This window comes from Delphinapterus leucas, chromosome 6 (assembly GCF_059928025.1).
Source record: "Delphinapterus leucas isolate spDelLeu-1000000601 "Yukka" chromosome 6, BTC_Dleu_Yukka2, whole genome shotgun sequence".
NCBI classification, from domain to species: domain Eukaryota; kingdom Metazoa; phylum Chordata; class Mammalia; order Artiodactyla; family Monodontidae; genus Delphinapterus; species Delphinapterus leucas.
The window spans coordinates 72,561,190-72,705,368 of record NC_143134.1 but is presented as its reverse complement, the minus strand read 5'-3'; positions in this window follow the sequence as shown (position 1 = coordinate 72,705,368).

Below are 144,179 nucleotides of genomic sequence, written 5' to 3'. Positions count from 1 at the left end.
CAAGCCCACCTTAAGAAGCAGGAAACATCTCGAATAAACAACCTAACCTTGCACCTCAAGCAATTAGAGAAAGAAGAACCAAAAAAACCCCAAAGCTAGCAGAAGGAAAGAAATCATAAAAATCAGATCAGAAATAAATGAAAAAGAAATGAAGGAAACGATAGCAAAGATCAATAAAACTAAAAGCTGGTTCTTTGAGAAGATAAACAAAATAGATAAACCACTAGCCAGACTCATCAAGAAAAAAAGGGAGAAGACTCAAATCAATAGAATTAGAAATGAAAAAGGAGAAGTAACAACTGACACTGCAGAAATAAAAAAAATCATGAGAGATTACTACGAGCAACTCTATGCCAATAAAATGGACAATCTGGAAGAAATGGACAAATTCTTAGAAATGCACAACCTGCCTGAATTGCGCAGACTGAATCAGGAAGAAATAGAAAATATGAACAGACCAATCACAGGCACTGAAATTGAAACTGTGATTAAAAATCTTCCAACAAACAAAAGCCCAGGACCAGATGGCTTCACAGGTGAATTCTATCAAACGTTTAGAGAAGAGCTAACACCTATCCTTCTCAAACTCTTCCAAAATATAGCAGAGGGAGGAACACTCCCAAATTCCTTCTACGAGGCCACCATCACCTTGATACCAAAACCAGACAAGGATGTCACAAAGAAAGAAAACTACAGGCCAATATCACTGATGAACATAGGTGCAAAAATCCTCAACAAAATACTAGCAAACAGAATCCAACAGCACATTAACAGGATCATACACCATGATCAAATGGGGTTTATTCCAGGAATGCAAGGATTCTTCAATATATGCAAATCTATCAATGTGATAAACCATATTAACAAATTGAAGGAGAAAAACCATATGATCATCTCAATAGATGCAGAGAAAGCTTTCGACAAAATTCAACACCCATTTATGATAAAAACCCTGCAGAAAGTAGGCATAGAGGGAACTTTCCTCAAAATAATAAAGGCCATATATGACAAGCCCACAGCAAACATCATCCTCAATGGTGAAAAACTGAAAGCATTTCCACTAAGATCAGGAACAAGACAAGGTTGCCCACTCTCACCACTCTTATTCAACATAGTTTTGGAAGTTTTAGCCACAGCAATCAGAGAAGAAAAGGAAATAAAAGGAATCCAAATCGGAAAAGAAGAAGTAAAGCTGTCACTGTTTGCAGATGACATGATACTATACATAGAGAATCCTAAAGATGCTACCAGAAAACTACTAGAGCTAATCAATGAATTTGGTAAAGTAGCGGGATACAAAATTAATGCACAGAAATCTCTGGCATTCCTATATGCTAATGATGAAAAATCTGAAAGTGAAATCAAGAAAACACTCCCATTTACCATTGCAACAAAAAGAATAAAATATCTAGGAATAAACCTACCTAAGGAGACGAAAGACCTGTATGCAGAAAATTATAAGACACTGATGAAAGAAATTAAAGATGATACAAATAGATGGAGAGATATACCATGTTCTTGGATGGGAAGAATCAACATTGTGAAAATGACTCTACTACCCAAAGCAATCTACAGATTCAATGCAATCCCTATCAAACTACCACTGGCATTTTTCACAGAACTAGAACAAAAAATTTCGCAATTTGTATGGAAACACAAAAGACCCCGAATAGCCAAAGCAATCTTGAGAACGAAAAAAGGAGCTGGAGGAATCAGGCTCCCTGACTTCAGACTATACTACAAAGCTACAGTAATCAAGACAGTATGGTACTGGCACAAAAACAGAAAGATAGATCACTGGAACAGGATAGAAAGCCCAGAGATAAACCCACGCACATATGGACACCTTATCTTTGATAAAGGTGGCAGGAAAGTACAGTGGAGAAAGGACAGCCTCTTCAATAAATGGTGCTGGGAAAACTGGACAGGTACATGTAAAAGTATGAGATTAGATCACTCCCTAACACCATATACAAAAATAAGCTCAAAATGGATTAAAGACCTAAATGTAAGGCCAGAAACTATCACACTCTTAGAGGAAAACATAGGCAGAACACTGCATGACATAAATCACAGCAAGATCCTTTCTGACCCACCTCCTAGAGTAATGGAAATAAAAACAAAAATAAACAAATGGGACCTAATGAAACTTCATAACTTTTGCACAGCAAAGGAAACCATAAACAAGACCAAAAGAAAACCCTCAGAATGGGAGAAAATATTTGCAAATGAAGCAACTGACAAAGGATTAATCTCCAAAATTTACAAGCAGCTCATGCAGCTCAATAACAAAAAAACAAACAACCCAATCCAAAAATGGGCAGAAGACCTAAATAGACATTTCTCCAAAGAAGATATACAGAATGCCAACAAACACATGAAAGAATGCTCAACATCATTAATCATTAGAGAAATGCAAATCAAAACTACAATGAGATATCATCTCACACCAGTCAGAATGGCCATCATCAAAAAATCTAGAAACAATAAATGCTGGAGAGGGTGTGGAGAAAAGGGAACACGCTTGCACTGCTGGTGGGAATGTGAATTGGTTCAGCCACTATGGAGAACAGTATGGAGGTTCCTTAAAAAACTACAAATAGAATTACCATATGACCCAGCAATCCCACTACTGGGCATATACCCTGAGAAAACCAAAATTCAAAAAGAGTCATGTACCAAAATGTTCATTGCAGCTCTATTTACAATAGCCCGGAGATGGAAACAACCTAAGCGCCCATCATCGGATGAATGGATAAAGAAGATGTGGCACATATATACAATGGAATATTACTCAGCCTTAAAAAGAAACGAAATTGAGCTATTTGTAATGAGATGGGTAGACCTAGAGTCTGTCATACGGAGTGAAGTAAGTCAGAAAGAAAAAGACAAATACCGTATGCTAACACATATATATGGAATTTAAGAAAAAAAAATGTCATGAAGAACCTAGGGGTAAGACAGGAATAAAGACGCACACCTACTGGAGAACGGACTTGAGGATATGGGGAGGGGGAAGGGTGAACTTTGACAGGGCGAGAGAGAGTCATGGACATATACACACTAACAAACGTAGTAAGGTAGATAGCTAGTGGGAAGCAGCCGCATGGCACAGGGATATTAGCTCGGTGATTTGTGGCAGCCTGGAGGGGTGGGATAGGGAGAGTGGGAGGGAGGAAGACCCAAGAGGGAAGACATATGGGAACATATGTATATGTATAACTGATTCACTTGGTTATAAAGCAGAAACTAACACACCATTGTAAAGCAATTATACACCAATAAAGATGTTAAAAAAAAAAAAAAAGATAGCTAGCAAACCACCAAAAGCTAGGCAAGAGGCACGAAACAGATTCTTCCTCACAGCTCTCAGAAGGAACCAATCCTACAAACACCTTGATTTTAGACTTCTAGACTCCAGAACTATGAGACAATAGGTCTCTGTTATTAAGCCTCTCAGTTTGTGGTACTTGGTTATAGCAGCCCTAGCAAACTAATACAAGCCTCTTGCGATTATTGCTTCATTGTACTGTGCACTTAGCTCTTAACTCTGCCTTCTTTGTCTCTCAGTTCTGCTTCTCTTCTGTGCTCTGTAGCCAGTGTAGTATAAACCAAGTCTCCTGGGACCCCAATCAGGGCACAATGTCCTGGATCCCCTCCTTTCCAGATATGGGATTCTGACACTCTTCCTCATTGGACATCTGCCTCTTCAAGAATCTGTTCCATGTTTTGTTATCCATCTTTGTGTCCTACCAGTGATCAGAGTGCCTAAAACATAGCTGGGGTGTTTGTTGAATGAATAACAAAATTCATGAGCTAGTCATTCTTTATCTACATTTTCCTTTGGTGAATGGGAAAACTCAAGGGCTTTTGACCTTCACGCTGTTGTCTTTTCATCAATAAAATGAGTGCTTTATTTGGGAAGCATCTGGTTTTGGATCACATTACTCAGTAAATGTGTACTCTTAATGAAGATGATCAGTGCAGATCAAGCTGACATCAACACTAAAGATATGGAGGATTGCTTTGGTGTGCAAATGGAAATGGTTTGGTGCCAGGGGATATTGAATACATGAGAATTAGGACTGTGTTATTAAACTGAGAGGATGAAGCTTGTCATTAGTTCCCACTGCTTCTTGGAGTTATTGTTAATAGCTATTTGAGTGAGGAGACGGGAACATGTGGAGAAGCGGAAGTGAAGAAACAAATGTGTAGATAACGTCTGCTCATTGAGATATGTGGAATTTGGAATTGATCATCCTGCAGTTTTTGCTGAAAGGCTAGTGATTTTGAACTGATCTGTTTTCCCAAACTCATCAGAGGTGCAAGCAGCTGGCAACTCCACAGATTCCTCCTGGTGTCTGCACCAGACTTTGATTTCCAATGAAATGCAAAGTTCACGTTTCACATTTGGGTGCCAGACTCCAAAAGAATGTTGATCTTTGTTTATCCAGGGAGGGATTGTTCCTGGAAAGGATGCTGGTAAAATTATCATTCAAACAAAAGTATTTTGAGAGAGAAAGAGGCACCGTTAATATTTAAGCAGGGACAGTAGGTGTAATTTGGGTTACTTCTGGATAAATGAGAGAGTACCACTTCTCAACTGATGGACCACCCAAAGCCCTATTAGAATGCAACCAAATTCCACTGGAGTTGATTCATTTAGCATTAAGTAAATGCCCATAATCATTAACCATTAACTCCTGCCAGGGACTGCTATCATCTCTTTAGAACTTCATACACAACAAGAAAGTTTCCCAGTGAAAATCCAACATCATAATATAGTCTATGTTTTTTTAGGAAGTGCTCCGAATTTTCAAAATTACTTTTTTTTAACTTTGGTAATATGCATTTATTAATTTTTTTATTGAAGTATAGTTGATTTACAACATTATATTAGTTTCAGGTGTACAACAAAGTAATTCAATATTTTCATAGATTATACTCCATTTAAAGTTATTACAAAATAATGGCTACGTTTCTCTGTGTTGTACAATATATCCTTGTTGCTTATTTATTTTATACATTATATTTCATATCTCTTAATCCCATATCCCTATCTTGCTCATTCCCCCTTCCCTCTCCCCCCTAGTAGCCACTAGTTTGTTCTCTATATTTGTGAGTCTGTTTTGTTATGTACATTCACTTGTTTTATTTTGAGATCCCACATATAAGTGATAATATAAAGTATTTTGTCTTTCTCTCTCTGACATATTTCACTAAGAATAACAACCTCTAGGTACAACCACATTGCAAATGGCAGAATTTCATTCTTTTTTTATGGCTGAGTAATATTCCATGTATACCACATCTTCTTTATCCATTCATCTGTTGCTGGACACTTGGGTTGCTTCCATATCTTGGCTATTGTAAATAATGCTGCTATGAATATTGGAGTACACAGATCTTTTAGAATTAGTGTTTTCAGTTTCTTTGGATATATACCCAGGAGTAGAATTGCTGGATCATATGGTAGTTCTATTTTTAATTTTTTGAGGAACCTCCATACTGTTTTCTATAGTGGCTGCACCAGTTTACATTTCCATGCATGGTGTGCAAGAGTTCCCTTTTCTCCACATCCTCCCCAACATTTGTTATTTTTAGACTTTTTGATGTTAGCCATTCTGACAGGTATGAGGTTATATCTCACTATGGTTTTGATTTTCCTTTCTCAGATTATTAGTGATGTTGAGCAACTTTTCACATGCCTGTTGGCCATCTGTATGTCTTCTTTGGAGAAATGTCTATTGAGGTTTTCTCATTTTTTAACTGTTTTATTTTTTAATATTGAAATGTATGAGCTGCTTATATATTTTAAATATTAACCCCTTATCAGTCATATAATTTGCAAATGTTTTCTCCCGTTCAGGTTATCTTTTCTTTTCGTTGATACTTTTAAGTTAAATTACGTCCCATTTGTTTATTTTTGCTTTTATTTCTTTTGACTTAGGAGACAGATTCAAAAAACTGTTGCTATGATTTATGTTAAAGAGTGTTCTGCCTATGTTCTCTTCTAGGAGTTTTATAATTTCAAGTCTTAAATTTAGGTCTTTGATCCATTTTGAGTTTATTTTTGTATATGTGTGATGAAATTTTCTAATTTCATTTCTTTACATGTAGCTGTCCAGTTTTCTCAGCACCACTTATTGAAGAGACTATCTTTTCTTTGTTGTGTATTCTGCCTTTCTTGGTTGTAGATTAATTGACCATAGGGGTGTGGGTTTGGTTTCTGGGCTTTCTATCTGGTTCCATTGATGTATATTTCTGTTTTTGTGCCAGTACCATACTATTTTGATGACTATAGCTTTGTACTATAGTCTGAGGTCAGGAAACCTGATTCCTCTAGCTCTGTTCTCCTTTCTCAAGATTGTTTTAGCTATTCAGGGTCTTTTGCATTTCCATACACATTTTAAAAGTTATTGTTCTAGTTCTGTGGAAAATGCCTTTGGTAATTTGATAGGGGTTGCAATGAGTCTGTGTATTGCCTTGAGTAGTATGGTCATTTTAACAATATTGATTTTTCCAATCCAGGAACACACTATATCTTTCCATCTGTTTGTATCATCTTCAGTTTCTTTCATCAGCATCTTATAGTTTTCAGAGTACAGGTCTTTTGCCTCCTTAGGTAGATTTATTCTAGGTATTTTATTCTTTTTGATGCTATGGTAAATGGTATCATTTCCTTAATTTCACTTTCTGATATTTTGTTGTTAGTGTTTAGAAGTGGAACAAATTTCTGTATATTAATTCTGTATCCAGCAAGTTTACCAAATTCATTGATGAGCTCTAGTAGTTTTCTGGTGGCATCTTTAGGATTTTCTATGTATAGAATCACATCATCTGCAAACAGTGACAGTCTTACTTCTTTTCCAATTTGGATTCCTTTTATTTCTTTTTCTTCTCTGGTTGCATGGCTAAGACTTCCAAAACTATGTTGAATAAAAGTGTCAAAGAGTGGGCATCCTTGTCTTGTTCCTGATCTTAGAGGAAATGCTTTTAGCTTTTCAACATTGAGTGTGATGTTAGCTGTTGGTTTGTCATATATGGTCTTTATTATGTTGAGGTACGTTCCCTCTATGCCTACTTTCTGAAGCGTTTTTGTCATAAATGGATGTTGAATTTTATCAGAGCTTTTTCTGCATCTATTGAGATGACCATATGTGGTTTTTTTTGTTTTGTTTTTTTGCGGTACGCGGGCCTCTCACTGTTGTGACCTCTTCCGCTGCGGAGCACAGGCTCCGGACGCACAGGCTCAGTGACCATGGCTCATGGGCCCAGCCGCTCCGCGGCATGTGGGATCTTCCCGGACTGGGGCATGAACCCGTGTCCCCTGCATTGGCAGGCGGACTCTCAACCACTTCGCCACCAGGGAAGCCCGATCATTTGGTTTTTAATTCTTCAGTCTATTAATGTGGTGTATCACATTGATTGATTTGCAGATACTGAAAAATCCTTGCATCCATAAGATAAATCCCACTTGATCATGATGTGTGATCCTTTTAATGTATTGTTGGATTCAGTTTGCTAGTATTTTGTTGAGGATTTTTGTGTCTATGTTCAGTGATATTGGCCTGTAATTTTCTTGTTTTATAGTATCTTTGTCTGATTTTGGTATTGGAGTGATGGTGGCCTCATAAAATGAGTTTGGAAGTGTTCCTTCCTCCACAGTTTTTTGGAATAGTTTCAGAAGGATAGGTGTTAATTCTTCTCTAAATGTTTGGTAGAATTCATCTGTGAAGCTATCTGGTCCTGGACTTATGCTTTTCAGGAGTTTTTAAATTACTGATTCAATTTTAGTACTGATAATTGGTCCGTTCATATTTTCTGTTTCTTCCTGGTTCAGTCTTGGGTGATTGTGCCTTTCTAGGAATTTGTCCATTTCTTCTAGGTTGTCCATTTTATTGGCGTATAGTTGCTTATAGTAGTCTCTTATGATCCTTTGTATTTCTGTGGTGTTCAGCTAGTGCTTTGAATTCTTTATCTGGTCAATTGTTTGTCTCATTAGTTGTTTTTTCAGGTATTTTCTCTTGTTCTTTAAATTAAGACAAAATCTTATGTCTTCTCATCTTGCTTAACTTTAACTGTCTCTATGAATTTTAAGTAAAACAGTTACCTATTTCAATCTTCAAGTGGTACCCTTGTGTGGGAGCATCCCAGTATAGTCAGCATGTGCCCAGTGGCTTTAGTGGGAGAGATGGTTCTGACATGAACATGACTCATGTCTTTCCCCAGGGTGTGCTGGCAGCTCTCACCTTGGTAGGAGATGGAGGGGCTAGGGCCAGTCAGGTGAAAGCCAGGCCTTCCCCTCTTCTCAGTGGCTGTCACTGCCCTATCACATGCAGGGTTGGGGCTCAAGTTGCTGAAGCAGAAGCCCTGAGGTTCCATTCTGAGCTGTGTTCCTGTTAAGTGTGTGCTCTCCCCGTTCCTAACACTGGCACCCTTGCCCCAGAGGAGAATAGTGCTGGAGAAATAGGGGCTGATGTGGGCACTAGGCATGTGTCAGGGCATGGGCTTTGGCTGTCTGCCCAAGGTCAGAGATCTGGACTGCTTCTGATGCACTGTCTGTGTAAGCACCAGTAATGGCTGCCCCCACCCTGTTCACATGCTGCTTGAAGTTTGAGCCTCATTTGTCCCTCACAGCTGGGCTGTCCCGTTGGTCTCTGCCACCCTCAGCCTCGTATGGAGCTGCATCATAGGGCAGGTGGGGCCTGGTGGGCTCTTGGTGTGTGTTAGGATGCAGACTGTGGCAGTCTGGCTCCAGAGAGGTGGGGTTGCTTCTGATAAGCTGCCTGTATAAGCGCCAATATTGGCTATCCCCACCCTGCTCAGACACCACTTCACCACGTTGGGTCTAAGCCACATCTGTGTCTTACAGCCAAGCTCCCAAGTGGAGCTGGAGCATTTGCTTGGCTCAGGCTGGGGTGCACACAGTGGTGGTGGTTGTAGAAAACTGACCAGCCACTTGTGCAGTTTTCATTCCACCCTCTCCACTCTGCTTCAGGAGCAAGCAAGAGTGCACATGCTCCTCACAAGTGGACTCTAGACTTCCCACAACACTCCTGTTAGTCCCACCAGCCCTCCAACCAGCCAAGAGGGCTGATTTCCCCTGTTTGGGACCACAGAGCTGGGGCACCCAATATGTGGCTCGGACCACTCACTCCTCATGGAAGATCTCCAATGGTGTAATCTCCCTTTTCCTCTGAGTCCCCTCCCAGGGGCACAGGTCCTGACCTGATTGCTTCTCTACCCTTCCTACCCGATTCTATGTGGATCTTTCTTTCAGCCTTGTCTGTACGGGGTCTTTTTGCCAGTCTCTTTAGTTTCCAGTGAGAATTCTTCCCCGTGTAGATATATTTTTGATGTGTTCATGAGGAGACGCGAGTTCCACGTCCTCCTATTCTACCATCTTGATAAACAAACCCTCAAAATTACTTTTAATTTCTTTAAATTAAAAAACAAAATTTAAAGCTTATACACCATCCCCCAATCACTCACTATGAATAATTAGAAAAGATAGTACAGAGAGAGAAGACAATAGCCAAGCAGTTAATAAAATTAGACTACTCATGAACAGATATCCAACATGCAACTGCAAAAGAGTAGACTGTCACCAGTAGTCACATGAAGTTCATGGAATGGTGAAGTGATGCAGCACTAATATTTTGAGTAAAACACCTTGAGTTGAATCCCAGCTTGGCCTTCCCTAGGTGTGTGATGGTGGGAAAGTCATTTCACCTCTGTGAACCACAATTTCTCCATCTGTAGACTGGAGCTAATTTGTACAGAATTTTGGTGGGGATTTGAATAAAATAATGTATATAATGTGTAGAATATAGGGCTTGATACATAAATGCTCTATTAATAGTAGCTGCTGCTATTAAATCACAAATACTCTGTTTTTACCAGCAACCATTTACACAAGCTCTGATTCTTTTAAAACAGTATTCTTATAGAATTGTTCTGGTAGTTTTATGAACATTTATTATGTCCCCCTGCCCAGGGTTGGAGTTTGTTCCTTTGTTTGTGAGACACTAAATGATTATGAGTGAAAAATCAGAAATTCTTATAAAGTTCAAAGATAAGTCAAAAATACTTATCATGAAATGTGCCTTGTTGCCTGTGATGTATCTTTTGGCCTGAACATAGTAAAATTAAACTATTTCTGGAAAATATAATAGAGCAAAGACTTCTTGGATTTAGTTCAAAGAAAAATCAAGAAATGACTTTTCCAAATGACCATTACAGACATAAAAGTGCTTATGTATGGTATGCTCATCTCCAAAGCACACCATACATGAAGGAAAAAAAGTCTTGAGCTGTTGGTTTCTGTGACCTGAAGTTTTCCTCATGAGTCTTTACCATGAAGCTCCCTAATGTTCAATAATATTATGAAAGCCTGCACACTATTGCCTGTGAATGGCTAAGTTGGAGTTCCCCCCTGTAGGTAAAGGGCAATAGGTAATGACATAGTAACTAAGAGAGAATTTTGGCAGAACCAAAGAGTAGAGCAGTGAGTGGGGAGGGAGAAGATAGTGCTGGGTTGCCCATAGTAGAAGTGGCCCGTGATGAGGCATGTGACTGCACCGGTAACAGGGAAAGGGAAAATGGAGAGGACCACTCTTGAGCATCCCTGAGAGTGTGCAGGTGTTACAAGACCACCAATATCCTTTAGAAAGACCCACACATCATTAGAGACAAAAAGGGAGCTCACAGAAACTTAGAAAATCTGAAGTGGTAGCTTCATATTGTAGCAATGGAATAAACCAGGGTTTATATAAATGTAGCAGGAATTGGCCCACAAAACTCAAAGTTTTCTTTGTTTTTCTAAATCAAACAAAATCGGGCTCTGGGCGTCACACACCAAGGTTAGCAAAATGTCCAGTATCAGTCACGTTTTAGGAGCTGGGGTTGTACTGGAGCCTTAAGGGCCACACTTTCCGTGTAACTAGAACAAGTCAGAGGTCCTTAGTCATGTGGAAGCTGCTCTTTGTGCTCCTTGTTCAGACCTGTGTGTTCCTTTTGTGGGTGGTGACTCTGCATCTCCTTCAGGACCATGTGGAACAACCACAGGACAAACATCAACAACTAGGAATACCTGCTTTGGACCTTTAGGTTACAAGGAATAGAGTCTCATTGTACTTGAGCCATCACATATTCTTAAATTTGTCTTGTTGCCACTGTTAAAATAGCTTAGTCTAACCTAACTAACACAAACTTTCTTACATTACTGTGTGGTTCAAGTTCTGTCCCATATGACAAATATTTCCAGGAGAAAAAGTGGGGAATCTGGTAATGCATCTATATTCCATAAAGCTAATCACTAGGTAAAAGTTGTTAAAAATAATTCCAGGTGTATTACCAGAGCCACAAAACATAGACGGTGATTATAATAAAGAATATAGATGCAGGATTAAGTGTTCAGAAGCCAGCAGATCCACAGAACTCTTTTCAGGATTAGCAACTAGAGTGGACAGGTAGCCGTTTGTAGATCTCCTTAGAAAGCCATGAACAAAGATAAGATATTCACCATGTACTTTGAACATTTGAAGAAGCAAAGACTGAGATTTTTCTGCAAACAGAAATAAATAAGGGCTCTGATAGCAAGAGGTGACCTATCCCAGTGGAGATGTTATGTGATGAAATATGAGCTATATTTCATCAACAGAACCTGGAAGAAGAATCCAGATGGAACCAGAGCAGAGATTATTGCACAGAACAGATCAGCAAATAATGCTTTTGTTGATTTCTTAATAAAAAGAAACCATAACTTGGATTAGAATCCCACTATTTAAGGAGTTTTATATAGATTTTTACCTAAACGAAATATAATAAAATGTGTATAGTCCACATTCCATAGTTTGGCAACAGTAACTTACAGTCCATACTTCTCTCATTCCCACAAAGTCCCAAGTTCATTAAGTCACCTAGATATTGTTGCATGTGGATTCTGGACTGGCAATATGCTACTTAATATTTTAATGAAGACCCTAGTGCCCTAAAACTAAGCATATTCTCCTGATAAAATGTTATATTAACTAAATATTTCTCTTTCCAAGCATCCTAAACTTTACAGTGTCATTTAACTATTAATTCAGGTGTGAAATTCTAATATTTCAGTAGTTGGACAAATAAGATTTAAAAAATAATAGAGAGGGGACCTTCAAGATGGCAGAGGAGTAAGATGTGGAGATCACCTTCTTCCCCACAAATACATGAGAAATACATCTACATGTGGAACAGCTCCTACAGAACACCTACTGAACTCTGGCAGAAGACCTCAGACTTCCCAGAAGGCAAGAAACTCCCCACGTACCTGGGTAGGGCCAAAGAAAAAAGGAAAAACAGAGACAAAAGAATAGGGATGGGATGTGCACCTCTGGGAGGGAGCTGTGAAGGAGGAAAGGTTTTGACACACTAGGAAGCCCCTTCACTGACGGAGACGGGGGGTGGGCGGGAGGGAAGCTTCGGAGCCACAGAAGAGAGCGCAGCAACAGGGGTGTGGAGGGCAAAGCGGAGAGATTCCCGCACAGAGGATTGGTGCCGACCAGCGCTCACCAGCCCGAGAGGCTTGTCTGCTCACCCGCCGGGGCGGGCAGGGCTGGGAGCTGAGGCTCCAGCTTCGGTCGGAGCGCAGGGAGACGACAGGGGTTGGTGGCGTGAACACAGCCTGTAGGGGGCTAGTGTGCCACAGTTAGCCGGGAGGGAGTCCGGGGAAAAGTCTGGACCTACCCAAGAGGCAAGAGACCATTGTTTTGGGGTGCACGAGGAGAGGGGATTCAGAGCACCACCACCTAAATGAGCTCCTGGACGGGCGCGAGCTGCGGCTATCAGAGTGGACCCCAGAGATGGGCATGAAATGCTAAGGCAAGCACAGGTCACTATCCACACCTCCCCTCCCGGGAACCTGTGCAGCCTGCCACTGCCAGGGTCCTATAATCCAGGGACAGCTTCCCCGGGAGAACACACGTCGCGCCTCAGGCTGTTGCAACGTCATGCCAGCCTCTGCCACCACAGGTTTGCCCCACATTCCATACCACTACCTCCCCACAGCCTGAGTGAGCCAGAGCCCCCGAATCAGCTGCTCCTTTAACCCCGTCCTGTCTGGGCGGGGAACAGACGCCTTCAGGCGACCTACAGCAGAGGCAGAGCCAAATCCAAAGCTGAACCTTGGGAACTGTGTGAACAAAGAAGAGAAAGGGAAATCTCTCCCAGCAGCCTCAGGAGCAGTGGATTAAATCTCTACAATCAACTTGATATACCCTGCATCTCTAGAATACCTGAATAGACAATGAATCAGCCCAAAACTGAGGCGGTGGACGTTGGGAGCAGCTGGAGACTTGGTGTTTGCTTCCTGCATCTAATTTGTTTCTGGTTTTATGTTTATCTTAGTTTAGTATTTAGAGCTTATTATCATTGGTAGATTTATTTATTGATTTGATTGCTCTCTTCTTTTTTTTAATATATATATATTTCTTTTTTCCTTTTTCTCTTTTTGTGAGAGTATGTGTGTATGCTTCTTTGTGTGATTTTGTCTGTATACCTTTGCTTTTACCATTTCTCCTAGGGTTCTCTCTGTCCGTTTTTTTTTGTTTGTTTGTTTTTTAGTATAGTTTATAGTGCTTGTGATCATTGGTGGATTTGTGTTTTGGTTTGGTTGCTCTCTTCTTCTTTCTTTTTTTTATTACTTTATTATTTTTTTATTTTTAATAATATTTTAAAAAATATTTTATTCTAATAACTTTATTTTATCTTTCTTTCTTCCTTCTTTTCTTTCTTTCTTTCTTTCTTTCTTTCTTTCTTTCTTTCTTCCTTCCTTCCTTCCTTCCTTCCTTCCTTTCTTTCTCTCTTTCTCTCTTTCCTTCTTTCTTTCTTTCTTTCCCTTTTGTTCTGAGCAGGGTGGCTGACAGGGTCTTGGGGCTCCAGCTGGGTGTCAGGCCTGAGCCTCTGAGGTGGGAGAGCCAAGTTCAGGGCATAGGTCCACCAGATACCTTCTGGCCCCACATAATATCAAATGGCTAAAGCTGTCCCAGAGATCTCTATCACAATGCTAAGACCCAGCTCCACTCAACGACCAACAAGCTACAGCGCTGGACACCCTATGCCAAACAACTAGAAAGACAGGAACACAACCACACACATTAGCAGAGAGGCTGCCTAAAATCATAATAAGTTCACAGACACCCCAAAACACACCACCAGACGTGGTCCTGCCCACCACAAAGAAAAGATCCAGCCTCATCCGCCAGAGCACAGGCACCAGTCCCCTCCACCAGAAAGCCTACACAACCCACTGAATCAACCTTACCCAGTGGAGGCAGACACAAAAAACAACAGGAACTACGAAGCTGCAGCCTGTGAAAAGTAGACCCCAAACACAGTAAGTTAAGCGAAATGAAGACAGAGAAATATTCAGCACGTGAAGGGGCAAGGTAAAAACCCATCAGACCAAACAAATGAAGAGGAAATAGGGAGTTTACCCGAAAAAGAATTCAGAGTAATGATAGTAACAATGATCCCTAATCTTGGAAATAGAATGGAGAAAATACAAGAAATGTTTAACAAGGACGTGTAAGAGCTAAATAGCAAACAAACAATGATGAAAAACACAATATATGAAATTAAAAATTCTCTAGAGAAATGAGACAGAAGAACAGGTAAGTGACCTGGAAGATAAGATAGTGGAAATAACTACTGCAGAGCAGAATAAAGAAAAAAGAATCAAAAGAATTGAGGACAGGCTCAGAGAGCTCTGGGACAACATTCAACGCACCAACATTCAAATTATAGGGGTCCCAGAAGAAGAAGAGAAAAAAAAAAGGGACTAAGAAAAAATTTGCAATATTATCATTGAAAACTTCCCAAATATGGGAATGGAAATAGTTAATCAACTACAGGAAGGGCAGAGAGTCCCATACAGGATAAATCCAAGGAGAAACATGCCAAGACACATATTAATCAAACTATCAAAAATCAAATACAAAGAAAAAGTATTAAAAGCAAGGGAAAAGCAACAAATAACATCCAAGGGAACCCCCATAAAGTTAACAACTGATCTTTTAGCAGAAACTCTGCAAGCCAGAAGGGAGTGGCAGGACATATTTAAAGTGATGAAAGGGAAAAACCTACAACCAAGATTACTCTAACCAGCAAGGATCTCATTCAGATTAGATGGGGAAATTAAAAACTTTACAGACAAGAAAAAGCTAGGACAATCCAGCACCACCTAACCAGCTTTACAACAAATGCTAAAAGAACTTCTCTAGGCAGGAAACACAAGAGAAGGAAAAGACCTACAATAATAAAACCAAAATAATTAAGAAAATGTTAATAGGAACATACATATCAATAACTACCTTAAATGTAAATGGATTAAATGCTCCAACCAAAAGACATAGACTGGCTGAATGGATACAAAAAAAAGACCCGTATATATGCTGTCTACAAGAGACCCACTTCAGACCTAAGGCCACATACAGACTGAAAGTGAGGGGATGGAAAAAGTTATTCCAAGCAAATAGAAATCAAAAGAAACCTGGAGTAGCAATTCCCATATCAGAGAAAATAGACTTTAAAATAAAGACTATTACAAGAAACAAAAGAGGACACTACATAATGATCAAGGGATCAATACATGAAGAAGATATAACAATTGTAGATATTTATGCACCCAGCATAGGAGCACCTCAAGGCATAAGGCAAATGCTAACAGCCATAAAAGGGGAAATCGACAGTAACACATTCATAGTAGGGGAATTTAACACCCCACTTTCACCAATGGACAGGTCATCCAAAATGAAAATAAATAAGGAAACACAAGCTTTAAATGATACATTAAACAAGATGGACTTAATTGATATTTATAGGACATTCCATCCAAAAACAACAGAATACACTCTCTTCTCAAGTGCCCATGGAACATTCTCCAGGATAGATCATATCGTGGGTCACAAGTCAAGCCTTGGTAAATTTAAGAAAATTGAAATCATATCAAGTATCTTTTCTGACCACAATGCTATGAGACTAGATATCACCTACACGAAAAAATCTGTAAAAAATACAAACACATGGAAGCTAAACAATACATTACTAAATAACCAAGAGATCACTGAAGAAATCAAAAAGGAAATCAAAAAATACCTAGAAACAAATGACAATGAAAACACGACGACCCAAAACCTATGGTATGCAGCAAAAGCAGTTCTAAGAGGGAAGTTTATAGCAATACAATCCTACCTCCAGAAACAAGAAACATCTCAAATAAACAACCTAACCTTACAGCTAAAGCAATTAGAGAGAGAAGAACAAGAAAAACCCCAAAGTTAGCAGAAGGAAAGAAATCATAAAGATCAGATCAGAAATAAATGAAAAAGAAATGAAGGAAACAATAGCAAAGGTCAATAAAATTAAAAGCTGGTTCTTTGAGAAGATAAACAAAATTGATAAAACATTAGCCAGACTCATCAAGAAAAAAAGGGAGAAGACTCAAATCAATAGAATTAGAAATGAAAAGGGAGAAGTAACAACTGACACTGCAGAAGTACAAAGTATCATGAGACATTACTACAAACAACTATATGCCAATAAAATGGACAACCTGGAAGAAATGGACAAATTCTTAGAAAAGCACAACCTTCTGAGACTGAACCAGGAATAAATAGAAAATATAAACAGGCCAAGCACAAGCATTGAAATTGAAACTGTGATTAAAAATCTTCCAACAAACAAAAGCCCAGGACCAGATGGCTTCACAGGCAAATTCTATCACATTTAGAGAACAGCTAATGCCTACCTTTCTCAAACTCTTCCAAAATACAGCAGAAGAAGGAACACTCCCAAACTCATTCTGCAAGGTCACCATCACCCTGATACCAAAACCAGACAGAGATGTCACAAAAAAAAGAAAACTACAGGCCAATATCACTGATGAACATAGATGCAAAAGTCCTCAACAAAATACTAGCAAACAGAATCCAACAGCACATTAAAAGGATCATACATCATGATCAAGTGGGGTTTATCCAAGGAAAGCAAGGATTCTTCAATATATGCAAATCAATCAGTGTGGTAGACCATATTAACAAATTTAAGGAGAAAAACCATATGATCATCTCAAAGATGCAGAAAAACCTTTTAACAAAATTCAGCAACCATTTATGTTAAAAACCCTCCAGAAAGTAGGCAAAGAGGGAACTTACCTCATATAATAAAGGCCATATATGACAATCCCACAGCCAACATTGTTTTCAATGGTGAAAAACTGAAACCATTTCCACTAAGATCAGGAACAAGACACGGTTGCCCACTCTCACAACTATTATTCAATGTAGTTTTGGAAGTTTTAGCCACAGCAATCAGAGAAGAAAAAGAAATAAAGGGAATCCAAACCAGAAACGAAGAAGTAAAGTTCTCACTGTTTGCAGATGACATGACACTATACATAGAGAACCCTAAAGACGCTACCAGAAAACTACTAGAGGTAATCAATGGATTTGGTAAAGTAGCAGGATGAAAAATTAATGCACAGAAATCTCTTGCATTCCTATACACTAATGATGAAGAATATGAAAGAGAAATTAAGGAAACACTCCCATTTACCATTGCCACAAAAAGAATAAAATACCGAGGAATAAACCTACCTAACGAGACAAAAGACCTGTATGCAGAGAACTGTAAGACACTGATGAAAGAAATTAAAGATGATACAAACATATGGAGAGATATGCCACATTCTTGGATTGGAAGTATCAACATTGTGAAAATGGCTATACTACCCAAAGCAATCTACAGATTCAGTGCAATCCCTATGAAACCACCAGTGGTATTTTTCAGAGAACTATGTCAAAAAATTTCACAATTTGTATGGAAACACAAAAGACCCCAAATAGCCAAGGCAATCTTGAGAAAGAAAAACGGAGCTGGAGGAATCATGCTCCCAGACTTCAGACTATACTACCTAGCTACAGTAATCAAGACAGTATGGTACTGGCACAAAAACAGAAATATAGATCAATGCAACAGGATAGAAAGCCCAGAGATAAACCCACACACATATGGTCACCTTATCTTTGATAAAGGAGGCAAGAATATACAATGGAGAAAAGACAGCATCTTCAACAAGTGGGGCTGGGAAAACTGGGCAGCTACATGTAAAAGAATGAAATTAAAACACTCCCTAACACCATACAGAAAAATAAACTCAAAATGGATTAAAGACCTATATGTAATTCCAGACACTATAAAACTCTTAGAGGAAAACATAGGCAGAACGCTCTATGACATAAATCACAGCAAAATCCTTTTTGACCCACCTCCTAGAGTAAAATGAAAATAAAAACAAAAATGACCAAATGGGACCTCATGAAACATAAAAGGTTTTGCACAGCAAAGGAAACCATAAACAAGACAAAAAGACAACCCTTAGAATGGGAGAAAATATTTGCAAATGAAGCAACTGACAAAGGATTAATCTCCAAAATTAACAAGTAGCTCATGCACCTCAATATCAAAAAAACAAACAACCTAATCCAAAAATGGGCAGAAGACCTAAATAGACACTTCTCCAAAGATATACAGATTGCCAAAAAACATACAAAAGGATGCTCAACATCGCTAATCATTAGAGAAATGCAAATCAAAACTACAATGAGGTATCACCTCACACCAGTCAGAATGGCCATCATCAAAAAATCTACAAACAATAAACGCTGCAGAGGATGTGGAGAAAAGGGAACCCTCTTGCACTGTCGGTGGGAATGTAAATTGATACAGCCGCTATGGAGAACAGTATGGAAGTTCCTTAAAAAACTAAAAATAACCGTATGACCCAGCAGTCCCACTACTGGCATATACCCTGAGAAAACCGTAATTCAAAAAGAGTCATGTATCACAATATTCATTGCAGCACTATTTACAATAGCCAGGACATGGAAGCAACCTAAGTGTCCATCAACAGATGAATGTATAAAGAAGTTGTGGTACATATATACAATGGAATATTACTCAGCCATGAAAAGAATCGAAACTGAGTTATTTGTAGTGAGGTAGCTGGACCTAGAGCCTGTCATACAGAGTGAAGTAACCCAGATAGAGAAAAACATATACTGTATGCTAACACATATATATGGAATCTAAAATAAAAGGTTTTGAAGAACCTAGGGACAGAACAGGAATAAAGACGCAGTTGTAGAGAATGGACTTGAGGACACTGGGAGGGGGAAGGGTAAGCTGGGGCGAAGTGAGAGTGGCATGGACATATATCCACTACCAAATGTAAAAGAGAAAGCTAGTGGGAAGCAGCCGCATAGCACAGGGAGGTCAGCTCGGTGCTTTGCATCCACCTAGAGGGGTGGGATAGCGAGGGTGGGAGGGAGATGCAAGAGGGAGGAGATATGGGGATGTATGTATATGTATAGCTGATTCACTTTGTTGTACAGTAGGAACTAACACACCATGGTAAAGCAATTATACTCCAATAAAGATGTTAAAAAAAATAACAGACTTGTAAGAATTTGGCCCCCAATATCCATTGTTATTGATACCCAAGGTACACTTGAAATTCATAATTATTTTCCTGTAACAGCAGTCAAGTTATTTTGTTTGAAAAACACTGTGAATGATAGAACTGGATAAAAGAAGGAAATAATTTCTTTTCCATCATTATATTATCCAGCACTGAATCACTGGGGTCTGATTTGTGGAAAGGCACATTGTAGGAACACAGTAATTATTTGTTGAATAAGTGATAGAAAGAATTAATGAATGGGGTAGGAAGAAAGATTCAGACTTAAAGGAATGTGGGTCTTAATTGTAGCACTCATACTGAGTCTGTCATAGAAAGAGCAGAACAAGGGAATGTCAAATGTCTCCAGGGGCTAAATTCTGGGACGTAAGAACATGTCATTACACAGACCTCATATAAACTCTGCCCAGCCTGAGGCTGCTCTGGCTGGCTGGAGCCCTCACTGCATTTTTTTATATTGTTGTTTTTTATTTAAGCAGCTAGGTTAGTTCCTGGGTTAATAGTATTAATGACATTCTGAGTCTTGATTTTTCTCCATTTTTAATCAGAAATGGAGACATGTCTTTTTAATAGTTTTAATCATTTCTAATTTTAGGAGTGTTTATGAAATCAGTCTGAATTTTAAATGGAGCTACAGGTATCAAAACTGGGAGATTTTTTTTAAATTTTAGAAATACACTAGTTTTCAGTAGAACACCAAATGTGTGTAAGATTTGCATACCCTTGTACAATTTCCATTCATTTACCCTCACAAAAATGAGATAGATTGAATGTCTTATTCTATTAACCTTTTATAAGGAGACTCTGCTTCTTAGCTGTCAATGGAATTTAAAGTATTGTTAACTCACAAATCAACAGTGTGATTATAAAGCTTCTCGAAGCCAATCACCGGAATGGATTAAGTAACTAGCAAGATTACATGGTGTTTCTAGCCTAATGTGGCACAATTCAGATTGCAGTAATTGGTGTTCAGTGAAGAAAAGTATCTGTCAAATCAATAAACTTACTCTTGTACATTGATTACTGAGCCTAGCTGTTAAAAGTCATTGATTACCTCGAGGACAGCTATTAAAAGTAGAGGCCAAGAAGCTGACTAGGATGTTTTACTTTAATAAAAAGTAGCTCTGCTAAAGTAAATAGTTGTTTCTCAGCAATAAGTCGATATCTGGAAGAGCACATCAGTCATTTCCCAAAGCAGATCCCCTCGGCCATGCTGACCTGCTCAGCCTGTGTATGTTTCTTCCAATTCCATTTTGCTGGGTTTGGTGGCAAAAGACAGAATGGAGGAGGGAATATTTTGACATCTTCCTGCAATATTGTGCTCGATTTGGGGTATTGGCACTGTCAGCATCAATGCCCAACCCCTTCTGTGTTGCCTGCTGTTTTAGAAGCCACCACATGGCCTCCCTCCATGACAGCTCTTACTCCACAGTCCAAGAACTAAATGAGAAGGTTGTACAAGCTACCACTTCTGTGTATTTAAGGTATACAAGCACAGATCAATGAGATGACTACTGGGTGGTTTCATAGACTTAATGGACCAACTGTGACCTGGAGCTCTACCAGGAATGCATTAACCTGGCCTCTGTATGCACCTGAAGTAACGGGGGTGTTAAGATGATGCTTTGAATTTCTGGGTATCACTGTCAATTTGCATTCTATGTCCAACAGTCCTCTGGATGTTGATGCATTCATTCCCTCCTCCCTAGTTCATAGTTATCCAAGCAAATGGCCTTCAGTCCCAGTCTTTTCTTCAGTAGGGGGCTTCCTGGTGAGAAACGGGACTCAGGTTTGGAGACCAGACAGCGGATCATAGCTTTTCATTGGAGTGATTCCCATCAGCTTCTTGATCATCCATCCTTGATTTCTTTTACTGCTACAAATTGGCCCAGCTCCCAAAGTCCGCTTCTCTTACCAGCTGTTGTGGGTTAGGTTCCCTAGGAAGCAGATTCTAAAATGCAGTTTGGGTGTTTACTTGGGAATGCACTGGGGATCAGTATCTGAGAAAGGGAATGGAAGGACTCAGGAGTGAGATGAGGGAGAAGGTGAGGGGCAATAGAGGCTCTCAGAGGACCCCACAGAATCCCACAGGGGATTCTAGAGCCAGAACTCTGTTGTCTTTCAGATGGGCTGAGACAGCCAAGCCGTTATGATTCCTGAAAGTCACTGGATGTGGGCTACTCCTGGAAGGGAGTGTGACTTTGAGTGTGGTGGGTCTCTGCAGCTGAGGGCATTCCCTGAAGGAGCGGAAAGCTGAAGGTCATCTGCACACAACAAGCAGTGACAAGTTGTTCATGAGACGGATCTGAGCAGCACACCCCATGTCCAGCACAGTAACCATTATCACTTGAATCAGGACCCTTTTTGTGAACGAGTGGGGGCACTCCTAGTAATGCTGTGGTAACAACAGGCATAAACCAGGACTGTCTGTCTCAGGCAGACATCCAGTCACTCTGGCTGTGATAACACCTGATGACACCCCAAACAGACTTTGACAAATTACAGCAGCGCCCCGTGATGTGCTGGTGTGGAAAAGTGTTCATTCCTCCATTGCTCTGTGAACCTCTACTTATCGACTATTGGGAGAGATCAATTCTTTGAGGGATATTAACAAGGATACAATATGACGCCTCCTCTCCATGAGTTTGCTGACTGTACGAAACACTATAATGAAGATTTTCTCAAGGCAAAACTGTGTTTTTGTGTGAAGCCGTTAAGGATAGGTCAGTGCCATTAAATTAAATATTCTCAGACTTATTTCTCTAAATCATGACCTAGCAATGTAGAATTTTTTTGTATCTCAAAAAAGTCCTTTACCTTGTACCATCAATTATTAAGAGGTGTTTGGTACAGGGTGACTTAAGGAATCTTGATCATAAGAGAAATGGAGGGTGAAAAATGAAAGAGAATGTGAGAGATATTGAAGGATTGAGAATGTTCCACTGGGACCTTCATCTGTCCTTTCCTTCCCACCCCATTGGCACATAACCCTAGCCCCTAATTATTCTTCCCCATCCCATCTTGATAAAATTCACCTTGTCCAAACAATTGATGCTAATGCACAAGAACAGGCCCCCCTTCCCAGAACCATCCCTAACCAACTACTCAAAAAACTAGCTGAATTTTAGCACATCTCTCTTGCTAAAGTCCTATAAAAGAATCTCCCCTTTTTCTCCAGATTAAAGGCCCCCTTCAGAACCTCTCCTGACCAACATTTAAGAATAAAGGTTTATACTAATGGTTCTCTGGTTGATTTTCTTCTACTAGAAGAGAGATATTAGAGAGTAGTAAGGAAAATTTGGGTATCAGGAGAAAGTTACTGCTTCTGTGACTGTCAAGATTAATAGGTGAGGTGGACTAAAAGGACAAATTGAAGGCTTAAGGCCACAAATATGGTAGCCTGGGCTTGGGATCTTCTTTCTTCCTCTGAGAAGCATCAAAGAAATAATCTATAAATCATAAGGAATATAGTCCTTGTGGAATAAGAGTATAGTGGTCTCATTTCTGTAGCCCTTGGCATTCACAAATGAGATTTCATTTGAGAGTTACAGCAAGATCCTGAAATAGATGAGAATAGATATTAATTATGTCAACACTTGATAACTAAAGAAACCGAGGCTTAGGAATACTATATGAATTGCCCTAAGGTGGTCAACAGTCAGTGAAGTGTTAGAACAAACAGTTTTCTCTCATGACTGCTGGAAACTGATCTTGCCCTGAACTGAGAGAATCATAGTGGGAAAACAATAAAGCCATCTAGACTCTGGGAAGGCACCATTTTTTTTTTGTCATTGCTTTATCTTAGCACTAGCAGAGTGTCTGGCACTTAATAGGTGCTCAATAAATATTAACTGAATGGAAAGGTTAAAGAACTGAGAGTTCTAATGAGATCTACTACACGAGCTCCTGTACATGGCAGTGGTGGTGAGAGAAGTCGTGTTGAAGAGAAAGTAGACAGAATTCTTAAGGGAACTAGGTGGAGAGGGAGTGTGCTAGCAAGGGCCTGGAATTGAGTGGCAGAATACACCCATGCAGAAACAAGGAACTTCTAGGTAAGGCTAATTTATGAAGCACAACTGGATTGTGTTTGCATTTATTCTAACTGTTTTAATAATCTAGGCTTTGTTGGGTTTAGGATAACTAGCTAATGATTTTAGGTGGACAGATATAAGAATAAAGACAATTCATCAGAAAGCAGCCCCAAGTCTTTGTCTTCTCCACCCATGTGTAGGGGCCACTGGGACTTTGAACCAAATGACAAAAGCTATTGTGTTTTTTTTTTTGAATTTTATTTTATTTCTTTCTTTATACAGCAGGTTCTTATTAGTTATCCATTTTATACATATTAGTGTATATATGTCAATCCCAATCTCCCAATTTATCACACCACCACCCCTGCTTTCCCCCCGTGGCATCCATATGTTTGTTCTCTACATCTGTGTCTCTATTTCTGCCCTGGTTCATCTGTACCATTTTTCTAGGTTGCACATATATGCGTTAATACACGATATTTGTTTTTCTCTTTCTGACTTACTTCACTCTGTATGACAGACTCTAGATCCATCCACGTCTCTACAATTTTGTACCTTTTTATGGCTTAGTAATATTCCATTGTGTATATGTACCACATCTTCTTTATCCATTCATCTGTTGATGGGCATTTAGGTTGCCTCCATGACCTGGCTATTGTAAATAGTGCTGCAATGAATATCGGGGTGCATGTGTCTTTTTGAATTATGGTTTCTCTGGGTATATGCCCAGTAGTGGGATTGCTGGGTCATTTGGTAATTCTATTTTTAGTTTTTTAAGGAGCCTCCATACTGTTCCCCATAGTGGCTGTATCAATTTACATTCCCACCAACAGTGCAAGAGGGTTCCCTTTTCTCCACACCCTCTCCAGCATTTGTTGTTTGTAGATTTCCTGATGATGCCCATTCTAACTGGTGTGAGGTGATACATCATTGTAGTTTTGATTTGCATTTCTCTAATGATTAGTGATGTTGAGCAGCTTTTCATGTGCTTCTTGGCCATCTGTATGTTTTCTTTGGAGAAATGTCTATTTAGGTCTTCTGCCTATTTTTTGATTGGGTTGTTTGTTTTTTTAATATTGAGCTGCATGAGCTATTTATATATTTTGGAGATTAATCCTTTCTTGGTTGATTCGTTAGCAAATATTTTCCCCCATTCTAAGGGTTGTCTTTTTGTATTGTTTGTAGTTTCCTTTGCTTTGCAAAAGCTTTTAAGTTTCAACAGGTCCCATTAGTTTGTTTTTGTTTTTATTTCCATTACTCTAGGAGGTGGATCAAAAAAGATCTTGCTGTGATTTACATCAAAGAGTGTTCTTCCTATGTTTTCCTCTAACAGTTCTATAGAGTCCGGTCTTACATTTAGGTCTGTAATCCATTTTGAGTTTATTTTTGTGTATGGTGTTAGGGAGTGTTCTAATTTCATTCTTTTACATGTAGCTGTCCAGTTTTCCCAGCACCACTTATTGAAGAGACTGTCTTTTCTCCATTGTATATCCTTGCCTCCTTTGTCATAGATTAGTTGACCATAGGTGCATGGGTTTATCTCTGGGCTTTCTATCCTGTTGCATTGATCTATATTTCTGTTTTTGTGCCAGTACCATATTGTCTTGATTACTGTAGCTTTGTGGTATAGTCTGAAATCAGGGAGTCTGATTCCTCCAGCTCCATTTTTTTCCCTCAGGACTGCTTTGGCTATTCGGGGTCTTTTGTGTCACCATACAAATTTTAAGAGTTTTTGTTCTAGTTCTGTAAAAAAATGCCACTAGTAAATTGATAGGGATTGCACTGAATCTGTCGATTGCTTTGGGTAGTATAGTCATTTTCACAATGTTGATTCTTCCAATCCAAGAACATGGTATATCTCTCCATCTGTTGGTATCATCTTTAATTTCTTTCATCAGTGTCTTATAGTTTTCTGAATACAGGTCTTTTGTCTCCTTAGGTAGGTTTATTCCTAGGTATTTTATTCTTTTCGTTTCAGTGGTAAATGGAAGTGTTTCCTTAATTTCTCTTTCAGATTTTTCATCATTAGTGTATAGGAACGCAAGAGATTTCTGTGCATTGATTTTGTATCCTGCAGCTTTACCAAATTCATTGATTAGCTCTAGTAGTTTTCTGGTGGCATATTTAGGATTCTCTATGTATAGTATCATGTCGTCTGCAAATAGTGACAGTTTTACTTCTTCTTTTCCAGTTGGTATTCCTTTTATTTCTTTTTCTCCTCTGATTGACATGGCAAGGACTTCCAGAACTATGCTGAATAATAGTGGCGAGAATGGATATCCTTGTGTTGTTCCTGATCTTAGAGGAAATGCTTTCAGTTTTTCACCGTTGAGAATGATGTTTGCTTTGGGTTTGTCATATATGGCCTTTATTATGTTGAGGTAGTTTCTATGCCCACTTTCTGGAGAGCTTTTATCATAAATGGGTGTTGAATTCTGTCAAAAGCTTTTTCTGCATCTATTGAGATGATCATATGGTTTTTCTCCTTCAATTTGTTAATATGGCATATCACATTGATTGATTTGCATATATTGAAGAATCCTTGCATCCCTGGGATAAATCCCACTTGATCATGGTGTATGATCCTTTTAATGTGTTGTTGGATTCTGTTTGCTAGTATTTTGTTGAGGATTTTTGCATCTAAATTCATCAGTGATATTGGTCTGTAATTTCCTTTTTTTGTAGTATCTTTGTCTGGTTTTGGTATCAGGGTGATGGTGGCCACATAGAATGAGTTTGGGAGTGTTCCTTCCTCTGCAGTTTTTTGGAAGAGTTTGAGAAGGATGGGTGTTAGCTCTTCTGTAAATGTTTGAGAGAATTCACCTGTGAAGCCATCTGGTCCTGGACTTTTGTTTGTTGGAAGATTTTTAATCACAGTTTCAATTTCATTACTTGTGATTGGTCTGTTCATATTTTCTATTTCTTCCTGGTTCAGTCTTGGAAGGTTATACCTTTCTAAGAATTTGTCCATTTCTTCCAGATTGTCCATTTTATTGGCATAGAGCTTCTTGTAGTAGTCTCCTAGGATGCTTTGTATTTCTGTAGTGTTTGTTGTAACTTCTCCTTTTTCATTTCAAATTTTATTGATTTGAGTCCTCTCCCTCTTTTTGTTGATGATTCTGGCTAAAGGTTTATCAATTTTGTTTATCTTCTCAAAGAACTAGCTTTTAGTTTTATTGATCTTTGCTATTGTTTTCATTGTTTCTATTTCATTTATTTCTGCTCTGATCTTTATGAGTTCTTTCCCTCTACTAACTTTGGGTTTTTTTGTTCTTCTTTCACTAGTTCCTTTAGGTATAAGGTTAGATTGTTTCTTTGAGATTTTTCTTGTTTCTTGAGGTAGGCTTGTATTACTATAAACTTCCCTCTTAGAACTGCTTTTGCTGCATCTCGTAGGTTTTGGATTGTCGTGTTTTCATAGTAATTTGTCTCTAGGTATTTTTTTATTTCCTCTTTGAGTATTTCAGTGATCTCTTGGTTCTTTAGTAATGTGTTGTTTAGCCTCCATGTGTTTTTGTTTTTTATGTTTTTTTCCCTGTAACTGATTTCTAATCTCATAGTGTTGTGGTAGGAATGATGCTTGATATGATTTCAAATTTTGTTAAATTTACTGAGGCTTGATTTGTGACCCAAGATGTGATCTATCCTGGAGAATGTTCCATGTACACTTGAGAAGAACCTGTAATCTGCTGTTTTTGGATGGAGTGTCCTGTAAATATCAGTTAAATCTATCTGGTCTGCTGTGTCATTTAAAGCTTGTGTTTCCTTATGAATTTTCTGTTTGGATGATCTGTCTATTGGTGTAAGTGAGGTGTTAAAGTGCCCCACTATTATTGTGTTACTGTCGATTTCCTCTTTTATAGCTTTTAGCAGTTGCGTTATGTATTGAGGTGCTCCTATGTTGTGTGCATATATATTTATAATTGTTATATCTTCCTCTTGGATTGATCCCTTGATCATTATGTAGTGTCCTTCCTTGCCTCTTGTAACATTCTTTATTTTAAAGTCTTATTTTATCTGATATAAGAATTGCTACTCCAGCTTTCTTTTGATTTCCATTTGCATGGAATATCTTTTTCTATCCCCTCACTTTCAGTCTGTATGTGTCCCTAGGTCTGAAGTGGGTGTCTTGTAGACAGAATATATATGGGTCTTGTCTTTGTATCCATTCTGTGAGCCTGTGTCTTTTGGTTGGAGCATTTAATCCATTCACGTTTAAGGTAATTATCGATATGTATGTTCCTATTACCATTTTCTTAATTGTTATGTGTTTGTTTTTGTAGGTCCTTTTCTTCTCTTGTGTTTCCCACTTAGAGAAGTTCCTTTAGCATTTGTTGTAGAGCTGGTTTGGTGGTGCTGAATTCTCTTAGCTTTCGCTTGTCTGTTAAGCTTGACAAAAGCTATTGTTCATACCTAGAGTAAATGCGAATTGATGAAAGTGGAAAGGAGGATAATTTATGACTAAGATGAATGTTCCATATATTTTAAACCACTGCTTTTTATACTCAGGACTTTAATCCAGGTGGTATTTATTTTTGTGTATGGTGTAAGGGAGAGATAGAAGAATTTAATTTTTTTCATGTGCACAGCTATTATTGCATAGGTAGCTATTATTGACTGGATGATCTTCTCTAATTGGTCTCAATTGCCCATTGATTTCAATTGCCACTAATCTTATTGATTATGGGTTCATATATAAGTCAATCTCTCTGTGTTCTCTCTATTCTATTTCTAATTTCTATGAAATGTATTACAAAATCCAAATTCTGCAAACAAATGTGCATGTATATGTTATAAGAATAGTATAGCAAATATCATACAGCTTTATTTCTGTAGCTCTGTTTCACTTTCTTACCCTAATCAACTCTTTACAAAACGTTTTACCACTCCACATTTATTTGAATGATAGCCAGGTAAGGCTGGAGATCTTTTAGTCTAACTCACCCCTTCATCGGTAAGGGAATGGAAATATACTGCTGTTAAAATGAATTGACTTTTATGTGTATCAACATAGATATTTATAAAAATAAGTTAGAGTGGAAAAGGTGAGGGGCAAAGGATATGTAAGGTATAATATGATTTACATTTCTTTTTAACAACACTTTGTACAGCATTTTATGAATGATATTTAATACTAATTTTGCATACACACATAAATTACAAGGGTATACTTATATGTCCTGAAGGACAGACACCAATTTCAGAATAGTGGAAACTTCTGGGAAGGGAAGGAGGTAGAGAAGGAGTAAGATTTGAGGAGAATATAACTTTAAGCATTGTATCAGTTATCTAGTGCTGTGTAACAAACCACCTCAAAACTTAGTGGCTTGAAAACAGCAAATTATAGCTCATGATTATGTGGGTTAACTGTTGGGACTGCAACCGGCTAGGTATTTCTTTTGGTCTTAGCTGGGGTCACTCATACGTTTGTAGTCAACTGGCAGGTCACCTGGGGGCTGGTTGGTGCTGGGGAGATGGGAGTGACTGGGGCTCATGTCTCTCATCACCCAGCCCCAGTCCTAGTCATATAGTAGGTGGCAGGACTTCTTTTAAGCCTAGGCTCATAACTGGTACACATTGACCAACTCAAGTCACAAAGTCACATTCTATTGGCTAAATCAAGTCATAAGTCCAGTCAGATTCAAGGAGTACAGAAAAAGGAAGTGCAAAGCTTCATTGGAGGGGACATTCCTCCAGGGAAGAGTGGAAAATTGGACCCCTATGTATTTTCATAATTGACCACTGCCACATCTATAGCTTTATTTTTTTAATTAAAAAAAGAATTGTCAAAACCCTAAAATTCCGAGAGGTAGATATATGGGCACCTGTTATTTTTGTACCTTTCTGCGTGTTTGAAATAATTTGTAATTGATCATTTTAATAACATTGAAAACATGATTATATGGTCATCTTTTGACACCAGAAATATTTCCTGGAATCCCATCAAATCAATGCCAATGACCCACAGTTACACACCTAAGATTCTCATCACCTGGGTCTTTTAACACTGTATAGATAAAATTTGCAACTTGCTGGGAACCTAGCTGAATTTTCATTTAAATAGCAACATTCATTCTTCTGATTTGTTCCTGTTGTTCTAATTACTTACCTGGAGAAACTGTTTCCTCATTTCCTAACCCATCCTACCACAGGCCTCTTCTGTGCTGGGTTATACCCTGGCTAAGGAAAACATCTGTAGACTGCAGGATAATGATAGCAGAAATTATTGCATGGATCTCTGTGAAGTTTTGTGCATGTGTCCACTGATATGCCTATTGCTACAAAAGGAATGAAACAAAATGTTTAATAGATACAAAAGATATTGCTGTCACTTCGCCATTATCTATGGAGAGGTTTATCCACATCTGAATTTTAATGTTGGGGTAGAATCCTCCAATGTATTTCTCAGCTTTCCTTTCCTGCTGTTAGGTTGTGTGTAAGGATAACATAGGCTGATTCTAATAGCAGCCTAAGAAAGCATAATTAAAGATGCAAACATGTTGTCGACCAGACATCCCAAATGCCAAGACATATTATGTTGGGTAGTCCGCTATTTTGGATTATCCCTTTGTTTCTCTGGGTAATTGAGAGTTTTCTGTATCCACAATTAACTCCATCATCTACGTATAGCTAAGTCCTTTTAATTTTTTATTCAACCTACAATGGAACCTGCTCTACCCAAGAATTAGGCTTTTTCCCTGCCACCTTTTCAGACCTCTGGGTCTTCTCATTCAGCCACTTGTGACAACGTGTCCCAGAAAATTGGAAAACGGTTCACTTTAATTGGTTCTAAAATGGAGGATGCAGTGCCTGTGCTGAGTTTGAGGATGAAACTAACATTTTACAAAGCCCAGCCCAGCAGCAGCTGCCCTTTGGGATTTGGGAGGTAGAACAGCAAGTCACTCTGGAATTTAGAGCTTTATTACAAAGAAGTGCTAACTCTTCTGGTTCTGCTTATAAATGGAATAAAGGGGGAATCTGGCTCACCCATGAACTCTTTAACCTTGTACATTCTCAATATCCTTACAAAATGCAATATCTTACGATCCTTTAAATAACAAATGACCTTATTCCCTTTTATGGGGTCATTAAGGCCTCTAACGGTCCAGGTATAAATCCCAGCTACTACTACACATCTTAATTTACTATTCATATGTGACTCTCTCTTTGGTTCTCAATTACTATACAACAGCAACTGGCTCATCAAATTATCCCCGTCAGAATGTGTCTGTTAAAGATATTGCAGTTTACATCTTAGGGCCCTAATTAAAGTTACTATACTTGATAAACCTTGAGCAACTAGTAATTGGAAACTAGCAATTAGTACCAGCCACCTCAGTTGAGATCAGCTCTACTGCTGGCTACATGACTAAGCAAAAGGAAATTAGTACACCAGACATGGCCCACGTGCCAAATATGTGTTAACGTCCACTCCTGGGTTTCAGCCAAAGTAATGAAAAGAACTTGGCATTAAAATATTATTAGCTAAAAGTCTTTATATAGATATCTGTGCCATGGAATAGATCAGTCTGATATCCCTGTGGCTTTTCAGCCTTTATCATGCTCATTACTTTCATCATCCTATCTCTGGGTATCTGTGGAGATGGTGCTGTAAGACCACCTCTTTGAGTTTCTTTTCTTCTCAAAAGCCTACAGCTTGCTTTCTTTCCTAACAAAGCATAGGTCACATTGTCCTACTGTATTCTGCATATATTCCCCCTCTTCATCCCCCTTATTGTCTATATCTTCAGAATATCTGCAGCTCAAGGCATGGCAGGAAGCACATGGATTGATTTGGTGAGTCTAAGAGAAGTCTGAAGGACTGCAGGCATTATGCCATGTCTTCCAATTAGCCGCCATACTGTTCTGAGACCACACATTTTGGATGGCAACTGGGAAGAGTATATTCTAGTTCCCTGTCCTAGAGACTTGCTGATGGGCCTTTTCCAGCTGGAAATGTGCTAACTGCGGTCCTTTGCGAAGGGCAGCAGGAGAGAAAATCTCCTTAGAATGACCTTCTGTTTTGTTGGTCAGCATTGCTCCCCCACTTTCTTGTTCCCATTCCATTGGATAGCTAATGGAATGGGATATTGCTTGGAGGAGCTTCAGCAGACTTGATGAAGCATCCAAATGCCTCCTCTATAATCTGCTTACCTCATGTTTTTCCAGGAGTTCTTGGCAATGGGAGAAGTGTGATGTTTTAGCAGTCTTTCCTGAAAACATTGCTTCACTTACCATGGCAGATACAGCTTAAGATGGTTTTGTAATCTTTATCATCCTCTTTTTACCCTTTGCCAGAGAACCAACATGGCCATTCCAAAGTCTTCCAAGAAACTGATCACACAAATGAATGATAGGTAGTGGCATTTTGTGTTCTTTCATAAAGTGAGCAAGTATGGCTTAGGAAGTTTTGTAGTTTTATTGCAAAATAAATACTTGTTCTCAACACTTTCACTGCTCTGAAACTTGAGCAAATAAAGTTTTACGAAAGCAACTGGGTCCAGGTTCATTCCATGGCAGGCTCTGGGATCTGCTTCAAGCTAGTCCTTATGAAGCACTTAGATATATACCAACTAAGCCCCCCACTCTTTCCTACATGGTGGACCAAACCCAGAAGAGAGTTGAGTCAAATATTATCCAATATCAAGTTACTGCAAACCAATGATAAGATAGTCTCTTTGTATAGGGTAGGTCCTTACCCCCTGGGCTATCCTCAAGATTGAATAACTTCAAAAGGCATCGCCTGTGGACACGAACTGCAATACTGCTTAACTGGTTTTGTGTAGAGTTTGTCCATATGGTGAATCTAATCAGTGCTCTTTTGAAGTACTTAAAATTAGCTCTAGACTCAAAATCAAAATTATTCTGTAATTTCCTGTCAAACAAAAGTTTAAATCTATAAATGGATATTGGCCAGTGCTCAAGATAGCCAATGGCTTTTCCATAGGCACTTTAATTGGCCAGGAACAACCCTCCTGAAGACCATCAAGTGGAGATACAGAACCCTCTCTCCTCGCTACTCCACAGCTTTTTTGGCATCCTTCTAGCTGTTCCCTTTTCTAGAAGTTATCCTATGACGTTAATAAAGGGAAGGTTCTCCACTGGTTGCAAACCAGTTCACTTTAAGAAACTTCTTGATAACAGTCAATATTACCTGGCACTCTGTAGGATTTTTCTTGAAGCCATCAAGAGAGAAAAGAACGAAACTCTGATCATGCAGGTAGTATAACAAGTAAAGGAGACAGTTTACTGAGACCTTGCTAAGAAAAGAAGCATCAAGAAGGGGAAGATAGGGCTTCCCTGGTGGCACAGTGGTTGAGAGTCCGCCTGCTGATGCAGGGGACATGGGTTCGTCCCCCGGTCCGGGAAGATCCCACATGCCGCGGAGCAGCTGGGCCCGTGAGCCATGGCTGCTGAGCCTGCGTGTCCAGTGCCTGTGCTCTGCAACGGGAGAGGCCACAACGGTGAGAGGCCCGCGTACCGCAAAAAAAAAAAAAGAAGGGGAAGATGCCATAGAAAACAGAGGGATAAACAGGAACCTAACCTTTAAATACTGTATCATATTAAATGGAGCCTATAGAGGGCTGTCTGCCAGTCAGCTCATAGAATCTTTGAGCCTCGAGTTTATAGAGCTTAGAGTTCATTTAGTCTAAGACTTTTTTCTAACATGTTAACCCTTCTTGGATTGGTCATTTAGCCTCTGCTTGCATATCTACAGGGACAAGGGATTCACCTCTTCCAGCTGCAGCATGTTCTGTTGTTGCACAGCTCTGCTTGCTTACGCCAAATCCAAGTCTGCTCCTCGGCACTGTTCTCCCATTGGTCTTGGTCTTCTCTCTAGAGGCATTCAGGAAAAAACTATTTTTTGTCCCTCAGAGGCAGTTTACTCATCATTTTAGCCCTATTCCCAACCTTCTACTACCCTCATAACAATTTTTATCCTTATTTTAGAAAATAAAGAGAAAAATATCATCAGTAAACTTCAACCAGGTATAACCAGTATGTTAATATTGTAGCACATATCTTCCAGTTTTTATATATTTATGTACACACTCTTTATAGAAAAATTAAGGTTAGAGTTATATTTTGTTTAAAACCAGCTATTTTCAGATAATAAGTGATCAGAAACATGTTTTGTCATATATTTTCTTCTACAGCATTATTTTTAATGGTTGCATCATATTTTTTGGTATTGTTAGACCATATTTTATTTACTTCATTCCTGCTCCAAGCTTTTAAATGTCTTCTGATATAAAAATACTACAATTAGTATTTATTAATATATATATGATTATCTATTGGCTGCTTATTCTGTGCTAGCAATTGTACTAGGTGCCGGGTAACAGAGGGTAAAACAATTCCAAAATGATCCCTGCTCTCAAGGAGCTTATAGTCCTGTAGCTTAATTTATAGTCATCTTATTGCCTTAGGTAATAGGTAATTTTACTTCCCTAGAAGCAAGTAGCTGGACCAGAAAAAAATGCATATTATACATTGGATCATTCTTTGGCTCTGAAGTAGCCATCCAGGAAAATACCCTCTATTTTTGAACCTGTTTCCTTATACACTTACCAGCACTGAATTTTTATCATTTTGTTAATTCTTCCAAATTTAGGTTGACTATTAAATCATTGTTGCTTTAACTGGAATTTCTTTCATTTCTGCTGAGTTACTGTTAAAACAAGCCATATTCATTAGATTGCAGTATTCATCATAAAATACTTTTACTAGGATAAACGAAAAAATAAAGTATCCTTTCATAAACTAACAAGTTCAATCAAAGGTAGAAAATACCTATAACCTCATTTCATCTTTTCCTTGAACTTAAATCACATTGTTTGCTTGTTTCTTCAAGTAACTGGTTTCTGTTTCAGCAAGTGTTGCAAGGTGTTCAAAACTGAGTGTTTTCTTTTACACCTGATTTCTTCCACCAAAAAGCCTTTGACCCCATGAAAACAGGTTTTAATAGGGTTAATTTAGTTTTTCAGCTTGTCACAGTGACTTAACTCCCAATTACCTTGTGGCAGTATGTATTTGTCTCAACCTACACATTATTTTAATGTAGCTGTGTTTAATTGCACATGGAGAGAGTAACTGTGTTCAGTGTTGTTTAAGAGTAGCACATGGTCTGTTCAACAGCCACCATCATGAAACAGAGAGTTGCGGGTTGGTCTCAGAACATGAGAATAGAGAGTCTGAAATGGGAGTCTGAGCCTCAGTTACACTGGCAGATTCTTTTTGGGGGTCTTGCTGTGACCTTTCCCAGGTCTGCTGTTCTTGGTGAGGTGGAATCGCATAAAGGTAGCTAGACACTGCTTTGTCCCACTGCTCCATGGGTGTGTGACCTGCCCAAAAAATCAGCCTGTCTTGCCTGCTGGCCCTCAGACACGGTAGCTGCCCCAAATTGTGGGCAGAACTCCGAGTAAGGAAGACGCAGGCACCCTAGTGCAGTGGTAGTTTCTGCTTAGTCTTGCAGGAATTAGACAGACATATTTGGTCCATCTTAGATGCCGCTTTTCCATGAAGCTTCTTCTGGTCCTTTCTAATGAGTGTAATAGACCCCACCTCTGAAGCTGCAAGGTAATAATATTAGCAAACACATCCATAATGTTTATTGTGCTACGCACTCTTCCTCCAACTCATTTAATCCTCACAACAACTCTGTGGGAATAGTATTATCTCCATTTTGTGAGTGAAGGATAACAGAGAGGTTAAGTAACTTGTCCAAAGTTACACAGCTGATAAGTAGGAAAGCCAGATTTCCAGTGCAGACAATCAAGCCCTAGAATCCACTGTGCTCTAGTTTTTAATCTCTCCTTTTGAGGATATACTCCAACACCAACTGTTTGCCCTGGAAAGGACAATTTAAGTTCTCTCTTTTCATGGTAAGGAAACCATGCCCAGAGTGATTTGCCCAAAGTCACACTGTCAGAGATAAAAATGAAATTAAACCCAAATGTCCTGGCTACTCCATTACATTGCTCAAAGCGTGCATCCCGTATCATAGTTAGGATATCTTAACTGGTGTCTGGTATCATAGGTGTTATACTCACCCTAACCACTTTACTGTATTGTAAACACCGATAGCATGTGGCATAATGCATTGTTTAAATAGGGGGCCCGGGCTTCCCTGGTGGCGCAGTGGTTGAGAGTCCGCCTGCTGATGCAGGGGACACGGGTTCGTGCCCCGGTCCGGGAAGATCCCACATGCCGCGGAGCGGCTGGGCCCGTGAGCCATGGCCGCTGAGCCTGCGCGTCAGGAGCCTGTGCTCCGCAACGGGAGAGGCCACAGCGGTGAGAGGCCCGCGTATCGCAAAAAAAAAATAATAATAATAAATAAATAAAAATAAAATAAAATACGGGGCCCACTGCCAAAAGAAATAGCACCACAATCAGGAAATACTGGGTAGTGGAAAAAACAAAAAACACTGACTTAGAGATGGGGTCATGTGCTAGCTTTGTCACTCACGACCTTTTGGGCTAATCACCAGAGCTCTGTTTGCTCTTTTGTAAAATGGGTCAAAATATCCTTGTCCTTTTTATCTTCCCGGCTGGATGGGATGATTATATGAGGAAAGAACTGGTTCTTTATAAACCCTAGAGCACAATCATTGTTGTCATCACCATTATTACATGTACCTTTGTATTCCCTGTAACACCAATACGAACATCTGTGGGTAATAAATACTCAAGAAATGCTTATTGAATGAACAGAAATGTTTTCTAGGTCTGTGTAACTCCCAACATCCACTGGAAATTCAGACAGGTAAAAAGAAATTTAAATCTCACTTGCTGTCTTGCATCTGCCCTTTAGAAGGCATTTCCTGATACACAACTTGATTCTGACTCTTCACAGCTCCTGTACCTTCACTATTTCCCATAAGAAATCCAGTCACTCTCAGCATTTCTTTTTTTTTTTTTTTTTTTGCGGTACGCGGGCCTCTCACTGCTGTGGCCTCTCCCGTTGCGGAGCACAGGCTCTGGATGCACAGGCTCAGCGGCCATGGCTCACGGGCCCAGCTGCTCCGCGGCATGTGGGATCTTCCCGGACCGGGGCACAAACCCGTGTCCCCTGCATCGGCAGGCGGACTCTCAACCACTGCACCACCAGGGAAGCCCTCAGCATTTCCTGAGTTGTTAACTTTTCTGAAGAATTGAGAGATGTATGGAATGGTATCAAATCCCAATCCATATAGCTGCTGTCCACTCCCTGGTTTTCATTTTCTTTAATATTCATTTTCTCTTTCTCTCTCTCTCTCTCTCTCTCTCACTCACACACACACACACACACACACACACACACACACAGCTTACCCTTGTCAAATTATGTTTCTTTGTCCTCAGAACATTTTTTGCTTCCTCAGATCATAAAGTCCTTCAGGCCAACAAATTTAGACCAAAATAGGAGTGATAATTCCATTTATACCATTTCTCAAAAGGTATTCACATTTTTAAAGAGACACAATGGACATGGTAATCACCCTGTGTATTAGTTTTCTATTTTTTCTTAACAAATTACCACAAATTTAGCAGCTTAAAACAACATCCATTTATTCTCTCACAGTTTCTGTAGGTCGATAGTCCAGCATGGCTCAGCTGGATTCTCTGCTTAGAGTGTCATAAGGCCAAAATCAAGGTGGTGGCCTGCTGGCCTCTCATATGGAGGCTCTGGGAAGGAATATGCTCCAAACTCATTCAGGAAGTTGCAGAATTCGGTTCTTGCAGTTGTAGAACTGAGGTCTCCATTTCCTTGCTGCCTGTCACCCAGGGGCTCCTCTCAGCTTCTAGAGGCCATGAGCATTCCTTGGCACATGGTCCCCTCCATCTTCAAAGCCAGGGACAACATGTTGAAACTCCTCATGCTTAGAATCTCTGAATTCCTTTTCTGCTACCAGCTTACCAGCCAGGGAAAACACTGCCCAGGCCGGGGCCACCCACTTAATTTCCATATCTTAAGGCTAACTGATTTAGGACTTTAATTTGATCTACAACAGTTCTTCACAGCAGTATCTAGACTAATGTTCAGTTGGCCAGGGCACAGAATTCTTGGGACCATCTACCACATCCTGAACTAAAGAATTTTCTGAATTCTTCAAGAAACTTCTCCACCATACCTCTGGCCACCTGCAGTGGACACTGTTTCATCCACAGCTCCCCAGGCAGTCAAGTATTGTACCATGTGACACTGGGGCCATAGCTTATTGGAGTAAGGATAGCCTCTGACCTATGGAGTAGACTCAGCCCCTTATACATTTCACTTCCTAGTCTTGGTCTCTCAAAAAATCACTTGTATTTTCTGCCCCTGAGTTAAGTAAAATAAGTTAGTTTCTCTTTTGTTGAAGGCACTTTGAGAAGAAGCTCATTACTTGCAACGAAAAGAGATGTGGTTAAAAGACTAGGGAGCTTACTAGTGACACCCTTACTTCCAACCATTCATTTCAAGGACGTTTAGCATCTTCTATGTCCAGCACCATCCTAAGCAAGCACTAGGATAGAAGGAGGGAAAACAGTGTCTCCACTTCTTACAGAAAGCTACCACCCTAAAGTTGCAGGGAACCATCAACTGTTTTTGCGAGTGTGGAAGATTGATTCGAATGATAGCCCCCCATCATGCCCTTCCTGTATCCATGCTCTTAGGCTCTGTTATTTCTGTGGAGTCGGAGAGGCCACACTTGGCTGACATTTGGCTCAACCATGTGACTTGCCAATAGGATGCCAGCAGACTTAACATAAGCAGAGGCTTGAAAAAGCAGCAGCACATCTTGCTTCCTCTCTTAGAACCCTGCAACCGTGGTGACTATAAGCCCAGGCAGCCTTCAGAAGGAAGAGAGACCATGTGGGGCAGAGCAGAGCCCATCTAGCCCTGCCCATCCTGGACCTGCCAGACCCCTGCCAACCCAACAAGTCAACCCAACACGATACAGGAACAAGCCCCACCCAGATCCACAGATCACCCAACTATTTGGAGAGAGGGAAAGATAAGTTGCCTGTGATCTTTGGCCTTATTCACTTGAGAGATTTCAACAGTAAAGAGGCCTTGACTGCTTCAAGTATAGCCCAGCTCTCCCTCTGTTCAGATGTTAACAATTCTGCCAGCTTCTTCTGGCATCAGCATCAGGTCTTTTAATTAAGTACTAGAAAGGTAATTAAGACAGAAACATGATTATGTGGGTTATTCTTATGCACCCACAGAGGAAGAAAAGCAGAGATTTCCAGCTGCAAACATCTGCGATAAAAGAAGTCTTGGGACCAAAAGCAGTTTCTGCTGTGGCCTCCTCCCCCCCTTTCAAAAAACACCAGTCTTATAGGGCAGTAAATCAGTGGTAAGTTACTAGCTGTATCGTATGTGCTGTCCATCTCGTGAGATACTAAACCAAGGTCGCTTTTGCTCACATTCTGTGCCTGTCACCAAGTGTCCAATAAAAATTCTGTTCTCTGAGGGCATGTCAGGAAAGAGCAGGGCACAGACTTGCCCAGCCCTCCGTCACCAGTCCAGGAGAGCCCCAGGCAAGGCTGTCCCTGTGGCCTGACCCCAAGGCTGAGCCATCAGAGTTCCTCAACGATCTGTGGCCACTGGCAATCATACAGAGCTCAGGGAAACCAGTGTAAAAGTAAGGAAGTGTCTGTGACACATTCAAGTCCCTCCATCTCCAAGGTGGTCTAGGGAATTTCTGGGGTAGACCTCACCTGGGTCGTGGGTGAGGACCGACAGGGGGTTAGAAGTCAGGAAATGCAGAATTAAATCTTCCTTTTGTCATTTAATTGTGTGTCCTTGAACAAAATTCCTAACTTCCTGGACATATCTTTTGTATCATCTTCCATAAAATAAGGATCATGATGGCTGTTGGTCAACCTCGTAATTCAGCTTTTTTTTTTTTTTACATCTTTATTGGAGTATAATTGGTTTACAGTGGTGTGTTAGTTTCTGCTTTATAACAAAGTGAATCAGTTATACATATGTACCCATATCTCTTCCCTCTTGCGTCTCCCTCCCTCCCACCCTCCCTATCCCACCCCTCTAGGTGGTCACAAAGCACTGAGCTGATCTCCCTGTGCTATGCGGCTGCTTCCCACTAGCTAGCTATTTTACGTTTGGTAGTGTATATATGTCCATGCCACTCTCTCGCTTTGTCACAGCTTACCCTTCCCCCTCCCCATATCCTCAAGTACATTCTCTAGTAGGTCTGTGTCTTTATTCCTGTCTTACCCCTAGGTTCTTCATGAGATTTTTTTTTCTTAAATTCCAAATATATGTGTTAGCATACGGTATTTGTCTTTCTCTTTCTGACTTACTTCACTCTGTATGACAGACTCTAGGTCCATCCACCTCATTACAAATAGCTCAATTTCGTTTCTTTTTATGGCTGAGTAATATTCCATTGTATATATGTGCCACATCTTCTTTATCCATTCATCCGATGATGGACAATTAGGTTGTTTCCATCTCTGGGCTACTGTAAATAGAGCTGCAATGAACATTTTGGTACATGACTCTCATTGAATTACGGTTTTCTCAGGGTATATGCCCAGTAGTGGGATTGCTAGGTCATTTGGTAATTCTATTTTTAGTTTTTTAAGGAACCTCCATACTGCTCTCAATACTGGCTGTACCAATTCACATTCTCACCAACAGTGCAAGAGTGTTCCCTTTTCTCCACACCCACTCCAGCATTTATTGTTTCTAGATTTTTTGATGATGGCCATTCTGACTGGTGTGAGGTGATACCTCATTGTAGTTTTGAAGTTGTTACTTCTCCTTTTTCATTTCTAATTCTATTGATTTGAGTCTTCTCCCTTTTTTTCTTGAAGAGTCTGGCTAATGGTTTATCAATTTCCTTTATCTTCTCAAAGAACCAGCTTTTAGTTTTATTGATCTTTGCTATCGTTTCCTTCATTTCTTTTTCATTTATTTCTGATCTCATCTTCATGATTTCTTTCCTTCTGCTAACTTTGGGGTTTTTTTGTTCTTCTTTCTGTAATTGCTTTAGGTGCAAGGTTAGGTTGTTTATTCAAGATGTTTCCTGTTTCTTAAGGTAGGATTGTATCGCTATAAACTTCCCTCTTAGAACTGCTTTTGCTGCATCCCATAGGTTTTGGGTCGTCGTGTCTCCATTGTCATTTGTTTCTAGGTATTTTTTGATTTCCTCTTTGATTCCTTCAGTGATCTCTTGGTTATTAAGTAGTGTATTGTTTAGCCTCAATGTGTTTGTATTTTTTACAGATTTCTTCTTGTAACTGATATCTAGTCTCATAGCATTGTGGTTGGAAAAGATACTTGATATGATTTCAATTTTCTTAAATTTACCAAGGCTTGATTTGTGACCCATGATATGATCTATCCTGGAGAATGTTCCATGAGCACTTGAGAAAAATGCATATTCTGTTGTTTTTGGATGGAATGTCCTATAAATATCAATTAAGTCCATCTTGTTTAATGTATCATTTAAGCTTGTGTTTCCTTATTCATTTTCATTTTGGATGATCTGTCCATTGGTGAAAGTGGGGTGTTAAAATCCCCTACTATGAATGTGTTACTGTCGATTTCCCCTTTTATGGCTGTTAGTATTTGCCTTATGTATTGAGGTGCTCCTATGTTTGGTGCATAAATATTTACAATTGTTATATCTTCTTCTTGGATCGATCCCTTGATCATTATGTAGTGTCCTTCTTTGTCTCTTCTAATAGTCTTTATTTAAAGTCTATTTTGTCTGATATGAGAATTGCTACTCCAGCTTTCTTTTGGTTTCCATTTGCATGGAATATCTTTTTCCATCCCTTTACTTTCAGTCTGTATGTGTCTCTAGGTCTGAAGTGGGTCTCTTGTAGACAGCATATATATGGGCCTTGTTTTTGTATCCATTCAGCCAGTCTGTACCTTTTGGTGGGAGCATTTAATCCATTTACATTTAAAGTAATTATCGATATGTATATTCCTATTCCCATTTTCTTAATTGTTTTGGGTTCGTTATTGTAGGTCTTTTCCTTCTCTTGTGTTTCTTGCCTAGAGAAGATCCTTTAGCATTTGTTGTAAAGCTGGTTTGGTGGTGCTGAACTCTCTCAGCTTTTGCTTGTCTGTAAAGGTTTTAATTTCTCATCAAATCTGAATGAGATCCTTGCTGGGTAGAGTGATCTTGGTTGTAGGTTTTTCTCCTTCATCACTTTAAATATGTCCTGCCAGTCCCTTCTGGCTTGCAGAGTTTCTGCTGAAAAGTCAGCTGTTAACCTTATGGGGATTCCCTTGTGTGTTATTTTTCCCTTGCTGCTTTTAATATGTTTTCTTTGTATTTAATTTTTGACAGCTTGATTAATATGTGTCTTGGCGTGTTTCTCCTTGGATTTATCCTGTATGGGACTCTCTGTGCTTCCTGGACTTGATTAACTATTTCCTTTCCCATATTAGGGAAGTTTTCAACTATAGTCTCTTCAAATATTTTCTCAGTCCCTTTCTTTTTCTCTTCTTCTACTGGAACCCCTAAAATTCGAATATTGGTGCGTTTAATGTTGTCCCAGAGGTCTCTGAGACTGTCCTCAGTTCTTTTCATTCTTTTTTCTTTATTCTGCTCTGCAGTAGTTATTTCCACTATTTTATCTTCCAGGTCACTTATCCGTTCTTCTGCCTCAGTTATTCTGCTATTGATCCCATCTAGAGTATTTTTAATTTCATTTATTGTGTTGTTCATCATTGCTTGTTTCATCTTTAGTTCTTCTAGGTCCTTGTTAAATGTTTCTTGCATTTTGTCTATTCTATTTCCAAGATTTTGGATCTTCTTTACTATCATTATTCTGAATTAATTTTTAAGTAGACTGCCTATTTCCTCTTCATTTGTTAGGTCTGGTGCATTTTTATCTTGCTCCTTCATCTGCTGTGTGTTTTTCTGTCTTCTCATTTAGCTTATCTTACTGTGTTTGGGGTCTCCTTTTTGCCGGCTGCAGGTTCGTAGTTCCCATTGTTTTTGGTGTCTGTCGCCAGTGGCTAAAGTTGGTTCAGTGGGCTGTGTAGGCTTCCTAGTGGAGGGGACTAGTGACTGTGTTCTGGTGGATGAGGCTGGATCTTGTGTTTCTGGTGGGCAGGTCCACGTCTGGTGGTATGTTTTGGGGTGTCTGTGGCCTTATTATGATTTTAGGCAGCCTCTCTGCTAATGGGTGGGGTTATATTCCTGTCTTGCTAGTTGTTTGGCATAGGGTGTCCAGCACTGTAGCTTGCTGGTCGTTGAGTGAAGCTGGGTGCTGGTGTTGAGATGGAGATCTCTGGGAGATATTCACCATTTGATATTACGTGGAGCTGGCAGGTCTCTTGTGAACCAGTGTCCTGAAGTTGGCTCTCCCACCTCAGAGGCACATCACTGACTCCTGGCTGCAGCACCAAGAGCCTTTCATCCACACGGCTCAGAATAAAAGGCAGAAAACATAGAAAGAAAGAAAGAAAGAAGATAAAAGAAAATAAAATAAAGTAAGGTAAAATAAAGTTATTAAAATAAAAATATAATTATTAAGAAAAAAATTTTTTAAGTAAAAAAAAAAAAAAACGCACAGATAGAACCCTTGGACAAATGGTGAAAGCAAAGCTATACCGACAAAATCTCACACAGAAGCATACACATACACATTCACAAAAAGAGGAAAAGGGGAAAAAATCATAAATCTTGCTCTCAAAGTCCACCTCCTCAATTTGGGATGATTCGTTGTCTATTCAGGTATTCCACAGATGCAGGGTACATCAAGTTGATTGTGGAGCTTTAATCCACTGTTCCTGAGGCTGCTGGGAGAGATTTCCCTTTCTCTTCTTTGTTCACACAGCTCCCGCTCCCAGGGGCTCAGCTTTGGATTTGGCCCCGCCTCTGCGTGTAGGTCGCTGGAGGGCGTCTGTTCTTCGCTCAGACAGGACGGGGTTAAAGGAGCCGCTGATTCGGGGGCTCCGGCTCACTCAGGCCGGGGGGAGGGAGGGGCACGGATGCGGGTCGAGCCTGCGGCGGCAGAGGCCAGCATGACGTTGCACCAGCCTGAGGTGCGCCGTGCTGCGTTCTCCTGGGGAAGTTGTCCCTGGATCCCGGGACCCTGGCAGTGGCGGGCTGCACAGGCTCCCCAGAAGGGAGGTGTGGAGAGTGACCTGTGCTCGCACACAGGCTTCTTGGTGGCGGCAGCAGCAGCCTTAGCGTCTCATGTGCGTCTCTGGGGTCCGTGCTTTTAGCTGTGGCTCGCGCCCGTCTCTGGAGCTCCCTTAAGCATTGCTCTTAATCCCCTCTCCTCGCGCACCAGGAAACAAAGAGGCAAGAAAAAGTCTCTTGCCTCTTTGTTAGGTCCAGACTTTTTCCCAGACTCCCTCCCGGTTAGCCGTGGCACACTAGCCCCCTGCAGGCTGTGTTCACGCCGCCAACCCCAGTCATCTCCCTGCACTCCGACTAAAGCCCGATCCTCAGCTCGCAGCCCCACCCGCCCCGGTGGGTGAGCAGACAAGCCTCTCGGACTGGTGAGTGCCGGTCGGCACCGATCCTCTGCGGGAATCTCCCCGCTTTGCCCTCCGCACCCCTGTTGCTGTGTTCTCCTCCACGGCTTCGAAGCTTTCCCCCTCCGCCACCTGCAGTCTCCGCCCGAGAAGGGGCTTCCTAGTGTGTGGAAACTTCCTCCTTCACAGCTCCCTCCCACTGGTGCAGGTCCCGTCCCTATTATTTTGTCTCTGTTTATTCTTTTTTCTTTCGCCCTACCCAGGTACGTGGGGGAGTTTCTTACCTTTTGGGAGGTCTGAGGTCTTCTGCCAGCGTTCAGTGGGTGTTCTATAGGAGTTGTTCCACGTGTAGATGTATTTCTGATGTATCTGTGGGGAGGAAGGTGATCTCCGCATCTTACTCTTCCGCCATCTTCCCCCTCTCCCCGCTTGATAACTATCTTTAGTGTTATGTTGGAATTCCTCTCTCTTTTCTCTGTGTGTATCTGTTATAGATTTTTGGTTTGTGGTTACTCTGAGGTTTATACATAGAAATATATATATATATATAGTGATTATTTTAAGTTGCTGATCTCTTAAGTTCAAAAGCATTAACAACTCTGCATTTTTACTCATCCCCCTTTTTTACTATTTTTGACATCATATTTTACAACTTTTTGTTTTCTGTATCCCTTAACTATTTATTGCAGATATAGATGATTTTACTATTTCTATCTTTTAACCTTCCTACTAACTTTACACATAGTTGATTTGCCACCTTTATTGTATATTTGCCTTTACCAATGAGTTTTCCCTTTCATAATTTTCATGTTTCTAGTTGTAGCCCTTTGTTTCTTGCTTAGAGAAGTTACTTTAACATTTCTTCTAAAAATGTTTTTGTGGTGCTGAACTCTTAGCTTTTGTTTGTAACACTTTTGATCTCTCTGTCAAATCTGAATGAAGGCCTTGCCAAGTAGAGTATTTTTGGTTTTAGGTTTTTCCCTTTCATCACTTAAAATATATTATGCCACTCCCTTCTGGTCTGCAGGGTTTCTGTTGAAAAGTCAACTGATAGCCTTATGGGAGTGCCCTTGTATGTAACTTGTTACTTTTCCCTTGCTGCTTTTTATCTGTCTTTAGCTTTAATTTTTGTTATTTTAGTTGTAACATGTCCTGTTATGGTCCTCTTTGGGTTGATCCTGTTTGGGATTCTCTGTGATTTCTGGACCTAGATGTCTTTTTCCCTTCCCAGCTTAGGGAAGTTGTCAACTATTATGTCTTCAAATATGTTCTCAGCCCCTTTCTCTCTCTTCTTCTTCTTCTGGGCCCCCTGTAATGCGAATGTTAGTGTGTTTGATGTCCCAGAGGTCTCTTAAACTGTCCTCATTTCTTTTCATTCTTTTTTCTGCTCAGTATCAGTGATTTCCACTACTCTGTCTTCCAGCTTGCCTAACTCTTCCTCTCATATCATATACTGTTGATTCTTTCTAATGTAGTTTTATCTCATTTATTGTGTTCTTGATCTCTGCTTGGTTCTTGTTTATATATTTTCTTTGCTAAAAACTTCTAACTTCTTACTCTGTTCATTCATTCTTCTCCTGAGTTCTTTGAACATCTTTATGATCATTACCTTGAATTCTTTATTGGGTAGATTGCCTGTCTCCACTTCACTTATTTCTTCTTCTGGAATTTATCTTTTCTTCTCCTTTGGAACATATTCCTCTGTTGCCTTATTTTGCCTAATTTTCTGCTTTTATTTCTCTGTATTTGGTAGGTTGGTTGTGTTTCCTGACCTTTGAGAAGTGGCCTTTTGTAGGAGATGCCCTATGTGTCCCAGGATTGTACACTTTCTGGTCACCCAAGCTGTATGCTCTAGAGAAGCTCCCTCTATGAGCTGTGTGGGTCCTTCTGTTTTGGTGGGCTTACTACTGTGAGATCTGGTAGGTGTGGCTGGCTCCTGGTTTGGTTGGTTGCTAGGCCTTACCTTATGGGGAGGCTGCCAGCCACTGGTAGGTGGGGCCAGGTCATGAGGTGGCTGGCTGCGGAGCCCCAGGGGGGTCATAGGGCTAGTTCTGGCCCACTGGTGGGCAGAGCCAAGTTCTGGACTGGGTGTTTGACTGGCTAGGATCTTGGATCTAGTGTCGGCCTGATGGTAGGTGAGGTCAGTTCTTGACATGGATGGATGCAGGGTCCAGGATGTCCCCAAACTGGTACTGGCCCACTGTTTAGTGGGGCTGGATTCCAGGGTGGCTCATTAAGGGATCCAAAGTGTCTCAGAGCTGGTGCAAGTCTGCCGTTGGTGTTCCCAGGGCAATTGCTGACTCACTGGTAGGCAGAGCCAAGTACCGAGGTCTCTGGTTACAGAGCCCTGGGGGTCCCAGGACTGATGTCAGCCCACTGGTGAGCAAGGCCTGCTGCTCATGACACTCTGGCTGTTGAATCTGGGGTGTCCTGAGGCTGGTGTTGGCCTGCTGGTGGGTGGGGCTGTGACTCTGCCTAGCTAGTTGCTTGGCCCGAGGCATCCCAGTACTGGTGCAGAGAGGCTGGTGAATGGTGCTAGGTACTGGGGCTAATAAGCTAGAGGGAGGATTCCAAATTGACGCTTGCGAATACCAGGGTCCTCGTGGTAGAACAAGCTACCAAAAATGGCTGCTGCGTGTGTCTGTGTCCCCAGGGTGAGCTCCAGTTGTCTCCCCCCTCTCTAGGATGCTCTCCAAGATCAGCAGGTGGGTCTGACCCAGGTTCCTTTCAAATTACAGCTTCTGCCCTGGGTCTCAGAGCATGTGAGAGTACAATCTCTATTTCCCACAGCCCTCTGGTTCTCCTAAAAGTAAGCCTCACTGGCCTTCAAGGCCAAATGTTCTGGGGGCTCATCTTCCTGGTGCAGGACTCCTGGGCTGGAGAGCCTGATATGGGGCTCTGACCATTCCTCTGCAATTATAATTATCCTCCCATTTGTGGATTACCTACCTGCGGGTATGGGACTTGACTGCACAACATCTCCATCCCTCTTACCCATCTTTTTGTGGTTCCTTCTTGATAGCTTTAGTTGTAGAATATCTTTTCTGCTAGTCTTCTGGCTTTTCTCATCAGCAGTTGCTCTGTAAATAGTTGTAATTTTGGTGTATCTGTGGGAGGAGCTAAGCTCTGGGTCTTCCTACTCCACCATCTTAGCCACTCCCTTAGACACTCATTCTTGTTAAGTAATATGAGACCATGGGCACTAGAGTCAGACTACCTGGATTCAGGTCTCTGCCTCTTAATAACTGCTTGACCTTGAGCAATTTACCTAACTTTCCTCATCTGTAAAACAGGGTTAATAAAAATTCCTGTAAGTTTTGAGGATTAAATAGGTTGTGTGTAAAGCCGTCAGAAAAAGCACATGGAATATTAGCATAAAATTAACGTCAATGCATTATTATTTTGTTGTTATTTTAAGTACTATTAATCTCTACTTCTATCTGTGGCATTTCTATTTATGCTTTGTTGCAGAGATTACTAAGAGTAAAATAGAAAAATATTTGAATTCATATTTCAGGTCCTTAGCTTCTGAATCCTATAGCCTAGAAAACTATTTAACTTACCTGTGTTTCTTTACCTGCCCAGTGATGGTGTGGACAGGACTGAGTGAGATAAACTAGTAAAGTGCCTGGAAGACAGTCAGAACTTATTCAATATTAGTTACTTTCCCCACTCCCTTTGTTTTTGACTGTGGTAAAAAAAATACATAACATAAAATTTACTGTCTTAACTATTTTATGTGTACAGTTCAGTAGTAGTATGAAGTATATTCTCATTGTTTTGAAACAGATTTCCAGAACTTTTTCATGTGGCATATCTGAAACTCATTAAACAACTCCCCTTTCCCCCATTCTCCAAGTCCCTGGCAGCCTCCATTCTATTTTCTTTTCCCATGAATTTGACTACTGCAGATACTACAACATATAAGTGGAATCACACAGTATTTGTCTTTTTGTGACTAACTTATTTCACTTAGCATAATGTCCTCAAAGTCTATCCATATTGTAGCATGTGACAGGATTCCCTTCATTTTTAAGGTTAAATAATATTGCATTGTGTGTATATACTACATTTTGTTTATCCATTCATCCATCAGTGGACATTTAGGTTGCTTCTACCTCTTGGCTACCGTGAATAGTACTGCTATAAATGTGGGTGTATTGTCCCTATTATCTCTTGTGCTGATGCAAATAATCAAATAACAAGCATATATACTTTGTTTTCATTTTTGCCTCTTCATAGTTAATGCAAATTATAATTGAATAACCATAGTGTTATGAGTGCTATATTTTTCTTAAGTTAATTTCTTAATATAGACTTCAAACTTAACAGAATCAAAAGATAGAAAGAAAAAGAGAAAGAATACTCATTCTGCATTTATCTATTAACTCAGAGTCTTACTATGAGCTCACTTAACTTACTATGTGCTTGTTACTGAGAAAAGAAGAAAAACAGACTTTCTGTAAATGAGATATAATCTACACTTCAGTTTACATAGTTACTATAGATGAATAACTGTCAACAACCATCCTATCAGAAATACAGCCCAATTCTGTCTTCTTGTTTAGTATCTGTTTTTACTCCCCCTTAAAACTCCTGCCCCTTGTACAGTGCCTAGCACATCACAGGCGCTTACCAAATACTCTTAATAAACCTGGAGTGAATGAAGTTTTCATAAGGAAGTAAATCATTCCAACAGGGAACTATTAAATCTCAGGGTGGAAAAGAGAAATGTTTTATTTTGAAAAATTAGGAGGGGAAAGCATTACTTTTTCAAGGAAAAAGAGGAGAGTCCTGAAGGGCTAGCTCAGCAGTGCTTTCCTGTATCAAAGGTGATAAGCTGGTTTTTAAATATCTTTCTTCAGTTAAGCACTTTTCCATCAAAGAGCTAAATGTACATGAGGGACACTTTTTGAATTCATGTGACTTATGCAATCCATACATATTTTATAAGATACCAACCTTTAATACTTAGAAGTACAAGATTCTTTATTTTTCAACTATGGCTTCTTGTCTGAAAGATTCCACACCAATAATCAATTTACCTCCATATTACAAATGCCTCTACCTGGTTGAGATCATAGACTAGAAACACAAACTCCTTTGGAAAATTCACTACCACAAATAGCAACAGCTAGATTAGTTGACATGCAGTCTGAGGCATATTGCCTTGTTAATGTTCCTTGGGCATGTCAAGGGTAGAAGGTAGACGAGACCAGGAAAGGAGATTGCAGAAGAGAATCTCTGTCATTGTGCTCCCTGCCCTGTCCAATCTCTGCCTCTTGAACTCAAGGGGCTGAGGCTGTAGAAAGTGGGCAGAGGGTGGAGGCAACCGTCCCTGGACGTTGACATAAAAAAATCATAACTGTAATTATAGTACATTGCCATAGGATAAATACAGACATATTCCAGATGTATTTCTCATCATATATCTAGATGTTGTATTGAATAAATGGCTAGATTATCTCCATCTCACTGTAATGTAAATCTACAATTAAAGAATTTGTCCAAGATTACCGTAGCTGGTAAGTGACATCACTCAAGTTCAAGTTCATGTCTCCTGATCCCAAATGAAAGAAGTTTAGATTTATAATAGGTAGATGGTTGGATGGGTGGATGGATGGGATGGATGGATACATATTACGTTCATATGTATGCATCTATACCACCGAGGCTTTATAAGAAAGAAAAAGAGCCAAATCCCTGATCACATTTTACCAAATATACAGTCCTACTTTTTAAGACATCTGACTCCTCTGCCCCAATTATTATTTTTTTTTTTTTTTTATTTTTGCGGTACGTGGGCCTCTCACTGTTGTGGACTCTCCCGTTGCGGAGCACAGCCTCCGGACATGCAGGCTCAGCGGCCATGGCTCACGGGCCCAGCCACTCCGCGGCATGTGGGATCTTCCCGGACCAGGGCACGAACCCATGTCCCCTGCATCAGCCGGCGGACTCTCAACCATTGCGCCACCAGGGAAGCCCCTATTTTTCTTTTTTAAAAATGAGTGCCAGATTGACAGTACACTTGCCTAATCTGACAAACTTAAACATTAAGTGCTCTCCCATTAGCCATCTGCAGGTTGCCTAGTCTGTGACTGGTCCATCACACAGTCTTGCCCTTTCTATGCCAAGGTCATCAACATGTGGTATGTAACAAGGCATCCAGTACCCAGCCTGACAACATCATCTTGTGCCTCCAGGGAGGGGAAAAAAAGAAACCAACCAACCAACCCCCTAGAAAGGCATTTGCTAACTGCCCACTAGCAATTGTTGAGTGATAACACATGCAGTTCTCCACATGTTTATGCAGAGTCTCAGATTTATCTGACAGTTTTACACCCTCAGGCATGATACACAATAATTAAAATTAAAAATGTTTTGACAGCCTAAACAAATGGCTATATAAATTAGAAAGCTGTAAAAAGTCATGGTAGCCAGAAATAAAGATATATAGATAAATCATAAAATTATAAACATGGAAAATGTTTTAATACAGGCATATTTTACCAAGACACTTAAAAATACAGGCTAACTTTTGCCTGAAGGAAGATGGTGGTGAAAAGGAATTGTGGGAACTAGCAAAACCATTCTTTCCTGCTTAGCAAATCTTTTCTCTACCCTTCTCTGGTAACTAAAGAAAAGAAGAAATTTGTTGAGGCTTTCCAACTTCCTCTAAATCTGTAATCAGCTATAGAATATCCAAATTTTAAAAAGCACCTAAATCAGTTGCCTAGAATCTTTACTATTAACCTTCCCAAATGTGTAAAATGATGTGGGTTATATAAAACTTGGCTTGATTTCACATGTCTCGAATGTATGGCACAAAACGTGTGTTTATGAAATGAGCCAAATATATGATCTGCATGTGAATATAATTCACTTCAACTAGATGTGCATGAATGTTAAAGTATCATCTTTCACTTAAATCTATCAGGTTGCTGAAAGAAGAAGTCATCATATCACCTGGCCTCAGTAATTTTCCATTTCTCCCAACTAAGCCTGCTCACCACTTCCCTAATGCATTTAAGTTCTAGGCCATTTCAAAAGAGGGAACAAAATAATTGGAAGTAATCAATGGGATTTTCTGTACCTAGAACGGCTAGATTGCCTGAAACCAACCATATCATGTGGATAGCCTTTGTGATAAATGTTCAGAGCAGTCCTTTATTTGGCAGAGTTCCTGAAGATTTATTGCCACTTCATTATCATATCTCATGTATCCATGGATTAAGAAAGGAGAACTGAGGAAACACCAATGCTTTTTATGGTAGTCATCCCAGACCTTCCCGCTTTGTCCTGAACTCTTGCTTTCGATCCTTTGCCCTCTTGGCTCCATTTCTTATTCTTTATCCCACTACTGCCTCTCTTGACTTGCTATTGCTATTTGGTCTTCCCAGTTTAATGTTCTGCATGTGCTCCCTGCAAACAAAGGACCTGGTTCAAATCTTCTCTGCTGGGTCATCCCACTGTGAATCACCTTTTGGGGACATACAACCTGATCTCTTTGGACTAAACCCCCATTCCACACTGATGCCTCGATAGTTCTGCCCCACCTCCAGAAGGCGGAAAGAGAATTTTTCCCCTATTTTGATATATAAATACATGATCTTAAAATAACCATGTGTACAATAATCCATGATTGGAAATCTTTACTTTTTAGAGTTTCTCAGATGTTTCTGATACACAGTTTTGGGAATCGTGGCAGTTTGTTTGCTTTGTTTTAGCAGCAAAACTCTTTCATCTAGTGAAATCTTTAAAGACAACAATAATGACAAAAATAAAAAGCACCTAATTAATAAAAAGACAATTCCTGCTAAAACAGGGACAGTACAAAATGAATGAAATCATTTCCCGATAGAGCGAAGCCTGAGCCAATGGTAGCAAAATCGAGTGCCTACTTATATTTAAATGAATGGAGAGATCAAGTCTAAGGCAACAGAGTCATGAGGACAGGACTGTGTTACAAGATCTTTTCATTTTTTAAAGAAAGTAAAAACCTGAGACTTAAAAAAAAAATCTCCCAAATGTAAATGTTGACAATTGAATTTTAAAAACCATTGTCTGTCCCTCCTCCACGGAACAAAACCATGTCAGCAGGCCAGAAATGATCCCACAGCCCTCAGTTTGCAACCTGTAATTTAGGCTTTTGTATTAGTTTGCTATTGCTCTGAAACAAATTACCCCAGAATTTAGCAGCTTAAAATAACAAACATTTATCTCACACAGTTTCTAGAGTCCACAAATCCAGAGTTGGCTTAGCTGGATGGTTCTGTATCAAGGCTTCTTACAGGTTACATGCAGTCAAGCTGTCTGTTGGGACTGCAGTCACCTCAGGGCTTGACTGGGATTTACTCACTTAAATGACTGTTGGCTGGAGGCCTCCGTTATTCTCCATATGAGCCTCGCCTTTGGCCATCTGAGCATGCTCACCACATAGCAGTTGGCTTCCCTTAGAGAGAGTGAGCTAAAACAGAGAGCAAGGCAGAAGCCACAATGCCCTTCATGACTTAGTCTCAGGTCATCTATCATCAGCTCCACCTAATTCTGTCGGTCACACAGACCAGCCTTGGTATGATGTGGAATTGGACTTCACAAAGGTGTAATAGCATGAGTTGGGAGTCATTGGGGGCCATCTTGGAGACTGGCTATTATAGCTTTAGAAACATCAAAGTGGGCCAGATATTGGCTGTTCAGTTTTATTCAGGTTTATACCATAAATCTGGTGCCCTTTCTCCTAGCTCCTTACCTTCATCGTTTATTCCTCTTTTCCACCCTTCCTCATCACCAACTTGACTCACAGGAAAACCCTGCTTTTCTGTTCAAAATTGTCTTCAGGCTGAGATTTATCAGCTAGTTCCTGCACTCCTGGCCCTCTAGTGCTGATGAATTGAACTTCCTTTGTATTTAACTGTTGGTTCCACCACCTGGCAATTTGTAGTGCCATATGCCTGGGGTCTGGGAGGCAGAGAATAGAAATTAGCATTGGGAATCTGCAGGTAACTGTGACTCAGATTCCAACACTCTATTCAGCAAACATTTATAGAGAACAGAGTATGTGCCAGCGTCTGTGCTGGTATTGGGGGATTTAGAGATAAATCTGATACATTGGAGAAATCAGGAATCAGAGGTCTAGGTGGTTAAATAAAGGGTTGGGGAACCAGCCAGGAAGTGTAGTAATGGATAGGGAAGCATCAAAAGGGGCTTAGAGATGCCTGGGAATGTGTGTACAAAGTGGCAAAGAGACAAGAATGTAGAAACTGGAGAGTTGAGACATAGTACAATTACTAAAGAATATGTCCTGATTGCCCAACAGTTGCTTTTTCCAGGAGTTGGTGTCAAGTTGGAAGAGTCCCTGAATCCAAGTGAGAAGAGGGATAAGATAGCAGCTGCCTGAGGGAAAGGCCACTGTGACTGCCTACAGTTGAGTTTAGCTGATGGTTGACAACAGGTGGTGATTTTGGCTTGGTTCCCTCAACTGTAAAATAGAAATAATAGTAACATAAAATACTACTAACTAATATAAAATCAAATAAATACAAATATATAAATAAACAAATAAATATATATAGAAATATAAAGTCTCACAGGTTTATTTTGAAAATTAGTTTAATTCATTTAGTATATGCAAGGTACTTAGAGCAGTCCCTGGTACATAATAAGCACCATATAAGTGATAGCTACCATCCTTCAATAATAACAGCCTCATTTCCTAAATCTAGGGGGAGAATACTTACAAACCTAGGTAGCTTAGATCAAGTGTCTACTCAAGATAATTGATATGAAAACATTGGGACAGTGTAGTCAAAGGAAAGAAACATGAAGTCAGGCAAAATACTGGATAATACTGGGTTGGACAAAAAATTTGTTCGTTTTTTTCCATAAGATGGCTCTAGTAGCCCTTAGTTGTCATTAACTTTATTCAGAACAATTTTGTTAGATTGTATTGTAACAGTTGTCATATCAGTGTGCATTTTTAAAAACGTATCAAGGGCTTCCCCGGTGGCACAGTGGTTGAGAGTCCTCCTGCCAATGCAGGGGACACGGGTTCGTGTCCCGGTCCAGGAAGATCCCACATGCTGCGGAGCGGCTGGGCCCATGAGCCATGGCCACTGAGCCTGCGTGTCCGGAGCCTGTGCTCCGCTATGGGAGAGGCCACAACAGTGAGAGGCCCGCGTACCGCCAAAAAAAAAAACAAAAAAACTTATCAAAATTGGTGAATTTTTGGGTAGCTATTTTAATATTGAAGATGGAAGAGAAAAAGCAACATTTTGGGCATATTATGCTTTATTATTTCAAGAAAGGTAAAAATGCAACTGAAACGCAAAAAAAAAAAAAAAAAAAAGATTTGTGCAGTGTATGGAGAAGGTGCTGTGACTAATCAAACATGTCAAAAGTGGTTTGCAAAGTTTCGTGCTGGAGATTTCTCCCTGGACGATGCTCCATAATCGGGTAGACCAGTTGAAGTTGATAGTGATCAAATTGAGACATTAATTGAGAACAATCAATGTTATACCACGCGGGAGATAGCCGACATACTCAAAATATCCAAATCAAGAGCTGAAAATCATTTGCACCAGCTTGGTTATGTTCATCGCTTTGATGTTTGGGTTCCACAGAAGTTAAGCGAATAAATACCTTCTTGACTGTATTTCCGCATGCGATTCTCTACTTAAAGGTAACGAAAATGTTCCGTTTTTAAAACAAATTGTGGTGGGTGATGAAAAGTGGACATTGTACAATAACATGGAATGGAAGAGATCGTGGGGCAAGCTAAATGAACCACCACCAACCACGTCAAATGCCACTCTTTATCCAAAGAAGATAGTGTTGTGTATATGGTGGGATTGGAAGGGAGTCCTCTATTATGAGCTCTTTCCAGAAAACCAAACGATTAATTCCAACAAGTATTGCTCCCAATTAGACCAACTGAAAGCAGCACTTGACGAAAAGCATCCAGAATTAGTCAACAGAAAACGGATAATCTTCCATCAGGATAACGCGAGACCGCATGTTTCTTTGATGGCCAGGCAAAAACTGTTACAGCTTGGCTAGGAAGTTCTTATTCGTGTGCCACATTCACCAGACATTGCACCTTCGGATTTCCATTTATTTCGGTCTGTACAAGATTCTCTTAATGGAAAAAATTTTAATTCCCTGGAAGGCTGTAAAAGGCACCTGGAACAGTTCTGTGCTCAAAAAGATAAAAAGTTTTAGGAAGATGGAATTATGAACTTGCCTGAAATATGGCAGAAGGTAGTGGAACAAAAGGGTGAATACGTTGTTCAATAAAGTTCTTGGTGAAAATGAAAAATGTGTCTTATTTTTACTTAAATATTGAAGGAACTTTTTGGCCAGCCCAATACCAACAACTAAGAGACAGAATCAGAAAATGCATATTTATTAAATTTTAAATGTGTTTGATGGGAAAAGAAACTCCCTTAAATGGATTACACATCTCTCTAGTTTTTTAAGTAAAGTATTCTCAATATGGTATATGTTTTTCTTGATTTTACAGGTTATAATTATTATTAGTAGGGTGTAGTATCACAATAGGTTTGGGGGTTTTTTATTATATGAAGTGTTGTATCCTATACTAAATTATCTCAAACTTTTAAAGTTCTTATATTTACTATTATGTAATAGAGTCAGTGAAACTACACTGCTAATGGCTTTTACTTATTAGTGCTATCAGAATCCCAAATTCAGATAGACTCTCCCTTCTTTCCAATTGCTGCTTCTCTTTGTTCCCTGGGAATCAATGACTGAGATTATTAGGATTATCTGCCAAAAATAAGGTAGATTCTAAGTAAGAACGTGAGAAGTCTTCCTATGAATAAAATATATTTGGTCTTTATTATATCTATTTAGATTGATCAGGAGTCTTTTTTGCCTCTAAATGACTATATCACTCTGAGGATTTCAAACTTAAAGAGAGGCTTACACAATAGTAGGAATTGTGGTAGGAATGGCTGGGGGAGTACAAATCAGGAATATTTCTTTGGGGAAAATCAGGAAGTGTAAGAATCACAGGGAAGCTGCCAACAATGATCCCAACTGCTTGCAACACTAATGTGTAGTTCTTATGACTCAGGAAGCCAACAGAAGCCAGTTCTAGTGCTTTTAGCTGTCTACAGCACTTCAAGGGTGATTCTTAGAAGACTCACTGGAATTCATGGAAAACCCCATGAACTCTTGATTTCAGGAGAATCCCCAGAAGCCAAGGGAAGCTGCTGTAGATCATCTTGGTTGTCTACATATACCTGCTGCCAGAATAATGACTTCTTCTCTCCCACTTTCAAATCTTCTGTCCAAGACAGTATCCTAAAACCATGCAATGAAAGGGATTCGGTAAATTGCAGATCCAGACTTCTACTCTACAAATGTAGAAGGGATGAGGGGTGACGCCTAGTCGGCAATAGGGAGTTTGACACAGTCCACCCTTTATTAACTTAACAGTTATGCACATCTCTTTACCCATATTTTAAATTTCAAATAACAGCATCATGCTTATGGCTAATATATATAACTATACCTTGAATAATCAAAGATGTGCTCACTTTGTCCCCCAAGATGGAAAACAGAAATTTTATTAGTTTTTAAGTTTTTTACTATTTTTTGAGTAATTCTTATTCCTTTCCTCAGCAAGTACTCTTTTAATATTCTGTAACTTACAAAGAAGAAGACATTACTAAATAACATGTAAAATGCGTATATAAGAAAGCTAGGAACAAACTGTGTATATCTACTATGGTCATCATTTCTGAAACTGGTCATGAGGCCATGTTGGTTATTTTTTTCTTCCATGATTTATTCTATATTCCATTTATTTCAGCTAAAATCACAGCTACTCTGATCCAGACCTTCATTTCCAGGGCTATTAGTGGCCCTCCCAGTATTTCATTGCCATAGTCTCCCAATAACTTTTACTCTACATAAGTTCTAAGTGTTTCACAAGAGAATATCCTACTTTCAGACGTACTCCTTCATGTCCCACTATATAACACTGTGAAACTACCCCCATTTCTATAGCAAAACCGATATCTCCATTCAGTACCATAATGCCTCTTTGCCCAAAGCATTAGGCATTATGGCATTACAGCTAGCAGCAAAAGAAGCCTCAACTCCCAGTTAACTGCATTCATTGTTGTGCCCCCCTGGAAGCACTCCTCCCTTGGGAACTAATATCTTTAAACCAGAGACTTCACAGTTGCAAAAGCAAGAAGCAAAAAGTCTTGGAGTAGGCTATTAAGGGATAATAGAGAAAGAAGCCAGTTTTACCCCTTCATTCCCCAAATTGTAAGTTCTAGCTATAGGAAAACATCCCCATTATTGATTTCTGGCTCAGAAAATATATGGCGCCATATTGGTTTTTCCCAGATCCGTAACAGCTAGCACCATCCCTGGGTCTTCAGTAGGCTGTTCCACTATTCTATTAGGCAAATCCCTTTGGGGTTATAAGAGAGATAAGATCAATGAATATTGTGGTCGTGCCTCTATTCTTTTGTTGTAAAGTGAGCTTCTTTGATAGAAGCAATGTTGAGTGTGATGCCTTGATGGTGAAAAAGATAGTCAGAATATCCACATATGATGTTGTGGGTAGAATCACTGCAGATTACAGGGAGGATAAGCAAATAATGTAGAGAGTAAGTATCAATTACAGTGACTAAAAATTTCAGACTTCATGATGGAAGGAGTCTTCCAATGTGATTACTTGCCACCAAGGGGTTGACCAGTATTCCCAAGGAATGATGCCGTACTGAGCACTCAGTGTTGTCTCTACTCTTGGTGTGTTGGGCACTCAACAGTAACTGTCATCTGTGTTGTTAAATCTATAGGTAATTTTAACACATCCTTCCAGCAGAGTCCACTTTGTTCATAAACCCATGACTAGAGAAAGAGGCTGACTGAGATCCACCAAACAGATGTTCTTGTCCACCTGATCAATAAGAGACTCCTTTTCAGGGAAACCTTTTTTTAAGAATTCACATCGTTACCGATATTCTCATATCCTGCACCTATTCTGAGATAGCTCCAGCCATGTACTCCTTCCTCTGTCTTCCTTATCATTTGCTCTTCAAATTTACTTCCTTTGACCATCTGGCCAAACCATTAACTGTTGCCCACAAATTGACATAAACTTTACCTCTGCATATGTATCTTTCCAGGTAAAGGTAACAACTAGATGCATCACTAATAGTTCTGCTGGGAGTATTCCCTTCCCAAATGTCTTTCAGAGTCATTTCAGAGTACCCTGCAGTGGTCTAAGTTGGTGTTCTGGTGGCATTCTTTGTGGGATTTTTAGCCTTTAAAATAGGCCTAAAGTCATTCTTTCTTATAATTAGTAGCATGAACTTTCCATGGGGTTGAGGGAGAAGTGGCTATGTATCAATCATAGTTACCATGACAGTCAGCTGCACGTGAATTTACTTGGTCCTTAACAACCTGCTAGAATCCAGTCTCATATGTCACCCTTCCATTTGATGATGAAGTGTTGTCAAACGTGACCGAATTTATGTCTGCATGGCACACACAACACCTTATCCATGAGCTATAACTCAAGTAGCATGGTCACGTGGTGTTCTAGGGTCAGTTGTTCAGTCTCCACTATGGCCCAGTAACAAGCAGACATTGTGTTTTCAAAATGAGACTATTTCTCTGCAAAACAGGGCATGTCTTTCTCTCCAAATTTTAGAGTTACACTCTGTGATTCTCTCATTGGGGTTGCCACAGGTACCATATCAAAACCATAAGAATTACAGATAATTAGGTTACAATTGTATCTAGTGAGTCATATGGTTAAAATGGGAAATCAGCTTGACCTGCAGCCTGGACCTGCTGTGAAATCTCTTCTTGCTCTGGGCTGTAGTCACAACTGGCACCCCTGGTAACCAGGGTGGACTAACATGTTCCTATGTTGTCTGTCTGGATTCCAAAATGCAGCCATCTTCACCAGTTATTGTGACTCTTTATTAGTAGCAGAAGGTACAAGATACATCAACTTGTCTTCCTCTTTAAATAGGATCCCATTGCTTCCTTGATCGCTGGACTCCTAAAGATCACACTGGAGTAGCAGGTCCCTGAATTTCCCTAGGGTTTATTCTCACCCTCTAACATGCATATATTTAATAAATTCACCTTGAGTACTTTCTACTTCCACGTCCACTCAGCACTGCCATCAACATGGTGGACCAGTATGGAACCCTATGAGATGGTGGTATGATCAAGTTCCTTTTAGACAAGATGAGTTCTTTTCTAACTCCTAATGTGCTCCAAATCATCTGGAGCTCTTGTTAAAATGCATATTTTGATTTGGTAGGTCTGGAGTGGGACCTGAGATTCTGCATTCCTAACAACCTGCCAGGTGATGGTAATCACACGTTGAGTAAAAAGAGACTAGTTTCAATAGGAGAGTCAGAAAGTTGACATACCCCTGAGTAAAGTCACTGGTGGTATAATGCTCTCTCTTCCGAATGAAAGCAAACTACTTCTGGTGATCCTGTTGACTGATAGAAAAAAGAAGATGCCAAGTCAAAACTGCATAGCGGTTTGCAAGGTTTATGTTGGACACGCCCCAGTAAAGAGACGGCAGTGGTAACAGTAAATGCAAATGGAGCCACCACTTGATTAAGTCTGTGAAAATACACTTTCATTCTCCAAGAGCAGTCTACCTTCTGCGCAAGTTAAATGAGGAGATAGAAGAGAATTAACAGAAATCAGTATATTTCATCTTCCGAATCTCTGATGGTGGAACTAATCTCTACATTTTCCCTAGGAAAGCAGTAATATTTATGATTTGCTGTTTTGATAGAAAATGTATTCCAGGTGGTTTCACTTGGCCCTTTCTACCATAATAGCCCCCAATGCATTGATGAAGGAGTAACCAGAGTATCAAATGTGTGTATTGGGCCAGTTGCCAAGTGTATCTGTCCCTTGCTTGCATCTAAGAACTAGAGAAATAACTACAGAGTGGGGCTGTAGACTCATTGGTCTTACTGTAAATGGACTCAGACTTAAACTTCATTTATCAACTGAACTTCTTAAGCCCCTACTCTGACTGATATATCAGGTCCACAAAGATTAGTGTTTGTATTCGTTTTTAAGAGATATACTGTAATCTCTGAAGAGTCTCAGTAGTTCTCTTTTCCCAATACACAGTCACTCTGATAAATAACCACTTTGGGGAAATGCTTGGAGGGAGAAATGTAGATCATACTTGTGGCAGTCTTGCAGGGTCCTTCTTCTAGGAGCCTGTGCCTAGCCTTCATTCAAGAAACTCTGTGTCTGTACTGGTTTGGGAATTGAATGAAGAGCTGTGCCTTTCTCCTTTGATGTCTGAAGTCAGATCTCCATTCACTAGGACTAGAGGGTGTTTCCTTTTTTCCCCCACTTTTATGGATTAAGTGCATCTTGATAAGGCTGTTCACCAACTTCAGTCATAGGGACATCATGACCACTGCCAAAGATTTCTACTGGCTAAATCAAACCATCCTGAATGGGGTTATAGACCTGACACCTAATACAATAATAACATTGACCTTATCATAGGCACTTAAGCCTTGCCACTTAATCATCTCCCACTTCTGGAGGCCATCATCCTCTAATGAAATCAAGGAACCTTTTTCAGTGGCTGTATCTTTCACCCTCATTCCCAGATTAGAGAAAAGCCACAACAAATCCTTTCAGGGCTGCTGGTGCTACCCTTATCAAGTCATTTCTCAATACCTTAGAGAAAAGTGTGCTCTCTTAGCCCTCCTAGGGACCTAGTGTACATGGGGCTGTGTGCAGGAATTGATATGATAAATCAAATTTATCATTCTTACCTTCATAAACTTCTGAATTCCTTCCTCTGCATCCTACCAAGGAAGTTCTAACAATTCAAACATCACAGAAAGTAGGACAGTGTTGAGTCTTATTGTCATTCAGATAACCAAGTAAATTATTAAATACTTATTGAGATAACACATGGGATGCAAAATCTGTGCTAAGTGCACCCATATTGATACAGTTTACATTTCTCTCTCCCTTGTGTTAAAACTTATTTCCCTACACATTGTCTAGGTTCTGCTGATATCAATAGGCAAAAATCTTCTTTCAGTGAAATGCTACCTCTTCCAGAGCCAGGTGTTATAACCGTCTTCTGGAATCTGTAGAGATTTGTCTCAGATTATGAATCTGGAAGCAAAAAAGGTGGTAGAGGTTAGTTGTAAGAAGAATTGATATCCCCTTGCAAGGCAGTTTTTTCAGATGAGGTCCTTCACATGGCTTTAGGCAAGGGAAGTCTAGCATTCCTCCTAGTGACCTATTAATGAGATCAACAATCACAAATGCATTCATGGAAAGAGAGGTCCATTCAATCAGCACTGTTTATCCTGTGCCCTCGGGCATACATGCCTTAGTTTTGTACAAAACTGACATTAAAGGTTTACCTTTAAGGTTTACCTGTAACTGATATTAAAGGTTTACCTGTAACTAAAATTTATAAACTTTGAAAGGAGTTAAATATTTAAATGCTAAACTTCCATTTAGTACTAGGTGTCATCACTTATGCCACTGTATTCTCTATTAACATGTTAATTATCTAATAATTGTATAGCCTAAAGCAAAGAGAAAACAGTACTAATTGTTTACATAGATTTATTTTGCTCATAGATTTATTTTGTTTATAGTTTCCTTCTATTATTTCTGAAATTTATATTTAAATGTTATATATTATACTTTCTGAGAAATAACTCTAAAAATTGTATAATATCTTCTTTCCCACCCCACTAACAGTCCAGCCCCCCATTCAATGGCCTTCAGCTGAAAGCTAGTGAAAAACCTGGTCTCCTACTAGATTTACATAGAGGGGCTCAAACTTGATATGCTTTGATGATCAGTGAATGACTGCTTTATTTTGGAATATTCCAACAATGCATTTTAACTATTATGTTAAGAAATAGTAAAGAATAGTAAATATTAGTAAATATACTATTCTTAATAGTAAATATACTATTCTTAGTATGTTAAGGATAGTAAATTATATTTGAATATATATGAACACATGTGGTCATACTATGAATGAGGATTCTTTCTGGAGAGGTACAAAAAATTATCATTTAAACTACCATTTAAATTATTTTAAGATTAACTTCCAAACAGAACAACATTAAAATGCATAATTCTCACCTGTATAATGTTGCTCTGGAAATCACTGTCTCCATTTAAGAACTGCTTCTGTTTAGCAAAGATAAAAATGTGCCCTTGTTTAATTCTCTAGACAGGCCTCCTTGAATGTATATGCATGTCCCAAATAAAGAGGCAACTTCACTGAAGCCAGTTTTTCCGCTTGTATAAAGTTTATAATGTGATGCTAATTCTCTTGACATTAATGCATGTTTATTTATAAGCAACCAAAAATGATTGAAAATAAAAAGTGTCAAGTAATAAATTATGTGAAACAGACATATTGAAAAAGTGAAATGATATAAAACCACATACAAAAAATAATCACAGCTTTTTTCTTCTAAATGAATGTCTGATTGCTTTTATATTCCTCCTGAAGGTTTTCCTTCAGCCTCGAAGGATAAATTACACAAAAAGGATAAGTTTTCATTAATCTGCAGGCTGACATTTTTATAATAACAAGAGAAAAATGTTTAAATGATACTAAGGGTTGGTCAGAGTGACAAAAACCAGTAGACTAGAAAGGGAAGGTTGGTGTGCCATCCTTAATTTGTGTAAGCTCAGATCAGGAAATTTAAAACTAAAAACTATATTTTGCAAGTGAAAAGTTGCTCCTAAAAAATAGTCAGCCCTTCTGGATGAGTTTAGTCTTTCTTAAAATCATATATACTGAGTTGTTTAATTGACTGCTTGATATATCAATAACCCCTATGCATACACTTCAACCTGGGATCCAGAGATTTGGGGAAGGGCATTAGCCTGCATGCAGATTTAACTCTTTGTAGACATCAATCATGTCTCAGTGATTGATCAAAGGCTAGAGAAATCAATGCCTAAATCGTCAAGAGTGTGAAAATGCATGTGTGATAGCTGATCAGGTATTTGGAACACAGCTTATGACCATGAGTCCTAGCTATCTAAGAAAATACTAGCAATCAGAAAAGACAGTTCACGTCTCTAACCACCTCGCCTCCCATCTGCTTGTGTCTGTGTCTATATTACGTGCCTCCTATAAGGATGAACTCTGTACATACTTACTGAGACCCACCCCTCCACTGAGAATGGTCCCATCAAATACATTGCTCCAGGGCTGCCCGTCTCTTCTGTATCTTTATTTCACCCTCTCTGTGAGATCATTTGCTTGACTCTAAAACATCCTGTAATAGCTGCATCTTTCTGAAACCCTCTCTTGACCCAACGTTCCCCCAAGATTCTGCCCATTTCTCTGCTCCCCTTTATAACAACGCTTCTCAGAGTTACCTCTATTCGGCATCTTTACTTCTTCATCTTCCATTTTCTCCTGAACCCCCTTCTATCAAGTCTTTGTCCCCATCACTTTCAGACAAACAACTCTTGTCAAGACAACCCCAGGCCTCTTTGCTGCCAAACCCAGCAGGATGTTCTTAGACCTCCTGGTACTGCGTCTCTTCATCACGGCACACCTGGCTACTCCCTTCTACAGGACGGCCTTTCTTTAGTTGACCGTCAAGGCACCGTTCTCTCTGGTTCTTCTCTTGTCTGATGGACCATTCCTTCTCAGACTTCCTAGCTGGTTCCTCCTCATCTCCCCATCCTCCAACTTTGGAATACCCTGCGGCTTACCCCTGAGGCTCCTTCTGTATTTAGACTTGCTCCTCTGGTGATACGATTTCATTGTCATGACTGCCGAGTGCTCCCAGATTTAACACTCTGCCCCAGGCCTCTCCTCTGACCCCCAGACTGACATATTCACTGCCTCCTTAACCTTTCCGCTTGCATGTCCACTTGTCATCTCAAACTCAACCTGTCCAAAGCCAAACTCCTGACTTTTCTACTGAAGACCTTCTGCTCCTTCCCCTTCTCCATGAGCTCAACTCCATCCTTCCAGTATCTTAGGTCAAAAGTTTTTGAATTATCCTTGATTTTTTTCTTTCTCTCACACCCCCATCTCCAAACCATCATCAAATTCTGTCAAGTCTAGTTTCAAAATATTTCAGACTCCAATCACTTCTCACCTGCTCACGACTATTGTCTGGTCAAAGTTACCATCATTTCCTGGACTGTTGCAGAAACCTCCTAATGGGTCTCCCTGCTCCCCCCATTCCCTGTTATTTCTTTTCCTTGGTTCTCCACACAGCAGCCAGTGTGATCCTTACAAACAGTGAGTCAGGTCATAGGACTCATTTGCATGGAACTCTTCAATGGCTACTATCTTAGAAGCAAACTTTATGATGAGGGTTTATTATTATTATTATGATGAGATGATTTATTAAAGAAGTACTATGAGAGGGGAACATCAAGGGAGAAGGGAGAGCAGGACATGGGAGAGGAGGAAGACAAACAGAGAATGTGGTTTCAGGCTGTGGCCCAACCTCAGCCTGACCTGTCAGGGGAGACCTGGAGTATAAATTTACCTGAGAGTTGTCCCTACAAAGATAAGAAACTGGACCTTCATACTCCCCTACTGGTCACTTATTTGTTTTAGGCCACTCTTCCTGTGGCTCCTCAAGTAAACCAAGCTCCTTCTCTATTCATTTTCCCTCTGGTGAGATATTTATACCCAGGTATCACCATGATCTGCTCCCTTATTGCCCCCTAGTCTCTGCTCCAATGTAACCTGTCACCGAGGCCTCCCCTGGCCACCCTGACTAAAAGAACAACTCTGTTCCCCACTCTGGCTGTCTTTATGCCCTTTAACTTATTTTATGTTTTTCTTAGCACTTAGTATCTCTTGATATAAGAAACAGATCATGTTGACCTCCCGCACTGCAGGCAGGGGCTCTGTTTTATTCACTTTAATACCTAAGAGCCTAGCACAGTGCCTGGCACATAGCAAGCCCTCAATAAGTAACAAATGAGGAAAAGTGATGACATCACAAAGCATCATGGGGAAGATTCATCTTTGGGACAACGTGGGCCCTCTCCCTTAGGATAGGAAGGCAGATTTAGCTACTTTGCTTATACCAAGTCCTCTACCTAAAATATTAGGAAGCATCTTTTTTCCACCTAAGTTATTAAAAAGAAACACACAGTGTCTGCACCACTGTTAATTTCTAGCTCACACTGCAGGTTGGTGAATAGTTCCCCTTGGCCCTTTGCAGTTTGGGGCAGGAACTTTCAGTGTTACCATACACGCAGTTCTTCTGGTGACTAGAAATCTCACCACTGTATGAAACAAAGCAAGGGCAATCAGAACTTATATGGACAAGGTGTCCCAGACACCAAGAATGAACTGCTTCCAGGTTTGACATCTATCCCACTCTCTTTCTTAAAACCTCCAAGATTCTGAAATCAATTACTAGAGACTGGGATGACACAGCAGAGTGAAACTTTTTCTCATTAAAGATTCCCCATTCCACTAGCCATGACTCTTCCCACAATCTTTTCATTTAGACATTTCCAAATGTTAAAGGAAACCTAATAGGAGAGAGTAAAATTATAGTTATTTTTATTTACAGATAATTTTAAAAGTACAGTTCAAAGTTGGAGGAATGCTAAAACAAACTGTAACAAAACCTTCCTTCTGAATAATTAACATTAATAAGTTATCTTTGAAAGTCAAAGGGAGGACAAAGGGAGCACAGGTCCACAAAGCAAGGATCACCCGCCCACAGGGATTCTGAGAGCTCCAGTTGCAAGCTTATCTGTGCACTCACATCCAAATAGATACAGTAAGAAGCACATTTGCAGAGCCTTTGGGGGAAACTTCATCATGCTTTCATATCTTCCTGTATTTAAATATTGAACGCGTATTCCCACATACAGCATTCCCTATAAATTGGCTCCTTTCTTCCTAGAAGTATTAGATTCCCTAAAATGGCATACCTAAATAAAAGAAGAAATGGCATACTGGAGAAAATTGGAATGACCAATTGAGATAGCAGAGCAAAAGCATGACATTGCCATTCTTCTGATATTTGGTTTGTAGAGCCCCAATACTAGTGTTTCATTAAAAAGGGTGAGATGATGCCGTATTTTTTACTCTCGGCACATGGTGTCATTCTAGGCAGAGGCCTTGGTACCTGTCTGATGTCCCTCTATGCTTCAGGCTTGAGTCTGTCCAGGTAGAATGACTATGGGGAAAGGTTCTGGTTAAAATAAACTGAAGCAGGCACTAAGAAAATTGACCTGTCTGTGAGGAAAAGAGGAGAGTAGGGACTAAGGAGCAAGTCTTGCCCTGGGATAAACTATGTATTAGTTTGCTAGGTCTGCCATAATGAAGGGCCACAAATGGCTTAAACCACAGGGATTTATTGTCTCACAGTTTCGGAGGCTAGACAGCCAAAATCAAGGTATTAGCAGGGTTCATTGCTTCTAAGGATGTGAAGGAAAACCTGTTCCGTGTTTCTCTCCTATCTTCTGGTTTTGCTGGAAATCTTTGCGATTCATTGGCTTGTGGCAACAAAACTCCAGTCTTCACATGGTGTTCTCCCTGTATCTCTGTCTCTGCGTCCAAATTTCCTGTTTTTATAATGAAACCGTCATATTGAACTATGACCCAACCTTATGACCTCATCTTACTTGACCATCTTGCAAATAAGGTCACATTCATGGATACTTGATAACTCCCACATGTTTTAGAGGAACCTGATTCAAGCCGTAATGAACTTGGGCATAATGCTCTGTGGGAGAGAGAGGGAATTGGACCTGAGAGACATCCTTGTTCTGTTCCCCTTTTCCTTAATCCCTTTATGACATCCTCATCCAGGTATCTATAAAATTATGGGAGGAAGGGGTAGGGCCCACACTCCATTCTAAAACTCCTTCAGGCTCTGTAGTTCGGCTGAGCTCCTAACTGACTCTGGAAGAAATGTAAATGACTACTAAACATAATGTACTCAACCCCACAGGAAACCTAGGAAATGGAAATTGAAGCAATAAGATATACTGAAAGGAATATAAACAGGGGAGCAACATAGCCTGAATGCTTTCTTTTTTTGTTTGTTTGTTTTTAATTTTTTTTTATTGAAGTATAGTCAAAGTACAATATTATATAAGTTACAGGTGTACAATATTGTGTTCACAGTTTTTAAAGGTTATACACCATTTAGAGTTATTATAAAGTATTGGCTATATTCCCCATATTGCACAGCATATCCTTGTAACTTATTTTATACATAATATTAATAGTTTTTACCTCTTAATCACATACCACTATGTTGTCCCTCCCCTTTTTCCTCTCCGTGCACTCTGGTAACCACTAGTTTGTTCTCTATATCAGTGAGTCTGCTTCTTTTTGTTATATTCACTAGTTTGTTGTATTTTTTAGATTCCACATGTGATATTATACAGTATTATGTCTTTCTCTGTCTGACTTACTTCACTCAGCATAGCATCCTCCAAGCCCATCCATGTTGTTGCAAATGGCAATATTTCATTTTTAATGGCTGAGTAGTATTCCATTGTGTGTGTGTGTGTGTGTGTGTGTGTGTGTGTGTGTATATACCACATCTTCTTTATCCATTCATCTGTTGATGGACACTTAGGTTGCTTCCATATATTGGCAGTTGTAAATAATGCTGCTGTGAACGTTGGGGTGCATGTATCTTTTTGAATTAGTGTTTTTGTTTTTTTCAGATATATACCCAGGAGTGGAATTTAATATATTTCGTTATAGACAGATACCAAGACTTAAATAGGTTAGATTTATGATTTATAGTAGAAAAGAATTAATTACGCCCACAAAATTATCAATACATAAAAATAATTTGGAATTCCGTAACACTGAGACTCTAGTAATCCTAACTGTGATTACATGCCTAATTGGGGGAAACCAAAAAAAAAGGCCATCTCAGTGATTTCTAGGGACACCTATATGGAGCCAGAATAAGTGAGTGTTTAGAATTAAGCCCTTTGAAAAGAGGTTAAGTTTAAAAGTCAAAATAGTTTAAATCATTTCTTCTGAAAGGAATGATCTGGATCACCTCTTTTACACCAGTAAGAAATACGCAGCAGGTGACTCACCCAGTCTGGCCAGTGAAGACGCTGTGGATGAAGCATCTTTGTTTCATACCTGGCCTTTGGAGATAACAGATCTCACCCCTTATCTCAGTCCCACTTTCTACTCGCTCTGAGCCTTGGCCAGGTTGCCTTGCCTCTCTGAGCCTCAGTTTGCTCATCTCTAAAACAGACCAGTGGGTGCACAGCTTCTAGAGGCCTGGTGATGCTGAAATGAGGTGATGCATGTACAGTCGTAAAGCACTAGGACCTTGCCCAGCATATTGTGAGAACTCGATAGACAGTGAGTATCAGTTTTAAAAGCCTACGAGAGTGGCTCCTTCGCTTCCTCACCTCTAAGAGAGAAAAACCCTGTGATGTATAACTTCTAAATCGACATGTCCTTGTACACTGCCTTTTGTGCCAATAATGAAAGGACATGCTTGTTTTCAAATGCCAAAAGTCCCACAAAAGAAATAACTGGAAATTACATACATCACCTCAGCACCCCTCCCTTCCTTAAGAGAGAACAGCTTTTCATTTATAACCACTGGACATCTTAATCCAAGAAGAATCCTCATCTTATTAGAGATTGATGTCGTGTGAACAAAGCCTATTATAAATCAATACCACAGTGCATCTTTCCTTGTTGTCCCACATTTCAAAGGGCTAGATTACCCTGCTGCGTATTTCTTTTTCCAGTTCAAAGCTTACAAGAAGCTGACAAAAGAAACTGGCCCATATAGTTCAACTTACTTTAGTGAGAAACAGCATGTTCACTGGATAAATATAAAAATGAGACCCAGACTTCCCAAGGCTCAGGATTTCCATGCTAGTGGAACTGTCAGAAAATATGTATCAAAATAAAGATTTTTTCACAAATGTGCAAATCTTCACAACACCCATAGGGATGGGCAGTATCCAAAATTAAGGTGGTGCAAGGGCAAAAAATTTTTGAATAAATGTGAGGAAGCAGGCATCAGTGTTTTCTGTTATATGCATTTAAAGCCAGTGTGCTGTCTCCCTTTTCTGTGTTGCATCTGCTCTGATTCTTCAGTTTGGTTTCAAATATATAACTACTCTCTGACTCCTATCAGTTCATTAATTTTTGACAGAGGGCTATCAAGAAGTCAAACTCTGTATTAGGCTAATGTGGTTTACGTTAGAGTACAACACATTTCTTCCCCTCAAAGAGGGCTTGGTTTATTGCCTCAGTATTAAGAATATGCTTTTTATTCTTATTTTTAAAATTTATTTTACTGAAGTATGTTGTTTTACAATGTTGTATTAATTTCTGCTGTACAACAAAGTGATTCAGTTATTCATACACATATATATATTCTTCTTCATATTATTTTCCATTATGGTTTATTACAGGATATTGAATGTAGTTCCCTGTGCTATACAGTAGGACCTTGTTCTTTATCCATTCTATATAATAGTTTGCATCTGCTAATCCCAAACACCTAATTTATCCCTCTGCAATCCCCTTGCCCCTTTGGTAACCCTAAGTCTGTTTTCTATGTCTGTATGTTTCTGTTTCATAGATAAGTTCATTGTGTCATATTTTTAGATTCCATATGGTATTTGTAAGTGATATCGTATGGTATTTGTCTTTCTCCTTCTGACTTACTTCACTGAGTATGATAATCTCTAGGTCCATCCATGTTGCTGCAAATGGCAGTATTTCATTCTTTTTTATGGCTGAGTAGTATTCCAATGTGTGTGTGTGTGTGTGTGTGTGTGTGTGTGTGTGTGTGTGTGTGTATACACACACATATACATATATACATATACATACCACATCTTCTTTACGCATTCATCTGTTGATGGACATTTAGGTTGTTTCCATGTCTTGGCTATTGTGAATAGTGTTGCTCTGAACACAGGGGTGCATGTATATTTTTGAATTAGAGTTTTGTCTGGATATATGCCCAGGAGTGGGATGGCTGGATCATATGGCAACTCTATTTTTAGGAACCTGCATACTGTTTTCCATAGTGGCTGCACCAATTTACAAGGAATATTCTTTTTGAGGTATTGTTGGATTGGCTGAATTACTAGAAGGGCTTGGTTTTCCAAAGACTAGTTTCCTTTGCCTGAACGACAATCAGCACTGATATGTTCTGGGCACCGTGGGTAATACAAAAGCAGTAAGAACAATCATTGCCCTTTGGGAACCAACAATTTAAGTAGGATGGAGTGTTCAGAGACCGTAAAGACAACAGGCAGTGCGTGGTAAGAGCTATACATGTGCTGTGGACACAGGGAAGTACTCTGACTGAGCCATGAGGCAGGCTTCAAACGTTTGGCTTCAGGGTGTTAAACGTTTAGGCTTGAGGAAGAGTGTCCTAAGCCACGCTGTGGAGATGGATATGACCTAGATACGGATGGAAGGAGCGGACAAGTAGCTTGCTTTGGGTTGTTTAGCGGACACCATCCATATTCTGCCCCGTATGCCCTTGGCCCTTCTGCGTTCACCCACACCTGTGGAAGACAGTTTCTCTATACACAGACAAATCCCCGCTTCAGCTTCCTGTTCTCTCTGCTTCTCTGCCTGAGAGGAGTGTGGGCAAACAGGCAGCAGGTTCAACCCAAAAATGTAAAAATGTGTATGTGTCTGGTGGGGGACCTAACACCCCCAGAGTAAGCCTCAGCCCAGAGGAGATGGAAATGGTGAGTAAATGCCCCACCCCTGTCCTCTGACGTGGTGATTCTGAACCGTATTCCTCTTCACTTTCCCAGGAGATTCCAGAGGGATTGAGCCTCAGGTGCCCACAGCCATAAGCCCGTTGGTAACTCGGTGTTTATTGACTTTTCTCCCTTCTCTCCTTTGTGCTTCATAAACTAGCTTCCCCCAAATCCTTGCCCCAGTGTCTGTTTGGGGGTATATTAAGGCAGAGTCAGATGGGATGAAGGATGATGTTCCATGATGTGGTTCCTGCAAACGACACCAGGAACGTTTCTGCTGCTTCTCAGTATCATCAGCACTTCAGCCGTAACCACTTGCTTGTCATTCGCCAAATGTGCATGCTTGCTCACACCATAGGTCTTTTACTGGTTCTCTGCCCACAAGGAGAAATAGTCCACGTGCCCATTCCACCTCTAGTCTTCCTAAAGAAGTTGCTATTTATCCCTCCAGATTCAGTCCAGGCATAGACTTCTCTGTGCAAGCCCTCCTCCACCCCACTTTGCCTGTTCCTCGCAGGGCTGGGCACGCCTGTCTCTTCATACCCGTGCCCTGTCATAGCATTTAGCATACGATTTGGAGACAGCTGGTCTGCCTGTCTGCGACTTAACTGTGAACTCCTTAAGGGCAGGCTGGGACTTCCTTCTTTTCTCTGAATTCCTAGGACCTAACCATGGGTCTGGTAAATAAACAAATGCTCAACACATGTTTTTTTTAAATAACAGTGTCCTAGAGGTGGCAGCCCCCAGTGACTCCTGGTTTCATGATTTCCTAGTGAGAATCTGTGCAGCTGGATTTTATTTTCAGAGGTCTTTGTTTGCCCTTATTCTCAACCTAAACTTCTTAGGACTGGGAACTACAGAATTCGGTTAACCTCCTGAACATGAGAGAAATCTACTAATGCACTGAACCCAGAGCAATACTACTGTACCCACACTCCACTATGGCAGAAATTCAGAAAATGCCTATTTGTATATTTTCACTCTCATTGTGATAGTAGATCTTCTGGGAACTATATTTTCCTTTTTACAACATATTTTTCCATGATAGCCTTGTTCTCAACATTTCCAGCTTTTTCTGTTCATATTTTAATGCCATTCACTTCTTTTTCTCATCTCATCAGTTTGATTCTTGTAGATTTTTTCCTCATCGTTCCTATCTCCAGAGTCAGAGCTTTTGTTTGATTCAAGTTCCTGAATTTATTTCCCACTTGCTGCCTACATAGACTAAAAGCTCCACCAAAGGATGAAGCCTCAAATGGTAAAGTCCAAAATCCATCCACCAGCCTTTGGCTGGCTTACATTAGATCCACTCTCTTGTTTTTGCTGACCTGTCCTGGTGTCCCACCTTTATTTTGGAATCTTTCTTTTGCTTTCCTCCCCCCTTTCTCTTTCTTTTCTCTCTGCCCTTACATGTAGGAGACCCAGTGCTCCATCCTCAGTCTCTGATTTGCTCCTTATTACCCCAGCAGCACCTATACCCTTTCAGGGCTTGCATTGCCCCTGCCCACCAGTTAAGTCCCTTTTTTTGACTCTCGCCCTAAACTTTTCAACAGAATTTGAGTTCTGCCATCCATCTTCCTCTGGAGTGTCTGTACTCTGTGTTCTGTGAATGACTTCAGCTCATATTAAGAATTAAACCCATCTTCCTTCTTTTCCAGCTTCTACTTTTTGCAGGCTTCTTGATCACAACCATCGTGTTCATCTATGATTCTTTCCCCTCATAGTCAGTCAGATACAAAGCCACAAAGAACTTATCTCCAAAAGATCTGCCGCATCCAAATAAACTGCTCTATTCTTACTACCGCTGCCATCGTTAAAGGCTTTCCTGAACCTTATTTGGAATCACCCGAGTAGCTTTCTGATTCATCTTTCCATTTGGATCTCTCCTTCATCCATCTACTCTCTTTATGCCACTAGGTGAATTTATTAGTGTCATCATTCAGCATTACACATCAGCGAGAACCCTTGAGTGGAAGTCTAGAAACCTCAACACCGACTTCTTTACCCTCCAGAACCTCACTGCGCCATCTTTAAAATGTGAAAAATGGGCTAAATGATTTCTACATCTCTGTCTTGCCCTACAGTTTTTTTTCAATACCTTTATTGAGATATAATTTACATACTTCATAAAGTTTACTTGTTTAAAGCATATAATTCAATATGTTTGAATGTATTCACAGAATTGTGCAACTTTTATCATCTAATTCTAGAATATTTTTATCGACCCTAAAAGCAAACTATTAGTAGTCGCTCTTCATCTTCCCCAACCCCACTCTCCAGCCACAGGCAACCGCTAATATATTTTCGGTCTCTATAGATTTGCCTGCTTTGGACATTTCATATAAATGTGATCAAACAACATGTGGACTTTTTTGTCAGTCTCCTTTCACCTACCATAATGTTTGCAAGGTTTATCCCTGCTGTAGCATGTATCAGTACTTCATTTTTGTGGCTGAATCATATTAAATTTATGGATATACCACATTTTATTTGTCCATGCATCCATTGATGGACATTTGTATTTCCACTTTTTGGCAATTAGGAGTAATGCTGCTATGACAGCTCTAAAATTTTAGACATTATTCTTATCATCATACCAAGAGAGAAGTGGAGCAATATTCCATTTTTCATTACTCTTTACAGATAAACTGTAAAAAACTATCTTTACACAAGGATGGGGGACTGTCAAAGGAAAACTCTATTGACAAACATCTGAGAAGGTCTCTCGCCCCACCACCAAAAAAAAAAAAAAAAAAAAGAACTTGAAGAAGTTTCTGCTTTCAACTGTGTAGCCATGTCTATTAAAAGCCACTTGTAAATAGCTAACTTCAGCTCTGGCATGCCATAGATTAGCCATATTTGTTTTCCAGGGAAGATTATAAATAGAGGGGGAAGGGGGGAGTGAAACAGAATGTATTTTGCAAATGAGCCCAGATGGAAAACTAACAGATGGCCATGCACTGTATTTTGTGTGTTCAGACCTACATTTAAATTAAAATTTTTCATAATTATGATTAACGTCTGTAGCAGTACTAGTTTTCCTGTGGTGGCATCATATATCATGTATAGGAGGTATTGAATAGAACATTTTCATGAAAAGGTTGCAGACTTTATACAAATTTTGGTACTTGCCTGCCCTTCACTTAAGAAGGAAACAAAACAAAACCTCACTCAGCAACGACGGCAAGTGCTGAGAAAACTTCAATGCAAGTGGACTTTCTATAATAAGCCCGTCTGCCGCCATCTGGCTTTTCCTCCCATGTTAAAACTCAAAGCCAGTCATTCTGTGCAGAGGGGGAAATAATGGACTCTTATTTGCATGGCTATATTTCTTTTTAGATTCTGATGTGAAGAGTTTTCTTTGGGATCATGCACGGTTTTTGATTCTCATCGATACAAGCATTATTTATTTTCTAATGGTAGATGTCTCATCTTACATGTTATCCAGTCTCATCTGCTAACACCCTTTACCCCTTCCTGTCGGTAACTCTGTGTCTTCTTATTTTCCCAGCCTTCTTAGAGGTCGGCAGTGTTGAGCAGGGCCCGTGAAATGTCTTTCCATCCAGAATCAGGAGTTGGGAGTCTGCACAATGAAAGTGTGAAGCCTGACTCGCTCTTTCTAGAACCTTTGGTCTTTCTAGAACCTTTGGGTGGACGTTGTGCTAACTCAGATTCTAGATGTATAAAATAGGGGGATCTCACTTCTCTTCAGAAGGTGTCTGATCTACTCTTCCCATTTTTGCTCTGCCACGGTGCTGTGCCCTGGGGTGTGGCCAGGCTGCCTCCCATTGGGGTGGCTCCTTACTCCTGTCTCCTGATCCTCTGACATACTCTTCCCCTCGTTTTGGATTTTTGCCTCCATCACAACATCACAGCTGTGCTCAGTTTTGACTTACAACGCTGTCTCAAAGTTGGCATTTTGCCTCGAGTGGGATTCTTCCTCCTCTGACATAATTTTTCTTTCCTGGTATGAGAGATATCAGTCACAGTTCTGCTGTTTGGCTCCAACACAACATGGTCCTCAAGGTGACCCCTCCGAGGCCCTCTACTGGCCACGGTCTCCTCTAGGGGGAAAGACCTTGGTGAGGAGCTCCAGCTGGACAGACCAGCTCATGTATCGCCCTAGGATGACACTGACCACAGCAGGTCTACGCATAGGAGGGGAGCTTTCTTTACCGAGATACCCGACAGCTGCTGCATCTTGATCAAGGCAGCAACTGATATTGACAGACATTCCGAATTCACATGGTGGTAAGACCCAAGGTTTACTGTTGGGACGCTGGTCTATTCATATGAACGACATCCATTGAATCTGGAAAGTGGAACTGAAGAAACTTTGATTTATGCTTTCTGGTTTTGCATTGGAAATTTTACCCTCTACGTACACTGGGGAGAACTGAGTGCAAGGTAAAGATGGGAGTGTAGACAACACAACTGCTTTAGGATATTTCACTTACAATTTGGAAACGTTAAGCTAACGTTTTGCAAACGACTCATCTGTCCCTTTTCAGGTTCTCAAGAACCTGCAGAGGAGAAATGCGAGGGACTAAGCAGCAGCGGCCCATTTACAAGTCAAACCAGCAGCTTTGTTCTATGAATATTCAAAAATATCCAGTGTGCCTATTCACTGGAGAATGAGCACATATTTGATGCCAAAAAAGAAGTCTCAGAAGAGCCGCTGAGCACTTAACAACATCACTAATTACTTGTGTAACGTTTGGCAAACAGTCAAAACCAGAATTTTTTTCTAGGAAACATATTTTTACACATTTGTCCTACCTACAAAAATAACCAGTTGAGATGCATATATTTTCACTTGCACATGTTTGCATTGCTGAGGCATAAGCCAGTCCTCCCTTAGAAGGTTCGTTTCAAAGTTATTAGCTAATTCATAAGCCCAGCAAACCTGGGAGCCCACAAGCATATGCTTTGCATTGAAACACCAGCTTGGTAATCAAACGAGGAGCAATCTAATGTGAGCTTTCAAGGCAGGTGAATATGACCATAAATCATGGTTCTGCACATAGGTTTGTATTTTCTATTCTTAATTACATCTGTGCAAATCTCCATTTGTTTATCGTTGCCTAATACAGCGTGTGGGCTATTTGCATTCCCAGAGGCACGTTTGCATGGTGTGCACTTCTCCCAGAAAACAAAAATTGGCTCAACCATTAATTTGAATATTAAGTACAAAAAGAGATACAGAAGTGAATGCTCTTCAATTCAGCAAATACTTGTGGAACACCTGTGCAAAGTGCTGATAGGTAGACACAGGAAATCCATTTCACCTAAACTCACTGAAGCTCTATTTCCTCACCTATAAAATGGGAGTAATAGGGGGGAAAAAAGAAGTATTCCTTTGAAGTGCTATATAAATACGAGTAAGAGGTAGTAAATTGCAATCCAATACTTTTTGTTTTGTTTTGCCAACATCACTTAATTACAGATATTTTTCGGTGGACTTCATGAATGTGGTGGGGACAAACATAGAAGGCAGTTGCTTTTACATTCAAGTTACCTATTATTTTTTTCTTTTATCCATCTTATATTATCTGAGAAAGGATTTATGATAGCCAATGCCAGTCAAAAGTGTGTGTGATGTACAAGCAATATGACCTAGGGGTACGTTTTTTATTTGGGAGATGCTACCGGTTTTGTGATAACAGAAAGAAAGCAGGGGGCTGGCTAGCTCTACATAAGTTTAAGGAAAGGTAAAAAAAGAAGACTTTCAGATTGCTCCTTGGTGACTCAGTGGGTTTCCTCAGATAGACAAGAAAGCAAGGAACAGCAACAGGTGATTCACATGGTATTGAAAATGACATGTCTAAGTGTAGTATCTGCCTGTAAAATGGAAACCTACACGTCCTACGTATCACACAGTGTCCTTATGAAGATCCACACCCATACTGTATATGAAAGCTCTTTATAAATACCGACCAGCCAGGTCTTCATTATTTTCCTCTTAATCTGAGTTTAGGAGATGAGAAAACAGGCATTAAAGAGCATTAATAGATATCCTTCCTCAAAGGAATAGGAATAAATGAGTAAGCCAAGGGACACCTTGGGTTCCACCTAACTTTGACATTTACATCCTAACTATCCATGATGTTGTCTCCTCATGGCCATCTGAGAAGCGAGGGTGATGTATAATGGCAAGAATAAAGCTGGATCCTGCCCGTCAGGGACAGGATGAGAAAGCAAAAGTAAGTTGTCGATTCAGACCTCCAGTTCTTCCTCTGTAACATAAAGATGCTGGGTCAGATGCTCTCTGAGAGCTCTTCTAACTCTGATAGTCCCTAAGTCAGAGAATAAATGAGTGCTCGTATATGTGTGTGGAGGTGATGATGGCATCAGTGATATCATGGGGACCTTCTCTTCATAATCATGAGGCGTGAGCATCAGAAGATTCTCCTAATACAAGGCAGTTGGGAGCCGTGCTTTAGGGCCTAAGGGTGGCCTTCTCAGGTGGCCACTAAGGGTTAGAGAAGCTTGTTCTGAAAAGCCAGGTCTTTCGTAGGCCCAGCTCATTGGCTAAGAACCTGCCGTTCATTAGTCCCTTATCAATGTCACTAGTTTCCTTCACATGCACTACAAAAGTGTGATTTCCCCAGGTTACCCCAGCCACTGCAGTGGCAGAAAATCATATTTGCAACGGCCTTTAAAGGGTGTTTCAGATTAGAAGTGGACCCCAATTTATGGCCTCAGAAGCCACAGGCAATTGACCTTCTCCATTTAAGAATCTCGCTTGAGAAGACCCAGAAAATGCTTCTATATCCTTTTTCTTTTTCCTGTGCTTCTCTCATCTGTCCATATTCTTTCCTTTACTCACACACTCATTAACTTATTAGGTAATTCCTTCATTAGTGTTCTTTCTAAAGAGCCGTTTGCTGTTGAAACCTTGGTCAGTTTAGTAATTGCTGATTGACTGGAGACCGGGGTCATTTTTGGAAAATGGCCTCCCAAAGTGGCTTTCTCTTGCCAGAATATAAAATCATAATTAGAAATGTAAGTTCTGAACTGAGCTGAAGGGGGAAGATGTGGGTAAGAAAACTATTACTTTGAAGAACAAAGAGGTTAAGTAATTTGCCCAGGGTCCCTAAGTGGCAGGGTTGGAATTCAAACCCCAGTCTTCCTGATGCCAAATCCTATATTTTTCCAGGAACCCCACACCATCAATGGGGATGAAAATTATCCAGAAAAGCAGCCACTCACTAAAAGCTTCCTTCCTGCCTGCAGAGTTTCCAAAAGGCACCACATCCTTGTGTTTTTCAATCCTGGGGACGCTCTTCATGACTGAATCATTGCAGCAGTAACTGAATCTTAGGTCCTAACCTGCTGGCCTCAGCACCTTTACAAGCCTGTATTCTACAGTCATTGCACTACATGGCCCTGATTTAACATTTTTCTACATTTTATATTCAGGATAAGTTGATTTCCTGGGAAATCATGATAGAGAGGCTTCATCACAATATACTGAGTTTGATGCACTTAGTACTTGGGGTTTGTAGCATCAGATGTGCATGTCCTAAGAGCTTCCCTCTCTATTGTCTGAAGGCCTTACTTCTTGGGTGGTCTTGGCAGTGGCAGCAGAAAGCTTCACAGCAGAGCACAGGAGATCCTTCCATTAATATCAAGTAGCAGAGCTGGAGATACCTGCCAGTAGCCCAGTGTGTAATCAGAGTTGTGGGTCATGCAGAGAAACTTCTATTTCTTGACAGTTAAATGGCCAAGTATCTAGTTGTAGTCTGGCATTCACTAAAATAGGTTCTATGTGACAGGGCTTTTTAATTGATCTCTGGTGTTTTGGGGGCTGCCCTTTTCCATTTTATTTTGCCAGAGGTTGCTTTATAGAGGGAGTATAAATCCCAAGTAACTGACACAGGTGTGTGAGAACTCTCATCTCTTTCTATTCTGGAAACTAACGGATCAGTTTCAGCTCTCATGTGCTGGGCTTGTGAGAAATAACTTCAGTTAGCGTTGTGTCAGGTTTTGGAGGCTCATGTGTTGCTGAACCTTTGCAGAAGAGAAGTGGGATGTCATTATGTATCATGTCCTTGGTTGGTCCTAGTTATGGTCAGACCACTCAAACTAGATCCATGTGGCCCATTCAGGATGACAGCTCTCTGTAGCTTCCTGGCAGTGTTTGCCCCTAAGTTTCTTGAGTAAGTATCTCCTCTGCTTCATTCACCTCTGAACTTTGCTTGCCAAGGACTTGCTGTCTCCATGCTAGTCCTGCCAGGAAGCAGGTCTGTGATGGTTACTCTTATGTGTCAACTTCACTGGGACAGGGGCTACCCAGACATTTGGTCAAACATTATTCTTGGTATGTAAGCGAGGATGTTTCTGGATGGGATTAGCATTTGAATCAGTAGACTGAGTAAAGCAGATTGTCCCTCCTCATGTAGGTGGGCCTCATCCAGTCTATTGAAGGCCTGAATAAAACAAAAAGCCTGACCCTCTTGGGAGTAAGGGGAACTCCTCCTGCCGGACTGCCTTTCAAGTTGGGACACAGCATTTTGTTTTGTTTTGTTTTGTTTTTCTTTTTTAAAAATTGAATTACAGTTGACTTACAATATTGTATTAGTTTCAGGCATATGACATAGTAATTCAGTATTTTTAGATAACACTTTATACAAAGTTATTATAAAATATTGACTATATTCCCCATGCTGTACATTACATCCTTGTAACTTATTTATTTTATACTTAGTAGTCTGTACCTCTTAATCTCCTCCACTAATTTTGCCCCTCCTCCCACCCCCTCCCCTCTGGCAGCCACTAGTTTGTTCTCTGTATCTGTGAGTCTGTCTCTGTCTTGCTATATTTGTTCATTTGTTTTAATTTTTAGATTCCACATGTAAGTGAAAGAATACAGTATTTGTCTTTCAGTCTGGCTTTTCTCTAAGTATAATACCCTCCAGGTTCATCCATGTTGTCACAAATGGTAAAATTTCATTCTTTTTTTATGGCTGAAAAACAGTCTATTGTGTATATATACCACACTTTATCCATTCATCTGTTGATAGACACTTAAGTTGCCTATATATTTTGGCTATTGTAAATAATTCTGCAGTGAACATTGGGGTGCCTATGTCTTTTTGAATTAGTGTTTTTCTTTTTTTCGGATATACACCCAGGAGTGGAATTGCTGGATCATATAGTAGTTCTGTTTTTAATTTTTTGAGGAGCCTCCGTACCGTTTTCAACAGTGGCCGCACCAATTTACATTCCCACCAACAGTACATGAAGATTTTCCCCTTTTCCTCCATATTCTCATGATAGGACACATAGGTTTTCTTCATGCCTTTAGATGTAAACTGAAACATCAGCTCTTCTGGGTCTTCAGCCTGCAGATCTCGAGACTTGTCAGCTTCCATGACTGCATGAGCCAATTCCTTCTAATAAATCAATCTCTCTCTCTCTCTCCTATTGGTTCTGTTTCTCTGAAAATTCTAATACAAAGGCATAGCTCTTCTCTGCTGCTGCCGTTCACAGATCTCTCTCCTCGTTCTCCTCTTCTCTTGCCCAGGCTTCCACTCCTACTTCCGTCAAACTTCTGGCCAAGATAACTGAGTATGTACAAGTATCTCCTTGTATTAATGTCCTAGGGCTACTGTAATAAAGTAACACACTGAGTGTCTTAGAACAACAGAAACGTACTTCCTCACAGTTATGGAAGCTAGAGGTCTGAAATCAGATGTCAGCAGGGCCAGGCTGTCTCTGAAGGGTCCAGGGAAAGATAGTTAATCGCCTCTTTCAGATTCTGGTGGCTGCTGGCAACCTTTGGTGTTCCTTGGCTTGCAGCTACATTAGGAATTCCTGCCTTTGTCTTTACATGGCTGTCTTCCCTCTCTATGTGTCTCTAATTTCTCTTTTTATAAGATGTCCAAAGACATCAGTCTTTGGAGTAGGGACCACCTGAATCTACTATGACCTCATCTTAACTAAATACGTCTGCAAAGAATCTTGTAGACTATTTCTATTCCCTATGAGAATTATCTCTTATACATGTACACACACACACACACACACACACACACACACACACACACAGAAAGCACACCCTGCCCTTGAGATAATATCCACAGAGCCAGCTGTGATACATGCTTGAACATAGAGTAGGAAGAATATAAAATAAAGAGAAATGATAGATGATAATTTCTCAGAATATGTTTCTGATTCATTGGTAAGAAGTATCTACTATTAGAAAGCATCACACAGTATAACACTTACTTTGACATGCTCAGAATTGACTTCTGCCACAGCTATATTCCTTAGGATGTAAAGGAGTCATACGACGCTCCCTTTGATGCTAGAGGCATATGTCAAGGTTCCAGGGCAATGTGGGAGTAGTATGAAAAGTTACCATGGTCAGCCTTCCCGTGGCCATATCTGCTTGCTTCTAGCCTCTCCTGTAGTCCCCCATTCAATCTGCTGTGGCTATGGTAGCAGAGTTGGTTTTACTAACCAGGAATGCTAAGTGAAAAGATTGGCATTCCTCAAGAGGTGCCGAGTACTTGGCTGCCAACTAACACTTTTGGGGAGGCTCCACTCAGCCTGTCCAATTCACTTCCATTTTCTATTCACAACTCAAGGTTTGTGTTCTCCAGTCAAAACTAAAGTTCAGTATGATTTTTGGAGTCATCTCTATGTTTTATGGGGCTGAGAGTCATACGCTCAAGATAAACTCACCTCTGGGAGTTCCCTGGTGGTCTAGTGGTTAGGACTTGGTGTTTTCACTAACATAGCCCAGGTTCAGTCCCTAGTGGGGGAACTGAAATCCCATAAGCTGTGGCTGGCAAAAAAAAAAAAAAAAATGAAAGATAAGCTCACCTCGCTGGTGCAGGTTCATCAGTGAAGATGACTGAGAACCTCTCCCATCTCCAAACTCTCCTTCTCCTAGCATCCTTTTGGGGTTGAGCCCTTATAAAAGATAAATATACATGTCAGTCCCAAACTCCTTAACTATCCCTCCCCCCACTGCTATATTTAAAATAGATAACCAACAAGGACCTACTGTATAGCACAGGGAACTCTGCTCAATATTATGTAACAAGCTAAATGGGAAAAGAATTTGAAAAAGAATAGATACATGTATAACTGATCACTTTGCTGTACACCTGAAACTAGCACATCATTGTTAATCACCTACACTCCAATATGAAATAAAAAGTAAAAAAAAGACAAATATAAATCTAAATACAAACAGAATAACTCAGTTCTCAGCAGCCAGAAAATATAAATAATTAATGTCACTCTAACAGTTACACTCCAAGTTCCAGTGTTATTCTTATCTGCTTGCTCATATAGGATCACTCTTCAAAGACCCCCTCTCCCCCAAGTATTTCAGGGAATCCACATAAGATTATATCAGACACTGCAGCAAGCACCTCATCTGCCTCACCTCGTATCCTGTAGACAACGTTTTACTGCAGTCATTAATGTAAGAACCACCTTTACAAGTGTAACCTGAGAGTATGTAGCCTCAGCTGCACCAGGAATCTCTTGTTTTCTGTCAGGGACTTCTCCCATTCTGAGTATTGTCTAAGGGAAAGGTACTCCCACGTGTATAAACCTGGGCCAGTGGGGGATGGGAGTGATGCATAAATGTTTCCATCTTCCGTGATCCCTCAAATGGGTAATTCCGAGGAGAATTCTACATGGCATTTCAGAGACTTCCAGTAGGATGGATCGTCAGTTACCCAAGTGGTGATCAATTCAGTAATATATTTTTGTACTGGTGTTTCCACCCTCCCTATTCAATCTTTCCAGCCCCCAACTCCTGTTCCCTGGGATTACCACACACAAGCCCTTGACGTGAGCTCTACTTTCTGGGGGAAACACATATGCTAAAGACGTTGCTTCTTTGCGACAAATACAGAGTAATATCAACCATATTCTTTCTCTTTAGCTCAACTTCAGCTAGTCAAAGTATGCATGCTACTCACGAACCTTCCTGAAGGAATCTCCCTGTTGCCTCTGCTAATAGTATCCCACATAAGGTTGTTGATGTGTTAAGCTACTTCCTCGAAATGTTCTAAACCAGGAGAACCATCTCCTCCCTAACTCTGAGCTACACTTTGTCACTGCATCCTATAACAAGACAGCTTGGTCAAGAACGTTGAAAAGCCTCTGGTGAAAATAGCTGCTCCATCTTTTGGTGTCATTTCTTTCTAAACACAGAAAGCCGCCCAGACCAAGAGGACATACACAGAAAAGCTACATGTCAAATATTTCCTCTAGTCTCTCGATCATTATCCTACCTCTCACCGCCCCCCTCTTACAAAAACAAACATACCAAGTTCTTCACTTCTCTTTTAGTCAAAGCAAAAATTTGCGTGTTACCAATACATACGAACAACTGTATGCTGGACTAAGAGGGTAGTGGGGAAGAGGGTCATTTATGATTCTGCCCTGAATTAGCCAAATTCTGACTCTCGTGTGCTATATTAGTGAATTTTTAAATTTTTCTTTATTTTTTTAAAGTTTTATATAATTTTGTAAGGTCACTTTCCATTTACAGTTATTACAAAATATTAGCTATGTTCCCCATGTTGTACAATACATCCTTGAGCCTGTCTTACAATACTTTGGACCTTCCACTCCCTCAACCCTATATTGCCCCTCTGCACCCCTCCCCACTGATAACCACTAGTTTGTTCTCTGTATCTGTGAGTCTGCTTCTTTTCTGTTATATTCACTAGTTTATTTTATTTTTCAGATTCCATATATAAGTGATATCATACATGGTTTATCTTTCTCTGTCTGACTTACTTCACTTAGCATAATACCCTCCAAGTTTCTTCCATATCTTGACAATTGTAAATAATTCTGCTATGAACATTGGGGTGCATGTATCTTTTCAAATTAGTGGTTTTGTTTGTTTTTCCAGACATATACCCAGGAGTGGAATTGCTGGGTCATATGTTAGTTCTCTTTTTAGTTTTTTGAGAAACCTCCATACTGTTTTCCATAGTGGCTGCACCAACTTACATTCCCACCAACAATGTATGAGGGTTTTCTTCTCTCCACATTCTCGCCAACATTTGTTAATTGTGTTCTTTTTGATGATAGCCATTCTGATGGGTGTGAGGTACTATCTCACTGTGGTTTTGATTTGCATTTCCCTGATGATTTGAGATGTTGAGCATGTTTTCATGTGCCTGTTGACCATCAGCATTTCCTCTTTGGAAAAATGTCTATTCAGCTCTTCCACCCATTTTTTAATTGCGTTGTTCATTTTTTTGATGTTGAGTTGTGTGAGCGATTTATATACGTTGAATATTAATCCCTTATCAGTCACATCATTTGCAAATATTTTCTCCCATTCAGTAGGTTGTCTTTTTGTTTTATCAATGGTTTCCTTTGCTGTGCAAATGCTTTTAAGTTTAACTAGGCCTCATTTGTTTATTTTTGCTTTTATTTCCTTTAGTTTAGGAGATGGACCCAAAAAAATACTGCTGTGATTTATGTCAAGGAGTATTGTGCCTATGTTTTCCTCAAGGAGGTTTATGGTATCTGGTCTTACATTTAGGTCTTTAATCCATTTTGAGTTTATTTTTGTATATGGTGTTAGAGAATGTTCTAATTTCATTTTTTTTACATGTAGCTGTCCAGTTTTCCCAGCACCACTTATTGAAGAGACTGTCTTTTCTCCATCATATATTCTTGCCTCCTTTGTCGGAGATTAATTGACCATAAGTGCATGAGTTTATTTCTGGGCTTTCTATCCTGGTCCATTGATCTATGTGTCTGTTTTGTGTGTGAATTTTTACTTTCTATTTTTATCAAAATTTTACTTGTATACATATAAAAGCCAATTCTTCAAGTTAGTTACCAAAAGTAACAGTTTCTTCCCTCCCCCACCATTTGCCTTTTTTAAAGGTAATCTTTAAAATTTCTACTCATTTAACCTTTCACAGCTTATGTCCATATGTCTAAAAAGTGTATCAATAATTGTTAATTTTTAAAAGATATTATTATGTCTTTCTTTCTGATTTAGGAATACGAAGAGTTTTCACTTCAACTCTGGCACTAAAACACTTATACTTTTTCCTTCCCCTATCCTCCCAATAAAGTTATATCACAATTTATTTGTGTCAGTACTCAGTGTTTACTGCACTATGACTGTGCAAATGCTATTCAGAGCTAAGAAACTATGATAGGAGTTTTTTCCCTGCAATACTTTTTCCTTTGCCTGGAATTAATAATTTTTTTTGCTTTTTACTTTGTATAGTTCTGAGTATATTTATCACTATTTCAGCCCCAAACTTTCTGCCAACTATTTCAATATGCTGTCAACCAATTTGCACATGAAGCATTCCAACAGTTTCATCTTCTTGGAGAATTCTCTCCTGGAGCCTTCTGACATGCTCCAGCTGGACTAGTTGCCAATCAACTACTTGACAGCCCTTTTATGGAAATCTCCTTTCACCATCATCAGACAACTTTACCTTTCATCTGTGTCGACCCTTCCTCTTCCGTTTCCTGTACTCCATGCTTTTCACTGCTTGATTTGCTCTCATATTGATGGAGGTCATCTTCTAAGAGCTTCCTGAGAAGTCATTCATGGGAGATAAATTATTTAAGATTGTGCATGTCTGAAAATATTTTTATTCTATCCCAATACTTGATTAATGTTTAGCTGGGTATAGAATTTTAGGTTGGAAGTCATTTTCCTTTAGAATTTTGAAGGTGTTTCTCATTTTCTTCTATTTTCCTATGCTAGTCTTAACAAATTTAAAACCATATTGATTACTAATCTTTTATGTGAGCCCTAATTTGTTTTCTTACCTGGAAGATTTTAGGGCCTGTTCTTTGTCTCCAGTGTTTTTAAATTTCACTATTACTTTGCTATGAGTCTGTTTTTATTCACTATTCTAGATAATCAGTGAGCCCCTTTAATCTGGAAAGCCATGTTCTAATCCTGAAAATTTTGCTCAAATAGTATCATTACTCTTTCCTCTGTGTTTTCTATTTTCTCTTCTGGCACTGTAACTTACTAAACCTCCTGTTCTGTCTTCTATTTTTTTGTTTGTTTACTTTATCTACCAAGGTTTGTTTTTTTTTAATTGTATCATCTTTTCAGGCTTTCAATTGAGTTTTTCATTTCTGCTATAATTTTTTATTGCTTGCTAAAAACTAGTGTTATTCTCTGAATATTTCTTTTTTATATAGCATTCTGTTCTCTTTTTGTGGTTGCAATATTTTCTATCTCTGAGGTTACTAAGGAAAATAATATTTAAATTTTTTTCTCATTTCAGTGTCTCTTTACTCCAAGTTGCCTTTTTCTATTTTGTTGGTGTCGACCTTGCTTATTAGAAGCTTTCCTCTGAATTTTTGTAATTTTTTGATTGTCTCCTTACACTGAGAATGAAAGAGTACAAACTCAATGGGATTGGGGAAACTTAGGTAGGGTTTTTGGACTGTGACCTGCTTGGGCCATTGTATGCAGGAATTCTTAATGTCACATCATTCCTCTTGTATCCTTCTTTAGATCCTCCAGAGTAAACACTTCCCACATCCTACCTGGAGGATAAAAAGTCTGGTGCAAGAATTCTGGAACCCTAGTAGGGAAGATAGCTGGGAGTCTCAGCATCTTGTAAGTATATGTTCACTTAATTTCCTATTTTCATCATGAAACAACTGTTGAGAATGTGGAGAAGCAAGCCTTAATACATTCCTATGGGATGTAATTGCCAAAAACTTGGAAGCACCTAAGATATCCTTCAACAGGTGACTTGATAAACAAATTGTGGTACATCCATTCAATGGAATATTATTTAGCAATAAAAACAAATGAGCAATCAAGCCATGAAAAAACATAATGAACCTAAAATACAGATTACTAATTGGAAGAAGCCAGTCTGAAAAGTCTATGTATTTTATGATTCCAATTATATGACATTATGGAAATGGACAGCAAAATGATCAGTGGTTGTCAGGAGTTTGGGGGCGAGAGAAGAGGGATGAGTGGGTGAAGCACAAGGGATTTTTAGGTGGTGAACCTATTCTGTATGCTACTATAATGCCAGATACCTGACACCATGCATTTGTCAAAACCCACAGAGCTTTACAGCAAAAAGTAAACTTTAATCTACGTACCTTTTAAAAAATCAATTGAAAAGTCAGAGATCTCAAGAAGGAAAGCGGACTGTGACAAGCAAATCTAACTGTATTACAAATGTAAGAAACAACCTCACTGAAAGGAATGGGGGGAAGCTGCCGACCTAAGTAACTTTGGAATGAGTAGAGTCTGGAGGACTAAAGCAAAAGGAAATGTATATAAGCACTGCACTCTAGTTAATAAAGTTGTTTCCCATGGAGTTAGGGCTTAACAAATCTGATATATATGTATACATGCTATACGTGTATACTGGAATTGAAAAATTAAGTAATTGTATAGCAGATGGTGTGACCCAGGATTTTTACTGTTAGAGTAGGAATCTATAGTTAAACAAGGGAAAGAGGCTAGAATGGTCCGTGTGGTAATGAATTAGAGTTTGAAACATTATTATGTACTCATGTTAAATGTAATATAGATACAGATAACATATGAAAATATTTATGGATATAAGTTTATTACTTGGGTTAATATATATACATATAGTCCTTGTTCTGTCAGTTGAGAGACCCTACAAGCAAGAGTACCCAGTAACAACAATTAAACCTAGCACCTATATCTTGGTTTCTAATATCATTCTCCAATAAATGGAACAAGGGATCCTTGGAGAAATGGTTGATTTTGGACCTAGAGCAGGGAATACACACAAGATGAGCCTGGAACACATTAGAGTGGCAGAAAGGAAGAACTAAAAAAGGAAGGAAGAACTAACAAAACAAAACAAAACAAAACAAAAAACCTACATTGATGGAATTTTACCAAAGGGAAAAAAGACAACTCAGTCCAACTTAAAGAGCTCCTAATGGCCAAAGCTGGAACAATTTGACCAGCAAAAATAAATAAACTAGCATTGTACCATACCCCAAAGTATAAAATAAATATCTCTTAGTCCATACCACATATAAATAAATGATAGAATAAATAAGTGAGGAAGAAGAGACAAACCTCCCATGCAAAAGAATTTTAAAGTGATTTATAATTAAGTATTCCATCCTCAAAAAGGGAGACCGTACCACTGCGCTCCTTCAGTGTGGGCTGCACATGGTGACTTCCTTCCAAAGAGTAGAGTATAGAAATGGGGAGAATAGTACTTTACAGAGGAGAAACTGTTATACAGTAACTCAACCAGGTGATTAGGGTCAATATCTAGAGTGTTAAATCACATTGAAAGCACATACCCTTGTTATGATAGGATGAAAATGTCACTTTACTTCTGTGATCATCTTCCCCTAAACCCATTATTCCGGTCTAGTCATGAGACAAACATCAGAAAACTTCCAGTAGAGGGGCATCCTACAAAACACTTGACCAGTACTGGTCAAAACTGTCAAGTTCATCAAAAGTAAGGGAAGTCTGAGAAACTGTCTCAGCCAAAAGGAGCCTAAGGAGACATGACAAGTAAATGTGATGTGGTCATCTGGAAGAAATCCCAGAATAGAAAAAGACATTAGGTGGAAAGTAAGGAAATCTGAATAAACTATGGACTTTAGTTAACAGTAATGTTTCAGTTTTGGTTCATTAGCTGTAACAAATATACCACACTAATATGTTAATAACAGGGGAAACTACCTGAAGAAATATATAGGAACTCTCTCCAAACTTTCTGCAAATCTATAAAAGTTCTTAAAAAAATAGTATATTTTAATAAAATTTAAACATGGAGAAAAGTATCTTATCTCAATAACTCCCCATCAAATATTTAGTAGTTTGTCTTTCACATCTCCAAAATAAATTGTTCATACACCTTAATTTTCAAACACCTGACATTACAGTCATTTGCTTCCTTATTCATTTAATCCATTACAATGATAGATTATATAGCAATTATGTTACCTTAATATACTCTCAAAGCCAATCACAAAAATCTTTAAAAAGTTATCTCAATAGGGACTTCTCTGGCGGTCCAGTGGTTAAGACACCGCACTTCCAATGCAGGTGATGTGGGTTTGATCCCTGGTTGGGGAACTAAGATCCCACATGCCATGCGGTGTGGCCAAAGAAAGAAAGAAAGAGAGAAAGAAAGAAAGAAAGAAGCAAGGAACTTCAATGGAGAAAAGTATTTTTAAAAAAAGTTATCTCAATAAACCAACACCAAGGCATCTATGCTTCTTCCTATTAAAAATGAAAACTCTATACTATAGTGAAGGGAGAAGCTAAATATTTTATGTAAATATAGGCTCTACATTATAGCAATATAAGTACCTAAATTTTTTTAAAAGTGCTTAAGAGTTATACCAAAAATAATTTAAAGGTTATTAATTAGAATCTTAAGATTCATTGTTTTCTTTAAGGGGTCTTTTCTAAATAAGAAGATAAAATAGAAAAACAAGATCAGATTGTATCTTGCTGGGAGCAAGTAATCATAAGTAATCCTCTCCCAATTAAAATTATAGCAATAGTAGTTCTATTAACTTCAAAAATATTTACTGAGAGCAAGTTATGTATAAAAGTGTATAAATATCTACTAGGCAACTAATTGATGTGTTTCATTTTTTTTCCTTCCATCGTATATCAAGTATTTATTGTTTAAATATCATGTGAGAGCCTGGAGCTCAGAAGAAGGCCAGGCCAGAAGAGGATTTAGTGGTCTTCTCCTTACAAGTGATGATTATAGCAGTGGGAGGAGATAACCTCTTCCACTAAATGCCCCTAGAAAAGAGAAGGGAAGGAATGATAAAGAACAAGAAGGTGCCAACAATAATGTTTCGTAACAAATTATCACAAAACTCAATGGCATATAGTATTTCTTCTCATGCTCATGGGTCTTCAGTTTGACTGAAGGTTAACACATGTAGGCTTTGCTCTAAGGCTCAGGCTGAAGGGACAGAAGCTACCCAGGAGAACATCTTTTCAAGGCAGTTACAGAAGTACAGGCATACTTCGTTTTATTGCCCTTTGCAAATACTTCATTTTTTACTAATTGAAGGTTTGTATCAACCCGACATCGAGCAAGTCTATCACTGCCAATTTTTCAACAGCATTTACTCACTTTGTGTCTCTTTGCACATTTTGGTAATTCTTGCAGCATTTAAAACTTTTTCATTGTTTTTATATTGGTTATGGTGATCTATGATCAGTGATCTTTGATATTACTATTGCAAAAAGTTGACTCACTAAAAACTCAGATGATGGTTAGCATTTTTAAATTAAGGTACCACACTGGGTTTTTAGACATAATACTATTGCACACTTAATAGACTACAGTATAGTGTAAAGTTCACTTTTATATGCACTGGGAAACCAAAAAATTCGTGTGACCCCCTTTATTGAGATATTCACTTTATTGTGGTCAACTGGAACTGAACACTCAGTATGTCCGAGGTCTGCCTGTACTAGAAGGCAAGCTAATTCTGCAAACACATTTAAACTTCCCTTTGGGTCAAGTACACTAAACATAACATTGACCAAAGAATGGCTAAGCTCAAAGTCAAGGGGTATAGAAGTATACTCCACTTCTACTGAGAGGGACTACAGAGTCACAATATACTGGACATAGATATGGGGAAAGGTGAGGAACTGGAAAAAAGAAAAAGAAGGTGAAGGACCAAGAACAGGATATTGAGAAATGTCTACATTTAGGGAGCAATAGACTAAAATAATTCAGTGAAGAAAACGAAAAGTTTACTAGTGTTAAGTCAGGGCAAATTCACACCAAGAGCTATGTTCTAGATTCTTGTGTCACAAAGTTTGGGCATCTATCAAGTGATCTACAAGTGGTATGTTAGTGAAAAAAATGAAGAAAACAATTTTATTCACACATTTTTTACAAATTTGAAACATAAGGTAAATCATGATTTTTCCATAAAATCCTATTATGCTTCTAAATGTCATTATTTTCTTAACAGGTGGCATTCATCTTGGCTAGAGGAATATTTTCCTGTCCATTTCTTTATTTTTTAATAAGCTTTATTAAAATATAATTTATATTTTTAAAATTCACTAATTTTAAATGTGAAGTTTGAGTAGTTTTGACAATTGTGTATAGTTATGTAGCCACTAGCATTATCAAGACATTGAACATTTGTATCACCCCAAATAGTTCCCTTGTACTCCTTTGCAGTCAATTCCCTTTCTGCTCTCCCAGGATCTGACAACAACTGATTGACTCTCTATCACTATGGCTTTACATTTTCTAGAACTTTATATAAATCGAGTCATGTAGGTTTTTTTGGCCTTGATCAATAATAATAGCATAATTATTTTGTGATTCATCCATAGTCACAAGCATCAGTAATTTGTTCCTTTTCATTGCTGAATAGCATTCCATTATATGGATGTACTGTAATGTGTTTATTCATTTACCAGTTTATGGACATTAGGATTGTTTTCATTTTGAGGCTATTACTAATACAGCTTCTATGTGACCTAGCTCTGAAGTTCATGCTCTTAACCTTTATGGTGATGTCTCCTCAATGGAGTTTCTGTGAACATTCAGGTACACATCTTCATGTGGACAGATATTTTTATTTCTCTTCGGTAAGTATCTGCGAGTGTTTTTGCTGGGCTGCGTGGGTATATGCTTACTTTGTTAGAAAATGCCCACCGTTTTCCACATTGGCTCTATTATTTTGCGTTCCTATCAGCCATAAGAGTTCCAGTTGTTCCAAGTGTTTTGGAAAAATTTGTGTAGAATTGGTGTTTCTTTGTGAAATATTTGGTATAATTCATCACTGAAAGTATCCGCACCTAGAGTTTTTGTGGGATAATTTTTACCTACAAATTCAATTTCTTTACTGATTTAAAGGGCTAATTGGGTTCTTACGTCTTCTCAACTATACTGTGGTAGTTTTGGTCTTTTGAAGATCTTTTCATCTATGTTGTTGAACTTATTGCCTAAAATTGTCCATAATTTTCTCTTGTCATCTCTTTTATATCAGTTGGTTTTGTAGTTTTGTTTCCTCTTCTGTTTATGATATGGATTATTTGTATGTTTTTTATCAATCTGATTACAGATTTTTTTATTTTATTAATATTTTCAACAACACTTGGCAGGCAGATATGTGTTATTTGTCTTTTTATTTGTATATGTAAAATTACAAATTTGTGTTACTATTACATTGCATTACATATTTTTTTACAAAATGGCATAGTGACTTAAAAATAGTTCAGATAGTCTTAAAAGTATTGCTGGAAATTTTAATGCAAATATTATCGTCGAGGAAAAATTATAAAGTTAAGTAGTTAAAAAGAGTGTCTGTGCAAATATGGAGGATGAATTTGAATATGCTACAGTGAATCCGTATGTATCATGATTTGTTAAGGCAGTTAAAAATGAAGAGCACATAGTAAATATAATGATTTTTATTTGAAAATTGGTTTTCAGTAGACTAGAGATCCATTTTCTCATAGTCTTTTAATTCATTGATACAATGTTTTCCAATAGTGGCATAAAATCATCAGAATTTCAGCAGAGCACAGTGATCATAAAATAATTGTGTTTTTCTAGTACACATGCAAATTTGTACCTTTCCAGTTAGAAATGATGAATTTTGCTACTAAAGAGAGATGAGATAAAACATATTCGAAATTGCACCAAGTTAAAAATAGCTATACTTCAAGTTACTGCAGAGAAAATACAAAACAAGTTGTAAAGTTAATGCTGATAGTGTGTACAGAAGGGAAACAAAGTATATTAATTATCCATTGCTATATCATAAATTAACAGAAAACCCAGAAGCTTAAAACAACTTAAATTTATTATCTCATAATTCCTGTAGGTCAGAAGTTTAGGAGTGGCTTGCCTGGGTAGTTCTAGCCCAGGGTCTCTAAAGAAGTTGTAGTCAAGGTGTCAACCATGTTAACCAGGACTGTAGTCATCAGAAGGCTTGACTGGGGCTGGGGAATCTGCTTCCAAGACAGCTCACTCACATGACTTTTGGCAGGGAGCCTCACTTCTTTTGTGATTGTTGGATGAACTCGGGTCCTTGACACGTGGCCTCTCCATGCAGCTATTTGAGTGTTCTCACAAAACAGCAGCTAGATTTCCCGAGAGCAAGTGATCCAAGAGAGAGCAAAGAGGAAGCCTCACTGCTGTTTATGACGTAGTCTCAGAAGCCTGACAAAATTTCTGCCATATTCTCTTTATTAGACGTGAGCTACTAAGTCTAGTTCACATCAAGGGGAGGGGAATTAAAATTGACCTTCTGAAGGGAGGAATGTCAAAAAATTGGTGGGCACATTTTAAAACCATGATACAAAACAAGCTATTGATAAAATTCATCTAGAATATAACTTCTTGGGATTTCAGTATCATACTGTTTTAAAAGCAACTAATATCATGTGTGCTGTTAACTGACATTTTGCTTTCAAGTTTGACCAGACCACATTTGGCATATAAATAATAATATGTGAGAAATAAGTGCTGGATGACTTATTTTCTCACCAGTGAAAATTTGTGCCACAGAAGATTTTTGTTTGTTTAGTGAATGATCACTTTATGCACTGTGGTATAGATTGTCTTGGAATAAGTACTGAATGTTACCCCAGTTATGTGTATAGAAAGGAAGGACATCACTACACAAAGAAAAACGTTTGCACCTATTCACGGAGCACTTTATTCACAGAATACAGGTGATGGTCAACTACATCATTTGTAATATTCTTTCAGTTTTGAGAGAAATCGTGACATTTTAAATACAAATAAATTGCAGCTATTGACTGTAGGTCTTTTCAGCTTTTCTGGCAAAGAGAACGGCAGCCATGTAAAATGTTGCTTTTCCAATGCACAAGAACACTTGATGTTAGAGGAAGTGGTGCTTGCGTAAATTTTTATTGAATGATGAATGAGATTAAAACATTTTAATTAAGTTGACACTTCTGTCCACAATTGTTTCTCTAAGTGCCTTTCTCAAATAGCAATCCAGAATGAAAGCGCAGTGGTTAAGACTTACGGTTCTGGAGTCAGATTTTCTGGGTTCAAAAGCCAGCTGGACCACTCACAAGCTACGTGATGTTAGACAAGTCACTCGATCTCTCTATGACATAATTTAATTATCAGTAAATAAGGTTTGTAATAGTATCTACTTCAAATAATTATACTAAGGTTTACAAGGAATAATCCATATAAAATGCTTATGCTGGTTGACACATAGTTATCATGCAATAAATATTAGATGTTTTAATAATTGCTGTTATATCCTGAACATATTTCTTCAGGAATGAAATAGCATGAATTTCAATCTACATATAAAATTTCTGAGGACGTCATAATTGTGGTGAAAGTAGCTCAGTCACCATGATTTTGACCCTTTACCAACACTTAATGAGTTCCTTTAATCATCTGTGAAAAAAATCTGTAACCTATTTACTGAATATATTTTAAACCCGTATATACAGGCTTCCGTGGAATATGAAGAATTACTTAACCGAGCCAAACGCAGCCATACAGTGGATTAGGAATCCTTCATTCCTCTCTCCCAATATAAATCACTCAACTTTCCAGTTTTGCAGTAGGGTGTGCTCATAACTTAAAGTAGAAAGCATCTATGCCTAATTTCTCGTCTATGTTCAAGTCTGATGTTCATAACTCTGTATGAAAACCATAAACTATGAACTAGCGTTTTCAGCCTTAGCAGTAACAGAGAATAAGGGAAAAGATGGCTGGATAAGGAAACTGACCTGTAAATTCAGCTGTTTGTCCTTTAGCTGGCTGTAGATATTTTGATGAAATATTTCAACAGCATTTTTCCTCTCTCAAGCATGAAATAACAACTATTTTTAATATTAAAAATATTAAGCTTTTAGATTAAATAGTGATAAATCTGTTTTTTAAATTCTTCTAAAATTGGTGCTTTCTTTGTTCATGAAACACCCTAATGCACATTGGTCACAAAAGCCAAGACTATGAGTAATCTTGCTGCAGCCAGAGAGATACTAGAGACAGTGTACCCACAAGAGTCATAAGACAAAACAGATAATACAAGTGATAGAAATTTGGAGGAAGGAGAGAATACTTCAAGGGGAAGAAGTCAGTCACTAAGAGATTTACAGAGGAGGTAGGATCTGGATAGGACCTTAAAGGAGGGATGAAAGTTTTAGATATATAAGTGAGAGGCAACTTTTCAGGTAAGGAAAACAATGCAAATGGTAGCGTGACAGTAAGAAGCCTTCAGACATGTTAAAGAGACAGTCACTAGAATAGTTTGACTAGAACAAAGGAGTAAGGGATAAAAGAGATCTTAATTTCACAGTATGAGGTCCATCAAATGCTTGGCACCAATTCAGTCCAACTCAAATGTTTAAGACATCCACTTACAAGCTATATTTAGAAAGGATATGAAGAAGTAAGAGAGTGGGAGAGAGAAAGTAATCGTAAAAGGCATTCAGAGGGAGCAGGCTTATATTTCTTTGCCTCATTTCTGTATTTCTGTTCAATGTTCTCTCTCACCAAGACACATATTTCCGCCCTTCCGAAAAAGAATCCACACAGATGTCATTCTCTGTCAAAAAGAGGAACCTTTCTTTGTATGATAAAAGTGGTGTGAGGGAATCATTAGTTAAATTGTCATGGTGTTGTTTTTTGCTATGAAATGACAGATTTAGCAGGCTTCACTCTTTGTATTTATGACTGTGATGGGGGAGACAACCGAAGTAGACACATATCTCCGTGACTCTGAGTACAGTTCAAAAGTCATTTCAGCAGTTTGAGTTAACAGAATGCAATGCTATTCAAGAAATGTAAATAAGGGCTTTATTCAGTCGTCTCCTCTATTAAAAGTTTTATCTGTTACTTAATTTTGTGGGTACGGGGAATACCTATTCCAATATGAAAAACAATTCCTCAAGCAGGTGCTCTGTCTTCTTCCTTTATCTTTCATGGCTTTATTTCTCTGTAAAGGAAAAGATGTGACCTTACTGTTTTATTGCCCCAGGGAAATTCATTTTTTCATCTTTTATGGGTTAACAACCATTAAAAGCAATGATTAACAGCCTTCCACACTCCCCATCCACCAGAACGTGGAATTTGGGCAATGCTATAAATGCTTATACTCTGCATCCTTCCCCTGTTTTTAGAAGAAAAAAATATTCTTAAGAAAAATGTAGACTCAGATGAAAATCACTATTCCCCAAGTGGTGTGCCATTTTGGGTAGAGGGATGTGATATGTCATGGGACACGCATGGCACATGTACGTAATAGTGTGGAGGAAAGAGGAGCTGGGTGGTTAAGATGTTGAACCAGGGCAGCATGGATGAGAGAGAGACAGTTCTTTCAGATTAGCTGCTTAAAGATACCTTAAAAATATCAGGGTGCTGGACGATAGGAGAGAGCAGGGATTTTAATAAGAATTGCTGTGACTTCCATATCATGATGGCTTACTCTGCTGACTCATTTGCCTCCCCTTTCTCCTGGTACTCCATGTAAATTATAATGATGGCTTTCCTTTTCAGACAAACCAATAGAGTAGAATGAATAAGGGACCATGATCAGACCACATATTTCAACAAATTTCTCAACTCCAAAAAGCAGATGGAGGGCTTCTCTGGTGGCACAGTGGTTAAGAATCCACCTGCCAATGCAGGGGACATGGGTTCAAGCCCCAGTCCGGGAAGATCCCACGTGCCACAGAGCAACTAAGCCTGTGTGCCACAACTACTGAGCCTTGCTCTAGAGCCTGCAAGCCACAACTGCTGAGCCCACGTGCCACAACTACTGACACCCATGCACCTAGAGCCTGTGCTCCGCAACAAGAGAAGCCACCGCAATGAGAAATCTGCGCACCACAGCGAAGAGTAGCCCCCGCTCGCCGCAGTTAGAGAAAGCCTGCGCGCAGCAATAAAGACCCAACGCAGCCAGAAATAAATAAATAAGTAAACTTATTTTTTAAAAAAAAGCAAATGGAAAAATGGCCATGACTGAAAAAAAGTAGAGAAAGTTCAAGTTTAGACTCAGGTTAGAGTCTTGAGGGGCACAACATAGGAGGAAATTTTTCTTCTCAGAAGAACTTCTGTGAAACTGCAGACCTGGCAATAGCAAATATGGCAAAGTAGGATTTAAGTGGGACTGGAAACTATGTGCTTATGTCAGGATCTGAATACAAGACATGCCCTCCCCCTCCCCATAGGCAGACCCAGCAGCCAACTAAGTATTTGACCTTACAAAAAAATCAACAAAACCCTAGAAGTCTCCCTTCTGAAGAAATTGAACAGATTGTAAACCATCTCGAGAAGAATTAGGAGTGGTAGTGTAGATGCTAGAATTCCAAATAAAGACTTCTTTTAGGCTTCTGGTGGACCCCAGCCCCACCCCTCCCAAGATTAATGGCTGGCTCCCTGCTCTTCACACCCTAGCAGTGCTTTCAGTCTTCAAGCCCCACTCCTACGTGAATAGAGCTTCCTGTCAGCATTCTTTCATTCATAATATAAACTGACAACCAAGAACTCCCAGGCATTTCATCAAAACTTGCAGCATGAATGAAAAGACCAAATTAAACAAAAATAAAAATTGACTGAGAGGAAACAGAGATAAGGTAGGAAAGAAAAGAGAACTTTACCTCTATTTTACTAAGAGAGATTTGAGAAAATATTACATCCATAAACCAAGAACAGGGGGCATTGAAAAAAGAAAAAGGAACACCAGAAAATAAGAAATAGTTCTCAAAAATTAAAGAACATATATATATAATTAGCAATTCCACTCCTGGGTATATATCCAAAAAAAGCTAAAACAATAATTCAAAAAGGTACATGCACCCCAGTGTTCATAGCAGCATTATTTACAATTGCCAAGATATGGAAGCAACCTAAGCATCCACCAACAGATGAATGGAGAAAATGTAGTATGCATATACAATGGAATACTACTCAGCCACAAAAAAAGAATGAAATTTTTCCATTTGCAGCAACATGGATGGACTTGGAGGGTATTATGCTAAGTCAAATAAGTCAGACAGAGAATGACAAATACTATGTGGTATCAACTTATACGTGGAATCTAAAAAATAAAACAAACTAGTGAATATAACAAAAAAGAAACAGACACAGATAAAGAGAAGAAACTTATGGTTACCAGTGAGGGGAGGGAAGGCAGGAGGGACAAGATAGGGGGAGAGGATTAAGAGGTACAAACTACTATATATAAAATAAATAAGCTACAAGCATATATTGTACAATACAGGGACTATAGCCAATATTTTATAATAACTATAAATGGAATATAACCTTTAAAAGTTTTGAATCACTATATTACACACCTGCATATAATATTGTACATATATAATATATATATATAATATTGTAATTATATATATAATTATCAAAAGATTCAAAGGAGAGAGTGGAAAATAAAGGAAAAATACTCTCCCAGAACATATTATAAAGAGAGAAAGAGAAGAATTAAAGAGGAGATACAGAATCTGATTAAAAGAATTTTCAGAAAGAAAGAGAGCCAAGAAAGTGAAGTATACCTACAAAGAAGCAGTAGGATAAAAATGTTCAGACCTAAAGAGAGACACATGAACCTTCCAACTGAAATACCTACCCTACATTTATATTTCCTCTTCTCTCCTCTTTTTCCCTGTTCCCCTACTCTCTCTTTCTCCATCCACTAAATAGGTGATGTAAGTTAAATCCTCACTTATCATAAGAGGAAGTTCATAAAATATCTAAAGTGGAAAAATAGTAGAATTGAAACCAGTGAAATTTTTCTCTTGGGAAAGAGATGTTGACTAGATAGAGGATGGATGGTAGGCAAGTGTTTTGGGTTTTGTTTTTGTTTTTTCTGTTATAAGCTATCTATGTTATTTCATTTTTTAAAATCAAGCATATGTTTTACTCTGATTTTTAAAGATGTAACAAATATTTAAATAAAATATTTAAATAAAATTTAAATACATCTGCTAAGACAAACAGTTGATTAAAATTGTAAAGTGGGAAAAGAAAAACTCAATAACCCCCAACCCCTTGTTCTCCAACCTATCCCCCAAACTTTTGGTGGTCCCTTTTTTCATTCCTTCCTTCTCCATTCAGGCCCCCAGGGTCTCCCCGTCTGCAGTCTGATCTCAAGACAAGGTTCAGAGTTTAATTAACAAACTTTAGCCTTTGCAAAGTGAACTAAGCCTTAAATTCAAGTTCTTAGGTGTGGAAAGAGTGAGTTCTCTTTGCTGACGTCTTTAACATCACCTGGGTCCTGTATGTTAAGGGCAGCCCCGATGACATATTTAGTTCAGAACAGAGAAACAAGCAGGGAGATGGCAGTTAACGTTACTGAATCACCTGTTTGGTGACAGAGTTTCTTGTTCTGCCGATCCATTGTTATGCTTAGGAGGTCCATGAATTTCCTCAGGTTGAACCTAATTAATTCATTTGTTTTATACATCTATGTGGGTTCTCCCCTTCCCCAGGAGAAAGTCTAGAGTTTTATGAAAATCTCAAAGGATTCCTTGACTAGAAAATGTACAAGCACTATTGACAGGCATGCCCTCATTTGATCCTTTCCATAACCTTCAAGGTAATGGAAGAAGACAAATAACATTTGAGCATGTATTATGTTTATATATTTATCATTTAATTTTTCCAGTACTCCCATGAGTTCAATGTTATTATTCCAATTTTAACAAGGTCAAAAGAGCAGGGGATCAAGTTAGTACTCAAACTTATGTCAGTTTGGGAGACCCATGCTTTTTCTAGTATGTACATACTTATCTGTTTATTTAGTTATTAGATAATTAATTTTTTCCACTTGGGGAGAAAACGGAGTAAGTTTTGTGGGGCAGTACTATGTTTGGCCGTAATGATATGCATAGCAAGAAAGGTGACCATTATACTGTTCCAAGTGCTCCCTGGGTTTAAAGTGCTCTGATGTGGGCGCTGAGAAATCTCCAGCATGTTGACATATGCACATTACCATATATAAAATAGATAATTAATAAGAACCTGCTGTATAGCACAGGAACTCTACTCAATACTCTATAATGGCCTTTCTGGGAAAAGAATCTAAAAAAAAAGAGTATATATATGTATATATATATATAAAATTGATTCACTTTGCTATACACCTGAAACTAACACAACATTGTAAATCAACTGTACTCCAATAAAAATTTAAAACAAACAAAAAGGAAATCTCCAGGACTTTCCTGGTGGCACAGTGGTTAAGAATCCTCCTGCCAATGCAGGGGACATGGTTTCGAGACCGGGTCCAGGAAAATCCCACATGCCGTGGATCAACTAAGCCCATGCACCACAACTACTGACACCCGCGCTTCTAGAGCCTGTGCTCCACAACAAAGGGAAGCCACCACAATGAGAAGCCTGCGCACGCAGCAAAGAGTAGCCCCAGCTCTCCGCAACTAGAGAAAGCCCCGCAGGAAGCAACAAAGACCCAATGCAGCCAAAAATAAATAAATAAATGTATTTAAAAAAAAAGAAGAAAAGAAAAGAAATCTCCTGCTTGAACAGGCACCTGAGAGACAGGCAGACCAGTGGTTCATGGGCTACTAGCACTGCTTGCTTTCTGTGTATAATAACATAAATGTTCACACTCTGTAAAACTAGAGAAGGAAACAAGAAAGGGAAAAAGCTGTGACACACTGAAGACACTTTTCATTTTTTAAAAAAAACCTAGACTCAAGACTGCTATCTTCAGCATTGAACACAATTAAAATTGAGTTGCCAAACACAGAAATGAAGTTGCCAAATGGGCCTGAAATCTCAATGGTGCTCCCTTAGCAAACACAGCAGCAGCTGCCCCAAATCCATTGCTGGGCATCTGTTTTGTATTCAAGATAGATAGTCCCTCAACTGCACTATCTTAGCTAGTTTTTCTTAGCACTCTTGTTCTTTAAGAAATATTGAAAGTAGTTAAAAAGTAAGAAAATCACTCTTAAAATCCCTATAATATTTAGTTAAAAAAATACACAAGAAAAACCTTTTCAATTGATTAATTTCCTAATTTACAACTATTAACCCCATGGGTTCTTCCTTCTCTTGGCAAACTAAATGAATTTGTAGTCATGGCAGGAATATTAAACATATATATATATATGTATGTCAGGTTCTCAGATTAGGTTTATTTCATAGGTACACAAGCTTTTTGTCAATTTGGATGAGAATATGGAAATTAAACTGTCAGTTGGCTGGTAAATCAACCTCACAGTACCTGTAAACTTAAGTTACTGATGAGTTTAAGAATGATCTTGTCTAGCTTGTCAGGCCAAGGATGCATCTTTTCTACAATTTCTTAGAGATGATTCCTCTTGCTTTTTTTAATTGGAATATATTGGACATATAACATTGAGTAAATTTAAGGTGTACAACTTGTTGATTTGATACATTTATATATTGTAATATGACTGCCATTGTAGCAATAATTAGCACCGCTACCATGTCATATAATTATCATTTCTTTTTAGTGGTTGGAATAATTAAGAACTAGTCTCTTGGCAAGTCTGATGATTATAATACAATATTGTTGTCTATATTCACTATACTATGCATTAGATCTCTAGGACTTACATATTATTCATTGCAAGTCTGTGTTCTTAAACAGCATCTGTCCTTCTCCCTCTCCCCTCACTGCCCCAGTTTCCTGGTAACCACCATTTTACTTTCTGTTTTCATGAGTTTGGTTTTTTTTGATCCACATATAAGTAATATCATACATTATTTGTCCCTCTGTGTCTGGCTTATCTCACTTAGCATACTGTCCTCAAGGTCTACCCATGTTGTTGCAAATGGCAGGATGTCCTTTGTTTCTTACAGCCAAATAATATTCCATTGTGTGTGTGTGTGTGTGTGTGTTTGTATCTCACATCTTCTTTATCCATTCATCCATTGGTGGGCACTTAGGTTGTTTCCATATCTTGGCTATTGAGAGTAATGCTGCAATAAACATAAACATAGGTGTGCATACATCTCTTCAGTATCCTATTTTCACTTCCTTTCGGTATCTGCCCAGGAGTGGAATCGTTGGATCTTATGGGAGTATTACTTTTAATATTTTAAGGAAAGTCCATATTGTTTTCCATAGTGGCTGAACCAGTTTACATTCCAACCAATGGTGTACAAGGATCAATGGTCCACATCCTTGCTAACAGTTATCTTTTTTCTTCTTGATGATAGCCATTCTAACAAGTGTGAGGTGATATCTCATTCTCATTTTGATTTCCCTGATGATTAGTGATGTTGAGCATTTGTTCATGTACCTGTTGGCCATTAGGATGTCTTCTTTGGAAAAATGTCTATTTAGTTCTTCTGCCCATATTTTAATCACTAGTCTTTTTGTTATTGAGTTGTATGAGTTCTTTATATATTTTGGATATTAACCCCTTATCCAATATAGGGATTTCAAAAATGTTCTCCCATTCTCTATGTTGCGTTTTCATTTCGTTGATTGCTCTTTTGCTGTGCTTTTAAAGTTTGATTTAATCCTACACATTGATTTTTTCTTTTGTTTTTTGTGCTTTTGATGTCATATCCAGAAAAAACATTGTCAAGACCAATGTCAAGGAGCTTCTTGCCTATGTTTTCTTCTAGGAGTTTTATAATATCAGGTCTTATGTTTAAGTGTTTGATCGATGTTACATTAATTTTTGTGAGTGTTATAAGATAGGAGTTCAATTTTGTTGTTCTGTATGTGTTTATCTGGTTTTCCCAGCACCATTTGTTGAAGAAGCTGTCCTTTCCCCATTGGATGTTCTAGGCTTCCTTATCAAATGTTAGTTGACAATACATTTAGGGGTTTTTATCTGGGTTCTCCATTCTGTTCCATTAGTCTGTGTCTATTTTTATGCAAGTACCATATTGTTTTGATTACTATAGCTTCAAAGTATAGCTTTAAATCAGAAAGTGTGATTTCTAGCTTTGTTCTTCTTTCTCACGATTACTTTGGCTATTCAGGGTCTTTTGTGGTTCCATACAAATTTTAGGATTGGTTTTTCTTTTCCTGTGAAGAATGCCATTGGAATTCAGATAGGGATTGTGTTGAATCTGTAGATGGCTTGGGGTAATATGGACAGTTTAACAATATTAATTCTTCTGATTCATGAATATGAGATGTCTTTCCATTTGTGTCTTCTTCAATTTCTTTCAACAAAGTCTTACAGTTTTTGTTGTACAGAACTTTCACTTCTTTGATTAAATTTATTCCTAAGTATTTTATGGTTTTTGATGCTCTTGTGAATGGGATAGTTTTCTTTATTTCTTTTTCAGATGTTTCAGACTATTAGTGTATAGAAATGCAACTGATTTCTGTATGTTGATTTCATATCCTGCAACTTTACTGAACTCATTGATTAGTTCCAACAGCTTTTTGGTTGAATCTTTGAAATTTACTATATACAAAATCATATCATTTGCAAATAACAACAGTTTTATTTCTTCCTTTCTGATTTAGATGCCTTTTATTTCTTTGCGTTGTTTAATTTCTTTAGCTAGGACTTTCAGTACTGTATTGAATAAGAGTGGTGGGAGTGGGCATCCTTGTCTTGTCCCTGATCTTAGAGGGAGAACTTTCAATTTTTCGCCATTGAATATAATGTTAGCTGTGGGTTTGTCATATATGGCCTTTTTTATGCTGAAGTATGTCCCTTCTATACCCAATCTGTTGAGTGACTTTATAGTGGGTTGTGCTTTCGTTAATGAGGGTACAGTGGTAACTTTGGTGACATTAGCAGTAATCACCAGAGACAGAAAATTATAGATATGTTATGGAAGCCTAAAGAACTAGAGTTAGTTCTCAAAGACACATGTAATACCCACTGGAGACTCCTAGAAACATTTGGGCAAGGGTGACTTGGAGTCCCCACACATCAGGTTGGGATGTATCCGTAGACATATTATTTTGTTACAGCTCTTTGGATCCATTTTTAACCCTCAGGCTGGGGTAACCTAGGGTATATACACATAGACTCAATTGTTGGGAAGTACCTGCCAGCCTCCAACTTACACCATTGTTTATTCTGTATAACTCCAGAGGGTAGTCATATGAAAACCCTTCAAATATTTGTAGACAATTAGGAGACCTTTCCTAAATATGAGATTCTACAATCTGTACCTACCCTTCATCTCAGTAACTTCACCATTTTCTTGTCTGCCATGGGTCCCATACATCAGACATGTCCTGTGCGTCAGAATCACCTGGGACACTTTTTATAAATACAAAATACATATTCTGGGTCCCTTCTCTAGATATTCTGATTTAGTAGGTCTAGGATGGCAGCCATAAATCTCTGTTTCTAAACAGATGATTCTTATGTCACTGATCAAACCCTGATCAAACCCTGGCATCGTTATTGACAGTTTTACCTTATTGGTTTCTCTACTTTGAAAATACGAAACTAGTGAATGATGTGGTATTCCACAAAGGTAACTGTATTTCATATATGGACTCACTTGTTAGAGTCCAACACAATTGTATATCATTTCTTTACCCAGATTCTGTCAATGCAGACTTGAATTGCGTTAGCTTTTTATCAGTCTCTGATGATTCATTATGACTTTGTAATCATCATTACGATGTAATAAATTAAAATTCATATGTTGTTTTTGCATAAACAACTTTTGGTCTATTCATTCTGTACTTGTACAGTTTATATTTTGAACCTAAAAGGAAAAGTTCCCACTTCCCTTTGAAATTTTATCTTGATTTGATTCACAGAGGTCTTTTAGAATCGTCAGGAGTTTAAGTAATATACATGCTCTCCTTCCCAGTTTTGTATTATATGCGAACTATAGAAGCATGCTTCCTATGGCTTCATATAAATTGCTAATAGGAATTTTGTATAGGTTAGGACCAAGAGCACAGAATTCGAGAAGGGCTTGCACGAAGGCACTGTATCTGTCTCCTATTGGTGCTGTAACAAATTACCGGAAACTTAGTGACTTAACGCAAAACAAATTTATTATCTTGTAATTCTGGAGGTCAGAAGTCTAAAATAGGTCTCACTGAGGCTAAAATCAAGGTGTTGGCAGGGCTACGTTCTTTCTGGAGCATCTGAGAGAATCAGTTTTCTTGTCTTTCCAGCTTCTAGAGGCTGCCTGCAGTCCTTGGCTTCTAGCCCATGCATTCCTTGGCTTTTTTGCTTCAAAGCAAATAATACTGGTCAAGTAATCACTCAGGTTCTGACTCTTCTGCTCCCTTCTTCCCCAGGTAAAGAACCTTGTGATTATGTCTAGTGCTGGATAATCCTGCATAATTCTTAAAGTCAACTGATTAGCTACCTTAATTCTCCCTTGCTCTGTAACATAACATATCCACGGGTTCTGGGGATTAGGTTGAGGATGTCTTTGGTATTGTGCCCACCATAGGCATCAATAATAAGAATTCCCTGAAGGTATTAGATTTTTCCGATTGCAAAGCCTCTTTCCATCTACTGTATTGACTTATTTCATGCTCACTCTTCCCTGTGTGCTGTAAAAGGCAGCTGTTATTAGACCCATTTTAGAGATGAAGAATACAAAGCTCTAAGAATATGAAAGCTCCCTTAAGGTAAAAGTCACTAAGTGGTGGGGTTGGGGCCAGAGTCCAGGTATTTTATTCCTGGCCCAGTGATTTTTATAATCGTTTAACCAGCTATGAATCCACCTAATGTCTTATCTAATATTTCCCCGTATTTGTCACAAGAACATCATGAAAGACATTGTCAGATACACATTTCTCTATGTCACTGCTCTAATCAACAGGCCAAGTAACTTATCAGAGAAGGAAATAAAGTTTAATTTTTCAACATACAGCACTCATCATACCTCCTAAGGACAGCTGCTTCTCTTTTCCTTTTATTTATTGATTTTTTTTTTTTTGAAGACCATGAAGACAACTTAAAGTCCAGCCTCACATAGTATTACAGGTTGATGACCACCTTATGGGCCTGAAGACTCCGCAATACAGCTTTTATGCGTTTGGATATTCTCTTCAGAATTCCTCAAACCTGCTGGAAGCTGAAGCTTCCTTCCATTGTTTGAAGGAACAGAGACTGAAACAATAACCCTTTCAGGAGGATGAAAATCCTCAAGGTTCTAATCTATCGTCTATCTCTAGAGAGGCTGTCTGTCCCTCCTTTTGTTTCTTCTCTGTGTCACCGTTTTTCACTTGCCCAGTTGTTGATACCAATTTGATTCCGTTCTGCCTCTTCAAAAACTTCCCGTCCTTGGCTTCCTTCCTGTATGATTTCTTTCCAACCTATCCCAGAAACCTTCAGCCTGTTTAATGAGCGCCTCCATGGAGACACATACTTAAAGTGCATTTCTTTTCTCATCAAGCAAAGAGACCAGATTGCATTCACAGCGAGCAAAATCGTGTGCTCAAGAGCCCCGGATAGGCAGATGCAAACAGCTGCAGCAGTCACAGCAGCTTTATTGTTCTTACGTATTGAGGACACAGGGCTAGGTAGGTTGCATCAACCCCATTTCATTTTCCACTGCAGCCACTCCTTTCCAATTCCTTCATTTCCATCACAAGTCTGGTTAAGAGTCTCCCTCTGGGAATCTGCATTTTGTGTTTCCCTTTTCTGTCTTCTTCTTTCCCCTGCTGCCCCTCCCTTAGGGCCTCTCCCAAGGTCCTGCCCTCTTTTTTTTTTTTTTTATCCTGTCCCTCTCTGGGATCTCATCTCTTCTCATGATTTCTCCTTTGACCTGGACCTAAACATCTGACTCCCTAAAACTTTCCAGTATTGACTGAATCTTAGCATACCTAAGATGGAAATCTTCAGCAGCCCTAGATGGTTTGTTCTCATGAGTTCAGTCTCTTATAATTTTGTCAGAGCTACCCACATAACATCTTTGTTTCCCCCCTCTCCTCCCTACCTATAATAATTTCTCCCCCAGTATTACAGCTATTACTTTCTCCCCTACCTCCATAGTATCTGCTGCATTTGATCATTTCCCCTGCTGTCATCCTGGCTCAAAAACGTATTAGATGCTGCATGATTGCAGTAATCTAACTCAGTGATTCTCAACCCTGGTTGCACATTAGAATCACCTGGGGGGAGCTTTAAAAATAAAAAGTTCTTAGGTCTGGTTCTAACCTCAAAGATTCTGATTAAATTGGGCTGGGGTGGGACCCCTACATGATTTTTTTTTTCTTTACTCCCCAGGCAATTCTAATATGCAGCTAGGATTGAGAACCACCAGTTAACCTGCCACTTCTCCCCATATTTAATCCATTTTGCATGCTAGATTATGATTCTAAAGGGTTCTTTCTTTATATATACCCACTCTAAAACTTTAAATACACTAACACCTATGTGATAATTTTCAAACTGCTCAGTTTAACTTCTGCTGCCACATAATCTGACCCCACCTAATCCACCCAATTAGCATGAATCCATAATCAACTAACACTTCCTCTCCTGACCCTGCCTTGTCATTTTCTGCCTTCGTACATCGCTGATACTCTTTCCTTGCATTCATTTCTGCCTACTGAGAATATGTTTAACATTTCTATATTTCCAGCCCAAAGTCTTTCTCTATTTTGCCACCTGATCACATTTTCCCCTAAAATCCAAACCATTTCTCATTTACACCAGTCTTTGAGCACTTTTCACTATAGCCTAGTGGTTGAATGATTAGGCCTTTGCAATGGATAGAACAGCTTCAAATCCCAGTTTCTCTGCTTCCTACGATGTGACTTTGGGGTGTCGTGGAATCTCCACGAGTTTTGTTTCTACATCTGTTAAATGAGATTACCCATCTCTTAGAGTTGTCTGAGGATTAGGTTAAATGAAATAATATATGGAAAATGTCTCACACATAGAAGTGCCAGATAAATGTTAGCTATTTATTATTTTTATTATTATTATCCTTGTTTGTGTACATGTGCCATCACCCCAAATAGATAAGAAGACATTGGAATAAAAGACAGAATCTTACAAAACCTCTTATACTCATAGTGTCTAATGTTGTTCCTTGAACATAGTAAGTGTTCAACATGATTGTTTAATAAGAATTTATAAATAATTCTAAATATATCAAATGCAATTTAAGTAACCATGACCTCTAGCCTGGCTGTAGTGCTCTTTGGTGGAAGATAGACTGTATATAAAATTGTGATTTTTAGCTTATCTTTTATAGCACAACTTTATAAAAGCGATATAAAAACACCTTTTTCAGCACTTTAAAAGGTTTACAGTTCCCTGGATGTGGTTCTAATATCACTCTTTCCAGGTCCCTAAATACCCTGAGATTCTGCCAAATATATGTGGTCCATCTTCCCCAAAATGAATGGGCATCTGATCCTACCAAAGATGGACCAGCAACATGAAGTGGAATTAATTCTTTTGAGGCCAATTTCCTGGGGTTTATTTATTCTTTTCCAGGAAAGCATTGGCAAGTGGGGCATTTCTTACTTGAATACATCTGTGATTAAACTCTGTGCAAACATATTTCTAACCAGATTATATAAAGAATGCTCAGCGTTTGGCTTCGGTCACTCCAGAAATCAGCATACCAGCTACTTACTTCACGAGGCTTTAGGTCAGAGAGTCTAGTTTAAGATACTTCTCTCTTCCAGCTTATTCTTTTAGGATTTTCTCTCCTTTTCTTATGCTGCTTTCTCCTAACCCATATCAGAAGAGCTAATTCTGAAAGGCTAATCCAGAATCAATTTGCCTTTTAATACAATGAACATTATATCAACTGACAGGAAAATTTTGCCAAATGCCAAGAGTAATCAAACCTAAAACCACACACACACACACACACACACACACACACACACACCCTGTAATGGACTGAATTGTGCACCCGCTAAATTCGTATGTTAAAAGGCTAACCCCAGTGTAACTATATTTGGAAATAGGGTTTTTAAGGAGGTGACTAAGGTTAAGTAAGGGTGGGGCCCTACTTCAGTAGGACTGGTATCCTTATAAGAAGAGGATGAGACCCCAGGGATCTCTCTCACACACAGAGAAAAGGCATGTGAGAACACAGCAAGAAAGTAGCCGCCTAGAAACCGGGAAGAGAGAACTCAGTAGAAACCAACCTGACAGCACTTTGATCTCGAACTTCTAGTGTCTAGAAATGTGAGAAATTAATTTCTATTTTAAAATCACCCAATCTGTGGAAGTTTGGGATGGCACCCCTAACACACAAATATGTACACTCACACCCACATTGATACACGCACATAACAAAAGCAAAATTTTCAAAACTTTATTTTCTGGGAGGAAGATGCCAGTTTTCACCTCCCCCAATCTTCTAGTCAGCCACTACTATTGGCCGGTCCCAGCCTCCTTGACTCTCTGCCTGTGACCCTAAAACTTTATCAGCTACAGTAAACTTTAACAATCCTATACATACAGTTTTCCTATTAAGCCTAGAGTACACTGAGGACATGGCCATCCATAACTCTGGGGAAAGTTCTTCTGAATTGCTGTATTTTTCCAGACGACTCATTGTTAACCCAGTCCTCTGAGGGATTTTTGAATTTCAAAACCTTTCTAAATATGCTATATACTTCCATGCCACCTTAACATTAGGTGAAATGTGTTTCCATCTCCCATTTACTCAGGATCATTTCTGTGAAATGCTGCTAATGAAGTTATAGATACATACAGAGGTGGATGTTGAGGTTTTGATAACAGACACTCACTTAGATGTCAGTGACTGCTTTAATCCGCTTACATATATTCACCCATTTAATCCTCAAAACCACAGGTCCGAAGTAGGTACTACTATGGTCCTCACTGTACAGACCAGGAAGCGAAACCCCAGAAGGGTCCTAAGGGGTAGTAAGGGGGAGAAGCTGAGCTTTTAAAATGAGGCTGCGATGGCTCTAGAGCCCATGCACTCAGCCATGATTGCTTTTACTGCCTTTACGGAAGACCGAGATGTGAAACCCAGCAGGGGAGAAACACCAGCCATAACCCCAAAGTCTACTTTCTTGACAAATTCTTTGTAGATTGTTGACTCCGGTTCATAAATGTCACACAAAGCTTATGCAGGTGCAGCAGCTTCTGGGCAGCGTAGTGGAGCTGGGTTCTGCATAAGACACGAGTGACTCAAAAGTTGGAGCACCGCTGTCCCCGCTGGAGTTCATGGTACCAGGACTCTCATTGTCTTCTCAGTTTTTGTGTGCATCCTTCCACCTATCAGGACAATTCAGATCATTAGCTGTCATTGCAGCATCCTGAATATGCCAGGTCACGTTTGTAGGTGTGCTACAGAGTGGACAGCTCAGAACTTTAACAAAAAAAGTCATACTGCTTAGCACTCAGATCTTGGTTTCTAATGTCATTCTTCTGTAAAAGGAACCAGTGTTCTTCAGACAAATGACTGAGTCTAAGACTGGGCAAGTAAATACACAGGATGAGCCTGAAGCCTCTTGTAGTGCCAGAAAGTAAGAAAGTGTTCAAAACAAATAAACAAACAAACAAACCCACAGTGAGGGCGGGATATCACAGAGACACAGGAGCCAACTAAAGGAGCTCCCAGTGGCCAAAGCTGGAATCATCTGAGCAACAAAATAAATAAAGTAGTATTAGATTATAATCCAAAGTATAAAATAAATATCTATGCGTCCATACTCATGTAAATAAATGACTGAATAAATGGGAGAGAAGACACAAATTTCCTATGCAGAAGAATTCCAAATAAATTATGAAGCTAGTTCATCTTAAAGGAGACGGGGCATAACTCCCCACTCTGTAAGCGTGGACTGTGCTTAGTCACTTCCTTCTAAAGAGTACCGTATTGAAAGAATAACTTCACAGTGGAGAAACTAGACAAACACGACCTCTGCCAGATGATCAAGGTCAACATCGATGGTGATAAGTCATATTGATATAATGTACCATAGATATAATGTGATGAAACTGGCCTCTGTGGTCCTCCGGCCAAAAACACATTACCTCATTGCCCCATTCTAATCAGGAGAAAAACATCAGACACATCCCAGTTGAGGGATATTCTACAAAGTCCCTAACCAGTACTCCTCAGGGCTGTCAAGGTCATCCGTAAAAGGAAACTCTGAGAAACTAAGACGACACGATGATTAAGTGTAATGTGGTACTGGGGATGGGATTCTGAAACAGAAAAAGGACGTTATATAAAAACTAGGGGAATATGAATTAAGTATGTACTTTAGGTAATAATAATGTATTGATATTGGTTCAGTGACAAAGGTACTTCCTAATATAAGATGTTAATAATAGAGAAGACTAGACGTGAGGTATATGGGAATTCTTGTGCTATCTTCATAATAGTTCTATAAACCTAAAATTATTCCAAAGTTGTTTATTTTTTTTAAGTCACTTTGCAGGACATCTGTTACCCAGGCGAAGCTGCCCAGAGATGCAGTCACATGATCATCCATGCTCTAGACAGCAGCTCCTTGGGTTCAGATGTAACCAGCCTATTTCCCCTCCTCTTCTTTGCCCTCCTCCCAGATGCCTGGGGTATCTGTATGTTCCCCCACCTCAAAGTTTCTTGGACACTTGGTGCATACTCTGTGTTTTTCTAGTTATAATGTCTTCAATTTTAATGATGTGATTAGATACTTAGGTAAAAGGAATACCTTATAAGCCCTGTTTCTCACCAATGCCTCCCCAAAGGTTCTTATTGGTGGCTCTGATATTGTAGCATCGTCACTTCCACTCAAACAGGATTCAGCTCAAACTGTTTCCTAAAATTCTATCTAGCTGTCTATTGTCCTGTTTGAGTCTGAAATGCCAGGACCAACCTTTAAAACAAAATCAGATCAGAATACTAGGCCCTTTCCAAAGGCCTTGGCTCATGGAAATGAGTGTCCGTGTGACTTTTCTTTTTGTCTCTGGGAACCACTCATGTAATGGGCAGAGTTCTAATTCAACATTAAGAGGTGCTGGCCCTCAGTTTCCCATGACACAGAATCCACACACATACAGAAAACTGACAGCTTACAATTATTGTCTTTTCTCAGTTTTAACGCCACTCAGGGAAAATTGATCTATCTTGATCCCGTCCAACTCAGTAGCATGACACACAGAAGGATCCTCACCAGTTGTGAACTGGATCGCGGATAACATGATTACCAAAAAGAAGCTTGTTTATGATTTACTTATCAAATAGAAAAGTAGTGTAGATTCAAGTTCACCCTGATGTAATCCAGTACTATGCCCGTCACAGTGGAGGGGAGACAAAGTGTACTCGCAAGCGGCTTTACTATTAGCAAGTCAAGACACTTTGATCATTCAGAGGAATTTTGTAAAAATTCTTGCCTTCAGGTTTGAGTCCTATCTTCTGATTTATGGAAAGTCCATATGCAGTGGGGTTTGTCCTCATCCCCCTACTCAGTAGGCATAGATGCTGCACTCTGGGCATTTGGGGCTTCCCCACAGCTGCCCCTTTCACCATCACTGTAGGAAAAAACCGTCACCTTGGATATCTCTCTCTTCTCTGCGGATCAGGTGCCCACAAGGCAGTCAGACTTGTGTATTCCTCCTCTCTCCTCTTGAATCAGCGTGGATCATCAATCCTTTCCTTGTACACATTTACATTTTTACATTTGACAGGTGTGTGCGTGAGAGGGTATGCAGGGGGCGGGGGGAGAGAGAGAGGTGGTGGCTGGCTGGATGGCACATTGGCTCTTTGTGTAGAGCAGACATTTTCCATTCCCAAGCTGGGCCTCCTCTGTGTTAGGCTTAGAGAGTCTCTGAGACTTCCTAGCCTGGAGCTGCTTTACCAAACACTGCCTTTTGTTGTTCCTGGCTATAGTGACTGCTGTCCCGCTGGAAGCAGGGGACCTTCCTGCCGTGTGGACATGAACACTCCTCTTCCCTGCATTCTAACATGCTTTTTGAGAAGGTGAGAGGGAAGTGACAGGACCGCAGCAATCTTGCTTCACGCCCGGCATGACCATCAGAGCAGGTCTTGTCTGGGAACATCACTGTGTGTATCGCACAGAGAAAAGTTTAGGAGTTCACGTTCCAGGTCCCCGTACTGAGACACAAATGTTCTTCCTTCTACACCAAGCAGAACCAGCCTGTGCATTGAAGAGCTCCTTCCCGTACTGCAATGGAGATCCCTCACTCATCCCTCTGCACCGCGCAACTCTTTTATGTTTCTGCATCACCAGCTTTTTTCTTCTCCACCCACAGACAGCCTGTGGGCTCCGCACTGTCTTTGTCACCAGATATGATTTCTGTGATGCCTCTACCCTGACTGCAGCTGTTCCCTTGCAGAAGTTCTTCCTTGTCTCATCGCGTTTTCTGCATCTCCTGGTCTTCGGAGACACCACCCTCTGTTCAGTGCTCCTTAATCCTGTGTGGTTAACTGACCCAGTGAAGCATGGTTAGGTCTCTGTCTCTTTTGGCTTTGTTTGTTTTATGCTGGATGTTGAAGGGTTGATTTTCTTTACCATCCAAAACTTTTTCCTTCCTGCTGCTATGGATGAAGCAATTCCAAAAGCTTTAGGGGTACATTATTACCTTCCTTTCCAGATCTGCTTTTCTGTCCAAAATTTCAAAAATACTAACATTTTTAGTTCAGGTATTGAGAGTTGGTTTTATAGTGCTGTCTAAGGCAGGAACCTTTAAGTTTTCGTTGGCCACTGACATTATACGCTAGATGAGCTAGATGAGCATATAGATGGGCAAAGAGCAGGAAACAGAGAAAATAAGACACAGGTAAGATTTTTAAGGGAAAAGGGATAGTTGTCAGCACTTAAAAATAGTAAAATAAAAATACATCTAAAAATATTATTAGTTAAATGAACAAAATAAATAGAGTGTAGGAAGTGCTTTAGAGTCACCTGCAATGGACCAAGAATTATAATGTCTCCTTCAGAATAGTCTGCCAGGTATAAAGTAGTCACAAGGCTCCTTTGCTTTATAGTGACTGCAAATCCAACTGCAAAGACATACAACTGCAAGTACCGTTGGTCTAAGAACAAGTCACGTTTTGGTACCATTGGCTAATGATCACATACCTTGATGGCAAACAAGATCGTATCAATAGACGAATTTGAGATGTTAGATTAATCGTGTGTTTACTTAGCTATCTGTCTTTGTGTCTCCCAGCTTTCATTTTTCTTGCCATCATGGACTTGAGAAATGACCCCTGAGGTCCCTTCACATTTTAAGATGTTGTGATTCTAGGAAACATTTTATCAAGGCTGCTCACAAGTTACAAAGATCATTTTTTACTCACCAAACGAGAGCATGATCTGATCTGAGTTTAGCCTCTACTCTCTGCCCAGATCAGTCCTCTGTAGACTTGCCAGAGAGTCATGAATGGACAAAGGGAAGCCATCAGGTGGAAGGGAGAAGGGACACACCAGATATCTATCAAGAGAGAAATTAGCTCCAACGAAATATTTGCAGGGTCTGGGGAGAGTAGACTAAAACGGCAAAGCCCAACCCCACTTTTCTTCCTACTTCTCCCCCATCCACTTCTGCTCTGCTGTGAACAGCCTTTTGCATGTGTGTGTGGACACCTTAAGCTGCACTTCCAAGCTCTACCATCATTTCCTCTACCTGCCCCTCTCCTGGGTTACCCCTCATGCCTAGGGTTGTGCGTGCTGAAAGCATTGTCTATCCTAAGGAAGAGGGACCTGGTGGAGAAGGCCTAGCAAAAGTACTAGAATCATCTAGACAAGGAATTGCAAAGTCCCAACTACCAGGAGTGAGATCTGAAAGGAGAGGCTAGGGAGAGGTGTTTCTTCTTTGCCCCGTTCTCCTAGTGAGTAGTACTACTGGTGGGGGGCTGGAGAAGGGACCTCCATAACACAGGGCCCAGGGCAGCCAGCCTGCTTGCCCAGGTCTTAGGCTGAGTCATCTATAGTCCCACTTGTAACAGGAAAGTAGAAATATAGTTGTTCAAATAGTATCCTGGCTATGCCATGCATCAAGAAATACAGCAACGATGGCAAACATGTGCTAAAACACAACCTAAAAAAGCCTGATGGCAGATAATATAGAATTTTTTACCCTAAAGCAAAAGAACGGTGGGCTGGATTAGCCAGAGTACATAGTTATCATCAAACCATTGTAGGTTGGTTTGGGGATATGTGAAGATGACTATATGGTGTTACCTTTGACTGTAGCTCTGAGTGTAGAATCACCTTATTTGAAATTAAATCGTGTAGCCAAACAACAAAAATCTCACGCTGAAGCAACAGGGCGATAGGCCAAGCCTCCATATTGTGCCCTTCAGCTTAAATGTCTTGCGGCTTCCAGCTCTATTTCTGGGAAAGAACAGGCTAGGTTCTCTCTAAATTCCTTTCTAATGTTATGATTCTCCGATTCAAGGAACATTTATGTAGCATTTGCTATTTGTGCCATGCCAGGTCATTTCACATATCCTCTGCCAATTTCACCTTTTCTGGGAAATATCATTCACTCTGCTTAAAGGTGAGGCAATGAAGACTCAGAAACGTAAAAGGACTTGGTGTAGAGCTCAGAGCTATATATGCACAGAGGCGATTCTTGAACACAGACCCTTCCTTTATCTCCAGGTCTGGAGGCCCTACAGCTACAGCATGGTGTCATCCCAAGTCCCCTGATGTCACAGCCTAGGGCAGAGCAAGCTCTTGGAGAATAAGGACTTAGTTCATGAATGTATCACCAGTTACTAGAACATTATCAGCACTCAAAGAACACGACTACTTGAATAAACCAACAACTGTAGAGTTGCTGGTACCCGTCCACCTACGAAATTAATGGAATATTTTGACGTGAACACTTTCTTTCTAAATTCACCCTTATTTTATACAACATTCTGGGCAACAGTCAACACAAATCCTGGCTTTGTGCGATGCGTTTCTCTGCTGCCTTGAGGATCTATCTTTTCAGTTAATATTTTTTAAAGGATGTTTTCTCCCAGCGTTCTCCCATCAATATCCATTTGATACTGCTTTCGCCAGTCTTTTTCCGACTTAACAGTATCAGGCGTTAACACGTCTATCTGGTAGACAAAACACTGTTAGTCTAAAAAATTTATAGCTTCTCTGCTACGCCATAGATCCAGATTTTATCAACACCATCAGCTGCTCTTCTATCTGTTTTATACTTACTTTAATTTCTTTCTTAGGCTCATAGCTTTGGAAGACTCCTTCAAGATAAGTTTAAAACATTAATGGATTTAAAGAAATAATGAAGAAAATAAAGAGATGATATCAAGTTAATAATAATACACATGGTTCTTAGATCTGGCAAAAATCATGAAGAGAATGACTGAAATTTGGAAAATACCTTGTAAATCCAACCGCATCATTTTATGGCCAAGGTACAGGGAGGTGAAATGAGTTGCCTAAGGCCCCAGGTTAATTAGTAGAGAAATGAGGACTAGACCCTAAGCCTCCAGGTTCCAGGTAATTTGTTCACCTCAATAATGCCCCACTTTTAGATTCTGAGCATCATTAACCTGCTCTTATGTGATTCATACCACGAATAAATTTTTATCCACCACTGACAAATGTGTAATATTCTAACTTTCATAATTGAAGTTTCAAAGACAGAAAAGCCCTCTGGTTCCCTCAGAGGAAAAAGCACTCTCAGGTATAATTACAATTTGTGTTTATAATGTGCCTTTCATTAAGGGACCTGAATGAACTCTAGAAAATTGATCTGATGGCTGGTATAATCCTTGTTTTATACATTGAGAAACAATGACCCAGACAGGTTCAGTGAATTGTCTAGGGTTGGCTGGAATGTCAATCACTGAGAAAGAGACAGAATTAAATCTCCAATCCCCACCTCCCCTCTGCGGCTTTGCCTTTCCCGTTCAGCCCCTAGCGACTTGCCAGATTTTGAATTACAGGGATCGCCATGAAGTGGGATACTAGTCCAAGACTCTACTTTGAACCTTTCCAAAGGGCATGTGGGTAAGCGTCCCATCTTGGGGCTTCCTATTTTAATAGCCTTGCTTGGTTTTTATTACCTGAGTGTATAACTGGGCTTAAATCTGTCACTTATTGTTGACTTTGGTTTTAAATTTATCTTCGTACTCCTGGAGTTCTTTGTCCTGCCTCTTCCCACACAGATGGGGAAATAGCTACCACTACAAAGTCAGACAGGACACACGCTGAGATGTTTACACTCTTACCTGCTCAGAATTCCTAACTGAAACACTTGACTAGCTACTGACCGAAAGAAACCAATAAATAAATTCATTGTTGAATCGTTTATTTCCTACTTTCGCACAGTGGGTCGTACAGAATGTTTGGCCTTCGGTTGGCCACAGGAGGTTGGCTCCTATTAATCTGATGTCCTGCAAATGCCCTCTAGTGGTTGAAGGCCCACATGGGCTCCACTCTCCCTCCTGTGAAACACCAAAGGCTCTGAGTAAATAGAAGACCTATTCTTTGAAAACTTGCATCTGAAGGATCCCAGGTGCATACTAAAGAACCTAACCATCCCTTTTGTTCCTCTGGGCAATTGAGCCATCTTCTCAACAGCAAATACAGGGCATGTATTCACTGCTTTGTAGCCTTCAGAAGAACTACTTTTGAGCACCCACGCTATGCCCCATACTGTTATGAGTCCACTGTCTACATAATCTCTGAATTAGTTTCCTAGGATTGCATAACAAAGTACCACAAACTCAGTAGCTTAAGAACAGCAGAAATTTCATCTCTAGCCGCTGTGGAGGCTAGAAGTCCACAGTCAAGCTGTAGGCAGGGCCATGCTCTCTCTGAAGGCTCAGGGGAAGATCCTTCCTTGCCTCTTCCAGTTTTTGGTGGTAGCATAATGCCAATCTCTGCCTCTGTCTTCCCATAGCTGTCCTCCCTCTGTGTCTGTGTCTTCACGTGGTCTTCTCCCTTCGTGTGTCTGTGTCCAAATGTCCTTCTTCTACGAGAATACCAGTCCTATTGGATTAAGGCCCACCCTAATGACCTCGTCTTAACTTGATTACATCTACACAGACCCTGTTTCACATTCACAGGTACTGGTAGTTGGGACTTTAACATATCTTGGGGGATACAATTCAATTCATAACAGTCCTTTGAGGTAGGGACTGTTGTCCCCATTTCAGATGGAGAAATCAAGGTATGGAAAAGTTAACCCTGTGACCCGAGGTCAAACAGCCAACAAGCGGTGGTGCTGTTGGATCCAAAGACCAGCTCTATTCCTTTGCCCTTTGCAGCTAAGAACAGAAGGACACTGGCAGCTCTCAGGGGCCTGGTGCTTAGGGGTGCTATTCTGACATTTAATGAGCAACCGATAAAGGAAATCACAAGGGCTATAAAAGCATTCACATGATGCAGAGTTACAGGTGAAATGCTAAGTGCTAGCATTCCTTGAGTCCTTACCAAGCGCCAGACACCATTCTCAGCCCTTTACATGTACTAAGTCCTTTAGCTTCCACAGTGCCACTGACAAAGGCACTCTTGTACCCATTTTATAAATGAGGAAACCGAGGCAGAGTGGTTATGTAAACTGCCCCAAGTCATACTGCTGAGCTGCAGAGCCAGGATTCCAACCCAGGAAGTCTGATAGCAGAGTCTGCCTGGATTGGAGTTTCCCAACATTCTCTTTTTCCAGTCCTCTAAAATCATTGTTCCACATTATTCCTTGTGTCTCCTGTTTTTAAATGTAAGCTTAACATATAACCTAAGGGAGAGCAGATACCTTATACTATTGTGTGCCCTTCACAACTTTGGACACATTCCTGGTCATATCTATAGCTTCTCAAAGACCCTGAGCTCTGGGATACAACCTGGGGCCATCTCAGCAGTACCGTTAAAATGAATTAAGCTGAATCCTGGGGCCCCAGCTGAGTGCCCTTCCCACTTTGCAAACCATCAGTGAAACTTTCTACAGGCCTTAGAAATGCATGCAAACCCAAGAGTGGAATAAAGTCAAAAAGCAGTGCCCCTTTATGATCTGGTCAAACTTGACGGTTGGAACCAATCTGCCACCAGGAAGTGCTTTCTCTTCGGGGAAATCCTCAAGGGACATCTAGCTGCTCTGCTCCAAGGGCTGTGTCTGGAGGGCAGGAATCAGCCCTTATTGAATACCACCGCTTGTGTATAGCTGTGAATCCTAGATCTACCATTACAACTAACTCTTACGAGGGGCCTGAAACTCATTTGAAAAGAGTGCCAGAAGAGGTGAGACGCTGCAGATATATCCCTTGCATCCTCCCTGCAAAAATTCTAAATAATCTAACAAGAAATGCTGCCGGTTCCATTTCGGAGGTTAGAAACCACGCTGTTCGAGTCTTCCACTGGGCCGCCTCAGGCCTTGGAAAACAGCCAGCTTCTCTCTAGGCTAGAGTGTGCATGAGACTTCAACCCTGGGTGTCCGTGCAAGAAGAGAATGCCCTGCTCCGTGCTATATGTGGATGTGTAAATTACAACAGATGATGCGCTTAGCAATTATGTTCCTTGAATACATCAGCAGGAACAACAGCTCCCAAACTGCCAATATCCTCCTCAGTTCTCACAGAATGACTATGTGTCACACGGTCACACAGCAGGGGGCCTGGAGATGAGGTGAAGGAATGGCACAGTATGAAGTTTCAATTTTGGAGAAGCACCCCTCCTGCAGTAGCGAACAAGCAAACAAGGAAAGCCTCAGAAGGCACGATGGCCTGGCAGCACTGCACGCCCCAACCCTCCCGAGTGTGGAGATGGTACTTGGAGGAGACTGGAGGAATGGAGAATAGGGCCAGTGGCTCTGGAGCTCCAGAGCCTGGTGCAGCTGTGTGAATATCTGGAGGAGCCGGGGAATGTTGCTAACTTGTTGGGAACTGAGCGGGAGGCTTTAATGAAACAGCTGAAGCTACATTGCAAATTTCAAATGCCTGGATGGGACAGGCAAGTAGCATAAAGGAGAAGAGTAAGTCTGATGGGGACTCTGGTGACCTCTACAGAATGCATGTGCCCCCTCCAAAGGGTAGCTCTACTGAATCTCAAGCAATTGTTGCCAAGCAGGAAGAGCTGACTCTTCTAATTCTTCAGGAAATACTGAAAATCCTTGTGTGGGGAGAGGTGGGTGTGTGTGACAGAGACCTGTCTCAACTTGTAATCAACTTAAATTATGTAAAATATTGTCTAGAGTTGTATTAGCTATCTATGCTGAGTAACAAACAGCCCCCAAATTAGTTGTTTACAACAACCATTTTATGCTGCTCATGACGTGTGGTTCAGGAACTTGAGAAGAGCTCCACTGAGTGATTCACTTCTGATCCATGTGGTGTCAGCTGAGGCAGCTGGGGCTATGGGTCCATGTCCCAAATGATGGATTCTTACCCCCCATATCTAGTGCCTCTCTATCTATGCTCCTTGGTTTTCTCTGCCTCTCTCTCTTTGAATTGGTGTCTCATCCTTCAGGGCTTCTCCATGTGCTTGGCCTTCTCACAGCATGGTGGCCTCAAGAAGTTACGCATTTACATGGCAACTGGCTTCCAAGAGGCAGAAAATAGAAACTGCCAGGCCAGTTAAGAGCCATGCTTGGACCTTCCACAGCATCACTATCATCCTTTGCTGTTTGTCAAAGTAGTCACAGTACCTACTTAGTCTCATGGAAGCAGAGGCAGAGAAATGGACTCCATCTCTCTTTTTTATTTTATTTTATTTTATTTATTTATTTATCTGGTTGCGCTGGGTCTTAGTTGCGGCAGGCAGGCTCCTTAGTTGTGGCTCGCTGACTCCTTAGTTGTGGCATGCAAACTCTTAGTTGCAGCATGCATGTGGGATCTAGTCCCCTGACTAGGGATCGAACCCGGACCCTCTGCATTGGGAGCACAGAGTCTTATCCATGGCGCCACCAGAGAAGTCCCCTGGACTCCATCTCTTGAAAGGAGGTGGCAAAGTCATACCGCACGAGAGCATGTGGGATAAGAGAAGTGGTTTCATGCATCTTTTGAAAACATATTCTGCCTCAAGATCAAGACACACGTGAAGTGAATGTGGCCTGAAGCCCACCAGTCTGTAGTCTTTCAGATAAAGAGAACTTACTGGGGCACTATGCAGTCATGACTGAGAGAGAGTATTCTGCCGCCGGACTGCCTGGATTAAAATCCTAGCCCTGTCACTTGCTATCTGAGCCATCTTGGGAAGCTCAGTTAACTTCTCAGGACCTGAGTTTCTTTGTCTCTGGTAACAATAGTACCGTGCCCACCTCAGGGAGATTTTGTTAGACTAAAGGAGTAAACATTTGTAAAGTGATTAGAACAGAGCCTCACACAGAATAAGTGCTCAGTAAGTAATAGTGCATTTGCAAAGTTGCTAAGGCTGCCATAACAAAGTTCGGCAAACTAGGTGGCTCAAACAAGAGATATGTATTGTCTCACAGTTCTGGAGGCTAGAAGTCCAAGATCAAGGTGTCAGCAAGGTTGGTTTCTTCTGAGGGCTGTGAGGGAAGGTTCTGTTCCAAGCCTCTCCCTTTGGCTTATCGATGTCTGTTTCTTCCTTTTGTCTCTTCACACCGTCTCTCCTCTATGTGTGTCTGTCCCTGTGTCCAAATTTCCCATTTTTATTAAATTAGTCATATTGGATTAAGGCCCACCCTAATTACTTCATTTCAACTTGATTACCTCTGGAAAGATCCTGTCACCGAATAAGGTCACATTCTGAGGTACTGGGAGTTAGGACTCCAACATATCTTTTTTTGAGGGACACAATTCAACCTATAGCAGACAGGGTGGCTGTGGTTCATTCATGCAATTGATGTTTCTAGTATGGCTATCAAACATAACACAGCAGAATCCTAATGCACTAAAGAGATGCTAAAATGTATACAACAAAAGATTATCTTTTGTTCTCACGGACTTTGGAGAGACAGCACCTAGAAGACATTTACCAGTATTAGGAAGGTATAAATAATCAAATGCCATGTGAATGATACAGTGGGAATGCTGGTGAAATCCGGAGGAGAGAGGGAGCCTGTATCTGATGCCCTGCCTGAGATCTATCACACGGGTACAAGTAGGCTCAAGCAGAATGCTTCTGGTGCCTGCTCTTCTCGACCACACCTGGCTGTTTGCCCCTCGGGCTCTACCATGGGCCTCGCTTGACCTCCCCTGAACTCAGGCTCAGCACTGGGACAACTCTCAGAGCCTTCTTACAAACTGCAGTTACTGGGCCCACAGTCGGACCCAGACACTGCCTCCCGGACAATTAAGTCTCTACACCTAATCACACGTCTCCTTGATGTGAACCTTGACCCTGTTCCCAGCCATTTGTGAACAGTCTAGAAATGGGAGTGCTCAGGCAAGACTGTGCAGGTGAGATGGAATTCTAAGTGAACCCTAAAGATTGTAGAAGATTCCCTCAGAAACAGAGGATGGGAAAGAGGGCCCCAGTTGCAGGGGGTGGTCCATATGCAGGAGACATGGGGAAATGTATTTAGCTGACGGACAGGAAGGCTTTGTTTGGGAGCAGAGTGAGGGGTAAGTTTGGAAGGGTCTGCCTGACTGCTAGAGGGTGAAATCTGATCTTACCCTCCTTTGATGCCTCTACCCTAATTCTCTGCCTCGGCGTCCTCCCCACTCCACCCGCTCCCCACGTACACCCCACGACAGCAACTAGGGAGACGTACTTTGGGTATGATCGACCTTAGCAACAAGAGCCATCACTGAAGCTCAAGCCAAGCGATGATGCCGTTTGAGAATAACTACTCTGCACGTGACTCACCACGCACCTCTGGGTGATGGGGAAGGGGCTTCCAGAAACATAGGAAGAGCATCCCCTGTTCTCCTTTTAGATGTTGTGATGTCTAGGTAACAGAATGCCAAAATTAGACTTCCCCATCCCTTTTGCAACTGACACACCAGTGTCTGTTCTGATATAGAACAGAATGAAAGTGAGCTGAATGCTGCTTTTTCTCTAGTGCCATGGCTTGTCATTCATGAAAGCATCGACTGTCAGTCTCTAGGGAACACCTTGCCTGCTATTGTCTCTGAACGTAAAATGAGAATAGCATGGCAGAGTGGTTATGAGCTCATATCCCAAACCAGACTGCCAAATTCTGGGTCCACTTCACTTCTTGCCAGTGGTGGGACCCTCTGTGCCTCTGTTTCCACGTCTGTAAAATGGAGACAACGATTATATGTACCTGGTGAATTAACAGATGGAAACCTCTAACAGCGTGGAAGCACATAAGAAGCCCTATGTAAATAGTAGCTCTCATTAATACTGGCTGCAGGAATGTGCAATACATACCACTTAGTGCAAGTCTGAAAATCTCAAGAATCTGAGAACCTTGTAGGGAGAGGAGCCTCTGACCATGCAGGAAACCAGGACTAAGAATGCATGGTAATCAGCTTCTCACTTAACTTTCTCAAAGGAATCCACTTTGGGAGGCCATAAAGATGGAATGGTATCTGCCCTGCTCTCCATGAAAGAACAGAATCTAGGACTTGTCAGTGGGACAACCAAGATAAGGACCCTAACTTTAAGCTTCCGGGGTAAATCAGTGAGCAGTCAGCTTCTCCAGTCATCACATCTCCTTTTTCCTTCCCTCTGCCTCTGAGCCTACCCGGACCTCTTCTAAAAAAAAGAAAACGAGTAAACTCATAAGGGCTCATAGCAAATAGGCTCAAGGAATGCAGCTGTTTCACTTTCAACGCCTGAGCATTACCTTCACCCTTACATACAGCACAGATCTATAGATATAAAATATTTGCTATAGATATAAAATATATGCAAATATGTCTGCATATATTCTATTTACACATATAAAAGTATACTACCACATGTGCAGACACGTGTACACCATGTTGGGTGTGTTCCTTAACACCTCTATTATTCGTCCAGACTGCATCTCTTACCCCCCTAAACGGTGCTTAAAAAAGGAACAACAGGGCTTCCCTGGTGGCACAGTGGTTGAGAGTCCGCCTGCCAATGCGGGGGACACGGGTTCGTGCCCCGGTCCAGGAGGATCCCACGTGCCGCGGAGCAGCTGGGCCCGTGAGCCATGGCCGCTGGGCCTGCGTGTCCAGAGCCTGTGCTCCGCAGCGGGAGAGGCCACAACAGTGAGAGGCCCACGTACCACAAAAAAAAAAAAAAGGAACAACAACAAATTATAATTAATTCTGCAGAGAGCTTAACATAGTCTAGAATTACTATTCACCTAGATCTTAAATCAAGCTCTGGGAAAAAGATGTTGAGATAATGTACACCATGTTCAAAACATGCAAATAGAAGCCCATGAAAAATAAAACTTTATTTTTCAAATCCTGAGAAGGCGGTGGGAGTACTTTAGAAACTATTTTCTTAGGAGCAAAGGAAATCAGAGCTCGACAGGGCAGCACAATGGGCTGGTTTGAGGAAAAGGGCATAGTTTTAACCTCCTATCCCATGTGTTTGGCCCTTTGCATCACATTTCTTTTCAGCACCACTGCAGACCTGAGAAAAAGATCTTGGCTTAAGTTGCATGTGAAAATGAATTTGTGGGTCTCAACCTGGCTCTTGTGACTGAGTATAGGGCTGCATAATTTGACAGGGTTGGGGCCTGATTGACAACGAGAAACAGCCTGCAGGATCTCACAGGTCAGAACAGAAAAGGGGCTTGGCACAAGGGCCCCAGAGCATGCTGGGTAGCAGCCTGCACTCGACCGAGTTCTTCCTTCATATAAAACAGCAAGAGTCCAATAAGCTCATCTGAGAGGCCTTGAGCAGTCCATAGAAATAAGGTAAAGAGTACACTCCAGCAGGTCAAAGTGAGGTCTTTCAGGATGACCAAACTCAAGCAGAGGGAGAATCCCCCAGGGAGGAAAAGCCCACAGAGAGATGGACCTTCCCCTGCTGTCTCTTCACATGCAGGAAACCATGAGCTTTCTGATGCCCCAAAGATTCTTTCACCACCAGCCCATCTTCATTCTGATTTGAGCCATCTGTGCAGCCCCATCCATACTTCCCCTAACCCTGTCATTCTCCTCCAAAAGCCTAGTGATTTTTAGGGTACGTTGAATTTTATTGGCAGGCATCCTTGACTCTGAGCTTTCCAAAGTCATTACCATTTGACAGATACTGCATGCCCAATTAGCAGATGCCTTTGGGTACCTGTCCCTTCAATTTGGTCGTACATCATCATTCTCTACCATGACCATGTGCTCTGGGAGGTAGCCATACCCCTAGCTCAAGAGTAAACACTGACTAGTCTGAGCCACTCTTGTTATTACTATTCTCCTGGCCAGCTCTATGTTTGGGGGAGGATGTGGCACCCAGTCCTGAGAAGTAGGATGTGAGAGGAAGTCTTCTGGGGATGACTAACTGGAAAGGGGTTCCTAGACAGACACACATGAATGAGGAGTGTCTCTCATTCTTCTGTTGGATGTTGTCCTGTGTATGTAACATGGATGTTAAGATAAGACGACCCTGCCTCATTTGTGACCAAGACACCTGCAGAATAAAGACCACATATATGCACTGAAGGTGATCTGAAGACCCTTCATTGCAGCACTTCCAAAGGACCTATGAAAAACCAGCTCTAGAATGATTGGGCTAAGAGTGTGAAGGAAAAGGAGTATTTTGGAAACAATATTTCTTTAAAGAGAGTTGTTTCCATGCTGCATTCCCCTGCCCTCCAGAGGAAACAGGGAAAGTTATCAACTGCTTGGCTTATACCTGGAGAGGCTGGGCTTCCTCCACCAGCCCTGCATTTGGGAGTAGCCATGGAGTCAGCTTTGCCTCTTGCCTCAAGAGGACATGAGAAGGACTACAGCCGGGAGCAGACTGGTATTTTGAGATTGGCCAGTACTTGCACAGTTTGTCATGATTCTTAAGACCTGGCCATGGGCCGTGCAGAAGAGAGGCAACAGCACATCAACATAGGGCCACATTGGGACTTCCCTGGTGGCACAGTGGTTAAGAATCCACCTGCCAATGCAGGGGGCACGGGTTCAAGCCCTGGTCCAGGAAGATCCCACATGCCGCAGAGCAACTAAGCCCGCGTGCCACAACTACTGAGCCCACGTGCCACAACTACTGAAGCCCATGATCCCAGAGCCTGTGCTCCACAACAAAGGAAGCCACCGCAATGAGAAGCCCACGCACCACAATGAAGAGTAGTCCCCGCTCGCCACAACTAGAGAAAGCCCGCATGCAACAACAAAGACCCAACGTAGCCAAAAATAAATAAATAGATAAATAATGAATTTAAAAAATAAAATAAAGTTTCTGTTTTAAAAAAAAATGAACATGATGCCATTATCACATCTAAAAAAGGGCCACATTTAGGGGCAGAGGGACCCCAATAACAACAACCCAGAGGTGAACCTTAGTCTACTGGGGGTTGAGGAAGGATTCGTGGCTGATTATCCGTAAAAGAGAGGCAACCACCCAAGGAAACGGCAGGAGGATTGCCCCATTGATGGGAATGTCCTATGAGCCCACAAAAGTATCACAGGCAAGTTAGATTTAAATAACCCTAAGAAATAAATACAAATTATAGATACATAATTAAGCAGATAAATAGATGTAAGACCTTTTCTGAGCCTCAACTACTCCTTTGTAACCTATTCCCCTGATTAGCAAGTAGGCAGGATGGTAAACACACCTCTTTCCCAGTAGTGAACCAAGAGGGGGCAGTGGGAACAGCCAACGGGAGCAGGCAGATAGGGGATGCATTGTCTTTGGAGAATTTTAGAACAATAATAACACTGACTAAAAGTTAGTCTGCTTTCCATTATCACCAAGCATCAACAATTCTCAACAATGCTACGGGGCAGACCATGGTCACCACATCCCTCTCCTTGATACCCCACCTTCCTTATAGGGCTCTTGTTATATGAGACAATAAGTTTCCCTCATTGTTTAATCCATTTGGAGTGTTTTTCTTGTTACTTGAAATAAAAGACGCTGAGCTAGGCATGGGACAAAGTAAGGTATTTTCCATCAAGAAGTTTAGAATTTAATTAAGTGAGGTATGGGCAGACAGAAGTGTTTTCTGGGGTGAATGTCACACTTAAGTACTGATACCAGGCAATTGTATGGACAGGAAATACATTTAGAGCTGTTAACCCTGCAAAATAGAAGATTGTCGGAGAAGGGCAAGAAAAGTTTCTTCCCGTTTATAAGCACATCGTAGTTGTTTTACCTGGATGTCTCAGTGTAGAACATAAAACACAATTTCCGACCGTGGCAATTACTTAATGTGGACTTGAGGCCACATTAAGTAATTCAGCAAACAAGGCAAATGCATGGGACATCTTGTCTGTCACCACACAACTGCTTTTTACTTCATTCTCCTTGTCCCTCTCCCAATACCTCACCAATTCTGTTTACTGTCAAGTAAGTTGACGATCATTGAACAAACTCCTATGGAGAAACTAGTAGGCTCCTCTAACTGTGCTAAACACTGGGTCAGATATCTAGATAAAATGGTTTTTCAGAAGCTCGTGCAGAAGAGGAAATTGAGCTTCAAAATTGCTAAGTGGGATTCAAAGCAAGTTTGGTCCAACTTGGAAGTTCATGATCTTTCCACTTGGCTACTCAGCTTCTAAGAAACATAGAAATATCTGACTTGCTCTCTCCTTCTATGAGCTCATAGCCAAAAACCTATGCAATCTGGGAAAAAAATGGAGAAAAGAAAGAGAAAGGTACAAGTGATAGGTATTGCTTAGCCCTGCTAGAAGTTAAAGAAACTAGATACCACAAGGAGAAGGTAAGCATAGGTGATAATAGAAAAACATATGTTTTGTCCCTGGGCAGATGCTTCTGGATTTCAGCTCTTATGGCCTTATTCATTATTAGAGCTTAATTTTAGCGAATAATATATAAATGTCATTGATTCTCTTATGGATCCCTTTTCAAAGGGCCATTTACAAAAGCCCTGCAAGCAGAAACCTCCCTTGGGGCTCTAATTCTTTTTCCTCCAATGTTGTTTTTATTTTGATTGGAACAAATTCTTATGAAAAAATTTGTAAGCAGTAGAGAAGATGAGCTACTCAAACAAGTGTCTTTCCTGGTGTCTCCCAATTTATTCCTAAGTGTATCCCATCTATTCCTTTATCCTAGGAGAGCAAATGTATTAAACAATATAGTGAACCGTTCTGGTATTTTTCTAGAGAGAGTAGATGCGTGAAATGTGAGTGGTATAACTGTTTACATTTATTTTATATCTACTTTTAGGCTGATTTCAGAATGTGGATCACCCAGGATTCTTAGCTGTCCTCCTTTTCTTGCCAGAGAGCATTTGTACTAAGAGAGAAACATGGTTAGGATTTGAATTGACTATCATATGTTTAGAAATAAAGATTTGGTAGGAAGATAGAAGAAGCCATTTCTATTATCTAAGCTCTTCTCTTATTCTCTTTCCGTGTTTCTATCATATATATGTTCAAGACTTGTCTGTACTGAGAACAGCCTTTACCCATTCTACTTAAGAGACAGATCTGTATTGACCTGCACTGTCCTTCACAGAATCAAAGAATCTCAGAGCTTGGAAGGAGCATAGGAAATCTCCCAGATTCCAGATAAATACCTAGGTATCTTCTCCAAATACCTCCAATCTTTGCTTGAAAACTTTCAGTGACTAAGGTAGCCTTTTGGGGGGAAGGACAGAATTACCTTAGTAATGAGAAGTAACAAAATTTTTTTAGTGTTGTTTGCTTTTGTACTTCAGTGATTGGGCCCACTCTGCCACTTTATCTAAAAGTGATGGACTTTTAGGGCTTCCCTGGTGGCGTAGTGGTTGAGAGTCCGCCTGCCGATGCAGGGGACACGGGTTCGTGCCCCGGTCCGGGAAGATCCCACATGCCGCGGAGCGGCTGCGCCCGTGAGCCATGGCCGCTGAGCCTGCGCGTCCGGAGCCTGTGCTCCGCAACGGGAGAGGCCACAACAGTGAGAGGCATGCGTACCGAAAAAAAAAAAAAAGTGATGGACTTCTAGATAAATATCATATCTTCTTATAAATCTTCTTTTTCCCTAGATAAACATATCCATTTCCCAGTATCCTTTTGGGGAAAATGTTTTCTCCCTCTGCCGTGATTCTGTCCTGGCCCCTAAAATAGGAATTCTTGCTCCTCTAGAAGTATTAAGAAGAATTGTTTCACTTGTTTCCTGTCCTCACCGTCTTCTTCCCAAAGGATTGAAGAGAACCTCATCTAATAGGGGAGACCGATACAAGTCCTGAACTTGGGAGGCTGAGCCCCTGGTTGACCATCTTTTTGCAGACCTGCTAGAGAGAGATGGTGTTCACCCCATTCCTGCTTCCATGTGATAAGACGTGGGTCAGAGCCCAATGCTGCCTTATAGAGGCATAGCTGGAGGACTTTCTCTGTCCTTGCTCCCTGTGTTCAGCAGGTACAGGGAGGTCCACAGATGCTCCTTGACGTGGGCTGGTTCAGTGTCTGTTCCATCAGTTCAGTCCTTGCAAACATAGCTGCAGGTCCAGCCCATCTCCATGAATGCAGGTTTGCCGACAATAAAAATGATGGTTCGAGCTCCTCTGTGTGTATTTTTCAGTTGCTTGCAAACTTGAAAGGAGAAAGGATGCGATTCACTTCCAGAGGGAAAAACCCCAGCATATTACTTTATGATGCATATATCATGGTTTTTAGTCTTTTGAACATTCTCCAGTTTGTCAAAGTCTTATCGTAGTATGATTCCTAGAACTGAACAGGGTATAATCAAGTGTGGACTCACAGCATAGAAAGTCCTCTGTGACTTAGACACTGAAGCTTGGTAAATAATTGAGCCATAGACACCTTAACTACACAGAGCCTGAATATTTTATACAGATAGCATATTTTACTTGACTAGTCAGTCTCCCCCAGAAAACTGAGAAAATTGCTTCTCTAGAAACCCAGTGAGTTACCCCCGGCCTCCCCTCTACCCCATCACTTTCAAATGGGCCCCCCTTCAATCACAAAAGCCGGGCATCAGCAGGGGGTTTGGTTCCCCGATGTAGAGACCTGCACACGGGAGGGCCATGAGTAAGATCATCTGCTAATAAAAAACTGTGCAAGGGAAGGAGCAGACCCTGACGTTCTCTTACCTCCATTTCTCAGAGGCTGGGCCTAGAGCTCTTCCCAGTTCCAGATGATTGGAGGAAAGGAGTTTCATTTCGTTTTCAAACTGCAGGGAACTGGTGCTTCGAGGACGGGTTTTGGGCTCACTCTACCAAAGGCAGTCATCTGTTTTCAGGAAGCTGGTCCTTTCAGTTACTTGCTTAATTAAAACATATTTTGTGGAATCCCTCAGCCAGAGAATGGATTCCTTTAATGAGACAAAAAAAAAAAAAGTGTGTGTGAGGTCAAAGGGAAGAAATGGCTCCCTTTGATCAAGGAAAACTCCTAGGGACTTCCCCTGGGGACGCAGTGGTTAAGAATCCGCCTGCCAATGCAGAGGACACGGGTTTGAGCCCTGGTCCAGGAAGATCCCACATGCCGCGGAGCAAATAAGCCAGTGCACCACAACTACTGAGCCTGCACTCTAGAGCCCGCGTGCCGCAACTACTGAAGCCCACATACCACAACTACCGAGCCCACGTGCCGCAACTACTGAGCCTGCGCTCTAGAGCCTGCGAACCACACTACTGAAGCCCACACACCTAAAGCCTGTGCTCCTCAACAACAGAAGCCACCGCAATGAGAAGCCCACGCACCGCAACGAAGAGTAGCCCCCGCTTGTCGCAACTAGAGAAAGCCCGTGCACAGCAACGAAGACCCAACGCAGCCATAAATAAATAAATAAATAAATTTATGTATTTATTTAAAAAAAAAAAAAGAAAAGGGAAAACTCCCCAAATCCCCAAGCTGTAGGTGGAGAGCCCTCATGGGCAGAGGGGTCTCTCACCTAACTTAGAGGTTCCTTCCTACGTTGCCCCTGCTCCTGGGAAGTCTTTCCCATAGGGCCTCCCTGCTGCCACTGCAATCAGCTCCAGAGCGTGCCCCCTTTACAACATTGTCCTAGCTTGATCTCCTGCCAAAGCAGAGCCCAGGTCAAGGACTTGGGTGCGGTTGTTTCACTGGGGAAGTGATCCGGGGGAGAGTATGTGAGGGATGGGGGCAGTTAGAAGAGCTAACAAAGAGTGTGTTAATGAGTGAGTTACCTCTAAGGACACCTTAGGCTTAACTCTACAGAATACCCTCTAGAGAACTGGGAAACACACCTCTGAATTCACCCACCAGTCTCAGGAGGCTGGGACATTTATCCACTGACTCCCATCCCCCATTGACACAGGGCTACCCCCTTGAGGAGGTACATTTCCTGACCATCCAGGTCGTTCCTAGTTGGGTGGAACGAGCTCCCTTGATATCAGAGAAAGGCCTCAGTAGAGAGAAAGGAAGATGCAGGAGGCCGTCAGCATGTTAGACACCGTCTGCTCCAGTAGCAGGTCAGAGGATACAGGTGGAGGATCCATGCTGTCTACTGTAACACCCCAGAAGCCCAGGTGTAGGGCTTTTCATTAGTCCTTCTTAGCTTTTCATTAGCCCAGATGAAAGGGGCTACTATTTAAAAACCTAACCCTTCCAAATACTAAGACTTAATAAGAAAGAAAGGAAATATAAAAACAGATAATACAAAGAAACATACCAGATGAGGTCTTGAAATACAGGCTGCAGATCCCTGGTAACTGCGCGCTATCTCCACAGATGGCACATTTCTACAGAGCCTTGACAAATGGCCCACTGCCCTCTAAGCACCAGAGCCTGTCCCTGCAGTAAACACACCCTGCCTCCTGCCACCTGGGAATGTTCTGTCGGGTTCTTGGCAGCTGTATTGTCTAGGTCAAAAGGACCATAGCAGCTTCCTTCCTAGGTTGGTTTTCTTGTCGGAGAATAAGTTGTGCATAGTTTTCCTACAACAGTTTATAAGCGTGTACGTCATTAGCACCGTGATCTCCAGCACTGGACCCCCTGAGTTTGAATCCTGGCTCTTGACATGTTGTGTGACCTTGGGTGAGTTGCTTAATTGCAAACCTCAGTTTCTTCATCTATAAAACAGAGACAATAAGAGCCCAATCCATAAGCTTGTGAGGATTTAATAAGTTAATATGAGACAATGACTAGCACGTAAAAGCACTGTATAAATATTGATGATATTATTATTAGGCTAGAGATTACATACAGGGAATTAGCATAATATAGTGACCTTCCATTTCAGAGCCACTCTATAAAGCAACAACTATTCACTAGGCACATCTGCAACAAAAATCAGTACTACATACATAGTAATAAGAAGATCTTTCTAATGGCAAGATCATTACCTAAGCTGGGGTGAGTTGCTAGGGTTCCATCTCCTTCTTTAACATGTGTGAATTTGGCCAAGTCTAGCAGAATCTTTTCTGGCCTTTTCTAACACCCTTAAATTGGAAAGTAGACACTTGCCAGACACAGGACTATACTTGCCATAGACAGAAATACTCATCCTTGAACATAGCTGTATCCTCCTTGGTTCCAGGTAGCCCAAACTAGAACCTTTCTTTGAAGCTTCTCAAGGAGAGTGCTGTGAGGTCATTATTATACACTTTTCTGGTTAGACTACATCTTCCTTTTCCATCCTGTCCATTTTATGGACGTTTGTGAGCACCTGCCTTAGAAAAAAGGGAAATGCAATCAACTTCAGTGGTTTGGGTACTTGCTATAGCAAAAGTCTGAATGGAACAGTTTCTGGATGGCTAAAGAGCTTCATCTTTTTCTGTGTCCCTTACTATAGATAACTGAATAATTTATCTTCGGCTCAGAAGCCATCCCTTATCTTCCTTTCTCTCTAGACTTCTATTTCTAGGAAATTACCACAAAGGCCTAAGGTTACAAGGAGTTGCTTCATGTTGACGGTGAGATCCCAAACCTTGGGTCATTGTATGTAGGCGCCACCAAAGGGAGGATAAATTTGCACTGACCTAAGTCTACCCTCCTCTGTCCTACCTCCTCCTAATTACAAAACTCAAATCACGCTACCTCTTTTGGTACAGAACAACTTGACCTCTGCCGCCCCCCGGTGGACCATGAGAGCATGCCGGGTGAGTCACTTCTGAAATCACCGTGTGGGCCCTAAAGACTTACAGAATCAAGGGTCACCTCTCACAAGCCTTCCACATTCTCATTCAATGTACTGATTATCTAGAGCTGAAAAATAATTTACCCCAAAATGGTGCTAGTATTTTTTGCCCTTGTATTCCAACTTATTTTCTTATTATTCAAACATGGCATTCTTTCTTGTAATTGCTTGGTCACTTTTCTCTCTCCCCAAACAGACTATGAACAGCAGAAACCCAGTAGTGCTAAGTGATTTTCTTGAGGCCACATAATCAGGAAAGACCCCCAATATAGAAATCAGCCTTCTCTATTCATGGTCCACCGTGCCGTTCATTAGCAGCACTGTTTTGTGTTCTGAAATAGTTCTTTCTCAGAAGAAGCATTGAGAGAGTGGTACACCAGGGCTCAGAAGACAAGAGATTCTGCTCGCAGCTCAGTCACTACCTCACCAAGACCCCTGAGCAAGGATGGCAGTCTCTTCAGATGATGGCTTAGGTCCCTGTCCAACTCAAAACGTCTAGGATTCTACTTGGAAGGATCATGCATCAACAGTTCAGAGAGAGAGAGAGATTCATCCATTCATTCCACATATATACATTCATTTAACAGATATTCAGCATCTACTATGTACCTGACCGCATGCCGGGTACACAGGGAAACAAAAACTACGACCTCCCTGCCCACTGATAATTTATGTTTTGATCTGAGCGTGTTCACTGGCCAGCATCTCTTACTGATGATCTTGGGTAAACAGGGTGATGGGTCCATCAGCAGCATATACTGTTTTTTGAAGAATTCCCTCATGGTTGTGTGTGTGCCTATGTGCGTGCGTCTGTGCCTGTGTGAGTTGGAGTAGGTGGGAGAGGGAATGCTGGTGAAAATTGCCACATTCAAAATTACCGTGTCTCAAATTCCTGAAACAAACAAAAACCAACTCAACAAGAAGACAGACTGGGTATGTCCAGCACAGGTGTCCCCTTCCTGTTAATGTGCAGTTTCCAAAGTCAAGCCATTGTTGCTCTTTCCTGCCTAGATGCCAGCAGGAGTGCCCAATTAGTGCCAATTTGTTTCCTATAACATGGACACCTGTCACCAAAAAGCTTGACAAAAATAACCAACTTAGTCACTGTGGATCCAAACTGGGCTCAAACTAATCACCTAGAGGTAAATAGGAAGCCTTCAAATCCCACTGCAAATCCTCCAAGGGCCCCAGTCCCTCTGCCCATGAACAAATTTATGGTGTATTTCTGACTGATGGCAAGACACCAACTAGCAATTGATTCTTTTTTTTTTCTTTAAATGCAAGTTATCAGCCTTTCCTTCCAGTCAGCTGCAGGCTTCCCCCTGGCAGTTCAAGACTCATAGTGATAATGGATTATCTTTTCTTTTAATAGCAAGCCACCTTCTGCTGAAATGGAATGAAAGTTACAGGAGAATGGGAACAGATTTCACCAAAAAGTCCTTTAACACTCTTTAGGAACCACCTCTAGTTCAAGCATTTAAAAAAAATAACCTTTAAAAACTAACCAGGTTTCTGCTGTGTGGCTGAGCCAACCACCAGGGCTGTGCTGGTTACATCTGAATTAGCCCTGCTTGACAATCACTTTCAAACTCTGTTCTACCTCACGCCAGTGGATGTGCTCCCTGGGTGTGCAGTTAGTTGTATGGGGCGGATGCCTTGGAAGGCGCTATCGAACCCAGATTAAGAACGCGTAACGTATAATAAGCAAATGAGCAGGCAAGACGTTTTTCCACATTCACGCAAGCAGGAGAATCAGCATGTCCTGCTCTTCGAAAGAGGGCCCATCTAGCCCACTGCTTTATGGGGAGCAGAAATATCTGGAATCTGAGTCTGCCGCAGGAGGGGTTTCTTTTCTCCTCACGATGCTGTGTGCTGAATGGCAGATTTCATCACCTTCCTTGTAAGGCGCTTCTCATTATGAGAAACCAAACACAGAGCCCGGCTTCTAACTGGAGTATTAATAATGAAAATGGATTATGTGCGTCCTGTTTGCTAACCAATTATCTAAAGGCGGGGATTGAGTCCAGATTTTTTGCCTCACTGCCTGAGTGGCAGGCCATGAATAGATAGATAGATATTTACATGCAGTGTCTCTGACCTGGAGAAAATGTCAGGATCTTGAGAGACTACAGAGAGAGCTGTAGATGTATATTCTTTTGAAACATGGCCAGGTTTTGCAGTCTATTCTTGGAAAAGGCAAAGAAAAGGCGGAAAGATTTTGGATTTGCTTTCGCTGTTTAAAGATATCCTCCTGAGTCAAAATGAGACCATTTTACTTTGCCCACCTTAAGTTTTTCATTAACTGGAAGTGACTCTGGCTCTTACCTTCTCAAGGAGATGAAATGAGCTTTATATAGTCCACAGTGAGTGGTGCTTTCCCTGGATGTTTTATAAAACCGAGATCTGATCTGCTTAACCTAGGCACTTTTTAATGAGAGGAGGCATTTCTCGGATGGCTTGGATCTAAATTTTCTTCTCCTCCTCTTTCACTTGCTGTGCTCCTGCAAGGTGCTAACTTACTTCCTCTTTCTGAGGCCCATGTGCTATTTCAGAGCTGTGCTTCCAGGCTGAAAGGAACCCTGCGCTAGTGCATGGAGTACTTTGGGATCCTTCCGAGCAAACCACTGCCAACATCCATGTCCCCTTTAGTCTCCCCTCACCCACCTTCTTCCTCCTTTATGATGAACTTGCGTGTTGAGATGCAGATTGAAAGATGGCAGTGAAAGTTCATATGGACAAGGACCAGAGAGTGTAGTCTTAGAAGACAGAGGAGAATAACAGAGGCAGCACATCCCTGTGGTGGGGTGGAGTCAGTCAACTCCTAACAACAGTTTCACAGTAAATTACAGTTGACTGGGGAATGCCTTCGCATCCGTGGTACATCTATATGATGGGACACTACCCAGCAATATAAGGGAATAAACTACTGATATACACACAACATTAAAAAATCTCTAATTCGTTATTCTACGCGAAGAAAGTCAAACACATAAGGTGCATGCTGTATGATCCCATACAGGAAAACTCTAGGCACCAAAACCAAATCGAGTTTCCAGGGCTAGGAGTAGAGGGAGAGGTTGACCTAACAGCTTGACTAGCCATCCCAGTTTGCTTGGGACTGTCCCAGTTTTAGCCCAGAAAGTCTTCATCCCTGGTAACCACTCAGTCCCAGGCAAATCAGAACAGTTGGTCACCCTGGATCTTGACAAAGAGGCATGAGGGAAATTGGGGGAGGTGGAACTGCAGTTTTTAAAACTTCCAGAACTATGCACTTACAGGTAAATTTTACTCTATGTAAATTATTCCTTAATAAAGGGCTGGAAAGAATCTCCTGGTCTCTCCCCTGTCCCTCCACTAGACGGTGAGCTCTCTACACACAGGCGTTTTGTGTCTCCCATGCCATTGCTCCCAGCCCCCAGCACCTAGCATTGGGTCTGCTGTGGTATAATTTGATAAAAGAATGTGTCCTGCTCTTTCTTCTCAGATGCTACTTGTCATATCACCACGAATAGATTCTTTAAACAATCCAATAATCTCTAAACATGGCATTTTCTCCATAGAAATACTCAGGGTTAAAGATTTCTCTGTTTCCTTTGGGTTGTGAATTAATAGCGAGGCTCTCGACATGAGGCAGATCTATTAAGCAGTGCTTTCTAGATACACTAAGCATAACAAATTCCTGGGGTGCTTGTTAAAAATATGTATATATAAGTTCCTAGAACCCTATCTAGACCCACCAAACCTGAAATTCTAGGAAAATGGCCTGGAAATCTGTATATTTCACAAGTGTCTCAGATAATTCTTATGATTAAGCATGGAAAGCAGAAAGACAGGAAACCTGGCGTTGTGCAACCTCAGTACCAGCCTTCAGGTCTAGTCACATCCCGTTCCCTGGATCCCATGTGATCCTCCTACCAGAGTCTTTCTGTTAATGAATCACTTGCTCATTAATTCCATTTGAGAAATATTCATTGAGCACCTACTCTGTGCTAGGGCTACAGCAGTGAAAACAAGACAAACAAATAAACAAGATGCATTCAACCACTGATGGATGATGTGAAGGAAATACAACAGCATGACATGACAGTGCCTGGACCATGTGCTACCTACATGGAACAGTCAGGAAGGATGTGGTCTTCGTTGATGTCTGGCTCTAACCTCAGGCAGTTTTCCTGTGGGGAGCATAGTTGGAGAGCCACAGACATATGTTCCGGCCTCAGCCTTGTCATAAGCAGCTGCGACAGACTAGCCTCAGTCCCCTCACCTGTAAGATGAGGGGATGGGTCTAGAGGTTGCTCTCTAAGGATGCTTCTAGGTCTGACAGTCTATGTTTCTGGAGTTTGTTGTTGTCATCAAGTAAAGCTAATCTGATACGTATTTAATGATATACGTCATTGTTCTTGTGCTGCATGATAATTAGCTGTCAAGAGTAAGCCGTTCACATAAGTGACTATAATTAGCATTTTCTTAAACACAAGCCAACCCAAGTCTTTGGTTTTTCTCTCTTCTCACTTTGTTATTCTGTAATTAGTATCAGGGTCCTCTGTTCTTCCATACTATGTATCATTCCATATGAATCCATGTCCTTTTCTCTCACATACCCACATAGTGATATTGACACTTTAAAATATCGGGGTGTAGTGTATTCTCTCTTGAGATAATATTTCAGTTCTGAGAGTGCTGTATTACTGCTTTCCTTTCCATCATCAAGGAGCTTTTCAGATAATGCCTGCTCTTGGCTCTTTCATCCTCTGTCTTGGGTGCTAGAAGGACTAGGGACCAGAAGGAACCACAAAAACTTTAGACCGTCGCAAGTTTTTGGAAGGGATAGGAAAACCAACAGGGAGACGGTACATGAAGATGGACCCAAATCTTTATCTTCTGAGATTCTGGGAGTATCAGGGAAAGTGTATGAGTTTGCTTGGGCTGCCACAACAAAATATCACAGACTAGGTGGTTTAAACAACAGAAATGTATCTTCTCGCAGTTCTGGAGGCTGGAGGTCCAAGATCAAGGTGTCGGCAGGTTTGGTTTCTTCGGAGGCCCCTCTCAGCTTGCACGTGGCACCACCTTACCTTTGTGTCCTCATGCGGTCTCTCCTCTACGCGTGCGTGTTTTTGGTGCTTCTCTCTCTCTTTGTGCACATTCCTCTTCTTATAAGGACACCAGTCAGCTTGATTGAGGGCCTACTCTAAAGACCTCGTCTTAACTTAACTTTTTAAATACGTTTTTTCCAAATACTGTGACATTCTGAGGTACCCGGGGCTAGGACATCAGTATATGAATCGGGAGTTGGGGGTGGGGGGGACACAATTCAGCAATAACAGAAGGGAAACTGTGAGGAAGAACTAACTCTTCAAATATACAAAAACCGGGGATGCAGTCTTTCTGCCAGGCCTGGCAATTTACAGAGCTTCCTTTCTAAGACTCCTCAACTGCAAAGGCCATGTCACCAGCTGATGACTGGAGCCTAATTCACCTTGCACAAAATCTCCCTTTCCACAAGCAGGAATGAAAGTCTTAAAGGATCGAAAAAATAATTCAAATGAGTTTATGTACAAGACAGACTCACAGACATAGAAAACAAACTTACTGTTACCGAAGGGGAAAGGGGAGGAGGAAGAATAAATTAGGAGTATGGGATTAACAGATACAAACTACTATACACAAAATAGATAAGCAGCAGGCTTTACTGTATAGCACAGGGAATATATTCAATATCTTACAATAACCTATAATGGAAAATAATCTTAAAAATATATATGTGTGTGTTGGGCTTCCCTGGTGGCGCAGTGGTTGAGAGTCCGCCTGCCGATGCAGGGGACATGGGTTCGTGCCCCAGTCCGGGAAGATCCCACATGCCGCGGAGCGGCTGGGCCCGTGAGCCATGGCCGCTGAGCCTGCGCGTCCGGAGCCTGTGCTCCTCAATGGGAGAGGCCACGGCAGTGAGAGGCCCGCGTACCGCAAAAAAAAAATATATATATATATATATGTGTGTGTGTGTGTGTGTGTGTGTGTGTGTGTGTGTATATATACAATATACATAAATATATATAAAACTGAATCACTTTGCTATATGCCTGAAAGTAACATAATATTGTAAATCAACTATACTTCAATTTTAAAAATTAAAAAATTAAAAATAAAATAAATATCACAATTTAAAAACAGATGTAAATACTTGGGAAAGTGAGCCCCCTGGGTGAGAAAGAATCCCTGGCAGCTTCTGAATGTCCTTCCCTGTTTTCATAAAGAGAGGGCAGGAGGTTGAGGGTGAACGTAACTGACTCTGCAGGTGGCTGTACCGCCCCATCTGTCTTCTGTGCTGCCCAGCTAGTAGCTAGGTGGGCAGGATGGTGTGCAGAGGACCCAGGACTCATGCTTCTCCTGCATTCTCTGCCTTTGCATGAGGACCCCTGCCTTCCCAGTGGCAGTGTGGTTCTAAGTGTGAGATCTGAAAACAGAAACTCTAGGATGAGACAAGCTTGCTGGCAAAGCCTTTAAAACAAGGCAGCAATGAAAGAAAGCCCCCAGACCTCCCAAGATAAATTTCAAAGGGCCAAGAGCAGCAACCTACACTCTTAACAGGCCACATGCATCTTCCTTACTCGGCCTGGCCCTTCATACAACATGATAGGCGTGAGAGCACTTTGTCATGAACAGAAATAGAAATATAAAGCAAAGCAGATCCAGGGACAGAATTGGAAAAGTATGAATATGTAATGCTGGAAAAGGATTTTACTTTAATTTGGTGTTTTAATATTACAGGCTTTTTTTCCTCTTCTTCTTTTCTTTGAATCCCTGATCTAAAAACAGGAGACCTGGGTTTCAATCTTCCTGCTCTATTGCCATGTCAATGAACTGGTCATGTAACCTCTGTGAGCGTGGTTTCTGATCCTTAGCTTAAAGGGATTGGAAAGCACGTTCTCTGAGATCCCGCTAGGATATTTTCTTCAGCAAACGTATGTTGACAACACAAGAACTGATCCAAATAATTAACAGGGCGAAGCTTAGTTACTGTTGCACATTTTTGGTTAGATGTACTAAAGTCTCATATTCTGATGAAACTCGTGATTACTCATCTATGAAATGGGGATAATATTTGTCTCGCTAGGTTTTCTGAGGATGAAATTAAATAAAGGATGTAAATGAGACAATGGCTGCTGCACAGCAGAGGCTGAGTAAGTGTTAGTTCTTTTCTTATTAACCCTGGTAATCCCCTTGGTGCCTGGCATGGTTGATGTGCAGTGAATATTTGACAGGTTGTGAAAGTAGCCTGGAGGCGCCACTCTGGTAATAACCTAATGCAAATACGGACCAAGGGGACTAAGATGTGCCAATAAGGTAGCAATGAAGTTGTCTTCCCTCGCCGCTACAACACAAGGTATATATGTATATGTTTGCCTAAGCACACATACTCAGGACTGCCATGAACTTAAACTCCAGCTCTCATGTTTGAATATATTTTTGGTAGGACCTGGTGAACCACAGTGATGCAGGATGGCCTGGGAAAGGCTAAGACCTAGAAAAGACAGTCCAGGTGATTATCAGTAATATTGGAAGTCCAACTGTGTTCAAAGGGTCAGGTAGCAAGGTATGACCAGCAGCAGCATAATCATTATTGAGTCCTTGAGTACTTTATAAGGTATTCATTTTATCATCACAACTCTTCAAAGTGGTATTGATATTCCCACTTTTCTGATAAAGGACTTGTTGCTATTAAGAGGTTAAGTATCTTGTTCAAGGTCATAGAGTTAGTGAATGGTAGATCCTGGATTTGAATGTTAGACTCCTTTTCTCCAAAGTCCTTGTATGCTCTACTTCAGTGCTGGACAATCCAGGAGCAGGCAGACTGCTGAAGACTTGCATTAGGGATATTGCTTATGTGGTACTGGGTGATCAAGGCACTAATCTAGCATCAACACCAAATTGTAGAGTTGGAAGAGGACCAAGCGAAAAACAAGTAGTGTCCCCTGACAGATTGCTAAGGCAGGATCTCAGACCCCCAAGAACAAGGTAGCGTCCCCAACTCCACAACAGGGCAAAGAAAGAATCTAGGGACAAGAAAGGACTTTATTGTAAGAGTTAAGATAAAAAGTCTGAGGCAAATAAGCAGCCTGAATGAGTCAATGACCCAGTGTATCGGGCAGAAGCTCCTCGTATTCTGACAGTGACATCTCCTGGAACCTAGCATGGAGCTGAATCAACAAAAGGATGAGAGAAGTAGGAGGAGGTAAAAGGTTCCCTACTAAGAAGAGAGAAATATTCTGAAAGAATCCAGTTCTGATTCACTAGGAGTTTTGGTGATCAGACCTGGTGTGTCTTCAAAGGATTTGAGAGATGAGCTTTGATGCCCTTCATTGTGCCTTAATAATCCCAAGAAATAAGAGCTCTGTTTCGTTCTTTGCATTAAAGAGGGCTTTCCCAAGAGCTTCAGAGAACGCTCTGCTTCTTGGTATCACACATAAGTTAAACTGAACCTTCTTAATGCCCATCTTAACATAGTATCCTACAAAAACTGACATTCAAATAAGCACTGAAAAGTAATTTAAATATTTACTGAAATCTCTCGAAAGCACCAAAGAAGTATATTAAACTTTAAAATATATTAAACTTTATATTAAACCTTATGGCACAAAGATCCTGAAGATCTTCTTCAACTCTCTTTCTCCTCAAAGTCCCACTCATTCCTAGCACTCGTAACCAGCCCCAGGAGAACTGCTGGTTATTGCTTAATCACCTGGCTTTACTCTGTTCCATTTTGCTTTCAAAGTGTCTCCCTCCACTGCCACCAGATAAACACACTCATTCAGTCAACTGAACATCTAGTAAAGTCTTGATTTTGCACAGTTCCCAGTGAAGTGAGAGATTTATAAGGCGTAAGCCCTGCTATCAAAGAACCTAGAATTAAATAGGAATGGTAGAACACACCCCCAAATTACTACAGCAAAATGTATTAAGTGATTGGTCCATAAAATGTGGATTAAGATCCAAGATATTCTGGAAGATTAACCAAAACCAACCACACAGTATAGTTACTGCTTATTCCTGCTTCTATCCCCAAGATACACATGCAATCGTCTTGTTCCCTTTCTCTTCATACGTTCTAAATGTATTTCTCCAGTGGTATCATCTTAAAGGAAAATGAAGTTAGATCAAAATGGACTTAAGTCCAGACTTGAAGGAAAAGAATGCACTAAAAGAGAAAACTAAGAATGTTTGCAAAAGAAAGAACCATCTGACTGATAGCCTTGTGAGAATAACCAAGGACCCTTAGGAATTTTACGTTATCAGTAGATCTCTCTGATCTTTTCTCTACAATGACTGTCACCAAGATAATTTCTAAAAAATAATATGATCATGTCTCATTTAAAATGTCTCACTGCTTTTGAGATTTCTCCTTGTCCTTTATGTCCAAATGCCTTAACATGGCTCAGAAGTTCATTTTTTAGTAGACTCCCTCCTCTCTCTCTAGCCACATATCGTATCACTCATCATTGCCAGCGTATTCTCTGCTTCAATCCTACTTAATCATTTGCAGAAATGGGTAACTTCTATATCCTGAGCGCACCCCATTCATGTCTTTATCACATTGCACTGTAACTGCCTTTTTCCAAGATATTCACCTCCCAGATAATAAGCGCCATGCAGACATGGGCTGGTTCTACCGTATCCATCATTGTATCCCTCAGAGCCTATCTTAGTGCCAAGAAAGTAGTAAATATTTCATGAACATTGCTTGAATGAATAACTAAAAACATAAGGGCATCATTGCTTGTCTTGAGTTGGGTTCCTTGGAAATGTATTCTGAGATGAAGATTTTCATGCAGGAGGTTTATTGAGGAGTAGCTGAAGTAGGGCTTTACAGGAGATGTTGAACTGCAGTGTGGATCCAATAAGGAGCTCTGAAGCCGAAACAGTCCTTCAGAGTTTTCCCTACTAAAGGCACAAGGACCAGATCTTTGTACCCGTGGATCTACTACTTACCAAAAGCTAAGCTGCCTTCAAGGAGGAAGTGTCAGCTCGGGTGATTCATCTCACTTTGGACAAGGGCAATTCCTGAAAAAGGACTCAGTTGTGAGTCCTCAGCATTAACCCTCCCAGCAGCAGAAAGAATGAGAGCTGTGGTCTTAGAGAGGAATGAAAACAATGCAAACACTGCAGTGTCTGCTACATTTCCCTTTAACCCACAGCGCAAGGCATGCATGACTCAATTCGCTAAACTCTGGAAGTGTCCCTCTGCCCTGAAACCCATCTAATAACAACCTCCACTGCTCAACTACAGGTGAGGTGAGCAACAGTACTGCCACCATCACATTCATCTATCCATTCAGTGTGTATTTGTAGAGCACCTACTACATGCTAGGCATTATTCTAAGTATAGAGAATTCAGCAGTACTTAAACCAGACAAAAAGATCCTGCCTTCACTGAGCTTTCATTCTAGAGAGAGACAATTAGAAAAGTAAAAAATGGAGCAGAGGTTGATACATGCTATAAAAAAAGTAAAACAGAGATGGAAAATAGGGAATGCCAACATTTGGGGGAGGGTGGGTATTTTAATAGTGAACAGAGTAATCAGGGAAGGCCTCACTAAGAAGGTGACATTTGAACAAAGCCATTTAGATATTGGAGAAAAGGCTTTGCAGGTAGAGTAACAGGTGCAAAGACCCTGGAGTGAGAGCAAGCCTAGATGTTAGAAAATAACCAGAAAGCAAATATACCTGGAAAAGAGTGGAGTAGACCCTAGTGGGAAATGAGGTCAAAGACAAATGGGGGGAGAAGGCATATTATAGGTCATTGTAATGACTTTGTCCTGTACTCTCCATGAGCTCCAAAGTTGATGGTCAACAATGACTTTTGCATACTAGCGTCAGTTCCAAGAGTAGTAAGATTTTTGTCAAAAAAGAGTCACTCCAGCCAAAGGGAAGGGGTGGATATCCAAGTTGATTTGACAGTTGGCTTCATCATTTACCATTTTAACACAAGCTATAGCAGTGTAATTTCTTAGGTTCCCTGATAAACAACTAGACCCAAAAGAGCCAACAAATCTAGCTCCATTGTTTCTTCCTGGGACCCACTACCTTTAGAAATATAAGCCTATTTCATCAGTGCACTTAGGATACCCTGTGTCCCTTGAGAAATAACTGGTTTTTGTTTATGATGAGCCAGAACGCATGCACACGTGCACACTCTATGCCGTGCATGCTGCCCTTCATCAGCTCAGGCTTTTGTTCATCAAAATGATAGCAAGTAGTGGCATAAAGCCATTCTCTGAGAAATAATTCATTACAAACAAATCATCCAAATGCCAGTTCTTCTGCCCAGAATGACCTTCAACAGGACAGACCCCGAAGACTCACCTGCAGCATTCAGTGGCGGTAACACAACATTAACTCCAACGATGCTTATTGCCTCGCCAGGCTGTCACTCTCTTTGGCTAATCCTTTTTACACCATTACTTTCTGAAGCTGACCGTTAATCCTTGTA